Source organism: Pan paniscus, chromosome 15, assembly GCF_029289425.2.
Source record: "Pan paniscus chromosome 15, NHGRI_mPanPan1-v2.0_pri, whole genome shotgun sequence".
In the NCBI taxonomy this organism is placed as follows: domain Eukaryota; kingdom Metazoa; phylum Chordata; class Mammalia; order Primates; family Hominidae; genus Pan; species Pan paniscus.
The window spans coordinates 70,169,248-70,307,722 of NC_073264.2; the positions used below are offsets into that span (position 1 = coordinate 70,169,248).

Below are 138,475 nucleotides of genomic sequence, written 5' to 3' on the forward strand. Positions count from 1 at the left end.
CCTCCCACCTCAGCCTCTCGAACAGCTGGGACTATTGCTGTGCACCACCACTTCTGGCTATTTTTTTTCTATTTTTTGAAGAGATGGGATTTTGCCATATTGCCCAGGCTGGTCTCGAAATCCTGAGCTCAAGCAATCCACCTGCCTTGGCCTTCCAAAGTGCTAGGATTACAGGCGTGAACTACCACGCCTGGCCTAAATGCATTTTTGACTTACAACATTTTTTTTTTTTTTTTTTCTGAGATGGAGTCTCTGTCTGTCGCCCAGGCTACAGTGTAGCGACACGATCTCAGCTCACTGCAACCCCTGCCTCCCAGGCTCAAGCGATTCTCCTGCCTCAGCCTCCTGAGTAGCTGGGATTACAGGCATGCACCACCACGCCCGGCTAATTTTGTATTTTTAGTAGAGATGGGGTTTCATCGTGTTGGCCACGCTGGTCTTGAACTCCTGACCGCGTGATCTGCCTGCCTCGGCCTCCCAAAGTGCTGGGATTACAGGCGTGAGCCACCGCGCCTGGCCGACTTACAACATTTTCAATTTATGATGGGTTTATCAGACATAAAACCCCATCCTAAGTTGAGGAGCATATGTACTGGGGGATTTTGGTTGGAGAATCTTGATGACCAAGTGTTTCAGAGGCCAGTCCCATGGCACATTGAATGCTAGTTCTGTGGATCCAGGAAGTTAATGGACCCACCTAGCACTTTATTTCTTCCCTTGCAGTCTTCCTAATCCCCTGTCCCCTAGATGTCTTCCCTCCCAGCTTCCCTAGATAACAAAAACTTCCCTTATGCCTAAGGAGTCTGGGTGAGCCCCTGGATATCTTAGGGGCTTTATTGTCTTTCCCAGCTTTAGTAGGGGAACTAACAAAGGCAGAGACTTCTAAGCTAGCATTCTGTACTTTGGCTGGAATATTCCACAAGCTCATGGCTTTGGGCCATAAACCCAAAGGAGTCATTTCCCAACTTCAGTATTTTGAAACATTAGATATCCTGTTTCCTTACAACGTGACCATCTTGCAGATAAGCACTGCTAGATCCTCTGCACATTCGAGTAAATCCTGTTGTGAATTGAACAGAGTAACTCCTCTTGCTTATCCAGGCAATGTTAAGTGCAGGGCACAGGGAAGTTTAAGCTTTGCCTCTAAGCCTCCATTCTGAGAAGCATCTTACCACCACTGTTCTAACAATGAAATGCAGTTAGGATTCAGACAGGTTTTCGATCCACGTGCACTATTGCATGTGAGAAGCATCACTGAGAAATTCAAAATTACTTTTAACTATTTGAATTCATGTAATTTAATTCCAATATGAGTGCTCAAGGACAAATGAGCCCTCAGATCGGAATATCCCACCTGAGAACCACACAGTTTGTTCAAAACCACTATCCTGCTGCTGCAAGGCTTGGACTCACTGAGCCTTACTTCACCTTGGTGTTTCAATCATGGCATGTTGTCTTGCTTAGGTCATGGGGGAAGGACAGTCTTCCTTTGGAAGCGTCTGTTTTCCTGACAAGCCTTGGTTGGCAAGAATTTTTCAGTTAACTGTAGCAGGCAGTTTTACAGGCAGGAGATATGAGTTTTGTTTTTTTTTTTTTTTTTTAGAAAAAAGTTTGCAGTGCATGCCTGGGGCAAGGCAGGAAATGCAATTTGGTATTTGGAAACATCAGAAAATATTTCTTTGGGAGCCGTTTGTAATGTCACTTCACTGCATTGTTCCCTCTGTTCCAACTAATAAAATTATCAGTTCCAGAGTCTCGCTATCTTAAGTCCCTTTAAACCTGTTAAGGAGACTAAATAAATACCTCCTCCTACCCTGCATTTTGTTGTCCAGATGTGACCTTTGTCCCAATACCTAAAAGTGACAATGACCATTGTCATGGATGTGGAACACTGCAGTTTTTCTTCTAGTTTTCAGCATAGCTTTCAATCAAGTTTCCAACTAGGCAGAAAAGAAATAAAGGAGAGGTGTCTAAGCAACCAAGTCTTCCCTGGAAGAGAAGAGGAAGACGTGAGAAGTGAATAATAGGTTTATTTGCATATACACAAGAGAAGAGTTAACTGTTGCTGGGTGAGAAGGAGGTAAGGCTTCAGCAGAGGAAGGCACCTTGACAGACAAACAAGAGACTCTCAGCTTATTAAATCAAGCATAGTCACAAACTTCACTTGCCCCAAGCCAACAACTTAACTCATTTACCTGCTGTCCTAGAGAATCATTAACAAAACCAGCTGGAAAATAGAGAGAAATGATTTTACATATCTGGACCTGCCACTTAAAACTTTATGTACAGGATGCAGGAAAAAAACATAAGAGGCACTTCCAAATAGTTCTTGATCTAATCAGTGCCATCTGTCCTGCTATTAAAATTATCTATTATGGAAGAAATTGGGTATTAAATGTGCCATCAAAGTTGGGGCCTCAATTCTAAAAGAGTTTAGGCAAAGGTACTCTAGAAGTGGTTCCTGCCAGGTTTCCAGACCCACAACCACAGACACAAAATCTCTGGAGATGAGGGTGGAGCAGCTATAAAGCAAGCATTTCTCACCCTGCTCATGTGTGTGTCTTATGGGGCCTATCACCCGGTAAGCTGAGCCTAGGATGCTGGGAAGCCTCTGCCAAGGATGGAAGGCATACTTGCTAAAAATGATCTTTCTTGGCTTCTCAAGTTAACCAGAATAAACTCTGACTTCTCTTTTGAGTACCCAAATGAGATTAAGGCTTTTAACATGAAAAGACCAAGTTCTGCATTTGGGAATTGTAACTACCAAGTAGCTAGTTCCCAAGGGAACTTTAACTACTTCTTTTCAGGAAGATATGTATCCGATTGTCCTTTGAGAAGTCAGAAGAGGCTAAGTACTTATTAAAATAAAATAAATAGAATAGAATAAAATAAAGGACTGGGTGTGCTGACTAAGAAGGGGAAGAGAAACACACACTGAGTGATCGTATTTTTTTTTTTGTATATAAAGGATTAAAAAATTCCAATTTAATACATTTTGGAAAAGCAAATGTAAAATGACTTGGGCTTATAAAACCAGCATTTACAATTATCTGTGAATAGTCAAAGACAAATCATAGAACCAATCTGATTACAAATCCAAAGTAATTCTAATGTTGGTTACAGAATCACTTTCCCACTCCCCCAGTAAAAGTCCAGGTGTTAAGTTGTACACACCCCCATGCTACACACACTCCTTCATCTCCTTCTCAGTGTTTTCATACCCCAGCCGCATTACACACACCAGGCACATCTTCTCTTTCACAGAGCTTATCAGGATGGTATCTCCTTTTGGCTTAAACCAACCACCTTGTGTTTATAAATAACCCCCCCCACCCCCAGTGCCTGAATTCATCCACATCTTCTGCCTTCATAGGCAGCCTCCCCATCTTCTGCCTTCATAGGCAGCCTCCCCTTGGCTCCAGTTCCAGCAGGACAGGCCTTCCTCTGAAAGGAAGCCTGGGGCAGTGAGGCCACACTAGTCAGCGTTCGGCCCTCCCTACACCAATCCCAGCTGGGCTCCTAGTTGTCTAGCACCTTTGCACTCAAGAAAGTTATATTGTTTTTCTCTCTCTTCCTCATTTCTTGCCAGTATTCTGCCTTTTCATAACATTTATGCCAACAAGATATCTGGTCATTCCCAGACCTTCCTGTTTTGCACAACCCTTCATAGATAACCGAGTGACTGCAACGCTGAAAATCTGTTGCTCTTTTCTCTTCTAAACCTGTATCTACCTCAATAAAACTGAGTCTTTTATGGGAACCAGAAGACTTAAGACTAATGGGAACCAGGAGTCATAAGCCAGAGACTCCTCCCCAACACCTTCTGACTCCTAATAGACCTACTCAATAAGAATCTGTTACCTTGAGATGCCTACTGCTCTGCAAAGTCTAGTGAGAACACCACAGCCTCTATCAACTGCAAGTCTGAGGGAAGATGCCAGTCCCACCAATTCTGACCAATGGTTCTGGGTTGAGTTAAATGAATATAGTACCACATTCTGCTCCTCACTAAGCTTCTTCGTTAACACACCTATAACAACTACTTTAGTAGCCTGAGCACAAAGCTCTGGAAAGCTGTCTTTGCCCTTCTTTCACTATGCCTCGATCCATCATGGGAGCCAAGGAAGCACCTGCTGGCCTTGTGAGTGCCTCTTAGGATCTAGCACCTAACTGGTTAAAGTCTGTTATCCATGACTAGCTCTATTTTATGGCCTTCATACAGTACATGTTGCAGCACTGCTCAATTTGCAAACAGTGAAATTTATCAGGAATCTATATTCTCTTGAATCTGATCTTAAGTGCTAAACCTCTCATTAGCATTAAAAATTCTCCTTTTTTATAGTATGTCCACATTAAATGCTCAATAAAGAAGTGTTACTTAGAGAAAACATGGAAGATTTCTTTAAGAAAGGAACCATGCTTTCCTCTCCAGCGCAGCCAATGGGCTGAAGGCCTGTTTCCATTCTCCATTCTTCCAGCATAAATCTACAACTCACTGGCAGCACAACCTGATTTAACAGGCACCCATCATCCAGACCAGAACACCTATGGCATGTAAACAGGGTGAGATGGCAAAAAGTACAAATTCATAGGTCCTTTCTGATGGAGAACTAAAAGAAAGGTCTTATGAGACAATGAGCGCACACGTGCCATTGTGCGTACACAAGAACAAGTCGAACGTCTCAACAAAGATTTACTTCCACAGAGCCTTGCGCGGCACACTACGCTCACGTCTCACTAGAAAGGAGTCACTTGGGTTATTTTTTTTTCCCTTTCTTAACACAGCACAAGCCAATGGCCAGCTAGACATTCAGACCCGTTGTTGAATGTTGGATAGAAGGGAGCAGCATCAGACACAAAATTTCAGGCCCTGGTTTCATGTGCCTTTAATACTTGTTTTTCCTTTCCTCTGTATTCACTAAACAAATTTTTTTTTTTATAAGGCTACTTTTGTAGCTTTTTGTTTTCCCTTTGTATTTATCATGTTTTTAATTTCTTCTCTGAGGAGGAATTCTCTGAATCTGTATCTTCCAATTCAATTCGTTGCCTTTTGAGGCCACTGTGGCCATGAACAGCCCTGCTACTATCTGTGGCTGGGGTGTCAGTGGGGTCCTCTCTTGTTCCAGCATTGGGGGTCTCACAGGCCATTTCAGACCCGCAACAATCTTTGTGTAGGAGTGTCCCTGTCAGGGACGAGTTATCACGGTCAGTGTCTGAGTGTCCTGGGGAAGAGTAGGCCACCACCTCCAGCTCCCCCAAGTTCTGCCCGTTATTGTGAGGGTGAGGGGGACGAGGGTGTAAGCGTCCATTGTTGTGGTTGGCACAGATGGTTTCGAGGCTCCTCTCCTCACTGTCATCAGACTGGGTCCTGGGACAGTTGCCAGACCCGCTGTTGAGAGTGGAGCCAGATGCCTTGGGGACAGGAGGAGAAGGCGGCTCCTCAGCCCGACTGCTCAGGGCCTTTCCATTGAGCTTCTTGGTTTCAAAAGGGTGCTCTACAGAGCTGCTATTGCCAGTGTCCTGAGAGGTACCCTCTGGCACCTCTGCCCAAGCATGGCTGCTGTGCTCATGGCCTGGGCCATTGCTGGGAGTTCTAGGAGTCTCTTCTTTAAAAGTGTCCTTGCTGCAGCCTTCAGGTGGCAGGTCCTGGTTCCTCTGGGCCATTGCTATGTTTAGACAGGCTTCCTTACTGGAAGAAGGGGCTGGGTTGTCTTTGTGGCTGGTTCCTGCTCTCCCTTCATCTGCCTCCCCGGTCACCAAGGAGGTCTCTCCATCTTTGTTATTTGAGTAGGAGATATAAGAGTAGCGGAGCCACTTGTAAGCTTTATAAATTTTTCGCTCAACTGATTCTATGTCAGAAGTTGGTGATGCCCGGCTTGGTTGAATCTCTAGCGTGGAAGTGCTCCGCTCAGGGGACGAGGTTGGGGAGGAGGAGAGGTCATCCACTTTGATCTGGGGGTAATCATAGTTGTCTTCTCCAATGTAAGTGTTGGTGGGCTTGATCGGGGCACTGGGCTTGTCTTCTCGGGTTGTCTTCTGTCGGCGCCGCATGGCATTCCGCTGCCAGGTAGAGGCTCGGCGTTCATTCAGCTCCTCCTCATCCTCAGAGCTGCTAGAGCTGCTGGAACTGCTGGATTCATCTTCGGGGCTGGGTGACCGTGGCCGGGGAAAGAGATCTGTGTCTAGTTCCACCTCACAGACATTCTCCTCAGAATCGGACTCATTGGAAAGGGCCAGGAGGCGTTTGTCTTGGTAGCGCCGCAGAGCAGACAGACGCTGCTGGCGAGAGGCTGCATCCTCACACGTGGGTGTTGGTGGAGTTGAGGCTACTGTGTTTGTGGTGGTGACCCGCAGGGGCCCCAGGTGGAAGGCGTTGTCGGCAGACTCATCTACTGTGGGAGGCGGGGAGCGAGGCAGTGAGGCCGAAGACTCTGAGTCAGTGTAGCCTGAGCGCTCGCTGACCCCAGCGTGCAGTTGGAGGATAGTACTCTCACTGAGGTCACTGTCTGAGTCAGAGCTCCAGCCCTCGATCTCTCGGCGTACCAGTGAGTCAAAGAAGGCCATCATCCGGGGGTCTTCCTGGACCGACTGGTTGGCATAGTCATGCGACAGGCCACTCCCACTGTTCAGCACAAGGCTGATGTACTCTTCATGGGTATAGAGGCAGCGGGAATCGTCCTCAATCCGACCGTCGAGGTCTCCAGTACATCCTGGCTGCTTGTATGGGCTCCAGATCTGAACAGAAAATGAAAAACAAAAGCAACAAGGAGTAACTGGAAAGTATTCTTTCACTGGTGGTGATAAAGAACACCAAGGCAGAACTTCCCCAGACTCTCCCTGTAATTTAACTAGGACTTGCTAACCAACTTAAAAATAAGTTCTTTACCAGACTGGATCATGTGGGCTATGTATGAAAACTGAGGTTTTTAGAATCAGATGTGGGGAAATGCATGGTCTAGAACACAGTATTAGCCTAGTGTCAAGAGACCTACCTAAGTCCTGTCTCTTGGCCCAGGGTAATCACATACTTTCTCCACCAGAATCTTCCTCCCTTTTAGTTTCATCTATTAGTAGTTGGACATTATAATAATAATCCTGGAGAATAGAGGATGACTTGAAGATTTCCCAAGGTGTTAAAGACTTTCAGAAGACTGAAGCTGTGCACAGAGAGGTACCACTTTTCCCAAATGAAAACAGACCCAGCACTCAGCCCTCCATGGTAGTTAATATCTGAGCCTATAGCTCCACTTCTGCCCAACTGCAACATTCCTATTTTTAACTAATGGGAATTGCTCACTGGAGCTTGATAAGAATAGCCAACTGCCTACACTGCAGTTCCCTCTTGGACATACAGGCACTAGTTACCCAGGAAACTGGGTTCTCTTAACCAGGGAGCTGCTGGCTTAATCCCCAACAAGTCTGTTAGCTATAGGAGTAGGTAGGACACATGCCCCAAGGACAGGTAACTGCAGCCCCACTCATAATACCCCTCCACTCCATGGTCAGGGACATGGACTCATAGCTAAAAGGCAGCAGAGCTAGGATTCAAACTCAGGTCTGCCTGACTTAAAGGCTTAACTTTACTGTTATGCAAAATCAAGTGCAAGGTAATTAAGCTGTCACTGCAAACGAGAACGATTAGCTCCACCTGACTGCCAGACTGGTTCACAGCAGCACAGAGCAGCCCAGTTACCTCAGCCTGTAGTCATGGCAACTCAGATGAAATCCCAGGCAATCTTCTTGCCTGACAGGCTGGTGTCTATCTTTAGATGGCATCCAACCCAGAAAACAGTGGCCCCTCAATTCCCCATCCTTCATCTAGACCAAGACTTCATTTCCCCAAAGCTATCTAAGGACAAATGCACCTCCCTGTGGGAATTCTCCTGAGTCCCATTCCTGCCATGCTTTACTTGGCAATTCCTGAGAGGTGGTATCTCTGCAGAGGACCCCCCATTTCCAAAGAGGCTGAAGAAACCTTCTAGATTAGCATCTCTCCACCAGTTTCCAACTCAGATTCATTCCTCCTTCAACTTTGTTCCCTACCCATAACTCTAGATGTGGCTCAGATGTTCTCTCCTCTCCAGCTTCATAATCTTACCCTAGAGAGTTTCAAGGGATTGGTTTTCACTTTGGAGTGCACAAGAATCACCAGAAGAGCAATTATAATGTTGATTCCTCAGTCCCACTCTTAGAGGTTCTGATTCAGTAAGTCATGAACAGGTATCAGGACCATGCATTTTTAACCACTCAAGGGATGAGTAAGTAGGGAGACCAACTTTTGAGAAACACTAGACTACAGTTACCATAAAATAAGCAGAATAAAATAAAGGGTTTATCTGAAGGTTTACACATGGTCTCCAGCATGTGGCTTAAGCTACAATTACTATCTCTGCAAACAGATGTCTAAGGGAATAAAAGAGCTTGGTGGCTTAGAAAGGAAGCTGAGGGGTCCAAAAGGGAAAGCCCTTAGGATTTTTTTTTTTTTTTTTTGCATCTTATTCGTAATTCTGAGCCAAATCTCTCACCTCTCCAGTTTAAAAGTGGTAAAATGTCATTAACCATGTTCTCTAATATGAAGATAAATCTATTTGTACCTCACAGAAACTCACAACTAGTTAACAAAAGTACAAAATAACAACAGTGAGATGCTGGCTTAACTCCTTACTAAGCCCATTTTTAAGTTCCAGTGTATTACTACCCAGCTCCTACATTTTCCCTTCAGGAATGAAAGTCATAACACTGAAAGTTAGTTTGCATTTGAGCTCTGGAATGTATTAAGCTGAGGTAGACTGTTCATTCCTGAAGCCTGGAGTAATGGAGTGAAACACAGGATTAAGAGGCAGGAGTCTTGAGTAGGGGTTCCCACTGACTCCTAGTTAGTGGGTGACGCGCAGCTCCTTCCTCTAAACAGTAAATTAGATGGGTCTCATCCAATCCTAAGATTCAGAGCAAAACAAAACCTTCACTCCAGACACACAGTACAGCACTTCAGGAGTAAGGGGAGCAGGTAGGAACCCCAGACCTGTCATTTCCTGTGGCCCTGAGCAAATGACCTCACACTTGAAAGCCTGTTTCTCATATGTGTAAATGAGAATGATACCAAAGCCCATACCCAACACCAATAAATGTGATGTTTTCTCTTTCATTTGGCAATTGAATGCCTCAACCAGAATGTTAAAACCCACCCTCAGAGAAACTTCTGAACATTATAAGTACTGACCATTCCTATTATCTTGGTCCTAATCCTTAGTATTAATATATAAATTCCAACCATTTGTGAAATTGGTAATCTCTTTACACTGGAAAGTTAACAACTCAGAAGTGAATCAATGAAAAACCAACTTCCTGTTACATGTTAAATGTGGCAGCCGGGCGTGGTGGCTCAAGCCTGTAATCCTAGCACTTTGGGAGGCCGTGGCGGGTGGATCACTTGAGGTCAGGAGTTCGAGACCAGCCTGGCCAACGTGGTAAAACCCTGTCTCTACCAAAAATACAAAAATTAGCTGGGCGTGGTGACAGGTGCCTGTAGTCCCAGCTACTCGGGAGGCTGAGGCAGGAGAATTGCTTGAACCCAGGAGGAAAAGGTTGCAGTGAGCCGAGATCGCGCCACTGCACTCCAGCTTGGGTGACAAGAGCGAAATCCTGTCTCAAAAAAGAAAAAAAATACATATTATATATATGGCTAGACATGTCTCATAATCGGGCAAAGTTCATGAGAAAGAGCCAGGCGTGGTGGCTCACACCTGTAATCCCAGGACTTTGGGACGTCAAGGCAGGAGGATCGCTTGAGCCCAGGAATTTGAGACCAATCTGGACAATATGGCAAAACCCCGTCTCTACAAAATACAAAAATTAGCCAGGAGTGGTGGTGTACACCTGAAGTCCCAGCTACTCAGGAGCCTGGGATGGGAGGATCACCTAAGCCTGGGGACGTTGAGGCTGCAGTGAGCCATGATCGTGCCACTGTACTCCAGCCTGCTGGGTGACACAGTAAGATCCTGTCTCAAAAAAAAAAAAAAAAAGAAAAGAAAAGAAGGAAAAGAAAGAAAGAAGTGAAGAGACAAGACGAGAGATGAGACAAATATTTTCCTCTCCATGCACAGTGAAGTTTAGCTTAAGGGGCTGCTGAGAAAAAGGATGCAGTTCAATTCTTACTCAAACATCATAAAAATGGAAAGCAATTAAGTGACAAGTGTTTGGGTTACACAAGTGATCGTGATACGCTTTTATTTTTGGGAAAGGGTCTCACTCTGTCACCCACGCTGGAGTGCAGTGGCATGAACATGGCCCACTGCAGCTTCAATCCTGGGCCCAAGTGATCGTCCCACCTCAGCCTCCCGAGCAACTGGGAGCACAGGCAGGCACCACCATGCCTGGCTAATTTTTAAATTTTTCATAGAGATGGGGTTTCCCTGTGTTGTCCCTGACAATAGGGACTCTTCTCCTAGCCAGGAAGGTGGCAGTAAAGGACAAGGACAGAAAGAAGGGGGAGTAGAGAGAGAAAAGCAGGTCTCAGGCTGGACCAGAATGTGGTGGCTAACGCTCTTTGAGCCACTGATCCTCTCAGAAATAGCAGGCAGGAAAGTGACATTTATTAAAATAGGAGTTAGGCACAGGTAATTCACAAGGCACTCCTGGGTGGTAAGTCACGGTCAGCAACCTCACTTTCCAGATGGGAGACAGAACCAAGGGTCGAGACTCAGCGGCCTTTCAGGATAATGTAAGTGCAGGGTGAGGCAGTAATTCCAATTGAGATGAGGCCAGCATGGCCATTGGTCTCATCCTTCTCCTTACCACCTCCCTTCCTGCAATGCTTAGTGCCATGCCATTCCCAGCCAGACTGTGAATGGGGATGACACCTGTGAGACAGCAAAGCTGAGGACTCCAGAGCTTTTTGCTTTCCTTCTCACTATGATCATCTGTACATACTTAATGTTTCAAAGGGCTAAATGTGCCTCCTGGTGGAAGAGGGTTCAGATCTCATGCAAACCAGGGAGCAGTGAGCTCCATAGTTCAGTCTGGATAACCTCACAGATAAAACACTTTTTTCTCTTTTTCCTCTGAGAACTTGGCTAGTTTGCAACATATGACATTTAGGGCAAGGACTTCAGTTGACTAAACAATAAATAGGGAGATTTATCACAGAAGCATCCCAGAGTGCACACTCAAGCAGGAATTCCTCTTGTAAAGGAGATACCCAAGCAGAAAGCTCTCTGAGAAACAGAATGACGTCAACAGGCCCGGAGAGGACACGTTACAGAGTCAACCCATTAGTCATCGGCCAAAGGAGAAGGGAAAGCAATGCAAGGGACTGGGCCATTTCAATGACTGCCCTACTGAAAGGATAGAATCCAGCAGCAGAATCAGGATGCTTGCTGCCTTCCCACCAGCATGGCAAATGTGGTGGTGACTGGGAAGAACAAAGGGCAGGGCTCTATCCTAGCTTTGCCACCAATTAGCTGTGTGACCTTGGACAGTTAATTTATAATTTAAATCTCATCATCTGTAAAACGAAAAAGTAAAAATGATTTCCTCATTCTAGCCCCACGGGGAAATGTGTGCTGCAATGAAAGTCAGCTCTGATCCACAAGACCAGCAAAGCCTAAATCAAGGAAGTTGGACTAAGGGCAAATAAAAATACTGACCTACATGCCAATATTATATTTCTTTTTTTTTTTGGAGACAGAGTCTCGCTTTGTCACTCAGGCTGGAGTGCAGTGGCACAATCTTGGCTCACTACAACCTCCGCGTCCTGGGTTCAAGCGATCCTCCTGCCTCAGCCTCCTGAGTAGCTGAGACTACAGGCACACACCACCACACCCGACTAATTTTTGTAGTTTTAGTAGAGATAGGGTTTCACCATTTGGGCCAGGCTGGTCTCGAACACCTAACCTCAGCTGATCCACTTGCCTCGGCCTCCCAGAGTGTAGGGATTACAGGCGTGAGCCACCACGCCTGGCCTCAATATTTTATTTCTGACAGCTGCCCCCTGCCATGAAGTACAATTTGATTTAGCTCTGGATAGTTATTTTTTTAAGAACAAAAGAAAATGAAAATTATGAAATAAAATAATCACAAGTTAATTTTTATTTTTTTCTCTGAAAACTCTCAGGTTTTCAAAGTCATTTTAATAAAAAAATTGAGGATTTTTTTTTTTTAAACAAGGGTCTCACTCTGTTGCCTAGGCTGGAGTGCAGTGGTGGGAACATGGTTCACTGTAGCACGACCTCCTAGGTTCAAGCAATCCCTCAGCCTTAGCCTCCCAAGTAGCTAAAACCACAGGTATACACTAATTTTTAAATTTTTTGTAGAGACCACGTACCACTATGTTGCCCAGGCTGGTCTCAAACTCCTGGGCTCAAGTGATCCTTTTGCCTCAGCCTCCCAAAGTACTGGGATTACAGGTGTGAGCCACCACACCCAGCCAAAATCGAGGTATTTTAGCTTTTGGCAGGAACATCACCTATTCTTACTTAAAAGTCATTATCTCAGGGACCTCAAGAATTAATCATTTACCGTGAATTCTCATTTTCTCAGATGTGGAAAAAATGGTACTAGCAACTGGAATACAAGTGATAGGCAGTGGGTCATCCTTCTGTGGACACAGGCCAGGCTAGGACCCACTTTTGCAGTTATAAAAACATTTCCTGGTAGAGGTGAGTTCATTCAGCCAATGTGCAAATGATCCAAGTATTTAGTATTCATACCCAAGTAGCCTCAATTACAACCACATGCAGTAGTTTTTGTGATATATCCTGAGACAATTTAACTATGATTCTGGCAATCAGTAGTTTTATCCATGCCATATTAGGACGGCAATTAATGCAAAGTACATACAAAGTAACTGAGGGGATAGTGGCTCTCCTAACCTCCAGATGAGGTTTGGAAAACAGAATACATTATACTCAAGGCCAAAGGCTTTTGAAAATGTTGCAGCATACAAGGTAGTGTCTAGAAGACAACCTCTGTTTCAAAGCCTAGTGATTAGTTTAAAAAAATGGTTCCAAGCCAGGTACAGTGGTGCATACCTGTAGTTCCAGCTACTTTGGGGGGCTCAGGCAGAAGGATCGCTTGAGCCCAGATGTTTGAATCCAGCTTGGGCAACACAGCAACACCCTGTCTCTAAAAAATTTTTTTTAATGAAAAACTAAATGGTTCTGAAAAGAGCATTTTAAGTCACCTTTCTTTCTTCTTTTTTTAAAATTTATTTATTTTTATTTTTTATTTTATTTTTTAAGATGATGTCTTGCTATGTTCTCCAGGCTGGCCTCAAACTCTTAGGCTGAAGTGATCCTCCTGCCTCAGCCTCCCAAGTAGCTGGGACTACAGGTACTGTCACTATGCCTGGCATCACTTTTTAATATCAGCTTTCTAATATTTTGTAATATGTTAAAATCTGAGAATTCTGATAGACCTTTAGTATGTTTAAATATGAGGTCCTACATAAATTGTTCTAGTTTCTTCTAATTATAAATTGTGAGAATTTCTCTAAAAGGACAGAAGGGGAAGGTGCCTCACCTTGATAATCTTTTCTACACCAGAAGAGCAGATCATGTAGGTGTGGGGATTAAATCGGACTTGGTTAACAATAGATCGATGCCCTTTCAGCACCATGAAGGCTCCGTTGACCACCCTACCAATGCCACCTGGGAAAACAGAAGGAAACAAAAATCAGATGATGAAATGAATGAAAGTAAATAGGTTCCAGTAATGGCAGATAAACAGCTCTGAATGGGGGCAAAGATTTTTGGATTATACCACCAGCAGAATGCTTAATCTTACAGATAAGTTGCTATGGAAAGAGAGAAGATGAAACAGCTCTCAGCATATGTGCTCTTATGAAGAGCCTTTATTTAGCCTTTAAACATTGCCCACACTCACCCACTGCAATTCCATTGTCAATGAAACCAAAGCCACTTAAAACATTTCTCAAATTTTTGATCCCCAAGATAGAATCCAAGTGTTACCTTAGAAAAGGCCAACTGTGAGCAAAATGAGACTGAACTGCTTGGGAATAGTTAGGCAGCTGGACCAAGGACATGCAGAACCAGAAGCATATAATGACTTAAATGTACAAAAAACATCTCTAATCCATTTGCCCTCAGTTTCTATGATGAAGACAGCAAACAAAACAAAACAAAAAACCCCATAAAAACCAAAACCACTGGGGGAAATAATAGAGAGAATACTTTTCCCCCTGATAGCAGGGAGAACTAAGGATATAGAAAGAAAGAAAAATTTGGATCACTTTCATAATAAGCAGGGTCCAAGTATTGAAAATCAGAATTAGAGAGTGGGCCTTAAAGATACCATGTATAGATTAAAGTCAAGAGGACATCGATAGAAAGCTGTATTTTAAGGATCATCCTGTAGGCTTCCTTCTTCAGTGAATGAGAAAAGTGCCAGAGGCCTGGAACTTGTAACATAGATAAACATGTTATCATTTATGAACTTGGGATAAATTCAAAGTTTCCACTGCACTGGTAATGGTATCACATCCATCCAGAACACATGCACATAAATTCTGATCAAGTTCCTTCTGAGCAATCAGACAACTCAGTACACACAGAGAAACATGTGCCTTTGGCTAATTGGCAAAATGTGTTGCATCCAGACACAAACAAATGAGTGTTCATTTATCTACTCAAGGGATCCCCTCTTAGTCCCTACCAGGAGCATGGTGCCACTAGGCCACAAAGTATCATTAGACAGTCTCTGCTCCAAGTGCCTCCTTCCACTCCCAACTCCACCTTGTTCAAACACTCATTCCAAATATTTCTCAATGTCTGTGTTTGGAGGGAAAATGACTACAACAATGTCCCTTCCCCAGAAATAATATGGCTCTAGGGGTATCTTCGGCTTTTGGCCCCCTAACACAACTCTTCTTTTGTCTCATGGAAGAGATACCTCCTTATTGCCACGTACATATCTTTTTTATGACAGCAAAAGGTTCCAGACTGCACCCATCTACTCACTCAGCCAGCTTTAGGTGCTCAATCTATTTGGTGGGTGACAAAATTTTTCTCCATATTTGACAATAATATTTGAATTGTCCAGAATGGAAAATATATTTATCGTATTCATATCTCAGCCCAACATCACGTTTGCTAATAAACCATAAAAAAAGAGAGGGACTAGGACACAGGATTAGTGGATTTTTCATGGAGAAAGAGGACGAGGAAAAGTTAGGCACTGACGTAGACTGCCATGGTGGGAACCCCTAGCACTGGCTTCCTAAGGTGGGATGAAAGGGAAGCTGGGCCAGTCAAAATGAAAATAAACTAGAGAGAATTAGGGAAGAGGGATAAATAGGAATCTAAAGAACCCAAAAATAGTTGTCTTGACAGAGAGATCCTACCATCCCCAAAAAGTTCCTTTGGGTCTATTTCTTCTAGATAAGGTTCATTATGACAAGTAGCATTTCTGCTCATGGGTCTCCTCTGAATTTTACTTTTTTAACATCCTACTTCTACCTCTACTCCCACTGGGGTGGTTAAGCAAAGAAACTTTGATTTAAATCTAGTAACAGTCTCTTGTTTAATCCTACTGCCTCAAAAAGAGGGGGGATGTGGGGGGATTTAAGTGACTTATCCCAAGTCATAAAGCTAGAAAATGGTAGAGCCAAGATTTGAACCAGAGTCTGGCTACAATGCCTAATATGCTTTCCGCCATATCAGCTGCCTTTGGAAGATGGAAGAGTTTGAATAGGAATGGAGTTAGAAGCTTACATTCAAAAGATTTAGATTTCTAAATCTTTCTGGCAGTTATTAGATAGGTGGTTTTCTTCTGAAGTTCTAAATTAAAAGGAGGGGCACAATGGTATCCTGAGCACAAGCTCTACAGCATTACCATAAGCCATTTCATCACATCACTGACACTGAGTACATGATGAGAATAGAACTGGATCTGTCTTACCTACTCTTGCATACCTAGAACCTGGGGTGCAATGTCTAAAGTCCACCAGGTGCATAAATACTTGCTGAATGCATAGTGTTTGAAAAGAAAGCAATTTTAGAATAAGTATGTCAAAAGAAGACAGCTGGAAGGTCTCATATTATAAAGAATCAGCTATCATAGAACTAAAGTGCATCAACCAAACCAATCTTTCTGACTTGGAACACAATTAAAGTAACTATCAGATCTAAAGACTAATTGAAGGCTATCAATGCCTGAAAATTCAGACCATGGAAAAACTGTTTCTCTTGCACTTTCATGCAATATGACCTTTTTTTTTTTTTTTGAGATGGAGTCTTGCTCTGTTGCCCAGGCTGGAGTGCAGTGGCTCGATCTCGGCTCACTGCAACCTCCACCTCCCAGGTTCAAGCAATTCTCTGCCTCAGCCTCCTGAGTAGCTGGGATTACAGGCATCCACCACCACGCCCAGCTAATTTTTGTATTTTCAGTAGAGACGGGGTTTCACCATCTTAGCCAGGCTGGCCTTGAACTCCTGACCTCATGATCCACCCGCCTCGGCCTCCCAAAGTGCTGGGATTACAGGCGTGAGCCACCGCGCCCAGCCCTGATTTCTCTTCTTGGTAGCAATTTTAACACAAGGTCTTTTTTGCCCTTCTTTCCACCCATGCTGGTACCTGGGAAATCTGAAAAAGAAGAGGGAATCAATAAACCCAGAGACTGATGGTGAAAATAGGTACAGGCAGAATTATAGTGGCCATTTGTTTAAGGTAACCAAGACTGTGTACAATCATAGCAATAAATGGCTTCAGAGAGGTTTTTCATAGTTTCTTTCCTGGTTCCCAGGTTTGATATTATTGAATATAGCTGCTACTGAACAGTTTACGTACAATCATTTTTTGAGATTAGTCCTAGAAATTTGTATAAGCCAGATAGCTTCTCCTTTAATTTGAAATAGCTAAAGTCAAAATGCCAATATCAGAAAGAATCTAGGGTCTCCTTTCCTCTGTCATCTAATCAGACCATGCTGGTCAATAGTAGTATCAAACTGGAAGGAGACAGGAAGGGCATATTTTTATCCAAGAACTATATAACCCACATAATCTCCCTTCAGGGTCATCTCTTAAGACTGTGGGTAAGGGCCCAGGTAAGGATCAACTTCACCCCCTGGTTGCTGAACTAAGTCCTGACTGAATCGCTAATAATGGGTACCAATAAATAAAATACCACATACCCAGGAAAAAGGATCTCATTCCTGAGCTGCCATTTGTTTATAAAATTCTGTATAAACCAACAGTCATTTCTCTGGGCCATCTGCTTTGGTTGGCTTAGCCAAATGTGCTGACACTGTTTTTTTTTTTTTTTTGAGATGGAGTCTTGCTCTGTTGCCCAGGCTAGAGTGCAGTGGCATGATCTCAGCTCCCTGCAACCTCCTCCTCCTGGGTTCAAGCAATTCTCCTGCCTCAGCCTTCCGACTAGCTGGGATTACAGGCGCACACCACCACGCCCAACTAATTTTTTTGTATTTTTAGTAGAGATGGGGTTTCACCATGTTGTTTAGGCTGGTCTCCAACTCCTGACCTCATAATCTGCCCACCTTGGCCTCCCAAAGTGCTGGGATTACAGGCATGAGCCACTGCACCTGGCCAGCTGACACTCCTTTTTAAGTTTAGTTCCTAAGTTGAGGCCAAAGTCCCCATATATTAATCTTTCTTTGATTTAGAAGAGATGGTAGGGGGGTAGGGAAGACTATAACCATATCTATTGCAAGATCTCAGAAAAGAAAATGAGAACAAGGTATCTCACAGAATTTCAGTATCAGTAATCGACTTACTACCTTAGGGGACCCCAGGATCCCAGGGGAAAACACCTTGCTCAAAATTCAGATAAAGATCTTTCTAAATGCCAAGGTCAAATGTCTCCCTAGAGAAGACTAAGGGAAATGTGTATGTCCTAATTTCCCTCCCTTCTCTACTTATGGCCCACTTTCATAACATTCAGCCAGGGGTTTATTGCCTCAGGCCTTTGAAGAGCCAGAATACTATTCCCATTTCTAGCCAGTTTCAGTTGCTTTTGTTTAATGTCAAGTTCATTTGCTTCGTGAAGTCCTCCAAGAATGAGTATGTTTTTGACTCAAAAGCTGAAAGCAATGTGGTCAAGATTTCTTGATGTCTTGGCCTAATAGCAATTTATCAATCATGCTGGGACACTGTCCTCAATACCACTTCCCGTCTTCCTCTGTTCTACTTTTTCTATAGCACTTCTAACCTTTTAAACCTACTACATAATTTACTATGTTTATTGTTCATTGTTTCCCCTGCTAGAACATAAGCTCCATGACAGCAGGGCTTCTGTCTCCACTGTATCCCAAGTCTCTACAACTGTGCCTAGCACATAGTAAGGTTTTTAATAAATATATGATGAAATGAAAAGATGTGAGTGTATTAGATGGTGGAACACAAGCATGCAGGAAAAAAAAAATCTTCACATATGGGCTCCATCACCCAATAAATGTTTCTTTTTTTCCATCTTCCTGCAGCCGATTTCGTATCTTTTTTTTTTTTTTTTTTTTTTTTTTTTTTGAGACAGGGTCTCACTCTGTTCCCCAGGCTGGAATGCAGTGGCATGATTTTGGCTCACTGCAACCCCCCCCTCCCAGGCTCAAGCAATCCTCCTACCTCAGCCTCCCTAGTAGCTGAGACTATAGGGACATGGCGCCACACCTGGCTAATTTTTTGTACTTTTTGTAGAGATGGGGTTTTGCCATGTTGCCCAGGCTGGTCTCAAACTCTTGGGCTCAAACAATCCTCCTGCCTTGGCCCCCCGAAGTGCTGGGATTACAGGTGTGAGCCACCTAATCCAGCCCAGATATTCTTTTTTTTTTAAGATGGAGTCTCACCAGGCTGGAGTGCAGTGGCGTGATCTCGGCTCACTGCAACCTTCACCTCCCCAGTTCAAGCAATTCTCCTGCCTCAGCCTCCCGAGTAGCTGGGACTACTGGCACGCACCACCAAGCCCAGCTAATTTTTGTATTTTTAGTAGAGATGGGGTTTCGCCATGTTAGCCAGCATGGTCTCAATCTCTTGACCTCGTGATCTGCCCACCTTGGCCTCCCAAAGTGCTGGGATTACAGTCCTGAGCCACTGCACCTGGCCCAGATATTCTTTTACAGCATTTTTACTATAATGTAGTTAAGCAGGAGCAGAGAAATAAAGGGGCTGAAATCCTATCTATCCTTCAGGGTGCTTTGAAATGCTAACTGCAGGAAAACTTTACCAATCTTCCCAAATCTCTTCAAGACCTCCTTCATTATCTTTTTTATGGGCCTCAGAAGCCACTTTTACATCGAGTGCATATGTCTGTGTGTGTGCCCATGCACATCCTTTTTTCATCTCTGTTATATTGGAAGCTCTCTGAAGGCAAAAAATGTTCATTTTTCAGTGGCCCATAGAGCTTTACATGATGTCTTATCTAAGGATACTCAATAAGTGAACAAATTGAGTTAAAGCCCTCATCATCCTCTCTGGAATAAAGCTTGAAGTTAAAGTTATCTGCTAAAATGAGGTTTGGTAAGTAGATTTAAGACAATCTATTTCATTCTTGACCCCACTGGTAGAATTCAGAGTTTACTGCAAGGGCCAGATGTGGTGGCTCATGCCTGTAATCCCAGCACTTTGGGAGGCCGAGGCAGGAGGATCACCTGAGGTCGGGAGTTCGAGACCAGCCTGACCAACATGGAGAAACCCTGTCTCTACTAAAAATACAAAATTAGCTGGGCATGCTGGCACATGCCCGTAATCCCAGCTACTCAGGAGGCTGAGGCAGGAAAATAGCTTGAACCCAGGAGACAGAAGTTGCGGTGAGCCGAGATCATGCCATTGCACTCCAGCCTGGGCAATAAGAATGAAACTCCATCTCAAAAAAAAAAAAAAAAGTTTACTGCAAGGCATAGACTACTTCTTTTCCTGGTACATCTAAAAAAGGTATCCAAGCCTCTTAGCATTTCAAAAAGGCCCAAGTGAACAGTTGCAGGGTCTTCCAGTGTCAAACCATAAAGAGGACCATCAAGGATACTGACAATACGGACAGAGCAGTGACTGCCTCCTGGAGACCACATAACTACTTAAGAAATGAGAAAAGCCAGATGGGGACAGCCAATGCTGTCAGTACAGCTCAAAGAGCTCCACAGGCATCAATGCTTAGTTGCACAAAAAAGTCAGTTATGCTGAGTTCTTCTTTCATTATATGTGCCTCACATGTGTTTATAACCAACTACTTGCAACCAATTAAAAACAGCTGTTTTTTCCAGTTACATGAGAAGAAAAAGCAGATACCTAGGCCTAAGTCACTGAGAGTGAATACATGTCTAGAAAAAGAAGACAGAGCACACAAACATATGCAGGCCCATAAAAATGCATTTACAGCTGTTTCCAGCCTACTTCATCAGCCTACTGCCAGTGGGGGTGGTTACAGTGACTCGGCAGTAAAAATACATGTTTTTCTCTTCCATTCAGGGAAAAATTTGTCACATAAGAGAAGCCTCCTGAACTACTGATGAGTCAAGGGCAGCCTTCATGCAAGAACAACTCAATCAGCCATTCCAGGTGGGTAGCAAGGAAGGACAATGTCTTGATCTCTAAGGAGTTATTAAAAGGTGAGTTTAAAAAGGGAGAAGGCCTTCTTTTTCTTCTTTTGTAGACATGGAGTCTCATTCTGTTGCTGAAGTGTGCAGCCTCAAACTCCTGGGCTCAAGCAATAGTCCTGCTCAGCCTCCTGAGCAACTGGGACTACAGGCATATGCCACCATGCCCAGTTTTCTTTCTTTTCTCTTTCTTTCTTTCGTTCTTTTCTTCTTTCTTTTTATTATTATTATTAGAGACACAGTCTTGCTGTGTTGCTCAGGCTGGTCTCAAACTCATGGGTTCAACTGATCTTCCCGCCTCAGCCTCCCAAAGTGCCAGGATTACAGGTACGAGCCATTGTGCCTAGCAGCAGTTAGTTTAAAAAAAAAAAGTTTGTGAAGACAGGTTCCCACTATGTTGCTCAGGATGGTCTCAAACTCCTGAGGCATCAAGCGATCCTCCCACCTCAGCCTCCCAAAGTGCTGGGATTACAGGCATGTGCCACTGTGCCCAGCCGAGAAGGCTTTCTTAGTGAGGAATAACAGTCGTTGAGTAGCTACTAAGTACTCTCACAATAATCCTAAGAAAGTATTATTGTTGTTGGTGGTGGTATTATCCTTATTTCACAGGAGTTTGGTAAGATTAGGAAATTTTTCCAAAGCCCCCAGTTGGAAGATAAATGGATCAGGAATTTAAAGCCATTCCTAACAACTCTATCACATTATGCTTCTTTCCATAAATAAGAAGGTCTTAGAGTAAGAGGCAGCTCAGGAAAAGCAACTCAACCTGTGAAAACCCTAAAGCCCTTTCTAACAAGAATTCAGGGAAAGAGAAGGGAAAGGCAATATAAATATTTTCAAGAGACACCTACCAACCTTTCCCACACATTGCCAAATCCATTACTTTCATACCTAACTTACTAGGGAAAAAATGCTTTGGAAATGATGGATCTACATCGATCTTACTATACATAGCAATAACAATGTCTTGTATTTGAATACACATTGTTTTCAGAAAGCTTCCAAGATTATTAAATCAACACACAATATAAGGCAGAGGTGGGAGACATTTTATATAAGAAACTGAGGCTCAGACAAATACTATTATGTAACTTGCTAAGAATCAGACATGTAGTTAGTGGTAGTTAAGTTCAAGTTAGAGGACTTGAATCCAGGTATGATTTTAAGTCTAATGCTCCTTTCAATATGTAACACTGGCTCTATATGTAACTGCTGGTCTACTTATTTTATTTTCAGAATTACCACATAAAAACAGATGCCCTTCCTACCTACTTTAGAGGTCTTAGACATATTCCAATGGACTTTTTCTCTGCCACAGCAAAATTCCCAGTTCTAGTTCTATTCCTTCCTCTAATTTTTATTTTTCATTTTTGTTTTTATTTTTTGAGACGGAGTCTCCTCTGTCACCCAGGCTGGAGTGCAGCGGTGCAATCTCGGCTCAGTGCAACCTCTCCCTCCCGGGTTCAAGCGATTCTTCTGCCACAGCCTCCCGAGTAGCTGGGATGATGGGTGTGCACCACTATACCTGGCTAATTTTTGAATTTTTAGTAAAGACAGTGTTTCACTATGTTAGCCAGATTGGTCTCAAACTCCTGACTTCAAGTGATCTGCCCCCCTCAGCCTCCCAAAGTGCCGGGATTATAGGCATGAGCCACTGCACCCGGCCCCTTCCTTTAATTTTTAAAGGGATTTTTAGAATGAGTTGTTTGAAATTACTAAAAAATTGGACCTGATCTTCCCTGGTAGCAAGTTTTATAGTGGATATAGGTCTTACATCTTGAAATGATCTCCTCAGCCCACTAGGAAGTCCTATTGGAAAGACTTATATAGTACTGTTTATACAGTAAATAAATTTCATCTCTTTGGAGTTTGTATAGCAAAAAAAACAAAGACTGATTAACAGTCTTCCTGAGCAGGAGTGTGCAGAAGAAAAAGAAGGCCTTGACTTTGGCTCACACTCAGGACCACTCTCCATCTCGTTCTCTCAGCACTCGGCACGCACATGAAACACACAGCAGGCATCAAATAAATGCTGACTGCTTGTCATCTAGAGTCTAGTTCTGATCATGCCATTAGGTATACAATGGCAAGCCAGCTTTCCCTTACTAGCCTGCCTTAGAATCATATATCCAAAAGGTACACAGAGAATATGAGAGAGAAAGAGGGAGAGAGGGAGGGGGAAGACAGAGAGAGAGAGAATGAATGAATGAATGAATGTGTACGCACTTATCTTTGGCCCATGATTATTTAAGTCAAAAAGACATTAGGTTGGATTAAGAGTTTCCTGACAAGATTTTCCTCATCTAAGCATTCAAAGTTAGAACTCAAGGGATGCATCCAGCCCACAGATATCTTGTTAGGCTTGCTGAACCTTGCTAAATATTTTTTATAGCTATGCATTAATTGCCAACATTTAAAAATTGAGGTATTACATATAAAAATGAGAGGTACCAAATAGTCCTGAAGCCATGTTGAAGAGTAGGGCTGAAAACAGGAGCAGTTAAAACCATGCACATGGCCAGGAAACCATCCTTTCCCCATATAAGCAGAAGTCTGGGGGTTGCCAATTGACATTGACCCAAAGAGGTTTTAGATTGGCAATACAAGGCACAGCTGGGGGTGTCATTAAACAAAAGTCTTCATATAGATCTGTAAGACCCACAGCCCCATTTCCCTATTTGGCTTTTAAGAGCCATAGTTTAATTACCAGGCAAATACTCTCTAGGTAGGAGAATGAAGATTCCTCTTTTGGGAAACTGACTGATTTCAATAGTAGAAAGTCAACAGAGAATGTCTAATATTGAAAATCCAAAAATATTATGAGCATGTTATAGGCAAAGGTAGAGAAAGGGACTATTGTGCTTTTAAAAAATAAGCTTTATAATATTATTTGATTTAAAAATTATATAGCTGTATTACTTTGATAAAAAGAAGTACTTAATTACAAAAATAGTGGAGGTAATAAAAAAGAACAAGAAGGAAGAACAGAAAGAAAAAGAGAAGATTCATGAATAAGAAAAAATAAAAGAGGCCAGGCACAGTGATGCACACCTGTAGTCCTAGATACTTGGGAGGCTTAGGCAGGAGGATCGCTTTAACCCAGGAGCTCAAGGCTGTATGCAGTATGCTATGATTGTGCCTGTGAATAGCCACTGCACTCTAGCCTGGGCAACATAGCGAGACCCTGACTTAAAAAAAAAAAAAAAAAAACGAGAGAAAAGAAAAAAAATGTGGGTGGGATCTGTAAGAATAGTGGCAGAAGGGTTGAATCCCCAAATGAGTCAAGACATGCTAAAAATAATCTTAAAAGATACTTTAGTTACATACAGAGCAAGATGATGATCAAAGGGACAGATTTGCTGTGATTAACAATGTAATGCTGAAGAGTGATACAGAGAAAACAAACCCTCAATTACAATGAATCCAACAACAGGGATAGTTATAAGGTCCTGTCCTTGTGCACAAAGAAGCCCAAGTACCAAGTAAAGGATGGGGATGCAGAACCAACCATAGCCCATGTGGAAAGTATTAACAGATCATGGGTTCTGTGGCCTCTAAAAAAGCTTATGTGACACTGGGTGTACTTTCTGAAACACTGCATAGTGCATTTTAGAATAAAGCAGCCAAAGATTCTTATCTGGCCTGGTCAGACTAAATCTGCTAGATGTATTCAGTTAATCCATAAATGGGGTAGAACAAATTCAGGAGAGAAAATCAGTACAGCAGAGGAATTGACATAACGATTTTTTAAGGAACTACTAAATAAACTTAGGGGTACTATCCCTGGAGAACATCTAGAAGGTGACATGAGAACTTCCTTATAAGAAGGGGAAGGGACACTAGGGATGCATGTGCAGAGAAAAGTGAGAACACAGTGAGAAGGTGGCCAAGGAAAGAGACATCGAGAGAAACCAAACCTGCCAGCACCTTGATCGTGGACTTCTAGCCTGCAGAACTGTGAGAAAATAAATTTCTGTTGTTTAAGCCACCCAGTCTGTGATACTTCGTTACTGCAGCTCTGGCAGACTAGATGGTCGACACCCTAAATCAGTAAAGAAAGCAGCAGGGGGCCGGGCACAGTGGCTCATGCCTATACGCCCAGCACTTTGGGAGGCTAAGGTGGGACGATCACTTAAGCCCAGAGTTTGAGGCTACAGTGAACCAAAGTCATGCCACTCCACTCCAGCCTGGGTAAGAGAGTGAGACCCTGTCTCTTACAAAAAAAAAGAAAAGAAAGCAGCAGGGAGAAGAAAAAAACCTACAATACTATTGCTAATTCTTTCCTATTCTCTCTATTCAAACATGAAAAACATTCCAGAGAATAGTCCTGGGGAGAAGAAGGATTATCCACATTCTATTTTTAAAGTCATACTAACAAATTAAAAGCTTTTCAAGATCAGGTAAAAGATACAATTAAACCCAAAGATTACTTCTCAACGAATCAAGCTAGGAATTACAGGGGTGGGAGACTTGTATCCACAACCACCTCAAGTGCTAGAACATCACTCTTTGTTCAGGTAGACTACTGCTGTTCCATTTGCTTGTGTCAAAGGTAAGCTGTTTCACTCATGCTTTCTAAATTCTAGAAGAGGAAAAGCCCTTTTGTAACTTGTTTAGTAACTAGACCACAGCAAATGTTGAGTTATGCCAAAAGTAGGCCCCAACAGGTTTTGAAAGGCAGATGTTTGGTAAGAATATTGTTAATTCAGCAACAGCCAAGAACTTCCCTAAACTCTGAGCACTACTATAGACACGTTTTGTGTAATATACTTGGCATAGTCCTCTAATTTTCCTAAAGGTCATTTTCCAGCTTAATGTCATGTATCACCTGGAACAGATGGCTATATTGAGCTGTTTGAGTATTAAAAACAGACATTTTTCTACCATTAGGTAACACTCATTGAGCACATGAAGACACTATTATCAAAAATGAAGAAGATTAAGAAACAAACCATCCTAAGAAAAAGAAAAGGAGGGGGGAGGAACTAAGTAAAAAGAATGAAGAGGTATGATCCACACTGTTTGAAAGCTCAGATAGCTTAAATACAAATTTATGGAAAGTTGCAGCCTTTTTTCAGAATACAATTATAGCAAATGTAAAAATATTTCTTCCTAATTTCTTTGAAGTCCTGGGTCAACAAAGCCCCAGGGAACATACCTGTCCATCAACAAAGAAAGCCTCCCTTTAGTTAACATGACCAGGGAGGACAAAGGAAAGAAAGAGCCCTACCAACTGTTTGTAGAATAATAAGCAAGAATATGAAGATGGATAATAAAAGCAAAGCACATAAAAGCAAGACAAAAATATTCCAGGTGTGGGCTGGGTGTGGTGGCTCACACCTGTAATGCCAGCACTTTGGGAGGCTGAGGAGGGGAGATCATCTGAGATCAGGAATTTGAGACCAGGCTGGCCAACATGGTGAAACCCTGTTTCTACTAAAAATACAAAAAATTAGCCGGTGTGGTGGCGTGTGCCTGTAATCCCAGCTACTCAGGAGGCTGAGGCAGGAGAATTGCTTGAACCCGGGAGGCAGAGGTTGCAGTGAGCCAAGATCACACCAGTGCACTCTGGCTTGGGCAACAAGAGTGAAACTTTGTCTCAAAAAAAAAAAAAAAATCCAGGTGTGAAATAGGAGGAGACTGGAAATAAGGGACATAAAGGAGTTCTATGAAGTCTGAAGAAAGGTTTTTAGGAGGAAAAAAAAATCTAAGCATCATTTATGTCAGATGAGACTGTCTGAGGGACATAGTTTAATCTGGTTTATAATTTTTATTTTTAAATTTCCTTTGGTCACAGCTTATGTTGGAAATGTTGTCCTCTACTGCTAAAGATCTGCCCCCTCAGGGCACAGCATGCCAAAGGTCAACAGAGCCAGCAATAGCAGTACATTCATGTGAAGGATATACTTGCCTGCTTCTGGATCTGCAGGAATTCTCCACATGTACAGGTTGAAGTCATCAGAGCCCGAAAGGATATACTGTTGGAACAAAAAATATATAGATAACATTATATATTATAATATAGAATAAATACAATATGTAACAATAAACATATTAATTTTTTTTTGAGATGGAGTCTTGCTCTGTTGTCCAGGCTGGAATACAGTGGTGCAATCTCGGCTCACTGCAACCTCCGACTCCTGGGCTCAAGTGATTCTCCTGCCTCAACCTCCAGAGGAGCTGGGACTACAGGCACACGCCACCACGCCCAGCTAATTTTTTGTATTTTTCAGTAAAGATGGGGTTTCACCATGTTGGCCAGGCTGGTCTCAAACTCCTGACCTCAGGTGATCCGCTGGCCTTGGCCTCCCAAAGTGCTGGGATTACAGGTGTGAGTCACCACAACTGGCCTAAACATACTGATTTTTAATATATCTATCTGTACAGAGATTTCCTTTAAATAAACAAGATAAATGGGCATATAAGGCACCACACAGCAAACACCCTCTTAAAAATACCTGCAAATCAAAAGGCATGTTAGCTAAAACTCAGCAACAACAACAAAAAATGACCTAATTCAAAAAATTCAAAAAAGGGGCAAATTAGACAGTTCTCCAAAGAAATATACAAATGGCTAGTAAGTACATGAAAAGATGCTCAACATCACTAATAATTAGAAAAATGCAAATCAAAACCACAATGAAATACTATTTCACACCCATTAGGATGACTATTACAAAAAAAAAAAAATTGACAAGTATTGGCAAGGATGTGGAGAAAGTGAGAACCCTTGTGCATTGCTGGTGGGAATGACTAACAAACGGTGCAACTGCTGTGGAAAACAATATGGCAATTCTTCAACAAGTTAAACATAGAACTACCACATGATGCAGCAATTACAATCCTAGGTATATATCCAAGAATTGAAAGCACGGACTCTAAGAGATATCTGTATACCCATTTTCATAGCAGCATTGTTCACAATAGCCAAAAGGTGGAAACAACCCAAGGGTCTACTGACAGATGAATGGATAAACAAAATGTGGTAATACATACAATGGAATATTATTCAGCCTTTAAAAGGAAGGAAATTCTGACACATGCTACAACATGGATAAACCGTGACATTATACTAAATGAAATAAGGCAGAAACAAAAAGACAGATATTGTATGACTCCATTTATATGAGGCACTTAGAGTAATAAAATTCACAGAAACAGCAAGTGGTTGCCAGGAGCTGAGAGGAGGGAGAATGAAGAGTTAGTGTTTGTTGGGGAGTTTCAGTCTGGGATGATGAAGAAGTTCTGAAGGTAGATAGTGGTGATGGCTGCACAGCAATGTGACTGTACTTAATGCCACTGAACTGTGTATTTTTAAATGGTTAAAATGGTAAATCTCATGTTATGTATATTTTACCACAATTAAAAAAAATTTTAATGCAGAATGTAAAAACTAGGAGCTTCCCAGAGATCTTTCACGTAAGGCCAAGTATCCTGAACTTCCTTACTGCCAGCTGATATCTTTGAGCAGGAAGCCATCACCAACATAGCCATGAATTAGTGCCTGGGCATAAGCAGTGGTCTTTTATGTGGCAGCTCCAAACTGCTTGATCTCAAAAAGGACACTGTGCCAGATCTACTCTAATGTGAACTCATAAAAGCATTGTCTAACATTGTCTAATAGCAACGAGAGAGTAATTTTGAGAGTTCATTTATTTCCAGTGATTAACGTGTTTTACTTTAAGGTGAGGTCAGCATTACTTCGTCCTGTCAATTTTGCCCCCATCTGCTCATTTCCCTGAAAAAGAAAGGCCTACTGTTTTCCTTTTGTGTGTGTGTATGTGACAGCGTCTTGCTGTGTTGCCCATGCTAGAGTGCAGTGGCACGATTATGGCTCACTGCAGTCTCGACCTCCTGGGCTCCAGTGATCCTCCTGCTTCAGCCTCCCCAGGAGATGGAACACAGGCATGCACCACGACACGTAGCTTATTTATTTATTTATTTATTTATTTATTTATTTATTTATGAGACAGGGTCTTGCTCTGTCACCCAGGCTGGAGTGCAGTGGCACAATCATTGCTCACTGCAGCCTCGACCTCCTGGGCTCAAATGATTGTCCTGCCTTAGCCTCCCAAGTAGCTGGGCCTACAGGCAGGCACCACCACACCCAGCTAATTTTTTATAGTGACAGGGGTCTCACTTCCATTGCCCAGGCTGGTCTCAAACTTCTGGGCTCAAGTGATCCTCCTGCCTCAGCCTCCCAATGTGTTGGGATTATAGGAATAGGCTACACGCCTAGCCAGGTCTAGAGTTTTCTAAAGAAAATGTCATACTTGAAAATGACATCGAACATCCCCAAAAAGTGTAAGTCCAACATACACACAACCTCCTGCCTAACATAAATTACTAAATACTGTGCAATCATTTAAAATCAATTTCCTAGCCTTCAAAACACTTGTAGGAACATGAGAAAAAAGGCAAAGACAGGTGGGTTTAAAGATGAAGAAAATGCTATCTATAGGGATTAGGTAATCAGGGCACAGTGGAAAAAGCAGTGGGCTCAGTTTCTTTATCTGCAAAATGAGAGAACTGGACTGGTGGCTCTGTAAGCCTCATTTAATTCTAAGATTCTATGATTACACTGTGAAGGAATGTTGGAGGCTGGATTAGACCTGAAAAGTCCCTAAGCTGCCAGCCCAAGTGATTTGATAAGTCACTCCACAAACATGCTCAAGACAAGGAAACTCATAAGGCCAGTCTTGTTAAACTTTAATTTAAAAGTTTCCTAAACTACAACAACAACAAAGAAAAAACAACATGATTTTAAAAATGGGCCAAGGACTTGAACAGACATTTCTCCAAAGAAGTAGAACATGGCCATATACAAATGGCCACTAAGCACACGAAAAGATGTTCAACATCACTGATCATTAGGGAAATGCAAATCAAAACAATGAGATACCACCTCATACCCATCAGAATGGTTACTATGAAAAACAAAACAAAGACCCAGAAAATAGTTCCCCCAAAAATTAAAGATAGAATTATCATATGATCCAGCAATTCCAATTCTGGGTATATATCCAAAAGCACTGAAAACAAGATCAGAGATACTTGCAACCTATGTTCATAACAGCACTGTTTATAATGGCCAAGAGGTGGAATCAATCCCCTATGTGTCCATCAACATCATTCAGCCTTAACAAGGAAGGAAATTCTGACACATGCTACAACATGGATCAACTCTGAGGACATCACATCATGCTAACTGAAATAAGCCAGTCACAAAAAGACAAATACTATATGATCCTACTAGAGTAGTCATGAAAATTCAGACACAAAGTAGAATGGTGGTTGCCAGGGCCTAGTGGCAGGGGAAATGGGGAGTTGATGTTTAGTGGGCAGAGTTTCAGTTTGAGATGAAGAAGAAGTTCTAGAGATGGATAGTGGTGATGGTTACACAACAATGTAAATGTACATATATATTTAATGTACACTTTTTTTTTTTTTTTGAGACAGAGTTTCTGCCGCCCAGGCTGGAGTGCAGTGGTGCAATCTCGGCTCACTGCAACCTCCACCTCCAGGATTTAAGCAATTTTCATGCCTTAGCCTCCCCAGCAGCTGGGACTACAGGCGGGCACCACCATTTCCTGTTACGTTACACGTTTAAAAGAGGCTATCAACTTCATGTGGAATTCCTGCTACCCTGCCCCCCATACCACTGCAAACTAAACAAACAAAAAGTAATATTTAAGAAGAGTGAGCCCAGTGGTCTTACCAGGGGTTTTACTATTTCATCGTGAAGCATCAGTGCTTTCCTATTTGTTCGGCTATTCATCAGGGCAAAGCCATGAGAAGGGAAAACAGGATTCCCAGACAGAATGCTGACTCAGAAGACTGCCTTAGAAGGAAGAAAACTCTCCCAGAGTTAAGGCCTGTTGGGTTTAATATGACAGCTCCTAAAATATGCAGAAAATGCCTAGAATGTACAGGCTTCCTCTTAGGGATAAAGGCAACTCCTGATCTCTCCTCCTCTTGGAACTCTTCTTCCACCCACCACAAGAGAACAGCTAGGGATGATTTTTAGGGAGGGCGTCTTGCCTCGCTGCCATCTAGTAAGGGCATTTAAGTGTTCACACACTCTGGAATCACAAAACTGTCCTGCAGAATTCATTATGGCATTTCATGGTTGTCTGCTGGATGCCTTCTAGCATTAAAAGTTGGCTGCCTGGGATACTGCTGACTATAAGGACAGAAATAAAAGTGAGGTCATTCCTTTATTCATTAAACAAATATTTATTGAATGTCTAATATGTGTTAGGCATTGTTCCAGGGAAGGGAAGGCAGAGTTGATCAAAAGAGACCCTGTTCCTGTCCCATGAAGCTTACATTCCATTAATGGGAAGAGGAAAATATTACAGACATATATAATGTGGGTAGAGCAAAAAAAAGTTAAACAAAAAATAACATATATATATAATGTGTCCAGTGGTGACAAATATTACAGAGGAAAATTAAACAGCAGGTTAGCGCATATAGGGAGTGCTGGGGGTTGGGGTGTTAGTTTCCGTTTTACAGAGGGTGGTCACAGAAGGCCTCTTTGATAAAATGGTATTTTGAATAGAGCCCTGAAGGAAATGAGGCAGCAAGTTATGTGGATATCTGGGAGAAGAGTATTCCAGGAGAGCAGACAGAGTTCTGGCTATTTTAAAATATAAGGTAGCCATTAAGAGCTCTTTTGTCTTTTTTTTTTTTAAGCTTTGTGGAAATAAAGATTATTTCAAGTGAGCTGAGTACAGAGATACATTTACTATCATAAGAGCAGCTAGAAAGATTCCTGTCTTCTAAAGCTATGCTGAAAGGGTCATCCCCTCCTGGACTCAGGCTGGTTGGGGCCACTGAGTGGGGCGCTGCTGATGGTTAGTGCTTAAGAGGACCACCAGGACACTGCAGGTCTAGGCGGGCCATCTTACAAATATTTGCTGTGGGATACAAGGAAATATAAGCAAGAAAACAAAGACCAAACAGTGCCAGTGGCACTGTTTCACTACCAAAGGAAACAAACCCAAAGTACTTCATCGTATTAAAACTTAAGAAACACAGTAATTATTTCAATTAACCAGAAAACTGAACTTCACCTCAAGTGGTGAAATTGGAGGCACAGGTTTTTCTCTCTGTCTTTTCTTTTATCTTGATGATCTAATTTCAAATAGTACCTGCTCATTCTCACCCAGGAAATCTGGTGTTTGGGGTCTGAAGCTGACCTGGAGCAAAATGCTTCTGGCCTAGATAACAGAAAGGCTCAACAGCAGATACTCCTATATAAATAGGCAAGCTATAGAAACATAGTAGAAAAATTGGTTACCCAAAATTCCTATGTTTCATATTTTTTATTTCCTTTTATGATGTATGACTTCACAACCAACGTTCATATTTAATACACTACTGTGAAAAAAACTAAAAATTACTATTCAACTTTAGAAAGGCAAAAACTAAATAAAGTGATATGAAGTTTGTGGCCAAATGGGGACATGAATATGAAAAATTCATTGCCTTCTCTAAGTTATTTTTTTTAACATCATTCTAAACATGACGAGGGGGAAACCACAGATTAAAAACTCACTTCATGTTCTGCTTTAGTACTAAAAAAAGGCAATAACAAATGTAAGAGGAAAAAATAAATAATAAGATTTAAAAGAATATAAGAAAAAATAAAAAACAAAAAAATGAAACTCACTTCGCACAGCCTTTTATCTTATACTCTATTGAGAAGAACAGGGCGGGGCTCCAAGAGGAAGAAAGAATACTTCATTCTTTCTAGATAAATACTTCATTATCTAGGCAATAAAGTCCCCATTCCCAAAACACCCTGAGTTGAGGGGGAGGTAGGAGATCCATAGACTACAATTAGATCAGCGTGGAAGATATATTTAATTTTTGTTTGGTTTTGTGGGTAAGGTGGGAAATATCAATGCTAAAATGAACATGAGTTGTGTGGACACACATTATCCATAATCTTTCCCAGCTGGCTACAAAGGTTAAAAGTTGGCCACATTCTGATTCACCTCACTTTTCATTCATTCTGTGGTCCAAGAGGGCAAGCTATTTACTGATCTGAATGTTTACTGATCTAGACATTTTAAGTAGGGTTAACCTGAGGCCAGTGCATGGTGGTGTTTCATCCAATCCACTGTCAGTGTGGAGATACTAACTTGCTCGAGCACAGGAAGAGATCAACAACTCTCTCTCAATAGATTTCAGGAAGGAACCACCATCATGACCACCACCAAGAACAACATTGAAAAAGATTACTGACTGGTATTTGTCACTGTCTCACTGACCCAAATGTCCTCTGTCAATCCATTGACCTTTATAGAAAATGTGTGTGTGTGTGTATGTGTGTGTTTGTGGTGCGTGCTTACACAGGATTTGATCTTCTCCAACATCTGCTGATGAAGAAGGAAACAAATCAATCAGTTACTATTCATTGAGTACTGATCAACTTACCCAGTTCTCTCCAAAGGCTCCTTCCATAGTAATTGATTAATGATTCTCCAGTAAATGGCATACCTGTCTAATTAGCTGTATTGACTAGGACAGAAAAACCAGATGGCTCGCTAGCCTGGATCAGTAACAGCAGAGAGACTGCTATTTAAATTTAAATCAAACACAGCTCTTATTTTCCCCTGACCTTCTGTCAGAAGGGGAAAAACAATGTGATTGAAAACTTTGTGATATGCTCTCTAGATGACTATTTCCAGAAAAAGGTTTGCTAATTGGCATATAATACACCTTTGATCATACCATTTATAACCAGTGCTTGCCACAAATACCAACCAAAGCAATCAGAGCAAATTTTCTTTGGAAATGGGCAAAGCCGTAGATTTATTTTATTTGTGGTAAGAGAAATTTCATTGCCTCCCAATAAAAGCATACAAATACGCATACCCATAAGATTAACACTATTTTTGCAAGTGAAGTTACATTATTCTTGCTTCTTTGAGCCATTTGCCATTTCAGCTCCATTAGGCTTCTGGAATCTTTCAGTTTACTAAAATAACCAACCTTTATGGGTTCTGTGTAGAAAAAATTCTATTAATAAAGGAATATTCCATAAAGGCAGCCAATAACAGTCAAATAATCAGCAGAAAAGGAAAAAAGTGCTGTAAATTACCAACAGCTGGTTATAACAAAGTGGCCAGCGTTACTTAAAGATGAATCTTTATTTGGCAAACCATTTTGGAAACCTGAGCAAGATGAGGGGCCATTAACCATTAGCCCCCCTCCATGGGCTTCAGTTTTTGTACGTGAGGACTGGGGAGTGAGGAGATGATAGCACTCACTTCAGTCCATATATGAGTATTTATACTCTTCATTCAAGCAAAGGTGTTCCAGCATTCTGAGGAAGTAACATTATTTTTTCTCCAAAGCTTGAAGATATCTCAAAAAGAGGCAAAGCTCTTCTACTAAAAGTAAAATTTCTAAGGAGGAGGATGAGACAGGTTATACTCTGTTCCCCTTCATTAACATCTACCAGGGATTTCCTAGTGGGGCCAGACTCTTAGCCAGGAGCCATGCATTAAAGAACTGCCATGTCCTGTCATCAGATTACATCAATTCCACTTGTTCCTAAGAACAATCCAGGTCACCTTGTGTTCCTTTACAACTGAATGATTATAAACCAGACCATACCTAGCAGGCCTCACATACTCCAAAACCTTTTAAGCTTTTAAGTTCTAAAATTGCATCAGTAAACAGACTAAAAGACAACATAATCCAAAGGTAAAATCTTAATCCAGGATTGATAATACCTGAGCCTCTAGGTTTCAAGAGTTCCATAAACACTTTATTATTATATGGAAAACAATGTAGATGTGTACATTTTTCTGAGATGACTGTTTATAGCTTTTAGAGTTTCAAAAAGGTCCAGGATTCAAAAAGAGTTATAAATGGCTGATTTAATAAAGTTATATTCCGGAACTGAGTGGCTGTACTGTCTGGCACCGTGGTCTAGACACTGCTTGGACAGGATGTCTCACCTGCTGATGAAACTCCTACGCAAGAAGATCAAGAAGTGGAACCTCAAACTGCGGCAGTGGAACCTAAAGTTGCAGGGGGCCTCAAATCTGACCCTGTCCGAAACTCAAAATACAGATGTGTCTGAAGAAACAACGGGAGGTGGAAAGGTTAAAAAATCAAAACATTCTATGAATGTGGGCTTATCAGATGCTCAAAATGGAGACGTGTCTCAAGAAGCAGTGGAAAATATAAAAGTTAAAAAATCTCCCCAGAAATCCACCGTATTAACCAATGGAGAAGCAGCAATGCAGTCTCCTAATTCAGAATCAAAAAAGAAGAAGAGAAAAATGGTGAATGATGCTGAGTCTGATACAAAAAAAGCAAAAACTGAAAACAAAGGGGAATCTGAAGAAGAAAGTGCCAAGTCTCCTAAAGAAACAGAAAATAATGTTGAGAAGCCAGATGATGAAGATGACAGTGAGGTGCCCAGCCTGCCCCTGGGACTGACAGGAGCTTTTGAGGATACTTCATTTGCTTCTTATGTAATCTTGTCAATGAAAACACTCTGAAGGCAATAAAAGAAATGGGTTTTACAAACGTGACTGAAATTCAGCATAAAAGTATCAGACCACCTCTGGAAGGCAGGGATCTTCTTGCAGCTACAAAAACCGTCAGTGGTAAAACCCCAGCTTTTCTCATCCTGCAGCTGAACTCATTGTTAAGTTAAATTTCATGCCCAGGAATGGAACAGGGGTCCTTATTCTCTCACCTACTAGAGAACTAGCCATGCAAACTTTTGGTGTTCTTAAGGAGCTAATGAGTCACCACGTGCATACCTATGGGTTGATAATGGGTGGCAGTAATAGATCTGCTGAAGCACAGAAACTTGCTAATGGGATCAACATCACTGTGGTCACACCAGGCTGTCTGCTGGACCATATGCAGAATATCCCAGGGTTTATGTATAAAAATCTGCAGTGTCTGGTTATCGATGAAGCTGATCGTATCTTGGATGTTGAGTTTGAAGAGGAATTAAAACAAATTATTAAACTTTTGCCAACACGTAGACAGACGATGCTCTTTTCTGCCACCCAAACTTGAAAAGTTGAAGGCCCGGCAAGGACTTCTCTGAAAAAGGAGCCATTGTATGTTGGTGTTGATGATGATAAAGCTAATGCAACAGTGGATGGTCTTGAGCAGGGATATGTTGTTTGTCCTTCTGAAAAGAGATTCCTTCTACTCTTCACATTCCTTAAGAAGAACCAAAAAAAGAAGCTTATGGCCTTCTTTTCATCTTGTATGTCCGTGAAATACCACTATGAGTTGCTGAACTACATTGATTTGCCCATCTTGGCCATTCATGGAAAGCAAAAGCAAAATAAGCATACGACCACATTCTTCCAGTTCTGCAATGCAGATTCAGGAACACTATTGTGTACAGATGTGGCAGCAAGAGAACTGGACATTACTGAAGTCAACTGGATTGTTCAGTATGACCCTCTGGATGACCCTAAGGAATAATATTCATCGTGTGGGTAGAACAGCCAGAGACCTAAATGGGAGAGGGCATGCCTTGCTCATTTTGCACCCAGAAGAATTGGGTTTTCTTCACTACTTGAAATGATCCAAGGTTCCATTAAGTGAATTTGACTTTTCCTGGTCTAAAATTTCTGACATTCAGTCTCAGCTTGAGAAACTGATTCAAAAGAACTACTTTTTTCATAAGTCAGCTCAGGAAGCATATAAATCACACATACAAACCTACGATTCCCATTCTCTGAAACAGATCTTTAATGTTTAATAACTTAAATTTGCCTCAAGTTGCTGTCATTGGTTTCAAGGTGCCTCCCTTTGTTGATCTGAACGTCAACAGCAATGAAGGCAAGCAGAAAAAGCGAGTAGGCAGTGGTGGATTTGGCTACCAGAAAACCAAGAAAGTTGAGAAGTCCAAAATCTTTAAACATATTAGCAAGCAAACATCCAATCGCAGGCAGTTCTCTCACTGAAGACATGCCTTTCTTTCATCTTGAATAACTTTGTCCTAAAATGATTCTTTTCCTCCTTTGATTTAACAGCATTTTTGTAGCCTTTAGAATTTGGACTTATCTAACAAGAGTATAAATTGAATTCGGTTGCAAGCACTGAACACTGTTACTTCTATCAAGTCTCTCTTTTATTTTTGGGATATAAAACAGGCTTTAATTTTCTTGGTTGCCAAAGGGCAAAGTAAGGAATATCTGATCTTTCTTGTGATGATATAATATTTTAATTTTAAATATCCCTCCCTCATACATACAAATGTATGTTACGTTTTAATTATTTTTGTACCTTTAAAAAAAAGTTATGTTCCCTCTACCTTCTCTTTACAAAACAGAAAGTCTGCCCCCTTCCTCAAAAAAAGTTTCCTAAAACATTCACGCTCTAAAAAAGACATACAAGGAATTCCTCTGCCACGACATTCTGTGTTCAGTTCTTCCTCACCAGACCATATCATTGCTTGATCTCTATAACACAGTGGGCAGCATGCCTATGAGCAAGAGGGTACAGTCATAAACAAGAAACTGAGTCTAGTCCTGGTTTTGCTAACAATTCGATTTGCCGTTTCACACTACTGTCGGCCTCAGTTTCACGTGAGGATAAAACCTGTCCAATTGCACCCAAAGGTTGCTGGGAGCATTAAAATATAATAGTGGGCTGGGCATTGTGGTTCATGCCTGTAATCCCAGCACTTTGGGAGGCTGAGGTGGGTGGATCACTTGAGGTCAGGAGTTCGAGACCAGCCTGGCCAACATGACAAAACCCCGCCTCTACTAAAAACACAAAAAATTAACTGGGCGTGGTGGCGCGTGCCTATAATTCCAGCTACTCCGGAGGCTGAGGCACGAGAATTGCTTGAACCTGCAAGGCAGAGGTTGCAGTGAGCCTAGATGGAGCCACTGCACTCCAGCCTGGGTGATAGAGCAAGACTCCGTCTAAAAACAAACAAACAACGACAACAAAAAAACATAATAGTGGATATGAAAGTGCTTTACAAGTTAAAGGGCTAAAAATATGTAATATATAAATGGCAAGGAGATGAAAAAAAAAGAGTAGCCTAAAATCACAACAAATCAAAGGCTGGAAACCAACGGTTGAATTTCCCCCATTAAAAGTATATCTTTATTTCAGATAAAGGAGAACATATGGCATGCCAGGCCCCAAAGTGAGCTTAATCAGGCGTGCATGGAGTTATTAAAAAAAAAAAAAAAAAGCAAAGTTATAACTTTAGAGGGCCTCTCTGGCCTAGAGAGTACTTACTAGTGCATTCCATACCTCGGCTATACCCATATAGTATCAACCCAGAGAGGTTGAGTGGTGATGTAATGTCTGAGGGAGGCCATTTATCCAAGGCCATTTTGTTGGATTCATAGGGTGCAAGTCAGCTCTTTCCTCCAGGGTATGGGACAGGATGATTTTATGATCACGATTTTTGGGGCCTTGCCATCTATCAAGTTCAAAAGACCAGTATAAGAGATCTCAGTGCTCAGGTACGCCAGTGCTCAGCCTTTTCAAGAAAATCTTATACTTTCTCCTTTTGTGTACATCTTACTTTCAGCAAGATGTAGGGACTATTAGACCAGGCATCATATGAGACTAAAGCAAGAAATACTTTAAATGATCAGACTATCCAGTTCGAGGCAAACATGCTTGCTAGACTGAAAGACTTGCTTACCAGAAGCCTGAGCCATTCTATTGGACTCACAATCTAGGACAAGAGCCATTTAAGGAATTGTGAAAGAGAAGGAACAAGAGCCAAGTGCTGTCTTATATGTGCATGCCAGAAAAGCCAGCAGGTAGAATACTGGCATTCTTTTTTAACCCTATTAAGAGACTCGCTCACTGAGTATGTAGAGAAGTGTATGAAGCTTAGAAGACAGAATGTGTACCCAGTCAGGCTTCAGGGAGAAAACAAAACAAAAATCCAAGTAGGAAGTGAAAGCAAGAAGAACCTTTGGGCTCAGGCAGCCTCCAAGGAAAGGAATGCTGTTTTACTGCCAGAGTCCGCACTATATTGCAAGACTAGAAGGTAGGCTTGCTTTAAACAAAAAAACTAAAAAAGTGTAAGCCTTTAGTTAAGGCTAATTGCTTCTGTTGATACCCAGCCAACCTGATGTCACTTTTGTCACCTGATCTGATGCTAGAAGTTATCAAACTTGAATAATTATAATATACTAGAAAGAAACAAACTATGTATTTGTAGCCAAAAGGGGGGAAGACAGATTGTATAAAGGGCTTTGAGTGCAAATCTCAAAGAGGGTACCATCTGGCAATGTTATGTGAATGTATCTATCACAGCATCAGGCATACAGTAAATGCTCAGTAAATATATGCTCTCTTATTTTAAAAGATGGAGGAAGGAAAAAGACATGAAGTTAGGAAGCCTTCAGCAGGAAGCAGGAAAAAGGAACTTGTCTCCATGAGTTAGTGACAGACCATGGCACTAAACATGAGAAAAAACATCTTGCTGAATGAAGCACAGAGGTTTCAAACTGGTGGATCCAGAGCAGAATAGGTATGGTGCACAGATTTGTTTCATCTATACAATAAAGTATGAATTTGTTGTAATATTTTAAAACCAAGAGACCTTACATAAAAGTCTTTATTTCTGTCCTCTCTTGAAAAAAATCGGAGGCCCTGACAACAACGGGCTAAAGCTGTATAGAAGCTGACCCATTTAGATGGGATGTGGGCTCTCCACAATCCCCACCACTCCTTAATGTTTACTCCTAGCCCAATCCACTTATTTTTGCTGCCTGTCTTGCTCCTGTCCGCAACAAGTTGTGATCACTTGTACAGTGAAAAGGGGTCTCTATTGAGAGCCCAAAAATCTGGGTTCTAGCCCTGGTTTGCCTACAAACTTGTATGTGTTGTGACTTGTGACCTCTCTGAGACTCAGTTTACTCATCTGTGAAAGAAAAGGTTTGTATAAAATGATCTCTAATAGCTCTATAATTAGAATTCATCTACAGTGGTGGCAATGAGCATGAGGGAGACACAAAGGAGGTTCAGATATTTCACACTTTATTCCCCAAGTCTAATTTCTTGAAACGTTAATTTTATTTTGAGGCTAATGAATTACCTAGTGAACCTAGGATAGTTTAAAAAGAAGTACACGTACTCTGAACAATATCTGGGTCCATCTGTATGGACTGAATAATCTCATAATTAAAAGCCAGATGACTGTCTCAGATAAATAGGATCTCTTACTGCTTTTCTCATCCATGTTCATTCCTATTACGGAAATTCTCAGATTCCTGTCTGGGATGGTTACCCAGCCTATGACTAAATGAAAAGTTCCAGAACACAGAGCCTCAGGCTGTGGGTGTTCTCAGAGCACACAGGAATGAGGTCAAATATAAAGCCCAATATAAGGAAAAGGCAGGCTATGGAAACTGAAAGCAGAAAAAAAGATTCTGTCTAGACTCATCAAAGAATATACATGTCAGTCCTGCAGGTCACACTGTAACTGTGACAACTGCTGCCTTATCCTTGAGTGTGGAAAGTCAGAGCCTATAAATCACCTTTGAGACATGTTCTAGGACTGGGACAGTAAGTCTGACTTCTTGTGCAACACTTAAAAAAACCTATAAGTTCAGTAGATTAGTTCCACTATAAATCCATTATTTAATTCATCCTCCTAATTGGATGAATTATTTAATTCATCCATCCTTCCAGGCCTCTGGAAGTTGAACAGGAAAAATCATACTTATCAATCCTGATTTACAGTTAGAGAAGACTTAGGCCCACAAAGCTAAATACCACACATTGACCAAAGTACTCAAGATTTACTTCAACAAATTTTTATTGTGTTCTCACTGTGTGCCAGGATTTGGAGACAAGACAATGATGAATTAGCTACATTTCTTAGTCCCTAAGGAGTCAACAAAAAAGCCAAATATAAATCTCTGTATTTTATATACCTCTAACTATTTCAGGAATATGAACAGACTTTTAAGACTTTAACTCTGTTAACTGACCCAAAGTTAGATTCAATGACTTTGCATCTTCTTTCAAGGAAAACCACTTACCCCAGCCAAAAAGAAGTCTTGTCTGTCAGAGAGAATAAAATACCCATAAAACTCTTCCCATAGGACAAGTCACAAATAATAAATTAGTCAAATCTAAATAGAGAAAAATCAAAAGCCATTCAATACTTTTATAATTATATATAAACTGAAAGACAGAAACAATGATATCTTTGATGTATATACCTAGGACTATCACGAAATACCTTCTGTGGCTCTGCCTATGACAATACCTGCCCCAATGCATCTGAGCAAAATGGGTAATTATAATCTGGATCACAGGTTCTCAACCAGGGGCAATTTTCCCCCCAGGGGACAATGTCTGGAGACATTTTTGGTTGCCTGGAGGATAACTTAGGATGATATTACCGGCTTCTAGTAGGAAGAGGCTAGGGATACTGCTAACCATCTTATAATGCATAGGACAGCTCCACACAACAAAGAACTATCTAGCCAAAATGTTAACAATGATAAGGATGGGAAACCATGGTCTAGGTGCTTACATGTTGGCTAGAGGTCTTTGTTCTGGGTCTTCTAAGGTCCATGAAGATAGGCTTTGTTGCTAAATACAACCTGAAGAAAATCACCTTTCCCTCAGCCTCTGGTTTCTGGAAATAAAGCCTAGTGAACTATTAATATCACCTTCACTGCATGCTCTATTATTCAACAAAACAAGAATTACATGCATAAGAAGTTGACAAAGGATGGGAAATCAACAAAAGCAAAGAAAGAAGGAAAAAAGGAAGAGAGGGAGAGACTTGATTGTCATTTCCACAGCCAGACAAAGCTAAATCAACCATTCTGTATATCTGTTCTATTGAGAGTCTGATCGCCTATAGAAACTGTTTCTTCCCACCCAAGAAACAAATTCCCTGCAGTGCCATACAGGTATATACAAATTAAGTCATTCAGGTACTGTGGGCACCCCAAGGAGACATCACTGAGGCCACCTAGTGGTCTCCAGTATGGATCTCAGCTAAGTAGGCCCTAAGACTCCAACATGAGTATAAATTCTGAATTTGGATATATAGTCTCTATTTATAAGAGAGGAAATCTCTAGTTCAGAAAACTTAAAAGAACATTCTCATCTATCTACACGCAAGACAATTCAACAGGCATTTATTCGGCTCCTATTACATCTACTAATCCTTAAACTATGACATTAGGAAGCCTCTAGCAACCCCCATCTAAGGAGAAAAATCCTAACTTTTACTTCAAAAAGCGAGGTCTTGCCAGTTTCTCAAAGAAATTTTTCTTTTATGCCTCTTTTATATTTCTTTTATGCCAAAATAACTCTAAAGAGGTGGGGTACAGCATATAAGAATTTTAAGTCAAAATTTGACATAGTTGACCCAAAGATAAGAACACTAAACATTAGCGAGAGACTAAGGTTTTTCTTTTTCCCAATCTATATGTGAAATAGCAATAAGATTTGTTGTGCTTGAGAATAAAAAATTCTATTTGTTTATTTGATCAGTCTTTCCTTAGATTTGTCTTTCTTCCCATTTGTCTTTCCTCGGCTTGGTGACCCAGATTAGCCCAACTGGTCACCGACACTTCAGAACTTCTATGGTTAAGACAGAAAGGTGCAAGAAGGCCAAGTATATTCTTAAACTGCCAGCTTTAAGTCAACATCAGCATCTCCATTCCTAGTGAGACTCAGAAAAGGCTGGAAACTCACAGCTTGGGCTCTCCATTTCCAGTTGTGATGCTGGCAGTAAAAAGAAAAAGAGTCAGCATCTGGCTCCCTCTCAAACAAAGCTGCTTACCCCACTTCATCCAAGAAAAAGATGCCATCCCAAGAGGCCATTCAAGATACATGTCTCTTGGATGGTACTTAGGGTGTTTCATTCATCATTGTGTTTTATTGGTTTCTTTTTTTTAATGTCTCTCTCACCAGCAGGCTAATTTTCCATGGATTCCCTCTCCTTTCTTCTGAAATGGCACATTCTTAGAATCTTAAAATCTGTTCACAAACTTGGCAGAGCTAGGTGGCTCAGAACCATATCGTGGCCAGCCTTGGTTTATGGTGTGTGCCTTGTATTTACCCATTGGCAGCCTTGATAAAGAAACTCACTATTATTAAGTCAGAACATCTCCAGGCACTCACTGTTTCCCCTTAATTGTTTCTACCTGACATAATGGTAATGAGAAATAAAGACCAGTATAGAAAGAACAATCAGAAAGAAAAGCATAAGTGTGAGATGCAGGAGGCAGACAGCATTTACCTGGTCACGATCTCCGGCAAAACAGCAGCTTTTCATGGTGCATGAGTTGAAGTAACCCTGATTGTCAAACTGAAACACAGGCAGGCGGGAATGGATGTCATAGAGCACAGGGGGCAGGCGTCGCCTCAGGGCCAGGAGCTGGGTCCCGTTGCTGTTGAATCGTACACTCATGGCACTTTGGAGGGACAGGTTTCCACCATAGCGCAGGAGAGAACTGGAAGGCACAAGGCACAGGAATCAGGCATGAGATAGGCTAAACAAGAGTCTGAAAAACACATGTTTGCCTATGACCTCCTGTCAAGCTTGCATAGCTGAATTTCAGCAAAAGGATATTTCTGTGCAGTGGCTAGAATAATGAGGGTAGCAACGCTTCCTTCGTTACTTTAAAACAAGTTACTTCAATTGTCAGTTCTCTTGCTCAGTCTCCAAAAGATGAATTACCAGTAAAGTTACAAGAAAAGGATAACAAAAACATCTTGAAAGAAGAGACATATTAAAATAATGATTTTCTTTACCCAAGCTAACTGCACAACCAAAAGCATACTCGTCAAGACCCTGAGAAGTGGGTTGTGTCCACTCTAACTGGGTAGTCATGGACAGTGTTTAAGCAATATAGTCATCCTTCATATTAGAGATACAAGAACCATCAGTAAAAACAATAGGCCGGGTGCAGTGGTTCAGGCCTTTAATCCCAGCACTTTGGGAGTCTGAGGCAGGAGGATCACTTGAGCCCAAGAGTTTGAGACCAGCCCTGGCAACATAATGAGACTTTGTCTCTACAAAAAAATTAAAAAATTAGCCAGGCATGGTGGCATGTGCCTGTAGTCCCAGCTGCTCAGGAGGCTGAGGAGGGAGCGCCACTTGGGCATAGGGGGTTGAAGCTGCAGTGAGCCATGGTCACGCCACTGCACTCCAGCCTGGGTGAGAGAACAAGACTCCATCTAAAAAAATTGAACAATAGAAACTTGTTTATAATGGATAATTTGTCAATCATAATCATTTCATTACTTAATTTTGAATTTTTAATCTGTTCACAAAGAATTTTTATATTCTATATAGCATGATAATAAGTATTAAAGACAATTCTTAAATTTAAATGCAGAGCAAGCAGTGCAACAATTAGGAAAGGAAAATGACTTGTTTTCCTTTACAATTCCCCACAAGTTTATATGTAGCTTTAAAATATACTTTGGTTAATATATAGAACTTCATTTATCTAGTTTCACTAAAGAGTACTATGTTCTGGTTCACCTAATATTCTTCTGCAGTTTCATAAGGTTCACATTTTTTAAAAAGTTTCACACAGTATGGTTCTAAATAATTTCTTTTGATGACTCAGAAGGTACTTTCAAAATTATAGTGAACCAGGATGGCCATGAACATTAACAAGTATATACAGTACTAATTTTTAAAGGTTGTTGGGGGTGGTAAGTGTGATCTTTCAGGCAGTAAAGATCACTATTTTATTACAGAGGGATGACTGCTCATAGTCCATGTCAAAACCAAGTTTTATTTTGTATGTTGGGTTAATTTTTGGAGCACTGAATTACTGGCAGGAAAGTGAAGTATATATGTTGGGGACACTGTAGAAACAAGTGCCACATCAGAACTCACTCTGTCTCATGCAGACATTATTGTCATGGATAGGTAGTGATCCCAGTAGTTTTAGAGAAAAAAGTTTATAAATTCTGGAGAATCACAGACCTGAAAAGGGCCTCAAGATGCCTAAATTAGAGCCTAACAGATTTATTTGAAACATTTTAAAGAAGTTTTAATCGCATTGTACCAAGTGAAAAAAGAGCTATATATTACCAGAAGAGAGTTAATATTGAAGGAAGATAACACATTTTCTTTTTTTGCCAAGAGAATGGTGGGGAAAATTAAGTGGACAAGAAAAGAGCTATCCTATCCTATGGGAAGGGAAGCCCTGCAACCACAGTACAAAGGCAGCTGCCAACCTAGCTTGGTCACAAAAACAGCCTGTACCAACACCAGCCCCAGTCAGTCCTGTGTCCCCCAAAGCAGTCTTCTCACCAAAGGAAGGAATGCTCTGGTAGTGCAGCTATGTGTGGAAACAAGCCTTGGGCAAAACAACCTGTAATCCTTTTAGGATTGGAATGAAAGGAAAGAGGGAAGACTTAGAAAACCCTCCCTAGAATTCCAGACATCAAGGAGGGGCCTGGTATCCCTGCAGGCCCCAAGTAGTAATCCCTGCAGAGAAATGCCCTTATAATGGTCCTAAACACAGGCCACACTCTCTTGCATACAGAAAATGAATGACAGGACTGTTAGAGACCAGGCATTTCCTTTACAGGGTGCTGTGGCTGCGACAGGCATGTGGTGTTATCTAAACACTGAACTCAAAAACAATGAGAGGCTTTCAATCCAACATCAGTATGGAGTGTGCAAATAAACCAGCATTTGTAGGACTGACTAGGAGTTGGGGGTTGGAAACAAGAGTCAACAGAAAGAGACTTGGCCAGCCTCACCACCCATAGCAGCAGGGGTTTGCAGCAGCTCAGGCATCCTTGAGAGGAAAGCTAGGGCCTCTGGCAAACACCCTTTCCATCTGTTAACAGGAACTTCCTCTGCCCATTCTAGTCAGGCCTGTAGAGGAGTCTGCCCAGGACAGGCATGTGGGCCATCCCAACCCCACCCAAGCTCCCTGACCCACCATCTGCAGTCTGATCACACTATAGGAATTTGGTTGTGGGCTCCAGGATAGTAACTAACTTTTCTCTTGCCTATGCTTCTGGGCAGGGAACTCTGACCTCTCACACAAAGAAAGTACAAAGGAATCTCGCTCCTAGAATGCTTAGGGGTGCTATTTAAAGAGCAGCAGCCACCAACACTGAAAACTTCATGTTTTGTCACAAAATTCTATTCCTTCCAGAGGGATGAAATGACACCTGAAATCCAGAAAGTAAGTTACATTAACTGTAATTTATCAGCAGGGGTCTACAGCTGGTCACTCCTGGTGAGAATGATAAGGATGATCTGGTTTGCCGGGAAGGCAAAGCTTGGAAGCAGTCTGCCCTCATAGTCAAGATACAAAGATGATGTCAAAGATTCTGGCTTCAAGTGTAAGATGCATGAAAAATCATCTAGGACTTTAAAAAATGTAGATTCTCAGGATTCCCACCCCCTGTCCCCCACAATATTCTAATTCAATCTGGGAAGTGGGCCCAGGTATCTGAATTTAACCAGCAACACTAGTTAATTGTGATACAGGTGGCTTTCAAACCACACTGTGAGAAACATGATTCCATTTTGGAATTTGTGGGGTTGGGGGTGGAGAGAAAACAAGGCAGAGAAAAGAGAAATTATCAAAGTCAATGAAAAGCTAACCATACAATATGGCACTTTTTATGGTCTCATGTCTGTTCGCAGAAGGATCTCCAATTCCTCTTCAGATCAGAGTTATACTCCTGTCCTCAACACATTCCCTGAAGAAGAAATTTCTCATTTCCTCTTGAAGAAATGGGGGTGCCTCTATACAAACAAGAATGCCTCAATCCTGACTTGCTTTCTGGACACTTATCTTGATAATGAAAATGCCACTGTCTCTACTCCTTCAGAGAAGTGGCCACCAATACATTCAAATGAGATGAGCAATATACTGAAAGAACTAGCAAAACATGTTAACAGTGAGTTCAAATAAAAATATCTTTATAAGAAACATTAATGAAATACATCTACCCCAACCTATCTTCATCCAAGGATTTGCTATAAAACACAAGAACAGGGTAGGAGGTGATCCAAGGTGATCCAAAAGACCTAGGGCGAAAAGCAAGAACATCTCAGAACATCAGGAAAACATTCCTCACAAGTGTGGTCTCCTGTGGGGTTTATTTTGTTTTGTTTTGTTTTTTTAAGTACACACACACACACAAAAACCACTCAATTGGACTTTTTTATTGCTCTGGTGGGGTAAAAAGAACATTTAAAAAAGTACTTAGCCAAGGCTAAAGCCTGGGAACACAAGAGAAACAGGCCAAGGCTGTTTCCAGGGAAAGTGATTGAGCGTATCACTTCTAGCACAACATAGGGAATTGAAAAAGCTTCCAAGATCAGGCTCTGTGGACGTAGATTACTATAAATCCATGATTAACTAATCCATCTGATACACCTGGTGGTGCCAACAAGATTTTCCAAAGACCACTGGCATGAATTTCCTCACTGTTTCCACGTGAAAGCTCTATAAGACCAGTGGAATGCTTGGGGTCGAGGCACTACTATCCTAACTCACAGACATCAGAGCTGGTGTCGTATCCCAAGTAGAGAGAGAAAAGCAAGGTCCTTTCTATGGGAGAAAGTCTCTCCCCATCACAGTTTCTGATTTAAGGCAGGATGATCTATAAGGAATATGGGATGTTTTGTATTTCCTATAATACAACCCATAGAATATGACAAATCCTAGAAGATACTAGAACTAGGTAAAAAGTCAGCAAGTTCAGGGAGTCACAGTCCACACTGGTCGCATTCAAGTATGTTTAGAGTCCCAATAATCCATTAACCATTTATTTTATGTGAGTTGGAAGGGAGATGAAGAACCTGGGCTTTCTCTTTTGTTTTCCTAATGCACTCCTCAGTCCCAAGACTGAAACCTCCAGAGGGAACCAGAACTGTCGGACAACCAACCCAAGGAAGACACATTGCGATCTGTGAATGAACACATTTATTTTCCCCAGAACATGATTCACTGCCACATTTCTCTGGCTTGATATACAGATGAATTCAGTATACTTTTTGAATCTCCATAAATTTAAGTTTGACTGAAGTTGGCAGAAAGGCTTGACTAAATTTCTGTAAAGAAATCTTTATATAATCAAATGGCATATCCAGCCCTTTCATGAAGCACATATGGATGGCGGGCATGGCAGTGTTTCTAATCATTATCTTCCAGAACAGGAACATGCCCAGAGTGGATGTGTTCTAGAGCCCAGAACGCTTCAACTTTTTTGGCCCACAGGTTCCAAAAGCCCCACAGAACCAATCAAGATCTCAAAGCAAATTAAGAGGCAGTATAATAACAGATTTATTATCATGACTTTCCACAAAATAAGGGACTCAACATTTAGTCATTTGAGTTTATCGGATGGCCTGGCTTATTCAAAAACGCCCTCTACCCAAAAGCTGGTGAAATAACAATTTTCATAAATAGCCATTTAATCTTCACCTTACATAGTATCAGTCCTGACCTCACAGTGCATAAAACTGGGAAGAGTTCAATGAATAGTGGTTGGCAAGAAGGAAAAAAGCAAGGGGAAGGAGGGAGACTGAGATGGCAGTTGCTACAGCAACAGTAACAGTGCAGAAGGAGGGGGTGGGAGGATATGCAGGTAAACAGGCAGTCTCTGATGGCAAGACAAGAAGTTGGGGTGGATGCACTGAGTATTAGGTGACAAGGCCACAAAGCTAGAGGAATGCTGAAGAGGAAAGAAGAAAAGTCTGGAAAAAAATCCTAAGCAGAAGAGGGTTTGAAAAGAAAAATCATGATTTAGTACTTTCTAAAAAGAACTCTTATGCAAACAATTGAAAACAAGAGAAGAGAGAAAGGTCAAGGAAAGAATCCTTTCCTCCAACTGCTGACTGATGAGACACGATTACAGGAAAACAGCTTGTTTCATACAGGAGCCACTCATTGAGAACATGTCCAAAAACCAAAATCACCTCTAGTTGGCAATAATATGAATGCCTCAGAACAATAGCTTTAAAATTTTTTTATAGTAACCCTTCATAATTTTATACTGCATCCTCGTACACCCACATTAATTTAGCATAAATTCATTAAACAATAATTAGCACCTACTATATGCAATGTACTTTCTATTCTATATTTTTTATTTAAGAAATACTTGTGACCATCTAAATTGATTTCATCACCCACTGGATGATGATGATGATGATGATGATGATGATTATCTTTTTTTTTTTTTTTTGAGACAGGGTCTCACTTTGTCACCCAGGCTGGAGTGCGGTGGTGCAATCTTGGCCCACTGCAAGTTCCGCCTCCCAGGTTCAAGCAACTCTCCTGCCTCAGCCTCCCCAGCAGCTGGGATTACAGGCGGGCACCACTATGCCTGGCTAATTTTTGTATTTTTAGTAAAGACAGGGTTTTGCCATGTTGACCAGGCTGGTCTTGAACTCTACTGACCTCAAGTGATCTCCCCGCCTCAGCCTCCCAAAGTGCTGGGATTTCAGGCATGAGCCACCACGCCCGGCCACCCACTGGATTATTGAAAGAGCTTCCTAGCTTGTCTCTGCTTTCATTTTTGGCCCATGCTTCAGTTTATCCTTAACAAAGCAGCCAGAGGAGATGCTGAACCATGAATCTAATCCTATCATTCCTTTGCTGAAAACCCTCCAGCGGCTCCCCATTTCAACTAGAGTAAAAACCAAATTCCTTACAATGCCAGCAAGGCCCTAGACAATACCCCCTACCCTCATCCTTTATGTCTGTGACCCCACCTCCTAGGACTCTCTTCTTACCTTATTCAACTTCAACCACATGGTGCCTCTTCACTGCTCCTAGAACATGCCAGGCATGCTTCTGCTGCAGAGCCATAGTACTTACAGATCCTGCAGCCTAGAATGTTCCTCCCTAGGTCTGAGCATAGTTCATTCATTCAGTCTTTATTCAAATATCCTCCTCAATTAGGCCTTTCCTGACACCTTATGCAGAAATACAACTTCTCCAATGCTTCCTCCCTGGCCCACTTCATTTTCCTCTACTGCATCAATCACCATCTTACATACCATATATTTTTACATATTTATTTTGTTTCCTATTTGTCTTTTCCCACTAGATGATTAGCTTTTACATCTTTTCTTGGTGTATCCCATGCTTAAACGGTGCCAGACAATAATAGGCATTTGATAATCAGCTGTTGAATGAACAATCTAATAGATCATAAGCAGCAGTTTGGAAAACACTGACTTGGCCGGGCACGGCGGCTCACGCCTGTAATCCCAGCACTTTGGGAGGCCGAGACGGGCGGATCACGAGGTCAGGAGATCAAGACCATCCTTGCTAACATGGTGAAACTCTGTCTCTACTAAAAATACAAAAAAAAAAAAAAAAAAAAAATAGCCGGGCATAGTGGCAGGCACCTGTAGTCCCAGCTACTCAGGAGGCTGAGGCAGGAGAATGGCATGAGGAGGCGGAGCTTGTAGTGAGCCGAGATCACACCACTGCACTCCAGCCTGGCCGAGTGAGCGAGACTCTGTCTCCAAAAAAAAAAGAAAAGAAAAAAAAGAAAAACACTGACTTAAAACGTTTTTAAAACAAAACTAACAGGCCTGGCGCAGTGGCTCACACCTGTAATCCCAGCACTTTGGGAGGCCAAGGTGGGCAGATCACGAGGTCAAGAGATCGAGACCATCCTGGCCAACATGGTGAAACCCAGTCTCTACTAAAAATTTAAAAAATTAGCTGGGCATGGTGGTGCACACCTGTAGTATCAGCTACTTGGGAGGCTGAGGCAGAAGAATCGCTTGAACCTGGGAGGCGGAGGTTGCAGTGAGCTGAGATTGCACCACGGCACTCCAGCCTGGCAACAGAGTGGGACTCTGTCTCAACACACACACACACACACACACACACACACACACACACAAACTAACAAAGCAAAAACAGGCTCCATCGAGATTCACATGGCTCTTAACATTTGTCTTGAGACCATGAAACCTGATCTCGAGGGGCAAGCAGCAGAACAGCATAAAATCAGATAAACAATAGTAAGCTTGGAGAGCATCTGAGTCAAAGTCCTCCTACATAGGTGCATAGGTGGAGATCTGTGGTCCACAGTGATTTGTCAATGACCATCCAGGTCTCTACATCTCATATGAAGCCATGACGCCACCATACATCCTTTAAGTGAGTTAAATTCATCCATGTGCTAATCATGTAAGGATCCAACAAGATAATTTAACAGGTAAGCAAGTATCTTAATTATATCTTAGACTTTAAAGCAAGTTCCTGGCTGGGCATGGTGGTTCATGCCTGTAATCCCAACACTTTGGGAGGCCCAAGCAAGAGAACTGCTTGAGCTTAGGGGTTTGAGGCCAGCCTGGGCAACAAAGTGAAACCCTGTCTCTACAAAAAAAAAATACAAAAATTAGCCGAGCATAGTGGCACATGCCTGTAGTCCCAGCTACTCAGAAGGCTGAGGTGGGAGGATCAACTGAGCCACTGCATTGCAGCCTGGGTGACAGAATAAGACACTGTCTCAAAGAATAAAATAACATTTAAAAAAAAAGTTCCTGATATTTGCAGAAAAGAAGTTCAAAAGGAAAATTATTTAAGCTTTAAAAGGAAGCCAATTACAAGTTAAAAGAAAGTAGATTCATCTACCATGTTTCAGAAAGTGACCAGTGAATTCAGCAGGTATTAAATACATGTCCTACCCAATTATGTTCAAAAATAGATAGTGATATACTATACATATTGATGGATATATGGATATCAATAGGAAGATACATTAACTAGACTATAGAACTTGGGTCATTTTTATTTTCCTTATAGCTTTCATTTTATTTTCCAAGTTTTTCTACAATGAATATAAACTTCTTCTATAATCAGAAAGAAATGTCTTCTCACATATACTCCCTCTTTTAAAAAGGGTCCATGGAAGAAAGCTTTGAGAAAAGTATGAGAATAGGGAATTTAGAGAGCCTCTTAATGGAAACTTCACATAATAAACTGACCCATAGGATTCTGGTACAAATGCTAAATTTGAAATCCAGTCATTATTTTAAATCCATATAATAACAGTCAAACAAAAATTTTCAAAGGACTCTGAAAATCTTAGTGTCCCTTACCATCCTTCTCAATGAGGGCAAATAATATCCCTCCTTTGGTAGATTTCTAGATACAAAACAAGTTTCCCTTGGTTAGCATTGGACATAGTCACCAAGTTAGGTCTGAAACTACACTCAGTTTTATTTCTTTCTACAGATCCACCATCCCACTTCCAAAGTATCCCTAAACAAATGGGAAAGTTAAGTGATCAGAATAGAAAACAGATTCAAAACACGCAAGTATTTTATGCATAATCCAGAAACATTAGCAGTGTTCTTGGAAAGTCTTCTACATATGGGCAAATTCATGGGTAAAAGAAGCCAAGATTATTATTGAGAGTATACTAAGAAGTCCCTATCTAAAATATGTGACTCCCAACACATAAAACATAAGGTCAAACCTGGAATTACAAAATAGAAAGTTCAAACTACAAAGAATTCACTGAAGGGATTATATCAACATAGATACCCCTGAAGAAGCAACAAGTTCTTCAGTAAATTTAATTGCCAAAATGTTTTCATGTATATCATATCATCTAATCCTTACAATAATCCTATAAAATAGACAGTGTGGTTAACATCAACCTATGTTACACTGGAGGAGACCAAGGTCCTGAGTAATTATATGACTTGACCCTGACCACACAATCAAGCAGCCGAAATAGAAGCAAGTTTTTTCTGCTTCTTGGTTCATCAAGATTTCACAGAATATGCTGTGGAGATGGATTATTCCACCTATTAAAAAGAACAGCATCAGACTGCAATGCATCAGGGCCAGAAGGATTCATCTAAGTCATTCACTTCACACCCTTCCCTACAATTCAGTAATTCATTTATTCATGCATACTTTCATTTAAATATTTATTGAATACCTGCTGACTATCTTAGGCACTGTGCCACACACATGGATTCAAAGATGTTACCGTTTCCATGAACAGTGCTGTAGTAAGGGGAAGATGTGCCATGAGAGGACAGAGGAAGAATAACTGCCCTCTACTGGGGAGACAGGAGTGGGAGTAGTCACAAAAGACTTCCTGGAAGAAAAACCTAAGCTGACGCAACAGAGAGTCAAAGGTTGACTCAAATTCTTAACTGGCAAAAGAAGATAAATCTGGATATGTTAATACAGTCATGCATCGCTTAATGACAGGAATATGTTCTACGAAATGTGTTGTTAGGCAATTTTGTTGTGTAAACATCATAGAGAGTATTCACACAAACCTAGAAGGTATAGCCTACTACACACCCCAGCTATGTGGTATAACCTAGGCTACAAACCTGTACAGCATGTTACTATATGTTATTATATGGAACACCAAATGCCATAGGCAACTGTAACACAATGGGTAAGTATTTGTGTATCTAAACATTTAAAAGCCACAGTAAAAATACAGTATAAAAGATTTTAAAAAATGGTACACCTGTATAGGGTATCCACCATGAATAGAGCTTGCAGGACTGGAAGTTGCTCTGGGTGAGTCTGTGAGTGAGTGATGAATGAATGTGAAGGCCTAGGACATCACTGTACACTACCACCATAGACTATATAAATATTACACACTTAGGCTACGCTACATTTATTTAAAAATATTTTTCTTTCTGCAATAATTAACCTTAGTTTACTATAACTTTTTTTTTTTTTTTTTTTTTGAGACAAAGTCTCACTCTGTCACCCAGGCTGGAGTGCAGTGGTGTGATCTCGGTTCACTGTAACCTCCGCCTCCTGAGTTCAAGTGATTCTCTGCTTCAGCCTCCTGAGCAGCTGGGATTACAGGCACACGTCACCATGCCCGGCTAATTTTTGTATTTTTAGTAGAGATAGGGTTTCACCGTGTTGGCCAGGCTGGTCTCGAACTCCCGACCTCAAGTGATCCCTGCCTCAGCCTCCCAAAGTGCTAGGATTATGGGCATGAGCCACTGCGCCCGACCATTAGTTTACTATAACTTTTTTACTTTATAAACTTTTTTACTGTTTTAACTTTTTGACTCTTGTTATAATACTTAGCTTAAAACAGGCACATTGTGGAGCTGTACAAAAGCACTTTCCTTCTTTATATCCTTATTCTTTTTTTTTTTTTTTTTTTTTACTTTTTAAACTTTTTATTTTGTTAAAAACAAAGACACACACACACACACACACACATATTAGCCTAGACCTACACAGGGTCAGGCTCATCAATATCACTATCTTCTACCTTCACATCTGTTCTACTAACATCTTCAGGGTCAATAATACACGTGGAACTATCATCTCTTATGATAATGCCTTCTTCTGGAATACCTCCTGAAGGACCTGCCTGAAGCTGCTTTACAGTAAACTTTTTTTAATAAGTAGGAATATACACTAAAATAACTATAAGAAATACAATACAGTAAACAGGTAAACCAGTAACACAGCTGTTTATTATCAAGTGTTACATACTGTACATCATCGTATGTACTACACTTTTATACGACTGGCAGCACAGTATGTTTTTTTACACCAGCGTCACCACAAACACATGAAGAATGTGTTGTGCTACATTATGACAGCTACATTACCAGGTGACAGGAATTTTTCAGCTCCATTATAATCTTATGGGACTTTTGTCATACATGTGGGTCCATTATTGACTGAAACATCATTATGCAGAACACATGTGTATATGGATAAATTCTCAACACATACCAATGAGTAAAAAGTCCAGTTGTAGAATGATTATATAGTAGCATATTATTTGTGTGAAAAACATAGAAGCATATGGAAATAATGCCATATATTTTTCTACGGGTACATGTATAAGCATATAAAAACCAAGAAGAAGTTCTGGAAGCATATATTATAAACTCATAATACTCACTACCCCCAGGAGAAAACATGAAGGACCAGGACTAGAAGAGGTAGTCAGAGGGGGCGTTAGCCTGTGGACAGTTTTAAAAGGAGAACATTACTACCTGTTACTTGTATTTCTTTTTCTTTTGAAATAATTATAGATTCAGAGCAAGACACAAGAAATGTACAAGAACGTCCTGTGCATCCTTTACCCAGCCTCTTTCAATGTTACCACCATCTTGCATAGCCATAGTACAATATCACAACCAGGAAAATTACATTGGCACAATCCACAGAATTTATTCAGATTTTATCAGCTATACATGCATTCATTTGTGTTAGGTGAATGTGATAACCACTATGCTATGGAAACTCGCTTGTATAGCTTGTATATGTACATCATGCATAGCTTCATGTAACAATCACTGCAATTAAGATATTTATCTGTACCATCACAAGACTCCCTCATGCAACTTGTCCTCTACTCTCATCTCTAACTCCTGGCAATCAATAATCTGTACTTATCTTGAGAATTATATCATTAATGAGGATTACATAAGTGGAATTATGCAGCATGTATTCTTTTGAGATTGGCTTTTTTTCAGTCAACAAAATTTCCTTAAAGTTCATCCAAGTTGTATCAACACAGTTAGTTCCTTTTCATCACTGAGTAGCAGTCTGTGATATGAATGTACCACATTCACCTAATGAAGGACATGTGAGTAGTTTCCAGCTTTTGGTTATAAGGAATAAAGCTGCTATGAACATTCATGTACAAGTTTCTGTATAGAAATACATTTCATCTCTCCTAGATATAGATCCAAGAATGAAATTGCTGGGTCATATGGTAAGCTCATCTTTAATATATAAAGGAACTACAAACTGTTTTCCAGAGTGGCTATACCATTATATATTCCCACCAGCAATATGTGAGTGACTGAGTTTCTCCACATCTTCACCAGCATGGCTTGTATTTTAAAAAGCTAAACTAAGAAGTCTGTCAAAGTATTTCAAAACAAACAGAGAGATAACTAGGCATTTTTAATTTCTTTATGGATACACACATCATCAATGAAATATTTTTGTACCCATTTAAAAAAATCAAACCTGAATTTGTTCAAGCTTCTAGATCTAATACCAATTTATGGGAAAAACCTGAGTCAGAGGAATATGCTAAATTACAGTAGAAGAATGCAATCAGCATAAACTAGAATATAAGAAATTCATAAGACAAATAATCCAGTTTCTTCAACACATAATTTGCAAGCAAAAGAAGTGAGAGATGGCCGGGTGGGGTGGCTCACGTCTGTAATCCCAGCACTTTGGGAGGCCGAGGTGGGTGGATCACTTGAGGCCAGGAATTCAAGACCAGCCTGGCCAACATGGTGAAACCCCATCTCTACTAAAAATACCAAAAATCAGCCGAGTGTAGCAGCAGGCGCCTGTAATCCCAGCTACTCAGGAGGCTGAGGCAGGAGAATCACTTGAACCCAGGAGGTGGAGGTTGCAGTGAGCCAAGATAGCGCCATTGCACTCCAGCCTGGGCAACGAGAGCAAAACTCTGTCTTTAAAAAAAAAAAAAAGTGAGAGACAGGGGTACCTACAAACTAAAAAGACTTAGAAGTCAAATCATCCAATTGCTTTGTAAGGATTTTGAGTCCTGCTTCACAAAAACCATTGTAACAACTAGATATGAGATGGTATTAAGGAATTATTGTTACTTTTTAGGTGGAATAATATTGTGATTATGTTTCTTTTAAATTATCTTTTTATGGAAAGCAGTTTGGTAGTTCCTCAAAAAGTTTAATATAGGATCACCATATGATCCAGGAATTCCACTCCTAGGTGTAATATACCCAGAATAATTGAAAAGAGGTTCTCAAAAAAAATTTGTTCACGAATGTTAATGATAGTATCATTCACAATAGCCAGAAGATGGGACAATCCAAACGGCTATCATTAGATGAATGGATAAACAAAATGTGTATATCCATATCTGTATAATGTATATATAATAGAATATTATTTAGCCATAAAAAGGAATGAGACACTAATACATGTGGATGAATCTCAAAAACATGATGCTAAGTGAAAGAAGCCAGACAGAAGGTCACATATCGTGATGGCCAATATTAGGTGTCAACTTGACTGGACTCAGGCATGCCTACATGGCTGCTGAAGCATTGTTGCTGTGTGTGTCTGTGAGGCTGTTTCCAGAGGAGACTGAGATGTGAGTCAGTGGGCAGGGAGAACATGACCCGCCTTTAATGTGGGCAGGCATTGTTCCAGTGTAACTAGAACAAAGCTAGCAGAAAAAGGGGGATATTCAGCTTGTTGATGTTCCTTGTTCTCTTTCCAAGCCTGATGCTTTGCTTCCTCTCCTCCTGCCCTTGGACATCAGACTGCAAGTTCTTCTGCCTTTGGACTCTAGGACTTGCACCAGTGGCCTCCTGGGGGCTCTTGGGCCTTTGGCATCAGACTGAAGCCTCTACTGTCGGCCTACCTGGTTTTGAGGCTTTCAGACTTGAACTGACCACTCTACTGGCTTTTCCCATTCTTCAGCTTGCACATAGCCTATCATTCACCTTTGTAATGGTATGAGCCAATTTTCCCTAATAAACTCTCTTTTATATATACATATATCCTATTGGTTCTGTTCCTCTGGAGAACCCTGAATAAATATACATAGTGTGAAATACCCAGAATAGGTAAATATTATTTTTACTATTCTGCTTTTATCTGTTTTTTGTTTTGTGTTGCTTTTTTTGAGACGGAGTTTCGCTTTTTTTGCCCAGCATGGAGTGCAATGGTTGCGATCTCAGCTCACTGCAACCTCTGCCTCCCGGGTTCAAGCAATTCTCCTGCCTCAGCCCCCCGAGTAGCTGGAATTACAGGGGCCCACCACCACGCCCGGCTAATTTTGTATTTTTAGTAGAGACAGGGTTTCACTATGTTGGCCAGGCTGGTCTCAAACTCCTGACCTCAGGTGATCCACCCTCCTTGGCCTCCCAAAGTGCTGGGATTACAGGCATGAGCCACCGTGCCCACCTTAACTGTTTTTTAAATTTTTATTTATTTTTAGTGATAGGGTCTCATTCTGTCACACAGGATGGAGTGCAGTGGTGCAATCATGGCTCACTGCAGCCTCAACCTACTGGGCTCAAGCGATCCTCCTGCCTCAGCCTCTCCAGTATCTAGGACTGCAGACTCTGCCACTACCCCACCTGGCTAATTTTTAAAAGAATACTTTTGTAGAGATAGGGTGTATGTTGCCCAGGCATGTCTTGAACTCCTAGCCTCAAGCAATCCCCTTGCCTGGGGCTCCCAAAGTGCTAGGATTACAGGCGTGAGCCACTGCACCCAGCCTACTTTTACACATATTTGAAAAAAAGTCTTACCATAAAAATTTTTAAGAAGAAAAAGTCAACATTTGATTTTAAAATAAGAAAGCTGGCTGGGCGCGGTGGCTCATGCCTATAATCCCAGCACATTGGGAGGCTGAGATGAGTGGATCACTTGAAGTCAGGAGTTCAAGACCAACCTGGCCAACATGGTGAAACCCCATCTCTATTAAAAATACAAAAAAATTAGCCGGGCATGGTGGCACATGCCTGCAGTCCCAGCTACTCGGGAGGCTGAGGCAGGAGAATCGCCTGAACCCAAGAGGTGGAAGCTGCAGTGAGCCGAGATTGCGCCACTGCATTCCAGCCTGGGTAACAGAGCAAGACTTTGTCTCAAAAAATAAATAAATAAATAAATAATTAAAAAATAAAATAAGAAAGTCCATTTGATTTAGGTTTTGATATTATCTACTTCTGAATAACTGGACTTGGGGAATACGAAAGGAAGAATATGAAATGATACTTGTTTGCAGAGCTCCCCTCCATTTACCAGGCATTCCCCAGATGCTCTGGTCTGAAGCGACGTCTCTTGTCATAAAAGACATTTGTGTCTGGTGAGAAGGAATGGACGCAAGAAATCTCTGGCCTAAACCCCAAAGACCCTGGGTCTGAGTGAACTTGAGCAAATTCAACATGGACCTCTCTGATTAACCACAGCTTCCATCTTGTAAGACCAACAAAATTGCTAAATCACCTTGGGTATTTGCTAAATAATGGCAGAATCAAAGGTCCCACCCCAAACCAACAACTCAATCTCTAGGTATGGTGTCCAGGAAGGAGGGCTTCGACAAGCTCCTCAGGTGATTCTGATGCCCCTTAAAGTTTGAGAATCACTGGGTTAGGAAACCAGTGACCTGGTGTCCTCCAGTGGGCAAAACTGATTCTACACCTCCACCTTGTGGCTTAAAAGCTACAAAGCAACTTCACCAGAATACCTGGCTCTCTGCCACATAACTAATTGACGGTGGCATTCAAAGCCCAGCAAGAAACCTTACACCTCCTCTAAGGATTTATTCCTGAGATACAACATTTGGATTCATGTCATTATACTCAGGGATTAACAGGTCCATAAACATTATAGAAAGTTAGCTTTGAAAGTATTTTCTAAAAGTTAGCTTTGACTATTTTGCGATGAGTATAACACTATATATTCATTCAATATTTACTAAGTTTCCATAATATTCCAAGCACTGTGCTAGGCACTAGAGATTAAAGATGAATAAAACACGCACCTGCCCTTAAAAATTCATAGAAAAACACAAGTAATAATACATATTAGGACAAATGCCTCCTTTCTGTGAAGCAGCTCCTGGGCACTGGGAAGGAAATCAAAGGCAAATACTGGCCTACCGGGAGACAAGACATAGCATATGAATAACTAATGATGGCAAAAGCAGCAACTGAAATGTGCAACATGAATGCCACAGATCATAAGTACTTTACAGAGATTCTGAATGGAGAGATCCTTTCCTCTAGAAGTTAGGGACAGCTGCATTCATTCAACATACACTCTGTGCCAAAATAGTGCCAGGTGCTGGGGGACATGGTGAGTAAAAGCATGTTTAAGAGTATGTAACAGAGAGATCTAGCAAGGAAGTTTTCCCTGATGGATTACCATTTGATCTTGGTAACTACGACGTGAACACGTAAAGAAAAATCAAGAAAACAGGAGAAAGCATCCTCTATGTGTATGTGTTTTGGGGGGTGGTGCAAAGGGAGAAGAGATGCAAGCTAAGGAGCCAGTGCAGTCAGAACCTTAAGGAGAGACGGAAATGGGTATGAAATGGGGTAGGGATTTAAGGAATGAAAAGAATGGCCAAGCACTAACACAGAGCAAAGATGTTTATGGCAGAGGGAGGGAGAGGCAGAAGAGGCAAATGGACTTTGAGATTTCAGCCAGGATGATTATAAGACAGACGATGACATTAATAAAAAAAAAAGAAGTTTAAGAAAGGAATACAGTGCTTGGGAGAAAGCAAGCTTTTTATTAAGGAGTTCAGAGGACAGAACACTTGCATGAGTACTGTAAACCTATGTATGGTAAAGATGGGTGAGTAGAAGACAGAAAGAAGGTAGTAGCTTAATAACCAGAAGGCATGCCCCCGACTAAAGCTAATCATTGTGACGAGCAAAATCCCAGTTATCTTCAGCTTTTCTGTTGCAGTTTTCTATAATACCACCAAAATTTCTAGGTCCACCTGACTCTTCTCGTTCTCTCTTTTGTCCCTTTAAGGCAGCTCTGTAAAGAGCCAGGGTTATTGCCACAGCCACTGGAATCGTAGGGGAGAAGATAAATACCCACTTGAAGACAACAGTGGCCTTGGATTCTTTTTTTAAATTTTAAGATACAACATAATACAGGCCAGGCGCGGTGGCTCACACCTGTAATCCCAGCACTTTGGGAGGCCAAGGCAGGTGGATCATGAGGTCAGGAGATCGAGACCATCCTGGCTAACAAGGTGAAACCCCATATCTACTAAACATACAAAAAGAAATTAGCCGGGCGTGGTGGCGGGCGCCTGTAGTCCCAACTACTCAGAAGGCTGAGTCAGGAGAATGGTGTGAACCCGGGAGGCGGAGCTTGCAGTGAGTTGAGATCGCGCCACTCTAGCCTGGGAGACAGAGCAAAACTCTGTCTCAAAAGAAAAAAAAAAAAAAGATACAACATAATATGGTAACATGCACTAATTCTAAGGGCATTGCTCAATAAAAATTTATACAGGTGTACAACCATGAAATTGCCACCCAGATCAAGATATAGAACCCCAGAAGTTTCCCTCATGCCTTCCTTAGTCAATACCTTACCCAGAGGTAACCACTATTCTGACTTCCATAACTTGCCTGTTCTTGAGCATCATGCAAATGGAATCACACAGTAGAGATTCTTTTGTATTTGAATTCTTTTATTCAATATTATGACCGTGAGATTCATCCATGTCAATGTGTATATTTATAGTTTGTTGTTTATTTATGTTTGTGTAATATTCTATTGTATGGCTATTCCACAGTTTATTTATCCATTTTCCATTTTCTTTTGATGGATATTTAGGTTGTTCCTAGCTTGTGGCTATTATAAATAAAGCAGCTGTAAACGTTCTTGTACATGTCTTTGGTGGAAATAGGTACTCATTTCTCTTAGATATACTTAAGAGTGAGATTGCTGGGTCATGGAGTTATGGTGTTTAGCTTTAGTAGATACTGACAAATAGATTTCCCTAATGGTTGTACCAATTTGTACTCACCTAAAATGTATGAGTGTTTCAGTTGGTCCATACCCTTGTTAACACCTGATACTGTAAGTCTTTTTAATTTTAAACACTCTAGGTGTATACTGACACTCATTGTGGTTTTAATTTGCACTGCTCTCATGAGTGATAAAGTTCAGTACTTTTCAAATGCTTATTGGGTATTTGGATATTTTCTTTGGTAAAGTACCTGTTCAACTGCTCATTTTTTAAATTGATTTTTTGTTTTTTACTTACTGATTTGTACTTCTTTATAAATTCTGGATATTCTTAATGTATGTATTATGCTTTTTTTTTCTGATCTGTTCTTGGCTCATCTTTTCACTTACTTTTTTTTTTTTTTTTTTTTTTGAGACAGAGTCTCACTCCGTCACCAGGCTAGAGTGCAGTGGTGCAATCTCGGCTCACTGCAACCTCCACCTCCTGGGTTCAAGCCTCCTGCCTCAGCCTCCCGAGTAGCTGGGATTACAGGCACACAACACCACGCCCCACTAATTTTCCTATTTTTTTTTAGTAGAGACGGGGTTTCACCATGTTGGCCAGGCTGGTCTCAAACTCCTGACCTCATGATCCAACTGCCTCGGCCTCCCACAGTGCTGGGATTACAGGCGTGAGCCACTGCGTCCAGTCCTTTTCACTTACTTAATGGTGTCTTTGGCCAGGCGTGGTGGCTCACATCTGTAATCCTAGCACTTTGGTAGGATGAGACAGGAGGACTGTTTGCACCCAGGAGATCGAGACCAGCCTGGGTAACACAAAGAGACGCTGTCTCTAACAAAAACATTTAAAAATTAGCCAGGCATGATAGCATGAGCCTGTGGTCTCAGCTACTTGGGAAGCTGAAGTGGGAGGACTGCTTGAGCCTTGGAGGTCAAGGCTGCAGTAGCCATGATCATGCCACTGCACTCCAGCCTGGGCAACAGACCAAGACCCTGTCTCAAAAAAAAAAAAAAAAAAAAAAAAAAAGTGGTGTCTGCTGAGTAAAAGTTCTTAATTTTAATGAAATCCAATGTGTCAATTTTTTCTTTGATGTATAGTGTTTCTGAGGTTTTGTTTAAGAAATTTAAGAAATCTTTGTCTACCCTGATGGCCTTGCATTCTGAAAGGAAAGAGGCTAATTCAGGGCAGCCTCATTCATTAAAGTTTCAACAAACATCAGAGCATGAGTGCCTTTTCCAGCCTTTGACATTAAGCCCCTGGGCTTTATTTTCCTATAATGGTATGAGCAACCCTCAAATGCAATGTGGCAGAGATTGTCTGGCTTGTTCAGAAGCAGAGTTCATTTAATCTGGTCTCTATAGAAGTAGGATTGGCCCAGGCCCCAAAAAACAGACAGTTAACTGAGAGGTCCCCAAACCCAGAGAGAACCTAAGAGCAATTTCCCGATAGTAGGAACTTGCTCTCATTGCCCATTTTCAGATGTGTCATTTACACGACAAGTGTCTTATAAGGTAAGTCTTTATAGGGATTCTCGGCTTGCCCCAGTTTTATTATTGAGTGGGGAAAAAACCACTCTCTTTATTATCCTTGTCAAAGCAAGACACTGTTATCTGTCATAGAACTAACAGTTCCTGACAGAAAATAAAGAGATTGGAAGGGAGAGAGGTAGTGAGTAAGCAGACAGCTAAAACCGGCAATGAAAAGGATGAGACAAGTAGAGTGAGAGCAGGGGAAACTTTTGCTTTTCCTGAATTCTCTAGACATTAGAGGATCTCAGTTCTGAAAAGTGTTCAGAGGGCACTGCAACAGCCCAAGATAGATATAACTGGGACACTGGCAGTGAGAAAGGAGGTTACCTGTGAAAACAGCAGAAATCATCTAAATGAAATAAATGAAACCTTGTCAGAACATGCAATGTACACTTTTAAGTGTGAAATTTTTTTTATCCAGTCACCTACACTCAAGCCTCTCCTCCCCAGTGACCACTCATCACCACTAAAATCCCTAAAGTAGAACTTTCCAACTCCAGTGTCTACAGGGTCAGGCAAGTAATGTAAATGAGGGATACATCTGTATTAAGACATCAAGAAGTGGTGGGACCCTTAACTAACATCATAAAGGTTTTGGCTGACTATTGCCGTATGAGAATAAAGGTCCGACAATATCAGATCTTTTGTCTTTTTCAAGAGATGTAAGAAACTGCAATTTTACTTTGTAATTTTTCAAACTCTAGTATATCAGGTAGACCAAAATATCTCTGTGGGTTGAATTTGGTCTATAGGCAGCTAGTTTACAACCTCTGTTCTAAAGTGTTGCAGCAAAATAAATAGTATATGCAGATTTCCAGGGTTATAAAAGGTAAGAAGTTTGAACAGGTTCTAGGCCATGAGACAGTGAAAAAGGGTTTAACTTTCAGGGACAGGAAGTCTAAAGGACTCAGAGTATGACAGGTCCATATTGGAAAAATTTGAGAGGAATTCTGAAAAAGTCCTATTGTAAGGAGGCACAGATGAAAGAAAACTAGAATGTACAGGGACCCTATTTGATTTAGTAAGAGAGGGAACTGGGTGTGGTGGCTCATGCCTATAATTCCATCTACTCGGGAGGCTGAGGCCTAGGCAACATAGTGAGATCCTGTCTCTAAAAATAAAAACTAAAAAAAAGAAAAAAACAGGGGAAAGGGGAAGGATGATATATATGTATACACACACACACACACACACACACACACAAATAACACACAAGTTATTTCACCTCTCTGTGCCTTGATTTTCTTAAAATAAGAATAATAGAAGCTACCTCATAGGGTTATCATAAGGATTAAATGAGGTAATTATTCATATGATGGTCAATACTCCGATGGCAAGTAATGCTTAATAAATGTTAGTTATTATTTATTATTATGAGACACTGAGAGGTGAAGTAACTTATTCAAGATCACATGCCTATTAAGGTGTACTACCTGGATCTGTAACCAAGAAGTATGGCTTCAGAGCCTATACTTCCACACTAAACCATCAAGCTCTTCTTCCTCCCCTTACCTCACTGGGCTAGTTTCTTATTCTTAATCTGTACAATGAGGAAGTCTGATCATATTAAAATTCACGTCTTCTTTAGAGCTGACATTTTTTTTTTCTGCCAGCCAGCCCTCTAATCAGCTTATTTCAGGGCAGCAGTGTGACAAAAGTGACTCTCCTCCTATACCTTCAGGCTACCAAGTGGAGAGGTATAGTGTAGGCTTGGGGTAAGACAGGGAAATCATTCAAGCATTGACTAATACATAGGTTAAGCCAGGAAGGAGAAGGTGTTCAGGGTGAGACCTTCATCACTGCTCCAAGGAGATTATCTGTTTCTAGGACAGCAGGCCCTGAATTCACCCACATGCCTGTGCAATTACAAGCTAGAAGTCATTTAAAAACCTGATAAGGAGCCACAACAGGTTTAAAACCTAGGGTAATCAGAACACCAAGCAACTCTTATCCTTTTGGAGTCAAGGGTCTCTATGAGAACTTGGTAAAAACTTTCTACCATCCCTAGAAAAAATATGACATGTGTTCACTCAGATACACAAGCCATACAATTTTACCTGCAGTTATAGGGGATTCACAAATTCCTTAAAATCTCTCCCTACACTTGAAGTATCCCTGAAAAAGTTCTATCGTGTTCCAGGCTTGTCCTCCCAACAGATTTAGAGTTGCCCCCAAAATCTAGGTTGGGGTTTCTAGGCAGCTGTGCTCAAGAGACAAATTATCTATTGCAACTCAGCATAACTAATCCTACATGGAAAAGAAAAAGGGTGGTCTCTTCCCCCAAACCAACTTGTACTGAGGGAATTCTAACAGAAAAGATCTGTAATTTCATCCCCAAACTCCAGTGGATGCTAAGTTAAGAAGAGTTCCAAGGATATTTCATCCCCCTTTTCTGCCTGACACCCATAAAACCTTGTAGAACCTTAGAAGAGTTGAAATAAATGCAAAAACATCCTAGTCCCCATGGCACTATGCTCCTTCTTTTATTCCAAAAAGAAATTAGTCATGATTGTCAATTAGCCTTACTGGGCAACTTTTCTCCTATATGGGCTCTGAAAACCGTAGGTTATCAAAGAAACTATAAAACCTTACCCATAATTGAAGAAGAACTCAAAACAAGATATCATTTTTCCCCCATAATACTAGCAATAGTTCAAGTGTTGGTGAAGGTCTGGAGACACATGCAATCTTATACACAGTTGGTAGATTTGTAAGTTAGTACAGCCTTTGGTGGTGGGGCTACAATTTGACAGTTTTTATCAAAAATTTAAAAACATGCATCCTTTGATGTAGCAAAGTCCGTACAGATATTTTTGCAAAAGTAGGCCTGGTTATAAAGATAGATTTATAACCAGGTTAAATGTAACATTGTTTATAATGACCAAAAACTGGAAACAAGAAGCCCTGGTTGTTGGGTACATCATATAAACTGAATGCCATATGGTCATTAAAAGAAGGGGCTAGATCTGTTAGTGTTGGTATGAAAAAAGGCTCCAAAACATATTGTTAATTTAAAAAAGAAATCGAGAACAGTGAGTATTACTACGTGCTTCCTTCTGTCTCAATTTTTTTAAAGGATGCATATGCATAGTGGTATATACATTACATTAAGTTCTGGAAAGATAAGAAACTGTTCACTGTAATTACCTCTGGAGTGACTACAGACACTAGAAAGAAGCAGAACTGTACTGATAGACAAACATTTTAAAAACATACAAGTAACAGAGATAATCTGGAGATGGAACTTGTTTTTTTGTTTTTATTTTTTTCTGCATAAAACCCCCAAACCAATAAATGTCACTGTAAAAATACAATAATCATCATCACTTTCAATTCTTTTAACAAGAAAGAAACTATATTTATTAGTGAGGAGACAAGTGGAAAGTGGGGGAGGGCCCATATAATGCACGGTAAGAAACTGGTGGAAGAGAATGGGAGAGAATTGGGAGAATTAAAATATCCACACTCCCCTCCTCTCTCAAGACACTGCAGACACCATGAATTACTCAAGCTTTCCACTGGAGATAAACAGCTCAGTGCCCCACTCCAGTTGCCAGCTATTCATTGCAATTATAAGTAGGAGAGATAGTAGGTTGAGAGAAGGCTGGTGCAGTTTGTCCAAATCCTGCCTTTTGTAATATGGATGAGGCAGAACAGTTGTTCCTAAAGAGCCTGAAGTAGCAGAGAACACTGCAGATGAACACAATTGTCTTCTTGGCAGACAGCAAGCCTCCTAAAGTTCATAGTGCAAAGGCACATCAGGGGTCTTGCCACTACACACATTTCAATAGACTGTAAAAGCAAGAGCCAGGTGCCTATGCAACAGAGGGGGCAGGAGAAATCTCTGCTGCCCTGAGGAAGCTTAGGGAGCCCTGCTCAATGACAGGGACACCCCTCTGGGCTACACCGATCTGCTACAATAGTTCCAACCATCTCTTACTGCCCCATGGAGAGAATCACCTAGGAGTAAAAATCATCAAGGAAGATAATCTTCTGTACTTAACTACTCCTTTCATCTGAGGCCCGTGAAATAAATTATAACATCACTTAGTTTCCATGATATTCTTCTGCAACACTGCTTTACGAAGTGGGAAATTACATCTATGCAGAATTTCCAGAGGAGCTAGCTAGCAATACACGGAAGTTTTTTAATACAGCATGGCCAACTTTATGTACAGGTGCCATAAAAAGTAGTCCCTCCCCCATGGGACTTAAGGAACATAAAAGAGCCTGCTACTCACCCCCATTCCCACATCCTTTAATGATGCCTGAGATTCCCCCATTAGTGATTCATGCCATCATTCAGGTTTGTCTTAAGTATGCTCTTTTCATAGTGCCATGTGGAGAAACACATGAGGTCCTGAACACCACAGTGCAATGGCTCTTAACCTTTTGTTGTTGTCACTATAAAGGTCATTAGTCCTTTTGATAAACAGAAAATGCACTTATTTGAATATACAATATATAATTTTCATATAATTTTGGCAGTTCAGTATTTTTTAAGCCCTCTTAGGGATCCCCTCCAACCTAGGCTTAAGAACCCCTGGCTCAGCAGCAACAAGTTTGGCAAATCTCCACCTCCACCTCCTCCCCTCCACCCACCCCACACCAAGAGCTCCTATGCATCTGGGGAACCCTGGGTCTGAAGAGAGAAGGCAATACTAAAGGGATGCTCTGACTACTTCAGATAATTACCTAAAACTCACCCTGTCTACAGTCCAGATTACTGTTTATGATTCCTCCTCAGCAAGGAGTACGGATTTGTCGCTGTCTATTCCTTGGAAACAAGCTCTCCTGGCTTGAGAGACACTATATATCTTAAGAAATGCCCAGCAGAGATAACTGCCAAAGAGGTCCTTACAACACTTACTGGCTGGTCACATTACCTGAGAAATGAGGCAGGGGAAAGTTTTAACACCTATGAATAAAGGCGGCTCACCTCTGAGGTTTTCGAATGTCCCAGAGTCCCACTCCTTCCTTTGAATTGGCTGTGGCCAACAACCTGGGCTCCACAGGGTTAAACATGACACTATGAAAGGCTGATGGATAGTTTGCCAGGCAGAAGGGTTCTGTGGAAAGAAAAATTATAATCAGTTCACTCCAGGTACCTGTGGGCCACTGGCAGGCAGATAATCAGGAATGTGAATACAGGTCGGAGCACTCTTTAATAACCACTCCAACAGCCTGGAGCCCCAAAACAGCACATAATCCCACCAGTCACCTCTACTTACAAGGTCCCCATGGGTCCTATACATAGCAAGGTAAACACATTTAACCACATTTTAAGCTATAACACCCAGAAATATATATAGCAGCTATCAGATCTTGAGACAAAACAGAAACAGCCACTAAAAATGGGAAAATAAGCCATTTTACAGTAAGTAAAACTGAATTCCACATGAGCTGAAAAAATTCACAACCAATTACTGGTAGGATTATTATGCTTTTAATCCAATTGTATTAGTTTTAGAGAAGTTTTTAAACCATGCACAGATTTGATGAAGATTAAAAAAAAACAATGACAAAATTAAGACGTGGTGAAACACAATGGTGTGGTTTTTCTCTTCTGGTTCACAATGCTCCCTAACATCTAGCCAGGCTGTAATCAACTTCACCTAGAAACCCTGCAACATTTTACAAAAATTAGCAGGTTCCAAGTGAGGAAGAAATCACTTAGTTACCTAGCAGGATATACTCCTATGGGAGCTGTTAGAGTAATACAAAGAAAGCACTTCTCAGTCTATGACCGCCATATGCAGTATTTCACAGGTCTCTGAGCAGGTAAAGCACTCAGTCATCTCTGCCATCAGGCAGTTCAGACGAAGGAGAATTTCACTTACCAAGCCCACAGTGACTCGACCACAGCTGCTACTTCGTGCTACCTTACCTGCCTAACCCTAAAAACAAGCTTCTCTTATAGCCTGAACCTAAACAATGAGCACAGCCCAGAATGTAAAATGTTTAGAACATAGAAAAGTTAAAAGACCCAGATCCTGCCAGACAAAGCAGGCAGGATAGTAAATTTAGGTACACAGCTGTGATCATTACAATCTGCACTAAAAGCCACGGTGGGTATGGCAGTGGCACTAAGGCTGGTACTAGAGGAAGGGGCCTTTTGAAGACAGGTAGAATTACAGAAATCTCTCTGTAGGAAATGAGCTGAGAAGATGCATTTCCTGAAGAACTTCAGAGAAAGTCAACAAAGCAACTTCTTCATTTCACACATCAGAGAGTCAAAGGGCACATTCAGGAGGCACTCACACAGACAATCTCCTTTAAACAGAGTTTATTTGCCATCATTTTAAGATCCTATACACAGGTAATTTGAGATTCGGTGGTTCTTTCAACAAAATAACAAGCCTGAAACTAGGATGCAGGAAAGTGCATAACGCCCCCATTCTCTGTAAATAATCAAGAATAGTTACATGTCAGCACCACAACTTCTGCTCCTTGGGGCACTAAACACCAAAGTACAAGGGTTTGTGGAGAGTCACAGGAGGGTGGAGAAGGACTGGCAAAGGTGCCTCACTCCTGAGCATTTAGGTGGAGGATAAGGCCTCCAAAGACCTCTTATGCCCCCATGTGAGTGTTTCACATTTCCTTTCCCTTGACATCACTTGCACGTAGATACTGAGGTAATAAATTGGATCTTCAATGAATCTGACATCAAACTGTTCAACACAGTCGAACAGTCTTTTGCACAGTGAGCCTACCTCCATGGGGGGATTCCCGGATGTCCCAAATGAGAACCCGGCCATCATCTGAGGAACTGGCAAAAATGTTGTCATTCACTGGGCTCACAGACAAGCCATATACTGCATCTTCATGAGCAAACACGTCCAATGTCTCACTGCTGGGAGATAAGAGAGCAAGACAGAGGCACACACATACACACAAGCATAGTGCAGAGTCCCAGCACTTTGGTACCGAGGGTGCCATCTTTTCCATTTCTAGAAGAAAGTCAACCTAGCTAAACCCAAAAAATATTATATTTCCTGAAAGGTAGGTAGTCAACTTTCAGGTTAAAAAAAAGGTACTATTAAGGAGTCTTTTTAGAGATTTTATAATTTTTGTGCTAAATAAGCATATTTAAAAGTGACTCAGTAGCTGAGTTTTGTATTTTCATTTATTACAGAATGCATCTGCTTGTGTACAGATTTGGGGGTCGTACTTGATTTTCAAAAAGCAAGGGAAAGCTTTAAAGCAGCCAAGTCTGATGCCTACAGGATGGGAGAGGGGTCTCCTAACAATCTGGCATGGTGGTGAAGAGCATGGCTCTGAGGCCAGATAGCCTAAGTTCAGGTTTTAGTACCACCTGACCTTCTGTTATCTAACATGTCTGTGACTCCGTTTCCTGATCTAGAACGGAGATGACAATAGTATCTCCTCAGAAAATGAGTGTGAGGATTAAATGAATGAATATGTACAAAGCATTTACAATGGTGTCTGGCACATAGTAAGAACTCAATCAATATTAGCTATTACTGTTCTTAAATATTATGGTTCCTTCTCTTCTAAACTCTTGTTTTAAATTTTCACCTAAAAAGTACACTCTCATACCAACTTTCAAAACTTTCAAATCCCCTTTTCCTTTTTAAATCAAAACTTTATTTATTTCAAATTATTGTAGGAATTTTTTTAGAAAAGAACAGCTGGTTTCATGTTGTTTTTTTCAAAAAACAAAAACTATTTTAGTCTAAAGAGATATTTGCCTCTTCATATATGAAAAACAAAGTCAATCACCTTCACACACCACCAATCTATTTACCTTTCAACATCATGGAGGATAACTTGCTCATCATTGCCTGCAAAAGAAAAAAGCAGACATCTGATCATTCGTGCAAGGTGGTCCCTGTCCACATTACAATTTAGTATTTTTAAGTTTTCAGGGAAAAAATATGAACAAAGCCAATGCTAATACAAATTAGAAGTGTTAACTGGAAAAAAGATTTATAGAAATAATTTAAGAAGGATAGGACATTCTTACAGAGAATTTTTAAAAAATAATGGCATCCAAGTATAACATAGTAACAGTTCCCAATGTGTATTATCCAGTGGATGATGTAAAAAAAAAAACAACTGTGGCTACAACCTGGGCAACATAGTTAGACTCCATCTCTATGAAAATAAAAATAAAAAAATTAGCCAAGTGGTGGCACACCCTTGAAGTCCCAGCTATTAAGGAGGCTGAGGTGGAAGAATCGCTTGAGGTCAGGAGTTCAAGGCTGCAGTGAGCTATGATTGCACTCCAGCCTGGGCAGGCAACAGAGAGAGACTGTCTCAAAAAAAAAAAAGTGGGGGGGAAACAACACAAAACAAAACTGTGGCCATCAAGAAAAACACTAAATGATCATTGACAAATCAATTCACTAGCTTTATTTTTTTTCTTTTTCAGCAGAATACTCATGATCATGAGACCTGCAATAAAATCTTTAACATTTCTATGACCTAACTTTTTAACCTACAGAATAGGGATAATAACATCATAGAGTAACTGTAAGCATAAGAGTACATCTGTAAAAGCATTCAGAATAGGGCTGATTACTTAATAAGCCCCCAATAAATGTTTGTTAATATTTCTATCCTCATGGTCTTTTAAAAATGTTTCTTTCTTTCTTTCTTTTGAGACAGGATCTTGCTCTGTTTGTCTTTTAAAAATTTTTCTTCTTTCTTTCGAGACAGGATCCTGCTCTGTTGCCCAGGCTGGAGTGCAGTGCTGCAATCATGGTTCACTACAGTCTTGACCTCCTGTGCTCAAGCAATCTTCCCACCTCTGCCTCTCTAGTAGCTGGAACTACAAGCACGTGTCACTATGCCTGGCTAATTAAAAAAAAATTTTTTTTTGTAGAGATCTAACATGTTGGGGTCTAACTATGTTGCCCAGGCTGGTCTCAAACTCCTGGGCTCAAGCAATCCTCCTGCCTTGGCCTCTCAAAGTGCTGGGATTATTACAAGTGTGAGCCACCATGCCCAGCCTCATCATCTTTTATAGCATGAAAATTTGATGACTGTGATTCCAAATGATGTGAAAGTTTTAATCTTGTATTTCTCCTTATTCTATCAAAGGATATAAATTATATTCATGATATGTGTAGTCCTGCCTTCAAATGGTTTGTATAGCAAAAAAATTAAAACCTGAATATAAGAAGACAAAACATGAGAAAAGTCCCACTCTATGCTAAAATGCACAACCAACAGTCACTTAAATAGAAAGCAAAAGTAGCAGTAAAGATATGGCCCAGGGCATCTTAAAACAAAGGCCTGGCTGTACATTCTACTGTAGGTACAAACCAATGAAATCAGTAAACCCATACTAATGCCTTCTAGGTATCAGGTACAGTGCTAGGTCTTCGGTATATAAAAAGAATAAGATTCTGCTCTGTCCTTGAGAACTCCAATTGGACTTGAGAACAGTCCAACTGGACAAACAACTAACAGCAACAAGAGGGTTTGCCTTGCAGCAATATGATCTAGCTATGGGGTCAATTATTTCCTTCATAAGCAGGGTCAAAGTACATGGAGAAGGAGACCTTTGAAGAGAAACTCAAATAACTCAAAACTCTTACCAATGAAAGGCTTAGGGGAATTGGTGGGGACTGGACAATTAAGGTGGAAGAACACCATGAACAAAAGGCACAAGGGCAAAATAGTACCATGCAGTGCATTCTTAAAATGACAAATAGTTTGGTGGGCTACAGTGTATAACTCAGGGAAGGGAGGTCAGGCCAGACAGATAGATTGGGGTTTAGACTTCATTCTTCAGGCACTGTAGGCTCAATGGTTCACATGGTCCAGTCTTTATTTTTAAAAGTAAACTTGTGTATGCAATGAATTCAAAGGAGAATTAGAGAGTGGTAACAGAAATCACAGAAGGCCATTGCAAAAATCCAGGCCAAACTAACGGATGAGTATGAGAGGCTTTCAAGATAGACCTGACAGGACTTGGTGACAGACTAGATGTGTAAATGTAAGAAAGGCAGGTTTGAGGATGACTCCAAGATCATAGGTAGAATGAACCATGTGAAACTGCTACTTTTTAAAGTTGAAAATGGTTAATTGTCAGCAATTTCTTAAAGTTAAACCTAATAGCTTATATAATTGGGTGAATGGTCGTAACTGAGAAAGAAAATCCAGCAGACAAGAAGAAATTTTCACTCAGGGGAGGACTAATGATCTTGGTTTTAGATCTATTGTATTTAAGTTGCTTTTGGAACACAGGTAGATATCCAGTGGGAAAATCTGCAGCTCAGAAAAGAGGTCAGAGCTAGAAATGTGGGGTCAGAAGGAGTATGGTTGATGGAAGCCATCACCAAGAGGTTGGTGTGAGCACCAGCCATTCCAATTGTACCCTAACACAACACTTTTCAAACAGGAGCCATCTGTGGGTCATGACATTCATCTGCGTTATGGCCAGCATAATCTTTAAAAATGAAATCGAATAGAATAAAAAAAAAATCAGAGTGTGCCACAAATAGGAAGGTTAAGTATTGTTTCATATATGTGTGTGTGTCTGTGTGTGTTTCTGTGTACCAGACTGCAATGTGAAAAGTTTTCTGCCAAAGAGAAATAAAGAAAAAGACAGGTGAAGAAAAGAAAAAAAAAGAGAAGAGAGAAAAGACATACACTATCCTAATATATAATACTGCTGTAATGCAGAAAAGACAAGCTATGAGAAACCAGTAATTCCACAGCTCAATGAAATACAGGAAGAAAAATAAGGAGTTATTTTCGCACTCTTTTCTCTAAAATCCCAACCACAGTGACGTTCCCAAGGTAGAATCTCCCTTTTTACCTCCGGAGAACACTTTAGTGTTCCCACTGTTGAAAGCCAGGCAAAAAATGTTGGAATGGTGCTCTCCTTTCAGCTGTATGGGCTTGACCCTGGAGTGGATGGCTTGTTCCATGTGCCATAGCAGAACCCGGCGGTCATCTCCTCCTTAAGAAGGAAATAAGAATCTGTGGTTAAAACAGCTGACATCGCAAGGCTGACAGATGGTTTTGCCAGCCTCGAATCCCATCCTTTCCAAAACTGCACCTCCCCAACTCCGTAAGATTCGCATGGAGCACAAAAACCCAGGACTCTCCCTGCTTCACCATCAATAGGCACAAGTTCTCTAGGCCATTCATCTCTCCCAGGAATTGAATCTTAAGCAGACATAGAAAATGAAAGGGATAAGCACTGATATTGAGACTCCTAAAGCCACCCTGTTCCTGTCTTTCCAGAGTTGTTTAAATATTTCTTCATTTGCTACCTAGAACCCCTTCATGGAAGTCCTTTTTCGTTTGTTTGTTTAATAGAACCTGAGATGACTTCCAGGGCTTGCAATTAAAGAACTTTAAAGTAATATTTCTAGCATAATGGTTTTCAAAGCAATCTTCTTGATATGATCTCATTGACTGTGGAGCACCATATAAATGATAACTAAGAAATCACCTGACTCTTACAGTAATAGGATCTAGACAGAATATGGCTCAGCCCAGCTCTTAACTCTGCGTAACTTTGGGTCTAAGTTGGTTGTTATTGTTTTTTCCCATTTTTACTTTTTACTTTTACTTTTTTTGCATTGACTTTTTATAAGAAGGCTATACTATTTTCCTAATAAAAATTTAATTTACAACAGCAGCAAACCATAGCAAGCTCTACACCTCCACCTCCCTTACTCCATTCAATGAAAAATGCAGCCACAAATGATAGCACATCCATACAAGGGCATACTATGAAGCCATTAAGTTGTTAGATCTATACAGAAGCTAATGCAGAAAGATGTCCAAAGATACCCGTTAAGGGGGAAAATGAGGTATAAAACAGTATGTACATCAATATCCATTTGCATAAAACAAAATTTTTAAAAGCTCCATGACAGCAGAAACCTTGTCAGTTTTGTTCACTGGGAAATACCTGGCACCTACATGAGTGCTCCAAAGAATGAGCATTGACAGTATGCTTATACTCGCATATCTATGCATTGACAGTATGCTTATACTCGCATATCTATGCTTGTATTTGCATAGCCCTATCTAGATGGCTATAAAAGAAGCTGTTTATAGTGCCAACTATAACTGGTAGGCTGGTGTTGGGAGACTTTTTATGGTGGTAAAATATATATATATACATGTAACTTACCATTTTACCCATTTTCAAGTGTACAATTCAGTGGCATTAAGTACATTTGTGCTGTTGTACAGCCATTGCCATTATTCACCTTCAGAACTTTTTCATCATCCCAAACTGAAATACTGTACCCAATAAACAATAACTCCTCCCAGCGCCTAGTCACTGTCCTTTTTTTTTTGAGATGGAGTCTCACACTGTTGCCCAGGCTGGAGTATGCAGTGCAGTGGCACGATCTCGGCTCACTGCAACCTCCACCTCCCAGGTTCAAGCGATTCTCCTGCCTCAGTCTCCTGAGTAGCTGGGATTACGGGCGCCCACCACCACGCCCAGCTAATTTTTCGTATTTTTAGTAGAGAAGGGGTTTCACTATGTTGGCCAGGCTGGTCTCAAACTCCTGACCTCATGATCCACCCACCTCGGCCTCCCAAAGTGCTGGGATTACAGGCGTGAATCACTGTGCCCGGCCAAGTAGTCACTATTCTACTTTCTGCCTCTATGGATTTGTCTACTCTAGGAACCTCGTATAAGTCAAATTACACAAGATTTCTCCTTCTAGGTCTGGCTCACTCCCTTAGCATAATGTCTTCAAGGTGCATCCAGGTCATGGCATGTATCAGAATTTCCTTGCTTTCTAAGGCTGAATAGTATTCCATCGTATATATATTTGTATGCATATTTTGTTTATCCACTAATCCATCAATGACCATTTGGGTTATTTCCATCTTTTGGCAATTGTGAATAATGTTGCTATGAACACAAGTGTACAAATAACTTTTTGAGTCCCTCCTTTCAATTTGGGTATATACTGTTGGAAAACTTTTACTTTCTACCTTCCTATACTGCTTGACTTTTTGCCACAGCAGATTTCTTCTTATAATAAAAAATAGAAGATACAGAAGCCAAATCATACTTATTCTCCTGCTCCTAGAAAGAAATTGTCTTTGCTACTTGAATTCCTTTGTTTCTTGAATTTCTTCTTCCTTCCATTGTCAGTCCAAATCAAGTTGTCCATCAAACTGATGTCTTAAGTGTGGCCCACAGTGTTCTCTTTATGATTGGCCTATTTCAACTATGAGTTCTCTGGCCTAGGATGGTATCTAAATTATGTATTTCTTACAAATTTACCATTCTGTAAAACATCAAGCTAAGGTCATGAAAATCATGGTTTGGGTTCTTGTCACTTTATTTTAATGAAAAATGCACAAATGGTTTTCCACACTGCAAACAGACTTAGGTATGGGCACTTTAGTTCTCTATAGTCTCCACTCCTATGGTTTTCTCCCAACACTGAGGCTGTGAGTCAGTGACTTATCACTGCTTCTGCTACTATATTTTTTTAAAATTAGATAAGTATTTCCCTATACTTATGTCTCTAGCAAAAGCAAAAAGTTAAAAGAGAGGCGCACGTTTCTTCTACTTGCTCATGTTTCTGACCTAATCTCCCTCTGCCTCAGTTTCATCAAACATAAAATGGTAATCATAATAGTTCTTCTACCTCATTGGTTTTATAGATGATAAAGCCAAGTACCAAAGAGTAGTACCAAAGAGTAATATGCCAACATCATACAATAAAGTCATTGAGCTAAGATTCAAAAGCAAGCAGTAAAGATTCTATAGCCCCGACTCTTAACCACTATTCTATACTGCCTTATTGAACAAAAAATGAACCATAACTGACAAAGCAAATTCATTCTGATGGACAGTTGAAGGGATTGTCCGCCTTAGTAGCATAACTCATAAATGTTAAGTAAGAATAAAGGGAGCCCAGAAGTAAAAACAGAAGCTGACTTAACTCCAGCAAACTGGCCCCTGGAGTAAACTGAAGGACCAGAACAGGACTGCCTGAATTTATAAGAATTCTTGCAGTGCACAAAACTGGTAATGGCTTAATGTCTAGAAGATGCAAAGAATTTCTACAAATAATTATTAAAACTCCAATAGGAAAAGAGGCAAAGAATATAACTATTCAGAAAAGGAAACCCAAATACCAAACATATTATAGAAGATCTCAAATTCTATATGGTATCAGGGAAATGTACGTTATAATTTAGACAGATTCTCACAAAGTGGCACAAGGGAATGTACAAGAAAGTTCACTGAAGCATTGGTCATAATATCAAGAAAACCTATATACAACATAAATATCTAACAATTCAGGAATGGATAAATTCCACTGGAATATAAAATAGGTGGAGTCTAAACACAATGGAACATCATACAGCAGTTAAAGTGAACAAGAAACATGTAAACAAACATGAATAAATATTGAAAACCTAATGGTAATAAAAGCAAGTTTCGAAAGGATATGAAAGGGATAATATCTAAGCATGTATTTTTAAATATACAAAACAATACTTTATATTGTTTATGGATAAACACACATAGTAAAAGAGGCTTTTAAGTGTATCTGTAGTGTTTCTTTAAAAAAAAATACAGAAGTGATTTTAGCAAGATTGTGAGATATAAGGTTAATATACAAAAGTCCATCACTTTCCTATATACCAGCAATGAATAAGTGGAATTTGAAATATAAAATATTTAGGTATAAATTTAACAAGATTTTACAAGATCTATATAAGAAAAATTATAAAACTCTAATGAACAAAATCAAAGAACTAAATAAATAGACAGATATTCTTTTTTTTTTTTTTTAGATGGAGTTTCACTTTTTTTTTTTTTGCCCAGGCTGGAGTGCAATGGCGCAATCTCAGCTCACTGCAACCTCTGCCTCCCGGGTTCAAGCAATTCTCCTGCCTCAGCCTCCTGAGTAGCTGGGATTACAGACACCCACCACCACGCCCAGCTCATTTTGTATTTTTAGTAGGGACGGGGTTTCACCATGTTGGCCAGGCTGGTCTTGAACTCCTGACCTCAGGTGATCTGCCCACCTAGGCCTCCCAAAGTGCTGGCATTACAAGCTTGAGCCACCATGCCCGGTCAAGACTCAGTATTTTTAAGATATCAGTTCTTCCCAACTTCATCTATGGATTCAATGCAATCCCACTCAAATTCTCAGCAAATTCATTTTATGCATATCAGCAAAATGATTCTAACATTTATAGGAGAGGCAAAAGGCCCATAATAGTCAGCATGATTTTGAAGAACAAAGTTGGAGGACTGACATTACCTGACTTCAGGTTACCACAAATATACAGTAATCAAGACAGTATAATACTGGCAAACAAATACACAAATAGATCAATGGAACAAAACAGAGAGGCCAAAAACAGACCCACATAAGTATAATCAACTGATCTTTGACCACGGAGCAAAGACAAAACAATGGAGCAAAAATGGTCTTTTCAACAAATGGTGCTGAAACATCTAAATATCCACATGCATAAAAATGAATTTAGATACAGACTTTACACCCTTCATAAAAATTAACTCAAGATTGATTATAAATCTAAATGTAAAACCAAAACTATAAAACTCCTCGAAGATAGTAGGAGAAAACCTAGATGACACCAAATGCTGGTCATGATGTGGAACAACACGCAATCTCATTCATTGCTGGTAGGATTGCAAAATGGTACAGCCACCTTTGAAGATAGTTTGGCAGTTTCATACAAAACTAAACGTACTCTTATCACGCAATCCAGCAATCATGCTCCTTGGTATTTAACCAAAGGAGTTGAAACTTGTATCTACACAAAGACCTGTACATGGATTTATTTTACAACAGCTTTATTTACAATTGCCAAAACTTAGAAGCAACCAAGATGTCCTTCGGTATGTAAATGGATAAATCAACTGTAGTACAACCAGACAACAGAAACTTTTTCAGTGATAAAAAGAAACGAAATATCAAGCAGTGAAAAGACATGGAGAAACCTTAAGTACACATTACCAAATGAAAAAAGCCAATCTGAAAAGGCTACATACTGTATGACTTCAACTCTATGATACTCTGGAAAAGACAAAATCATGGAGACAACAAAAAGATCACTAATTGCCAGGGCTTGGAGGCAGGGGTTGAATATATGGAGCAGAGAAGATTTTTAGGGCAGTAAAAATCCTCTGTATGATACTGTAATGATGGATACATGTCATTACATTTGTCCAAACCCATAGAATATACAATACCAAAAGTGAACTCTAAGGTTCATTTTTTGAACATTGGGACTCTGAGTGTTTATGATGTGTCAGTATATGTTTACCAATTTTAACAAATTTACCACTCTGGTGGAAGATGTTGACAATGAAGGAGGCTATGCAGGTGTGGGAATAAGGGGTACATGGAAAACCTCTGTACCTTTCTCTTAATTTTGCTGTGAACCTGAAACTTCTCTAAAACAAAGTCTTAAAAACAAAACATCATAAGTAAATCCTTCTACCAGTAATAATAATAATATTGGAAGTAAATTTAACAAATCATCAACATTTTGTCAAATCCGATTGGTATCTCTCTACTTCATTTAAATACCCCATATTAAGGAAGTATTGTTACATCTTTTAGGTATTATAATGGCATTATGGTTATGTTAAAAAAGAAAAAAATCCTTATCAATTAGAGGTGCATACTGAAGTGGGTGAAATGGAGTATGTCTGGAATTTCCTTTAAAACGTTCCAGAAAAAAAAAGTAGAGGGATAGATGATTAATATGGACAATTGCTATAGATGCATACACTATACTATTCTACTTTTGTGTATGCTTGAACAATTTTTTCTTCTTTTTTTTTTTTTTTTTTTTTTTTTTGAGAGTCTCACTCTGTCACCCAGGCCGGAGTGCAGTGGCACGATCTCAGCTCACTGCAGCCTCCACCTCCCAGGTTCAACTGATTATCCTGCCTCGGCTCCATGGGTAGCTGGGACTACAGGCAAGCACCACCACACCCAGCTAATTTTTGTATTTTTTTTAGAGACAGGGTTTCACCATGTTGCCCAGGCTGGTCTCCAACTCCTGACTTCAAGTGATCTGCCCGCCTTGGCCTCCCAAAGTGCTGGGATTACAGGCGTGAGCCTGGCTGAATATTTCCATAATAAAGAGTTTTGGATTATGTTTAATGTTCATGATAGAAAAAGAAAAAAGAAAACAAGACTGCAGGATGGGCTGGGATACTCATGGCTCACTAAGACCTACAGCACAGTCTCTCCTGAATTGAAGCAGCTTAAGTAAAAACAGAATATTGTGCGCCTGTAGTCCCAGCTACTGGGGAGGATGAGGCAGGAGAATCACGTGAACCCTGGAGGCGGAGGTTGCAGTGAGCAGAGATTGTGCCACAGCACTCCAGCCTGGGTAACAGAGCAAGACTCCATCTCAAAACAAACAACAACAAAAAAACCAAAAACAGAACATCTGCCAGGCCCAGTGGCTCATGCCAGCACTTAGGGAGGTCGAGGTGGGAGGATCCATAACCCCAGTACTTTGAAAGGTCGAGGTGGGAGGATCACTTGAACTCAGGAGTTGGAGACCAGCCTGGACAACATAGTGAGACCTTGTCTCTACTAAAAGAAAAAAAAAGAAACCAGAATATCTATACCTTTGTGCCCAACTCATAACCATTCTCAGCCTAAGGTCTCCCCCCATTACCCAGACAGAAATAATCTTTAATGTTCATTCTAGGCATTTATAGGATGATTTCATTTTGCCTAGTACTCAGTAATTCAAAATTCATGGCTATTTGTTAAATGCCTTGGGATCATTTTAAATGATGTGTCCTTAGTAACTAACATGATGATGACAGCCCAATCCATGGGAGATTGGAATCACTGAGGCAAAAATCATCGCTGTGATGGGGCCTGCCTCTTGACTTTGCCCTCAAGGTTAGCATCACAGGATGTAAGCTAAACACACCCCCTTACTCCACTCAACCCCTCATTCCTTTAGGCAAGGTATTAAGAGCCCTATGTAAAGGCAATCTTCAAGTATGCGTTGGCAGAAAAACCACCAGTACAAATTTAGGCATAATGTAAAACCGTTAGGCTGCTTTTCACCCAGCAGAGGGCGCTAAACAGCTGTGCCCAAGCCTCTGATTCAACAAAGCAAAGGAGGGCTGGTGAAGCAAGGGAAAGTCAGTTCAGACGCAAAAGCAGCTCTACAATTGTCTCCCTTAATCTCCTAGTCAGTTCAGAAAGGCAGAGATTTATTGTTTAGTTCCACAGAGAGAGACTGACCTGCAAATAATCCAAGTGAAGAATATTTAGGATCATTTCAGACCATTTAAGCCAGCCCCATGGGCCTGGCAGTTGGATGAGACTCAGGAGAGGGAGCCCGGCCCCAACCCCTCTGGGGCACCGGAGGTGGAGCACAGGGACTTCTCGGGAAGGCTAGGCCTTTCTTCTCAGTGCCAGTGCCAGGCAAAGACAAACAGAGGCCAGGCCTTCTAAGCCTGGTTTCCTCACAAACAATTGCTTACCTTCAACTCATCTGAGAACCGCAAGAAAATACAACTACATATTCTGGTTTTGGTTTTTTGGGTTGGTTTCATTCTGCACTAAAATCACTAATTCATCAAAAAATGTACTATAATCACATTGTGGCAGCAGCTTTGTAGTTACAGAAAACCTTTATACTTAAAGAGTACCCTTTCCCAAAGGGTCCCGAGCTATAAGCAGAAACTAAGCAAGCCCTTACAACACACTATAACAAAAGTAATTATTTAACATTCTTCTTATTTTATTGCTCAGAAAAGCTGAGGTAAGGATTTGCTTTGGGTTTCCTCAAAAGCCAGCCAAGCACAGGACTGAGAAAGCAGTCTGAAATTCTGGGTCGAATATTCCTGGAACTTATCATTGTTTGAAGAGCGAAAGAATAATAATTTAAATGTCCATCAACAGAAGTCTGGTTAAAATTATAGTTTAATAAAATAAGCCAGACATAAAAGGACAAATATTGTATGATTCCACTGATATGAGGAATAGTCAAATCAGAGACAAAGTAGAATGGCAGTGGCCAGGGGCTGGGGGAAAAGAGGAATGGGGTGTTATAGTTTAATGGGTAGTTTCTGTTTTGCAAGATGAAAAATTCTAAAGATGGATGTGGTGATGTATTAATTACATGAATGTAATTAATATCACTGAACAGTAAGTACACTTAAAAATGGTTAAAATGGTAAATCTTATGTTGCATACATTTCATAATAAAAAATATAAGAAAGTTTACTACTTATATATGTACAATGCAGCCTAAATAAATAAAAGCATGAGGCAGCTCTGTCTATACTCACATGGAACAATTTCTAAAATATAATGTATTAGTGACTGTATTAATTGTTCAAAACATTCTTTTAACAAGTAACTCAATGGGATTAGATACAGAGCTTGGGGTTTCATCTTTGAGAGGCAGCAAAGATGGTGCTATAGAAGGGTACAGGAAGTGCAAGCTCTGGAATAAAAGGACTTGATTCAAATCTTGGTTTCGCCATTCATGTGTCCTGGTTACTCTACTCCTTTACCCTAATTTTTTTATTGTAAAATGGAGAAAATACCAACTATTTCCCAGGTTTGTTGTGTGTGGTGAGATAATGTTTGTAAAAGCACTTAGCCCAGTGTGATATATATTAGGTGCACACAGCTCTCAAATTGTCCTTGTGTCCCTAAAGTATCATCCATGAACTTGTCCTAATCTTTCAAACCTTGTTTTAGGTAGCATTAAGAATATGAATAGTATGATACAATTACACAAAAACATACACAAATTTATACATACAAAGACAGATGCAAAATGGTTAGCAGAGGTCATCTCTTGCAGATAGCAATTTTACTTAATACCCTTTCATATTGCTAAAGTGTTTTCTTTTCTTTTCTTTTTTTTTAACTGTGAAGCCTAAAGGAAAATCATTCAGCCTGGCTTTCTTCTCAGCCCATTTATTCCTCTTCAGTGAGTGTACTGTGTAAGACCAAACCTCCTTTTGTGTTAACCATACCTCTCCTAAGCTCCAAGAAGCTGCAGCGCATTACAGAGGCACAGTCTGTGTGACACACAGCCCAGCTACGTCAGTGGATGGAAAATAAGTCTGTTTTGTTATTTTTCCAAAGTTGAAAATAATTGATATTTGTATAGGAATTCAATCACATACATATCTCATTTTATTGTCACGTGAGGTAAGGATTATGTAGGCCCTTTTTCTAGACACGTATCAGAGAGATAAAATGACTTGCTAATAATCCAAAGAGCTTGGCCTGGAGCCTAAAACTAAGTTGTATCCATTCTACCAACATGCAGAGGACAGAACAGCACCTAGCATTCCAAATGAGGAATGTTCTGGAGCTTTACACAAGGAAGAAAAGCACTTTTCAGGCTTTTTTTTTTTTTTAATGATTTTATCTATTTTTAAGTATAGAGTTTTGTGGCATTAACTACATTCACATTTTCATATCGTTGTGCAACCATCACCACATTTTATCTCCAGAACTACCCCTTCCCGCTGACAACTGCTATTCTCCCTCTAGACACCATTCACTTGGCACAGTGTCTTCAAGGTTCATCCATGTTGTAGTGTGTGTCAATTTCATTTCTTTTTAAGGCTGAATAATACTATTTCATTGTATGTATAGACTACATTTTGTTTATCTATTCATCCACTGATGGACCCTTGGGTTGCTTCTACCTTTCAGCTTTGTGAATAATGCCACTATGAACATTAGTGTACAAATATCTGTTTGAGCCTCTACTTTCAATTCTTTTGGGTATATAACCAGAAGTGAAATTGCTGGATCCATATGGTAATTCTATTTTTAACTTTTTGAGGAATTGCCATACTGTTTTCCACAGTGGCTGCCCCATTTTATATTCTCACCAACAACGTACAAGAGTTCCAATTTCTCCATATCCTTGCCAACTCTTTTTATTCTTTGCTTGTTTGGATAATAGTCATCCTAATGGGTGTGAAATGTTTGCTGGCCTTTTTAACCTTCAAATAATAGCCTAAAATAACTCTCAAGTCCTTTTAAATATCTCAGAGCGCATCATTCTACAAACAGTTTGAGTTATCTTTCTTCATGAGTACCTACCCTGAAATTCAGTTACCACTTTTCTATTCACTCACCCCATCCAGCCCAAAAGAGTTTTCTGTAGTTCATTTATCCCCTATTGTTTTGCATTTCACTGCCTCAAGGAACTAACATCATATATAAATTTGGGAAATTTCATATTCATTCTCTCCTCAAATCACTTACAAAAACATTAAGAGCGCTAAGCTCTATTTACTCAAGCCAGCCACTTCTGTGATTAGACCTATTTTAGAGGTGGATATAATGTGGGGCAGCATAGCACAGCACAGCAATCAAAACCACAGGCTTAGTCTCCACGTAGTAAGACATAGGAAAAAATAATAAGAAAAAACCCACAGGATTAGGATACACAAACACAGGTTCAACTCTCAATGTCGCTGGCACTTACTAGCTGTGTGCCTTTAGACAGGTTACTTAACTTCTCTAAATTATAGTCCTCCCATCTGTAAAACTGAGAAAACAACACTACTTATTTCACAGTGTTACTGTTAAGATTAATGAGATAGATCTGTGTAAAAGACTTGGCCCAGTGCCCGATACATATTAAGAGCTAGATAAATGTCAGCTAATTATTATGCTATTTGAACTCAAACAACAGCTAACATCAGTTAAGTTTACTCTGGGTCAGGGACTATCCTAAGGGTCTTATATGTAGTGGCTCTTCCAATCCTTTTAACAACCCCACGAAGTAGGAATTCACATGAAACTACAGAAAAGCTACATAATATGAAGGGGTACACAGCTACCAAGAGTCATTGTTGGCATCTGAATCTAGGTAATGTGGCTCCAGAAACCATGCTCCTTACCATGATGCAATCCAGCCTTGCAAATATAAGAGGCCAGGCAGCAAAGTAAATGAGTCAGACTTGCCAGATTAAGTGACAGACTGAAGAATATATCTGTATTTTTAAAAGATAAGCCACCATTCAGCTCTTGCCAGTTGTTGCCATAGAGAAATACAGACTCAAGATTGCCAGATCTCCCAATTTTTGGCCCATGGATAAGTTAAGGTTGAGTGATTTGCCCAAGGTCATAAAACTGCTGTTCAGTGGCACTTCCCAAATCGAAACCAGTAGGCAGGGAAGAGGGAGGGGTACAGGCAGGTCTGGAGAGATAGGAGAGGTGGTGTCACACAAATTTTGCTCTTCACTACAGAAGTAGCTATAGGGATAACATCTACAGGCATTACTTCTGCTGACACCCTGTTTTTACCTAGTACCCTTCTGCTAAAAGCTGAGTCCACTTATCTACCTATTATCTCATTTTTCCATGTCTCTAATGAGGTAAGTAGAACAGAAACATCCCCATTTTAAACATGTTAAAAGTGAGGTCCTGGCTTGCCTTAGCTCCTAGCTAGAAGCACTTTACATTAAATAGGAAGTATTAAGCAGCAGCAACACCCTAACTAGACAGCTAGAGCCCCATAAAATGAAATGGTTTCTCCAAAATCAGATGACTAATAGCAGTGGAGTTTAATAAAGCTAGGGTTTTGAAATACTAACCCTAGACAATGTCTCTAATTCCTGATCAGAAACAGAGAAAGAAATCCACAAACATTCAAATATCCCTTTCTCCTTACACCAGAGTCACAGAGTAGAGATGTAAGGCACCTAAGAGTTCATCTTCTAACATCCCCATTTTGCCAGTGAGGAAACTGAGGCACAAAACTGAGGCACCTGTCCAAGAGCACACTGCCAGTTACAGGCAGAGTGGGATTCAAATCCAAGATGTCTGAGTCCAAAGCCCCTGCTCTTCCTAAAGTGTGGTAAACATAGGCCACTGGATGATTTTAGACAGTAGAGAAATGATTTTAATAATTACGTATTTTAAGGTGTACTAGAAAAAAACAACTAGCACATAAAACCCGTGACTTAGACTTTATAGTAATGTCAAGTTTCTTTCAAATACTGTTTATAAGGAAAGTCAACTTAGAAAAAATGTTAATAGCACAGGTGACACTCCTTATAACAAAAATCAAAAACGTGGGGCTCAAACTTCTGAAATTTGGAGAACAGGCACATTTACGACCTCCTTAAGAGAGGGACTCTAAATCAGAGGCTGCAATTTGATATACATCCAGATGCAAACAGGGTTAACTAGGGAATAATCTCAAGAGGAATTAGGAGAATGTGACTGTTTTAACAAAGAAAGTTACAACCTAATGAGTTGCACTGTAATCAGTCTAAAGGAAGACTACAAAATGGCCAAAACATTAAAATATTCAGACTCACTAGTAATCAAGGCCAGTTGTATGAGAAGTCATAATACACTTTTTAGATGATGCCAATATTCTGACTGAATTGGTTAAGACAAAATAATGACCAGCAGAAGCCACGATGCAGTCTCATAATACATTGGTCCAAGTGTAAATAAGCTGGTTTAACCATCTTGGAGGACAATTGGGTGATATATATCGAATGTATCTTAAAAATATAAAAAATATTCACACCCATTGACTCAGAATTCCACTTCTAAAGATTTTATTCTAAGGGAAAATATTTTTTCTCTTGGATTTAGCTACAAGGATTGTGATAAAAGCAAAAAATAAACAGAAGAAACAAGACAGAATTGGTTAAATTCTGACGTAGACACTTGAAAGGATACGATGTCATAATATCATGCTTCAGAACAGTTGTTCTCGAAGTGTGTCCCATGGACCCCAGAAGGTCTGCAAAGTCAAAATTTTTTTCGCAATAACACTACAATGTTATTTGCCTTTTTCACTGTTTGAAACTGTACTGACAATGCAAAAGCAATGGTGGGTAAAACCACTGGTGCCTTGGCGCTAGGGCAGTGACGGCAAATTGTACTATTCATCAGTGTATTCTTTAACTGCCACTCATTTGCAATAAGACACAAATGCCACGTTCACTCAGGAGTGCCTTGATGAAGCAGTAAAAATAATTGTATCAAATTTCAACCAGAGTACACATCTAAATACTCTGTATGACAAAACAGAAAGTACACATAAAACACTTCTGCTGCACACTGGAAAACAATACCTATTTTGTGAAAAAGTATCTATGAGATAGTTTGCATTGTGAGCTGAACTGGCTGCTTTTTTCATGAATAACATTTTTACTTGAAATTACTGAAAAAGTATGGCTATTCAGATTTGGGTATTTGGTAATATTTTCTCAAAAATGAATAAGATGAGCCTGTCACCTCAAGGAAAATAATTGGCAGTATTTGTAGCCAATGATAAAATTCAAGCTTTCAAGTAAAAATAAAAATTTTGGAAAAATTGTATTCACCATGGTGAACATAACCGCTTCCCAATACATAGAGGCTTTTCTGATGAGACTGGTGGCAATGTCAACAAATGTGACTTTTTAAAATATACAATGAAATGTGTCAAGATTTGGAAAACCTGAAAAACTCAGTGAACCAGTATTTTCCAAATGATCGATGTATGATGTTATAAAATGATGCATGGGAGGAAAGACCCAAAGTTTAAGACAGATTAATGGATTTTAATGTAACAATGTAACAGGCTATGACAAATTATTCGATATGGTTTTATATTCTACATTGCAACTAATCTTTAAGAAACTTCTACTTGTTTTGGTACAGTATTAAGGAAGAATATACAGTTATCTAAGACATTAACATGCTCTTCCCTTTTATAAAAACTGATGTGTAAAACTTTTTTTTTTTTTTTTTTTTTTGGATACAGGGTCCTACTCTGTCACCCAGGCTGGAGTGCAGTGGGGCAATCATAGCTCACTGCAGCCTCAACCTCCCATGCTTAAGTGATCCTCCTACCTCAGCCTCCAGAGTAGTTGAGACTACAGGTGCACATCACCATGCCTGGCTAATTGTTTTCTTTTTTGTAGAGACAGGGTCTTGCTATGTTGCCCAAGCTGGTCTTGAACTCCTGGACTAGAGCAATCCTCCTGCCTCAGCCTCCCAAAGTGCTAGGATTACAGGCATGAGCCACAGCACCCAGCCTATAATTTTCTTTATATACTTCAGCTAAACCAATATTTTGCAAGATTAAATGTGAATGCCTTTTATTATGACAGATACACACAGATTTGAGAAAATGTAACAATGACACTCTTCTCGCTATTTTTTTTTAATTTTGGAAAATATACTGTTTTTACTATTTAATGTTTTTTCACTTATGAAAACTAATATTTTTTCAGTTTGAGAACTGTTACTTTAGGACAGTGGTTTTCAACCCAGATGATGTTTCCCCCCAGGGAAAATCACCCTTGACAATATGTGACATTTTTGGTTGTCACAACTGGAAAGATGCTAATGGCATACACTGGGTAGAGGCCAGGGATGTTCCTAAATATCCTATAGTGCACAGGACAGCTCCTCATAACAAAGACTTATCCAGCCGAAAATGTCGGTAATGTTCAGGTGGAGAAACCCTGCTTTAAAAGAATACGCAATGAAATATGAAAAAATATTAAGTTTTAAAATATTAATCTTAATATTACAAAATACCAGAGGTGGCCTACTTTCAATTATATGTTTAATGTATGTATACTAAATGTGTATCAAAAAGGCTACATGTTCCAAATATTAACAATGGTCATCCTGAATAAGTGGAATTATTTCTTTTTTCCTTTAAATATCTATTTTCCAAATTTCCTATAATTAATACATAATAGTTGTTTAAATTATGAATGGGTGGGAGGCCTATCTTGTAAGTACCATATGCTGATGACTTGTATGATTTCAACAGGCAATTTTCCATAGTAAAGTATGGAATTAGTGACACGTCAAAGAATAAAAGTTCCTCAAATAGAGCTGGGGGATACTAAAAACGGGTTCTTAGGCCCTCAAAATCAGTAAGGAAAGTTATTAAGTTAGTGGACGATGCATTGCCAGGTACTTCCAGATCACAAATTTTCTTCATCTCCAGCCTTACCTCTTCTGCCATAGAGAACTAACCTGGACAATATGCTCTCCTGATTATATCACAAATACTCTTCATCCATTCTATGAGCAATTTCTGATTATTCTTTTTTTTAGTTTTGTACATAAGAACACTGCCTGCCTGGACTTTTGCAAAATTCCTTGTATACACAAAATTAACAACATAATAAAGCTTTCTTGTCTCTTCTTTGGCAATTCTAAAAAGACTGAATCAGTGAAGGCCCTAACACTTCTAGGAATGCACACTACATCCAGCCACCCACCAGCAGATGTAAACAGAGATGTCAACCCTGAGACTAAATCAGGGGCTAGCTGCCAAACACTCAAACTTCACTTGTTTCTTGCCAGTACAGTAAGCCCCTTTGCCCATGATTTCACTTTCTAGTTTCAGTTACCATTAGTCAACCAGGGTCCGAAAATATTACAGTCAAGATATTTTGAGAGACAGAGACCACATTCACATAACTTTTATTACAGTATAATATTATAATTGTTCTACTTTATTACTATTGTTGTTAATGTATTACTGTGCCTAATTTATAAATTAAATTTTACCATAGGTATGTATACATAAGACAAAACATAGTATACATAGGGTTCAGTACCATCTGCAGTTGCAGGCATCCACTGCGGGGCTTGAAATTCATCCCCCACAGATGAAGGGGGACTACTGTATGTCTAAGGCAAAGCACACACTTGAGTCATCTGTGGCAGCAAGTGATATAAATGAGGTATCTGTGCTAAGCCATCAACATAGTCAAGACACCTATTTAAAAAAAAAAAAGGAACATAGCAATCCTCAAAGGTTCCAATTAGTCACTTAGCTTTAACTTGTAACACCAAGATACAACTGGAATTTAGATACAAGACTTGAATGGAAATTCAGCATGGGGGAAGTTGTGTAACAAGATTTTGACAGGCATCTGGATTTGCAAAGAATTCCTCCTTCTGAGTAATGTTCTTGGAAGGAAACAAAGACTTTCCAAAGTACGGAAGTATAGCTCAGCAGGCTAAGAATTAAAACTGGAGACTCAACCAGAGTGACAGTTGGCCTCCACCCTGGAAAATCTCTACCTACTCATCTGTAAAATAATAGGGCATCACCAATTTAATCAAAACCATGTTCAGGGGCAATGAAACTGCAGATACAATGTACTGGCAGAGTAAGCCACTTAGGAGTTTAACACTTTACTTCAGCAAGTCCTTTTTAAATGCAGAACCTCATGACTTTCCCTATTGAGGGAAAAGGTCAGAAGACCCAGAGTTTAATCCTGATTGTACTACTCACTAGTTGTAACCTACTGAGCAAATCATTTTACCTCTTTGCTCCTTTGTTTACTTAGACGTAAAATTAAAGACTTCTATTAGACGATCATTAGTCCTTTCCAGCAACAAAATTCTGTAATTCTACAGAGACATCAGAAGCCTAAGATCACAAATGAGAGTGGTGAAAACAGGACTCCAACCAGATCACTTAAACATTTCACAACATGAAAGAATTCTAGGGCCAGGCACAGTGGCTCATACCTGTAATCCCAGCACTCTGGGAAGTTGAGGTGGGTGGATTGTTTGAGCCCAAGAGTTCAAAGTCAGCCTGGGAAACATGGTAAGACCCCGTCTTTAGAAAAAATAAATTTAAAAAATTAGTCAGGTGTGATGGCACGTGCTTGTAGTCCCAGCTACTCCAGAGGTTGAGGTGGGAGGATCACTTGAGCCAAGGAGGCAGAGGCTGCAGTAAGCTGTGATCACACCACTGTACCCCAGCCTGGGCAACAGAGTATAATCCTGTCTCAAAAAAGGAAAGAAACAGAGAGAGAGAGAGAAAGAAGAAAAAAAGAAAGACAGTCTGGCCAGGTGCAGTGGTTCACACTTGTAACCCCAACACTTTGGGAGGCAGGGTGGGAAGATCGCTTGAGGCCAGGAGTTCAAGACCAGCCTGGGCAACATAGAGACCTTGTCTCTGTGAAAAAATTAAAAATTAGCTGGACGTGGTGATGCACACATAGGTGTGCATCATCTATGTGTCCTAGCTACTTGGGAGGCTGAGGCAGGAGGATCAATTAAGCTTAGGAGGTCGAAGCTTCAGTTAGCTATGATCATGCCACTGCACTTTAGCCTGACCCACAGAGCAAGATTCTGTCTCACAAGAAAGAAAAGAAAAAAAGAGAAAAGGAGGCTTGGGCATGGTGCCTCATATCTGTAATCCCAGTACTTTGGGAGGCTGAGGCAGGTGAATCACTTGAGGCCAGGAGTTCAAGACCAGCTTGACCAACATGGTGAGACCTCGTCTCTACTAAAAACACGAAAAAATTAGCTGGGTGTAGTGACACATGCCTACAATCCCAGCTACTCAGGAGGCTGAGGCAGGGGAATGGCTTGAACCCAGGAGGTGGCGACTGCAGTGAGTGAGATCACACCACTGCACTCCAGCCTGTTAGCACCACTGACAGAGTGAATAAGACCCTGTCTCAAAAAAAAAAGAAAGAAAGAAAAGGAGAAGGAAAGAAGGGAAGGAGGGAGGAAGGGAGGGAAAGGGAAAGAAAGGAGAAAGAAAGAGAAGGAAGGAAAGAAGGAAGGGAGGGAGAGAAAGGGAAGGAAAGGAGAAAGAAAGAAGAAAAGAGAAGACAGAGAGGCCAGGCGCAGTGGCTCACACTTGTAATCCTAGCACATTGGGAGGACGAGGGGGATTGCCTGAGCTCAGGAGATCGAGACTAGCCTGGGCAACGTAGAGAAATCTCATCTCTACTAAAACTACAAAAAATTAGCTGGGCATGGTGGTGCACACCTATAATCTCAGCTACTTGGAAAGCTGAGGCACGAGAATCTCTTGAACCCGGGAGGCAGAGGTTGCAGTGAGTCAAGATAGCGCCATTGCACTCCAGCCTGGGCGACAGAATGAGACTCTGTCTAAAAAAAAAAAGAGAGAGAGAGAGAAGACAGAGAAAGACATTCTACAGCCATATACCTGAAAAACTACAATCCCTGAAAATTCTTCTCCGGGCCACTTGAGGGGGCCAACTTTTACTCCAAATATACTCTGGTGCTGGATAGCTATCCCAAAAAATTAAGCCTATAACATTTTTTTCTTGCTTATTTAATTCTTATTTATCATTCATATTTTACAGATGACTGTAACATGGTTTTAATATCAATATCACATCCACTTTTAGTTAAACACTCCTCAGGAAAAATTTCAACCCAGTGGAGAATCATTCCTCAAAATACCTTTTCTCAAAATCAACTCTACAAAGAACAACAACCCATAGGAAGACTGTAAAAACAAAAAAAAGTACAAGTAAACAGTATAATAAGAACTATAAGATGATGTATATAGAAAGGATGGAGTAACATCAGCCTCTGGACCTGGCATGTTCATAACGGTTTCAGCCTTTTTTTTCCCTTTCTAATAAAAGGCAAGTGACTAACTAACCACTCTGCTTCTCGGCCTCTATCTGGTACCTTAAAAGTGGCAGCGGAGGCCAGGAGCAGTAGCTCACACCTGTAATCCCAGAACTTTGGGAGGCTGAGGCGGGCAGATCACCCCCCCCCCCGCCTAGGGACTGAACTCTGTCAGGAGTTCGAGACCAGCCCGGCCAACACGGTGAAACCCCGTCTTTACTAAAAGTACAAAAATTAGCCAGGTGTGGTGGCGGGCACCTCTAATCCCAACGGGATTACAGGCTGAGGCAGGAGAATTGCTTGAACTCGGGAGGTGAAGGTTGCAGTGAGCTGAGATCACGCCACTGCACTCCAGCCTGGGCCACAGAGCGAGACTCCATCTCAAATTTAAAAAAAAAAAAAAAAAAAAAGTGGCAGCTGAAAGACCTGAAGTAAGGAGAATGGATGCTTAAAGGCTTTTCTACTAGAGGCATCCCATAGTGAATGTGAGGAGCTAAGAGACTGGGGTTTCGGTTTTACTTGCATACCAGACAGTGCAATAATTATAAGCAGGTGACCATATAACTTATCCTTTAAACTGGGACCTTTTTTTTTCTTTTTCTTTTATTATTATACTTTAAGTTCTAGGGTACATGTGCACAACGTGCAGGTTTGTTACATATGTATACATGTGCCATGTTGGTGTGCTACACCCATTAACTCGTCATTTACATTAGATATATCTCCTAATGCTATCCCTCCCCCGTCCTGCCACCCCACAACAGGCCCCAGTGTGTGATGTTCCCCTTCCCTAAACTAGGACCTTTTTAAGAATGAAAGGAACACTAATAATTACACTGGGACAATGGGAGAGCTTCAGATGGTCCCAAGTAAATCAGGATATATGATCGGCTTGGTTACGAAGGATCCCAACAATCAACAAGGCAGGCAGGTGACGTGGAGTTACCTGATGAACCTTATTAAGTAATCTTGCCTCATCTTATCAACTGGCAGAAGCCCCAGCAGAGGCAGAAGGGAATACAGGAATCAGTCCTCCTGCCAACATTATCTCTGCTATGTGGACCCATTATAAACCTGTCAATTTCCTCAGATGCCATTTTCTCAATGACTCCTACATAATCCCAGCCCTTTGGAATATAGCTTTCATTTTTTAAATTGGCCCTAATAGGAAAACAGTACTAGAGCACATGGACTTGATCTATGAATTATCAACTCTGTATCCCGAGAGGTATATGATAGAATTTCTGGTATTCTGGCCAGGTATGGTGGCTCACATCTGTAATCCCAGCATCTTGGAAGGCCAACGTGAGAGGATCACTTGGGCCCAGTAGTTCAAGACCAGCCTGGGCAAAATAGTGAGATCCTGTCTCTACAAAAGAAAATTTTTTTTAATTAGCTGGGCACGATGGTGCATGCCAGCAGTCCCAGCTACTCGGGAGGCTGAGGTGGGAAGATCACTTGAGCATGGAAGGTCGAAGCTACAGTGAGCCGTAACTGCCCCTGCACTCTGGTCTGAGCAACAGAGCATGAATAAAGTGGCAGGGCATGGGAAGATCAGGTAACTAAAGTGACAAACTACTACTGTCAAGTCTTTCCCTAAATCTCTGATTTAAGAAAACTGATAGGAAGAGCAAACTGAGTCCAAGACCGGAACCAATGGAGCAACCTTCCTTTTTACCCATTCAGTGAATGGCCATGAAAGTGAAATGCCTTCTTTTCCACAGAAGCAGAGTGACGTTGTGGTGACAGAAGCAAATTTTACTTACAAGAACACTATGCTTCAAGCTCATTAAGGATTAAACAGGCTTATCATCTGGTCTAGCAGTTACACCTCCCTTTATGATACTGTGTGTGTGAAAAAGTGCTTCCAAATGACTTACTAGCACTCTCTGAGCAAATCAGCCCATATTAGGTTTACACTTTCTTCCAAAAAGCACTTTATTCTGAAGCACAGTATTCATCTGTGGCCCAGACAGGTATTTTCTCCCCATGTATAACTATATGAGGAAAGACACCTATTTGTTGACTGAAATTCAGCCAAATGTAATCATTCAGCATGACTTGGGCAGATATTAAACTCAAATTACAGGTTCAGTAAATACACATATATTGTTTTTACTTTTAACTGGGCTAACAGACAAGAGAAACCAACTTGATAACTAGAGTATACCTACTCCTAATCAGACTAAAGTAGGGAGTTAAACCCAGTGGGAGTTAGTCACATGGTTACGTACGGAATACACAGAGTGTGAGGAAGAAGGAGACTTTAGATAACTGCAAACATCAGAATCTAGGTGAGGTGAGTGCTAGCACCAAGAGACATCTGCTTGAGAAGTAAGTACTGTGGCTGTGATGAGAACCCTGCTTACTGGCTCCAAGTCCACTCCCATCTTCACAATTCCACCCGTCGTCCTCCACTTACATATAAAAGTGAAAAACTGCAGATAGCAAAATATGAGTGATAGCATCAAGAGAGGAGAATGAAGGAGAAAAAAAATCAGATCCTTTAAAAATGCATATAACATTGTAAAAATTTCAAAGCAGTTAGCATGTCTCAGAAAACATTCAGACCCAACCTGGAAATCTAGCTCCACCATAAACCATGGGAACTTTCATAAGTTACCTAACTTCTGTAAGCCTCAGTTCCCTCATATGTAATATAAGGATAATAATACTACCCTAACTTACAAAACATTCTTTTAAGTGTTACATATGCCTGGCACATGAAATGCCCCCAAATAATATTTGATAAATAAATGACATCAAATATTAGCTATTTAAAAAATCTGTTAAATTTTTTTTTTTTTTTTTTTTTTTTACAAACAGCAATGTCTCAGCTGAACATTGGGCAAGGCATTCCTTAATTTGGTAGGCACCGGGGAGTGCTGCAGATCAGCAGGGGATGTGAAACAATGACAGTTACATTTTGGGAAGCTTATATTATAATGGCAGTGGCGACTAATAAGTACTAAAACTGAAAAGAACAAAAACTTGAAAAGCAGTTATTGGAACCAAATTTTCTATAAAGTAATGGATCATGGTTATAAAAAAATCTTTTTTCACCCCTAGAATTACGTTTCACATCATTTTTTTATGACTAGTCAAGTGAAGCAACAGGAGTGGAAAAGGAACAAAGAAATCTGTAACTGGTTGTGATCAATTAGTTGTAAGCACCACTGCATTCAGACCGGCCATATTTCACTTCATTTTAACCACAAATAATGAATTCTAATATCTATTTTTCCACTAATGCATTGCCTGTTCTCTGGATTATAGAACTCTCAGCAGTAATTTATCAATGTCCTTCCTTGATTCTTTAGCACTCACTTATGACAATTAATACAAAACCTTCAAATCTCCTCGCCTTTCTATACTACAAATTTCCTTGCCTTTCTACACTACAGGTAACACTGGCTATTTTCCAAGTGGTAAATAAGACATGTAAAGTGCTTAGCAGAAGGCCTGGCATATGTTACAAGATAAAAAAAAAAAAAAGTTAAATAATAATTTTCATTGTTATTAAGATTAAAGGGGCACAAGGCCAGGCGCGGTGGCTCACGCCTGTAATCACAGCACTTTGGGAGGCCGAGGTGGGCGGATCACAAGGTCGGGACATCGAGACCATCCTGGCTAACACGGTGAAACCCCGTCTCTACTAAAAATACAAAAAATTAGCTGGGCGTGGTGGCGGGTGCCTGTAGTCCCAACTACTCGGGAGGCTGAGGCAGGAGAATGGCATGAACCTGGGAGGTGGAGCTTGCAGTGAGCCGAGATCACACCACGCCACTGCACTCCAGCCGGGGCGACAGAGCGAGACTCCGTTTAAAAAAAAAAGATTAAAGGGGCACAAAATGGGTACTCAATAAATATTTTAATGAGTAAATAAACATACTTAAGTAAAACAAGTTAACCTTATTTACAGCAAAACACAGAAATATAATTTATCATTTAAGAGAAGCAACCAGAGTTGTACATGTGCTCCAGAAACTGCTAACATTCAGCTTTCAATTCCTTAGGACAGATCCAGAAAATGTGACCTGCCTACAAAGGGAAAAGAGAGAAACAGCACCTGCCTGGGAGCAATGAGTCCTACTTAGAGTCCTGACAGCCAGAGACAATGCAGACAGCCCTGGGCAAGTCACTTGTCTAGATCTCAGCTCCCTTTCCTGTAAAATGAAAATCCTTCCATTTCTCCGATCCCATGCAGAAAAGAGAAGATATAAAAGGGTTACTTAATGCAGTATTTCACAAGCTTCAATCTTGATCATCTTTTCATTTTTGCCATATCCACATAACACTTTTATTGTTTTTCTTTAAATTGATTTGCATGATGATGGCTCACTGCAGCCTTGACCTTCCAGGCTCAAGCAATCCTCCCACCTCGGCCTCCTGTGTAGCTGGGACTAAAGGTGCACGCCACCATACCCAGCTAGTTTTTAAATTTTTGGTAGAGATAGGGTCATGCTATGTTGACCAGGCTGATCTCAAACTCCGGGGCTCAAGTGATCCTCCTGCCTCTGCCTCCCAAAGTGCTGGGATTACAGGTGTGAGCTACTGCACCTGGCCTTAATTTACTTAAAAATTTAACCTCACCTTAAGTAATAAAATCATTAAAAATATTTTATTCACGTTAGCTAATTTTTCTAATGTGTCTAAAGATAAATTAACTACTCAACTTTAAATATTCACTCAAAGATTATCTAAATTCATCTAACATATCCAAACTTTGGCAAATGGTAACCTAATTTTTATAACTGAAAATAAAAAAAAAATTTTTAATTTCCCATACTATAGCAACATAAGAAAATCAAAAAATTTAAAGGACAGGGAATTGAGTAGAAAAGAAATAGAATTTCATATTCCCACAATAATGTAAGGGTTAATTCAAATTAATATTCAGTTATTTTATAAGTAAGAATATTTTTTAAACAATGTGAGGCAACAAAAATTGAAAACAGAACTGATTCCTTCTTAACTTAGGTAATCTTCATCTGAATTAGGATTTTATTTCCTTTAACTTTAAAAGACTTTCACTCCACCCTTGAGTATCTAAATTCAGACTAAAATAAGAAAAGCAATTAGTTTCTTCTTTCTTAAGACCATAAAAAGAAGACAGAGATTAAAATTAAGTGCCATGTTTATTAGCAGTGGAAGTGCTCTTATAAACTTATGCTCTCTTTGCCTTGATCAATGCATGAGAAAATAAATGCACCTACTTCTTAACTTGGAATTAAGAGAGCAGTATGCATTTGTGTGACAAGTTTTACTAGTCAATAAAGTTTCCCTCATCTAAATGACTCCAACTGTACTTTACAAACAAATCCATCAATAATCAGTGAATAAGCACATGCTTGTACCTGGGCTGACACTTCCTTTCAATGTGGTGGCCAAAATACATAACTGAGGACTCTTGCTCTCTTTAGGAAATCTTAGCTATCAAAAACACATTGGCATAAATCAAATTAAAAATGATCCTTTGAACAATACTGAGCACAAGGACAACTTTTTGATGTATTAATAACAATGTCTAATGTGACTAATGATCAGCAGCTAAACCTCACTAGGTTATTTTAAAGTAGAAGTGACAAACCCAGGCATAAATCTAAATTTGCCAACCTTTGATAGGTATCAATTAGCTGACAAAAAACCAAGTAGGACAAATAATGTGTATCTATAAATATTCACATTACTTTATCCTTATGACATGATCTTTATAATTTATCATAGCAAAGTTCCTCAGGGCCATCTCTACAGGCCTTCTTTCTTTCCCACCAAATCTCACAGGCAAGAGCATTTTTGCTGTATTAAGTATAGCAAACCAGAGGAAAAAAAAATCTATTAAAGTATCATAAGGTAGAGGGGATATATTTTAAAAGGTCATGAAATGTTACAAATGAGAACTGAACACTCCTAAAACACCAGCTTTTTGAAAACATAATTTATACCTGATTCATTGTCCCTGTTCTCATAGCTCCTGTTTTACAAACAGTATGCACTCAAAAACTATTTGTTGCACTAATAAATAGATCAAATAATAAAATACCTTCACAGCAATGAATTATCAGAAAATAGAAAAGGCCAGAAGAAAATTTGAAAACTGATTCCTCAATTACCTTGTTAAAATGTCTATACTATGAAAGCTTTTCAAAGACAAAAACCTGCTCTACCACTGGCCATATTTCTCCTGATAAGTAACTACCAAACCAACAAATTCATTCTAATTAAATGAACAGCTTTAATAAAGTCAGGCTTTATTTAACTGGCTAAAGCCAAACGCCTTACCTGCAGATAATGTGCTTTTAGACTAATTTATCTACAAAAAACTGATTTCATAAAACGTGATATAAACTAGTGACTGGGAAACAGGAAATGACCATTAATTAATAGGTTCAAATTAAGCATATAGGTGTAATAATAGCTATTATTCAATGCTTAAAAATACTCTTTGATGACAGTACTGGTTAAGCTTATTCACAAAGTATTTTGAACAGTTCACCTCATGGAGATCTTTCTCAATATTTCATGGTGTACTGTGCCATGTGCAGTATATGTTAGATGTTGAAGGTATCAATCTCCTGAAAGCCTTTTGTGACATTCAAGGGAAACAACAACAACAGTTGCAGCAGCAGTAGCAACAGCATGGGTTAGGCCCTTGTGCTAAGAATTTTACAAATGTTATTTCATTCAATCCTTACCACAACCCTGTAGGGTATTATTATCCTTATTACATGGGTGAGGAAACAGACAAGAGAGGATAAGTGACCTGTCAAAAGCAACCCAGGTACCAAGCAGCTGGGTTGGTGTTCACCCCAGGCAGTCTGACTTCAGAGTTCATACTCTACAATCTCTCTATATAGATTATGGCTCCTTATAATGATCAACATGGTCAGAGACCCATTTGAACTAGAAATAGGCTAAATAGTTATCCCCATTTATAAGTATTATGACCAAGCAACTAAATGACTCTCCCCATTCACAACTCCTACATAATTAATACTTTGAAACATCATAGTTGCTCATGCTATTTGAAAAACTTCTGAAGGTACTTTTCCTATATTTAGTCATAAGCACACAAAAAAGATAATAATCTCTCACTATAACTCAAAACTTCATACTTATGGGTTATTCTGCTAGCTCTGTAAGTTCCAATGCCTTAAACTTCGATTCAGGGGAAATAATATAGCCATTCCAAAGAGCCAAATCTTTGTTTTTGTTTACTGCTAAGATGAATTGCACAAGCCCTTTACAACATATAAAAAGGCGGAGTAACAATCCAAGTCAAATGCACATAGAGATACATTCTGATTGGTCATCCAATCAGAGCCCTAAAAGATGTTCATTTTCTTCGCAAAAAAAAACTTTAAACAAACATATAAAGGACCCCATTCTAAGAAAAAGGAAAAGCATAAGAGGAGGCAATGAGAGCAATTTAGAGTACTAGATGCAACCAAAGACCTAAAGGGTAAACCCAAGATATCCCCTAAATATGTGTACTACTGTAACCTCATTGATGTTGTTAGGATCTCTTGTAAGTGGCACTTCAACATACAATGTTGTTCCCCATCCCTCAAAGGACTAACACATATAAATATTCTAAGAAGAGACTACAATCATCAAGTATAAGCTAGTCTTTATAAAAAGTAATGTTAACGGGCTGGGTGGGGTGGCTCACACCTGTAATCCCAGGACTTTGGGAGGCTGAGGTGGGCAAATCACGAGGTCAGGAGTTTGAGACCAGCCTGGCCAACATGGTGAAACCCCGTTTCTACTAAAAATACAAAAATTAGCCAGGTGTGGAGGCACGCACATGTAATCCCAGCTACTCAGGAGGCTGAGGCAGGAGACTTGCTTGAACCCAGGAGGCGGAGGTTGCAGTGAGCCGAGATCCCGCCACTGCACTCCAGCCTGGGCGACAGAGCAAGACTCCATTGCCCCCACCGCCCAAAAAAAAAGTAATGTTCACTCAAAATCTAGTTCATAAAGCACCTTCACATATAACATTTCATTGACCATTCACTACCCCCATTCATCTACCAGTGAGGGCAATCTGTTATCCTCATTTTACAGATGAGTAGTGAAGGTACTTACCTAAAATCAAACACTTTGTGACTGGTAGAGCCTCCAACTCAAATCACATGACATCAAATCCCAAGCACTTTCCACACCACATTGTGCCTCCACATTCCACATCAAAAAGTCACAAAACTATCCTGTCTGGCTAATCTGCACTGGTCTATTAACAATACTGTAAGAACAAATGTCTGTTATTAATGACACCATGTGTTATGAATACAAAAGAGAAAGAAAACAAACTCAGTATTTTCTCTGAGAGGCCTGGCGCTCTGTTCAGCACCCAACCTATACTTTAACTAACATGGTTCTCACAACAAGCCCCTCAGGTAGGTGCCAATATTCCAACTGTATACCTCAGAAAACACATTCAGAGAGGCTTAGTAACTTGACTAAAGTCACAGATTAAACAAATGACACAGCAATGATGTTAACCACATATCTGCTATACCACACTGCCTAACCCAGTATCACAACGATGCCCCTTTCTGGTCATAAACAAGAAAAATCAAGTACTTTTTCGGTTAAAGTATCTTAACGTGTCAAATAACCATTTCTCCACTTGTTGCTGTCATAATTTCACTTCCAAGCACAGCACCTTTTCTCCTTCCTGATTTTCTCTGGTTTACTCAATATCTGCTGGCCTCACTGTGCCCTGGAAAAGGGGATAGCTGTTGGAACAGAAAAGTGATGTATTATTAACTAATAGTACTTTACCCGGCCACAGGAATCATGCAAATATTATTTCTGCCCTGGGTATAAGTTAATTCTATCAAGTAGTATGTGTCAGTTACCAGAAATGTGAGCCTGCCCAAACAATTATGAAATGAAAACAATGAACAAACTATGAACAATCTATCATTTTAATCACAGCTCTCCAAGGGCTTTCCAAACCAGACAAAACACAACAACAACAAAATGCATAAAAGTAATCTCATTACCATCCCAGAGTCTGGCATCCCACTACATTACAACATTGGGGATACATAGCATTAGCCTCAGAATACTGTGCTCCCCCACTCAGGTGTTGACTGCTAATGAGAGACAAAGATAGATAAGAAAAAAATATAAACATGACACTAGTTTTAAACGTGGGAAAATTATTGAAGGACTTCCCAGAAAAAAATTTAATTAGCTTTAACAAGTTAAGGTATATTAGGACTCCCAAAGGGGGCTTCCTTATCTGAAGCAAACAGGAGGAACTTTCTGTTAACACCGCTGTGTACTCATAATGCAAGGTAAATAGCTAAAAAGGCTTTAAACCAAAACTCTATGTTCAAGGAACAAATAGGAAAAGCTAGGTGTATCTTAGCCAAACTGGAGGAGCGATGGAATAGCCTGCTGATAGGACTAAGAACAGGAACAGGAGTAGATAAAAAGGAAACAGGAAGAACTGAGCTAGAGGGAGTATGGGGGGAAGGAGAAGGAGCAAGGGGCAAAGAAGGCTGGAACCCAGGAAGTACTGATGGAGATGGGCAACACAAGCCTAGAAGAGTAAGGAAATAAATACCCAGAATCGAAAGGTCTGCCAGAGCCTCCTCTGTGGAAATGACCCTCCTCTTTCACAGGCTAAAATTAAGACAAAGGAAATGACCTGGCCAAGACTAGAGAAAATAGAGTTCATTTAAGATACAGGGGAGCGTCCTGCCCAAGGATAAAAGTAGTAATAACTGGTAGAGAACGGAGGGAACTTTTTCGTGCTTTTTAAAATGTAACTTCAAATAGATAAATTATGTGGCATGGAAATTATCTCAATAAATTTGTTATTTTTTTAAAAGTGTGAGCTAGGCATGGTGGCTTATGCTTGCAATCTCAGCACTTTACGGGGTGAGGCAGGAGGATTACTTAAGGCCAAGAGTTCAAGACTAGCCTGGGCAACATAGGGAGACTCCACCTCTACAAAAAAAAAAAAAGTTTAAATTAGCCGGGCATGATAGCACCTGCCTGTAGTCCCAGCTACTTGGGAGGCTGAGGTGGGAGGTTAGCTTGAGCCTGGGAGATCAAGGCTGCAGTGAGCAGTGATAGCCCACTGCACTCCAGCCTGGGCAACAGAGTGATACTCTGTCTCAAATAAATACATAAATAAAGGTGTGTCAAGCTGGGCAACGTGTGACTACTTACAATTCCGTTAACATGATTAGTTCAGTTGTCTCTAAAAGAGTACCCCCAAATTCCCTCACTCGGTAGGTAAAGTTTACTTGTGTCTGGGAACTTCTCTGTTGGAATACATCGGGAGTTTTATCAATACATAAAAAACAGCAGCAGGGAAACTGGGAGCTAGGTCTATAAAGAAGAGGTCTTCCCCCATTTTTGCTCTTCAAATTTATTTGATAAAATTTTATACGGTGCTGTGGGGGAAGGAGGCTTTTGTCTGAAAGATCAGGTTTCTTCAGAGGATGATCTAGGGCCAAAATCTACCTAGTCAAAGAGAAAACGATCTGGGGTACAAAAGTCAAGTCAGTTCTGGACAGACCCCAAAAGGTTTATCATAAAATGATCACAGAAGACCTTTCTCTTTGCTACCCCCAAATTGGACTGTACGCCCCATGTCACTTCCGACGGTTACTCGCGAAGACGGATGCTTTGCCAAGATCCCAGAAGTTTCTGGCGAGCTGCTCACGGACACAAATTAGAAAGACATTCGGGGACCGACCTGGGTGAAGCTAAGCGCCACGTCCAGCGCTGGGTTCCCCCTTCATCCCTCCCAATATAGGAAAAGGGACAGAAGAGGGCAGCAGCCAAGCAGGAACGCCCAATCAGCCGTCTTCATCCCCCCTCCCCTGAGCCAGGTTTCGGGGAGCCGCCCCCTAGCCCTCACGTAGGCCCATTCCCACCCGCCCCTGCCCTGGGCCCGCGACCCCAGGGAGGAGGGGACGACGGCGGCGAGCGCCCCCACCGGCAGCAGGCGCACCTCCCCAGGGGCAGCTGTCGCCGCGGCCCGCGGGGCCCGGGCCTCCCCGGGAGCAATAGGCTATCGATTCAGCTGCCTGTCGCTAGGCGCCCCGGGAGAGCGAGGCCTACACCGCCCGGCCGGAGCCCCGGCCTCGATTTCGCCACTTTCCCCAAACCAGAGGGAGAGCCCGGGGGCAACCAGGCCCGTCTGGGCGAGAGGGAGGAGAAGCAGAGACCACTTGCAACAGCGGCCGCGGGAAACGGGGTGCGGGGCGCCGGGCTCCCGCCAACAAGTCTCCCGGGGGTCCCCCACCCTACCGCCTGCCTCGCAAGTTGCGCATTCAAGTTCAGGCTGGTGCCCTTTAGCCTCCACAGCCCTCGCCACTCTCGAAACTGTATTAAAAACAAGACGCAGAAGAGGCCACAACCGAACGAAAGGCGACGGTGCTGGGCCTCTAAGAGCGCCGAGGGGGGCGGCCCACAGCGACCCTACCGCCCCAGTCACTTCCCCTCTGCAGACCCCGCCAGCCCCCGGGTCGCAGCCCCCGGCCCCTCGGCGTCCGGGTCTGTCACCGCCCGCTTCCCAGCCCCAAGACCCCTTTTCCTTAACGCCGGCGACGGGGGCTTCAGCTCCCCCTTGCCTCCGGCGCTTCTCGGCCTCCTCACCCTCCACATCCCCAAAATGCCCCCAGCACCTTTTAAAGTACGCGGAGGAAGAGTTTGCCGTCAAACTTTGTCGAGCGGTAACCTCGCCCCCCTCCCCGACCTCCACTTTCAGGGCAGGCATCAGGAGAGATCACTTTGCACTTGGGATAAAGCGAATTAAGGAGCTGTCAACCATTTTAGGTCTTTTTTATAGAAGACATCCTCTCCTTCCCCTCCCCCTGCAATGGTTTTAATTTGACACCAAACCTTCCCACCGCAGAAGGGGGTAGAGAAAGGGAGGGGGTGGGGACAGAGGGCAGGAGGAGGGTGACGGGGGAGAGCGAGAGGGGGAGGCTGGGAGGGTGCGGGGAGGCGCGGGGAGGGGAAGGGGGTTGATTTACCTGAGACCAGCCACTGGCCTCCATTGTTGGAGAATTCAATGGCATTGACACAGCCGAAGTGGCCGAGGAGGTCCTTCTTGTAGAGGTTTCTGCAGCCCCGCAGGCGTCTCCTCTGAAAGTCCTGAGTGAGCAGGGGGTCCCCATGCAAGCCCCGCTGGGACAAGAAGCCCACCACTGACCTCATGCTGCCCCCCAGGCCAGCTCTCCTCTTCATGCTGGAACCGCCGCCGCCGCCGCTCGCGCCGCCGCCCCTCCCTCGGCCTCACGCGCGGCCGCTGCTCCCCCCACCCGGCCCTCCCCCCGCGCTGCGATCCGGATGGTTCTTTAACCAGCCATGGCAGGCAGAGCGAGGTGTGCAGACACTCGGCGGCGTTCGCGGCTTCCTGACGGTCCCCTCCCTCTCCTTCCCCCCGAGGCTCCTCCCTCTGCCTCTCCGCCTCCTCCGGCAGCTGATCCTCAGCTGCCGCCGCGCTTCCGCGATGCGCGGCCCTTCCGCCGGCTGCGGGGCCCCGAGAACGCGGCGTCGGCGCCCCTCCCCTCCGCGGGGGGCTGGCCGGAAGAACGCGGGCGGCCGGCCCGGAGACCACGGGCGCCGGCTGCTTTCCCAGTTGAGCCGCTTCCCGCCTGGGGACCTGGGTGGCGCCGGGCGGAGACCCCTCTGCACCCCAGCGCCCCGCACTCCGCGGAGTTGAATGCGCGTAACAAGCCGAGTGGCCGCCGGGCTTTGGCTCGCCTTCCTCCCGCGGGGACCCGCGGGCCGGCTGCTGCCCGGAGGCCAGCGCCCGTACGAGTTCGGGGAAAATGCGGCTGGAGTGGGGGAAGGTGCGGGCGGGGGCTCCGGCCCTCCTTCCTCTGCTGGCCTCTGCCTTGGGCAGTCCGGCCCTGCCCGAGGCGGGGGAACCGGGAGGTAGGGCCGCACACTTGGAGGAACGTTGCCTGGGGGTTTTGTTCGCGCACTCGCCCCTTCCCCTCTCCCGGTAAATGTTTAACACCACCGCTCATCCCCAAGTCCAGTTCTCTAACTCTCCCTTCCTCCGGTCCTTTAGTTGAAAAAGGCTAAATTGTTCCGTTTGGCAGATTAGAGTGGTACATGGGGGGAAAGAGAAAGGGATAAAGAAGTAGGAAGAAAATTGCCAAAACCGAGTTGATGAAGTCCCGAGAAGCACGAGGTACTTCTCTCCGTTCCAGATAAATTTGCACGACAAGAAGCGTGATTTGAAACTAACGATATATGTTATTTAATTGGGTTCGGTGAGCTCCTCTTAAAGGTCTCGAGTGGGGAGCACTGAGGTTGGACAGCTGTTAACCAGCAGCTGCGCTCCAGGCCAGAAGTGGCTGCACTTCAGTAGGATGGGAGTCACCGCGTTGACCCTAGTGGGTGTTAAGTGCTTTGGAATTCTACCAGATACAGTTAAAAGTCCCCTTTTCGATGTATTATAGTACTTTTCCTGGAAGCTATCCTCTGTCATTAAGTGGTAATAAGCTACTGAAATAGGCACTTGTCAGTTTTGCCCTTTCAAGTTAGCAGGAATTACATCCTCTGGACCAGAGATGGCACAGGAGCAGTTGAGTAGAATCATCATTGAAAGATGGGCTGTACATCTCTGATCTGGGGAAAATAATAATACTTTTTTTAAAAAAAGATCGGCTGAACATGGAAGAGGTTTACCCGTCAAACAAAATTATTTACTTCTACTTTTTGTTCAGTAACAATACGATTAATCGTACTAATAACAAATATGCAAATGTTTCATATAAAAGTACATATTCTAGCAAACATTACTAAACAGAAACCAAATTCCATCAGAACTTGGGGAAAAGGGCAAAAAATAAATTTTTAAAAGAAAGAAATCAAATAACAAAAATGTGAATTTTAATGGAATATTGTTCCCCTAAATAGGAAACTATGTGGTACTTAAAAGGTTTTATCCTCAGGATGCCTTCTAATAATCCTTTGTGTTTATTCATTATAATCACCACCTGAAAATTAGTAGCAGTATACCAGCTTTATTAAAGATGTATAGCACCAAACATCCTTCTGTCATAGCAATGTCAAAATGTGTAATTAATCATTTATTTTTGTGATGATAGGAGTCTCCCCACTCTGCTGTAAGTTCTCTGAGAGCAGGGACTACGTCTGTTCTGCTCAAGGGTGTATGCCTGGAGCCAGTACTTGCTGGCACTAGTGGCCGCTTTAATACTTGCTGAATTCATGAATGTACTTAGGGAGTGGGGAGGAGTTTGAAGGGAAAGGTCGTGCTTTCCGGTTTGGATATGTTGAGTTTGACCTGTTTCATTCCAGTGGAATCCACTTGTTCCAAGGCCAGTTTCCCTGCTCACTGTTCCTTTGCTTGGCATACTCAGTCCACACATTCAAAACCCCCTCTGACTTCTTCCAGTTAATAGGCCATCATTTATACCTATTTGCCTGGGGTGGGGGAGATTTGTTCGAAGTGGCCTTTACTGTGGCAGTGTATAATACGCATCCTCCTCTGCCCTCTTAAGCACATACCCCCTTTACAGTTTTTACTGAATTCCTGGGAAAATTGTCCCATTTACCTCAGCATAAAAATAGACCAGCATCTGGTCACATGCCAGCCCAAATCTAGGACTTTGCTGGAAACTTCCTTAACTGTTGGGTGATCAACAGTGACAGAAAGGTAGGACCACCTAGTCTGTTTATATCCTACTGCTAGTCTGGCCAGATTTTTATAAGCCTGAATGAAATATCTTCCTATTCCTATAATTAAGAGTTGTTGGATAAAATGGAGGATACCCAATTTGGTATGAATTTCAGATAAACAACGAATGTTTAAGTATACCCCATAAAATATTTGAGATATACTGATATTGTTTATTTGAAACTCGAATTGGGCATCCTGAATTTTTTATTTGCTCAATCTGGCCACCTACTTATAACCAACTTCAAAAGATGAAACTCCATAATATCAATTTGCTTTTACTAGGAATTTAACGTAGTCCCTTGTGTCATTTATTGCAAACTAATAATATGGTACATAACTACATACCACAAACTTTTTTACCACACCTGTAACAAAATTGCAATACCACAAACATTTAATCAGCTTTGATGACCACATGAGCTTTGTGTTTTTCATATAGGCATTTATAGTGAAAAGGCCAGTGTACTTAGCTTTAAAATAGCAAATGAAATTACTTCTGAGTAAATTGAACCACTGCAGAGAATGTGTGGAGGAAGAGGGAGAAGAGTGAAAAACTCATATTTTTCTTTCCTAAACCCAGAAACTTATGTGTATTAACATTCATACTTAGGAAGCCTTGAAACACTGATTTGGAAATTCATTCTGGAAAAACAAAGATATGGAAATTGCTTAACCCAAGAACTCTTAATTGCTTCACCATAGGTTGAATACTGGTCAAATGTAGAATTCCCAGAAATGTATTTACTCTTTGACTTCTATTTTGTTTGACTCCAATATTGCTGAAGAAAGAGTAAGGACTCTTTAAAAACTGATTGAATGCTAAGGAAATGCTCAAACATTAGAAACTGTGTTTTTAAAATTTATTTATTTATTTATTTTGAGACAGGGTCTGGCTCTGTCACCCAGGCTGGAGTGCAATGGTGTGATCTTTGCTCAGTGCAGCCTTGACCTCCCAGGCTCCAGTGATTCTGCTACCTCAGCCTCCTGAGTAGCTGGAACTACAGGTTCACACTGCCACACTCAGCTAATTCTTGTATTTTTTGTAGATGGGGTTTCTCCATGTTGCCCAGGCTGCTCTCAGACTCTTGGCTCAAATGATCCTCCAGCCTTCACCTCCCAAAGTAAAGGGATTACAGGCATGAGCCACCTAGCCTGGCTGTTTTTTTTTGTTTGTTTGTTTTGTTTTTTTAACTGAGAAAATACTAAGCCCTTCTGAAACTTTTATTAAATCTTAGCATATTGAGTACTACATATGGATACTAATATGCTCAGAAATGTTTTATTCAAAATATTTTCAACTTTAAAATAAACCACTATTCATAAAAAGAGATGTTAATTCATGCAGAGATCAATGCCTCAAATATACATATGATTTAACTGTAACATTTATTTTTAACTTTTTAAAGACAGGGTCTCTCTGTTGCCCAGGCTGGAGTGCAGTGGTAAAATCATAGCTCACAGCAGCCTGGAACTCCTGGACTCAAGTGATCCTCTCACCTCAGCCTCCTGAGTAGTTGGGACTACAGGTGTATGCCACCATGCCTGGCTAATTTTTTAAAAAATGTTTTACCATTTTGTCGCTCAGGCTGATCTTGAACTCCTGGCTTTAAGCTATCCTCCTTGTCCTCCCAAAGTGCTGTGACTACAGGCATGAGCCACCTCGGCCTGTCAACATTTAAATTTTAAAAGGTAAATTATTTATTGGTCATCTCAAATAACAGTCACTTTTAATGTTGGGGAGAAAAGAAACTGATTTACTTAAATTCGTGTTCTTCCAACAAGATCCATAGGACATATAGCTTTTCATTTTTTAATAACTTTATTGAGATATAATTGACATAAAATTCACCTTTTAAAGTGTACAATTCAGTGGTTGTTAATATATGCACAAAGTAGTATAACCATCACCATCTAATTCCAGAACATTTCACCACTCCAAAAAAGAAACCCTCATATATATTAGCAGTCTCTCACCATTCCTCCCTCCCCTCAGCTGCTGACAACCACTTATCTAATTGCTATCTCGATGGATTTGCCTATTCTGCATTTTTTTTTTTTTTTTTTTGAGACAGAGTCTGGCTCTGTAGTCCAGGCTGGAGTGCAGTGGCATGATCTCAGCTCACTGCAACCTCCGCCTCCCAGGTTCAAGCGATTCTCCTGCCTCAGCCTCCACAGTAGCTGGGATTACAGGTGTGCACCATGACACCCAGCTAATTTTTTATATTTTTGGTAGAGATGGGGTTTCACCACGTTGGCCAGGGTGGTCTCAAACTCCTGACCTCAAATGATCCACCTGCCTCAGCCTCCCAAAGTTCTGGGATTACAGGCATGAGCCACCATGCCTGGTATATTCTGTATATTTCATAGGCGTGAAATCATACAATATGTGTAGTCTTTGTAATCTGGCTTCTTTCATTTAGCATGTTTTCAAGGTTCATCCATGTTGTAGCATGTATCAGTACTCCATTTTTTTTAGACCAAATAATATTCCACTATATGGATATATCATATTTTGTTTATCTGTTCATTAGCTGATGGGCATTTGGGCTGCTTCCACTTTTTGGCTATTATGAATAATAATACCACTATTAACATGTGTGTACAACTTCTCTGTGGGCAAATGTTTTTATTTCTCTTGGGCATTTTATGTAGTAGGACAATTTTGGGGCTATATGGTAACTTTATGTTTAACTTTGTGAGGAAGTGCCAAACTGTTTTGCATATCAGCTGACCATTTTACATTCCACAGGTTGTAAGAGGGTTCCAATTTATTTATTTATTTATTTTTATTTATTTATTTTTTTGAGACAGAGTCTCACCCTGTTGCCCAGGCTGGAGTGCAGTGGTGCAATCTCGGCTCACTGCAACCTCCGCCTCCCGGGTTCAAGCAATTCTCCTGCCTCAGCCTGTTGAGTGGCTGGGATTACAGGCACGCGCCACCACGCCCGGCTAATTTTTGTATTTTTAGTAGAGACAGGGTTTTGCCATGTTGGTCAGGCTGGTCTTGAACTCCTGACCTTGTGATCCCCCTGCTTCAGCCTCTCAAAGTGCTGGGAGTATAGGCGTGAGCCACCGCGCCTGGCCGAGGGTTCCAATTTTTTTACATCCTTGCCAATTATTGTTATTGTCCAACTTTTTAAATTATGACCATACTAGTAGGTGAAGTAGTTTCTTCTTATTGTTTTGATTTGCAATTCCCTGATGTCTGTTGATGTTGAGCATCTTTTCTTATGCTTATTGGCCATTTGTTTTTGTTTGTCTGTTTAAGTTGGAGTCTCACTCTGTCGCCCAGGCTGGAGTGCAGTGGTATGATCTTGGCTCACTGCAACCTCCATCTCCCGGGTTCAAGCGATTCTTGTGCCTCAGCCTCCCAAGTAGTTGGAATTATAGGTGTGTTCCACCACACCCGGCTATTTTTTGTATTTTTAGTAGAGATGGGGTTTCACCATGTTGCCCAGGCTGGTTTGGAACTCTTAGGCTCAAGTGATCCACTTGCCTTGGCTTCCCAGAGTGCTGGATTACAGGCATGAGCTACCAAGCCCAGCCTTATTGCCATTTATGTATCTTCTTTGGAGAAATGTCTCTTTAGACCTTTTGGCCACGTTAAAAATTGAATTGTCTTTTTATTGCTGAGTTGTAAGAGTTTTTTTTACATATTCTAGATGTAAGTCTTTTATCAGATATTTGATTTGCAAATACTTTTTCCCATTCTTTGGGTTGTCTTTTCACTTTCTTGATTGTATTCATTGAAGCACAAAAGTTTTTAATTTTGATAAGCTCCAGTTATCTGTTGTTTTCTTATGTCACTTGTGCTTTTGGTATCATATGCCTACTCTATGGTCAATTTTTTTAAGAAGAAACCACTGCCTAATCCAAGGTTACAAATATTCACTTCTGTATTTATTCTGAGAGTTTTATACTTTTTAGCTCTTACAGTTATGTCTGTGATCCAGTTAATTTTGTGTATGGTGTGCGGTAGAGGTTCAACTTCATTATTTTGTATGTGGACATCCAGCCATCCCAGCACCACTTGTTTAGGAGATGATTCTTTCCTCCATTGAATTGCTAAATGTATAGAAATACAACAAATTTTTGTATATTGATCTTGTACCCTGCAAACTTGCCTAACTCATTTATTAATCTTAATTTTTTAATGAATTCCTTAAATGTCCTATATACCAGATCATGTCATCTGTTAATAGAAATAGTTTTACTTCTTCGTTTTCAATCTGGATGTCTTCTACTTCTTTTTCTTACTTAATTGGCTTGGCTAGAAACTCTAGCACAATGTTGAACAGAAGTATCAAGAGCAGACATCTTGCCTTGTTTCTGATATTGAGGAAAGTTTTAGTCTTCTAGTTACCATTAAATATTATATTAGCTTTTGATTTTACATAGATACCATTTATTAGGTTGCAGAAGTTTTCTTCAATTCCTATAGATTTTTTTTTATCTTGCAAAGGTGTTGGATTTTGTCAAGTGTTTTTTGTGTATTGAAATGAGATGATGATATGGTTTTTATCCTTTATTCTATTAATATAGTATATTATGTGGATTGATTTTCATATGTTAAGCCAATTTTTCATTCCTGAAATAATTTTGATCATGGTGTATAATCCTTTTTGTATGTTGCTGGATTCACTTTGCTAGTATTTTGTTGAGGACTTTTTGTGACTATATTCATAAGGAATTTTGGTCTATAGTGTTTGTTTCTTGTGATGTCTTTGCATGGTTTTGGTGTTAGGGTAATACTGGCCTCGTAGAATGAGTTGGGAAGTCCATCCTCTATTTTTTGCTTAGTTTGTGAAGGATTAATGTTAATTCTTTTTTAAACATTTGGTAAAATTCACAAAGGAAGCCATCTGCCCTGGGCTTTTGTTTGTGGGAAATTTTTTGATTATTGATTCAATCCCTTGTTATACTTCTGTTCAGATTTTTTATTTCTTTTTATTCTGTTTTGGTAGTTTGTGTGTTTCTAGGAATTTGTCCGTTTTATCCAGGTTATCTAATTTGTTTTCATGTTCACAGTGTTCCCTTATAATCCCTTTTATTTCTGTAAGGTTAGTGGTGGTGTCACCTCTTTTATTCCTAATTTTAGTAATTTGAGTCTTCTCTCTTTTCTTGGTCAGTCTAGCTAAAGGTTTGTCAATTTTGTAGATATTTTGAAAGAACCTATTTTGGTTTTATTGATTCTATTGTTTTTCTCTTCTCTATTTCATTTGTTTCTGCTCTGGCCTTTACTGTTCCTTCCTCCTGCTTGCTTTGGTCTTAGTCTTCTTTGTCTAATTACTTAAAATGGAATACTATGTTTACCCTAGAGTAGTATAACCATGGAAAATATCCTTCAAACATGAAGGAGAAATTCTTTCCCAGGCAAACAAAAGCTGAGGGATTTCATCAACACCAGACCTGTCCTACCAGAAATGCTAAAGGGGGCTGGGCACAGTGGCTCATGCCTGTAATCCCAGAACTTTGGGAGGCCGAGGTGGGCAGATTGCCTGAGGTCAGGAGTTGGAGACCAGCCTGGCCAACGTGGTGAAACCCCATCTCTACTAAAAATGCAAAAATTAGCTGGGCATGGTGGTGGGCGCCTGTAAGTCCACGTACTCAGGAGGCTGAGGTAGAATTGCTTGAATCCAGGAGACGGAGGTTGCAGTGAGCCAAGATCATGCCACTGCACTCCAGCCTGGGCAACAGAGCAAGACTCTGTCTCAAAAAAACAAACAAATAAAAAAACCAAAGAAATGCTAAAGGAGTTACTTCAAACAGAGAGAAAAGGATGATAATTAGCAACAAGTAATCACCTGAAGGTAGAAAACTCACTGGTAATGGTAAGTACACAGAAAAACACAGAGTATTTAACACTGTAACTGTGTTGTGTAAACTACCCTTATCCTAAGTACAAAGATTAAACAATGAACCAATAAAAGTAATAACTACAACAACTTTTTGAGACATTCATAGTATAATAAGATATAAATAGAAACAACAAAAAGTTAAAAAACGGGGGGATGAAGTTAAGGCATAGAGTTTTTAGTAGTTTTGTTTTTGCTTGTTTGCTTATGCAAACAGTGTTAAGTTGTTATCATGTTAAAATAATGGGTTATAAGATAGTATTTGTAAGTCTTATGGTAACCTCAAACCAAAAAACATGCAATGTATACACACAAAAAATAAAAACAACCAGAAAACAAATACCAAAATGGCAGGAGTATGTCCTTACTTATCAATGACAACTTTGAATGTAAATGGAGTAAACTTTCCAATCAAAAGACACAGAGTGGCTGAATGGATGGAAAAACAAGACCCATTGATCTGTTGCTTACAACAAACACACTTCACCTATACAGATACACTAAGGGGATGGAAAAAGATATTCCATGCCAATAGAAACCAAAAAAGAGAAGGAGAAGCCAAACTTATATCAGGCAAAATAGATTTCAAGACAAAAATTATAAGAAGAGACAAAGAAGGTCACTATATAATGACAAAGGGATTGATTCAGCTTGAGGATATAACAAATTTAAATATAGATGAACCCAACACTGGAGCACCCAGATGTATACATAACTATTATTAGCGCTAAAGAGAGAAATAAGCTCCAATACAATAATAGTTGGAGACTTCAATACCCCACTTTTGGCATTGGACACATCTTCCAGACAGAACATCAACAGAGAAATATTGGACTTAATCTGCACTGTAAACCAAATCTAATAGCTATTTACAGAATATTTCATCCAATATCTTCAGAATACACATTCTTTTCTGCAGCACATGTATTATTTTTAAGGATAGACCATATGGTAGATCACAAAACAAGTCTTAAAACATTCAGAAAAACTGAAATAAGATCAAACATCTTCCCTGACCACATTGGAATAAAACTAGAAATTAGTAACGAGGAATTTTGGAAACTACACAATGCATATAAATTAAACAACATGCTCCCAAATTACTGTGGGTCAATGAAGAAATTAAGGAAATTTTAAAAATTCTTGAAACTGGGCCAGGCACAGTGGTTCACGCCTGTAACCCCAGCACTTTGAGAGGCCAAGGCAAGCAGATCACTTGAGGTCAGAAGTCCAAGATCAGCCTGGCCAACATAGTGAAAACCAATCTCCACTAAAAATACAAAAATCAGCTGGGCATGGTGGCAGGCACCTGTAATCCCAGCTACTCAGGAGGCTGAGGCAGGAGAATTGCTTGAACCTGGGAGGCAGAGGGTGCAGTGAGCCAAAATGAAGCCACTGCACTCCAGCCTGGGTAATGGAGTGAGACCCTGTCTCAAAAAAAAAAAAAAAAAAAAAAAACAATAAAAAAATTCTTCAAACAAATGATAGTGGAAACACAACATACCAAAACCTATGGGATACAGTAAAAACAGTACTAAGAGGGAAGTTAATAGCTATAAGTTCCTACATCAAAGAAGATAATAAACTTAAGCAATCTAATGATGCATCTTAAAGAACTGGAAAGGCAAGAGCAAACCAAACCCAAAATTAGTAGAAGAAAAATAATAATAAAAATCAGAGCAGAAATAAATGAAATTGAATGGAAGAAAACAATTCAAAAGATAATGAAACAAAAAAAATTTTTTTGAAAAGTTGAACAAAATTGACAAACCTTTACCCACACTAAGAAAAAAAGAGACAAGATACAAATAAATTCAGAAATGAAAAAGGAGACATTACAAATGATACTGCAGAAATTCAAAGGATCATTAATGGCTACTATGAGCAACTATATGCCAATAAATTGGAAAATCTAGAAGAAATGGACAGATTCCTAAACACACACAACCTACCAAGTCTGAACCATGAAGAAATCCAAAACCTGAACAGACCAATAACAAGTAATTAGATTAAAGTCATAATAAAAAGTCTCCCAATAAAGAAAAGCCCAGGACACAATGGCTTCACTGCTGAATTCTACCAAACATTTCAAGAAGAACTAATACCAATCCTACTTAAACTATTCCAAATAATAGAGGAGGAGGGAATACTTCCAAATTCATTCTACAGGGCCAGTATTGGCCTGATACCAACACCAGACAAAGACACATTAAAAAGGAAAACTACAGGGCAATATCACTGATGAATATTGATGCAAAAATACTCAACAAAATACCAGCAAACTGAATTCAACAATACATTAGAAAGTCATTCATCATGACCAAGTGGGATTTATCCCTGGGATGCAAGGATGGTTCAACATATGCACATCAATCAGTGTGATACATCATATCAAGAGAATGAAGGATAAAAGCTGTATGATCATTTCAATTGATGCTAAAAAGCATTTGATAAAATTCAACATCTTTTCATGCTAAAAGCCCTCAAAAAACCGGGTGTAGAAGGTACATACCTCAACATAATAAAGACCATGTATGACAGACCCACAGCTAGTATCGTACTGAACAGGGAAAAACTTAAAGACTTTCCTCTAAGATCTGGAACACAATAAGGAGGCCTACTTTCACCACTGTTGTTCAACATAGCACTAGAAGCCCTAGCTAGAACAATCAGACAAGAGAAAGAAATAAAGGGCATCTAAATTGGAATGGAAGAAGTCAAATTATCCTTGTTTGCAGATGATATGATCTTATATTTGGAAAAACCTGCAGATGCTATGAAAAAAAACTGTTAGAACTGATACATTCAGTAAAGTTGCAGGATACAAAATCAACATATAAAAATCTGTAGCATTTCTATATGCCAACAGTGAACAATCTGAAAAAGAAATTTTAAAAGTAATTCAATTTACAATAGCCACTAATAAAATTAATTACCTAGGTATTAACCAGAGAAGTGAAAGATCTCTACAATGAAAACTATAAAACACTGAAGAAAGAAATTTCGGAGGACACCAAAAAATGGAAAAATATTCCATGTTCATGGATTGGAGGAGTCAATACTGTTACTACCCAAAGCGATCTACAGATTCAATGCAATCCCTATCAAAATAAAATACCAATGACATTTTTCACAGAAATAAAAAAAAAATAATTCTAAAATTTGTATGGGACCACAGAAGACCCGGAATAGCCAAAGCTATCCTGAGCAAAAAGAATAAAACTGGAAGAATCACATTACCTGACTTCAAATTATACTACAGAGTGATAGTAACCAAAAGAGCATGGAACTGGGATAAAAACACATAAACCAATGGAACAGAATAGAGAACCCATAAACAAATCCGCACACCTACAGTGAACTCATTTTTGACAAAGGTGCCAAGAACATATACTGGGGAAAAGACAGTCTCTTCAATAAATAGTGCTGGGAAAACTGGATGTCTATATGCAGAAGAATGAAACTTGACCCTTTTGTCTCACTGTATACAAAAATCAAGTCAAAATGGATGAAAGACTTAGATCTAAGACCTCAAATTATAAAACTACTACAAGAGAACATTAAGGAAAATCTCCAGGCCATTGGTCTGGGCGAAAATTTCTTGAATAATATCCAACAAGCACAGGCAACCAAAGCAAAAATGGACAAATGGGAACACATCAAGTTAAAAAGCTTCTGCACAGCAAAGGGAACAATCAGTAAAGTGAAGAGATAACCTACAGAATGGGAGAAAATAATTGCAAACTACCCATCTGATAAGGGATTAATAGCCAGAATATATAGGAAGCTCAAACAACTCTGTAGGAAAAATTCTAATAATTTGATCAAAAAATAGGCAGAATATTTGAATAGACACTTCTCAAAAGACATACAGATGGCAGACAGGCATATGAAGAGGTGCTCAACACCACTGATCATCGTAGAAATACAAATTAAAACTATAATGAGATATCATCTTACCCTAGTTAAAATGTCTTATATCCAAATGACAGGCAATAACAAATGCTGGCGAGGATGTGGAGAAAAGGAAACCCTAGTACACTGTTAGTGAGAACGTAAATTAGTACAACTACTATGGAAAACAGTTTGGAGGGCCGGGTGTGGTGGCTCACGCCTGTAATCCCAATACTTTGGGAGGCCAAGGCAGGTGGATTTCTTGAGGCCAGGAGTTTGAGACCAGCCTGGCCAACCTAGCAAAACTCCATCTCTACTAAAAATACAAAAATTAGCTGGACATGGTGGTGCACAGCTGTAAACTCAGCTACTCAGGAGGCCGAGGCACAAGAATCGCTTCAATGCAGGAGGCAGAGGTTGCAGTGAGCCAAGATTGTGCTACCGCACTCCAGCCTGGACCACAGAGTGAGACTCTGTCTCGAAAAAAAAAAAAAGAAAAGAAAACAGTTTGGAGTTTCCTCAGAATACTAAAGGTAGAGCTACCATGTGACCCAGCAATCCCACTGCTGGATCTTTCATATACTGATTTCCTTTCTTTTGGGAAAGAAAGGAAATCAGTATATGAAAGAGGTATCTGTACTCCCATGTTTGCAGCAGCACTGTTCACAATAGCTAAGATTTGGAAGCAATCTAAGTGTCCATCAACAGATAAATGGGTAAAGAAAATGTGGTACATATATACAATGGAGTACTATTCAGCCATAAAAAATGAGATCCTGTCATTTGCAATAACGTGGATGGAACTGGAATCATTATGTTAAGTGAAATAAGCCAGGCACAGAAAGACAAACATCGCATGTTCTCCCTTATTTCTGGGATCTAAAAATCAAAACAATTGAACTCATGGACATAGAAAGTAGAAGGATGGTTAGCAGAGGCTGGGAAGGGTGGTAGGTGGCTGGGAGCAGGAGAGGTGGGGGTGGTTATTAGTGAGTGCAAAAAAAAATCATTAGAAAGAATAGATAAAACCTGCTATTTAATAGCACAACAAGGTGACTATAGTCAATAATAATGTAATTGTACATTTTTAAATAATCCACATTTATAGATCAGGCATATGGAAATGAACTTGAAAATGTAGGTAAAACTGGCTTCATCCCACTGTAGGAGAGGCAAGTCAATTCAACTGCCACTGGACAGAATTTACTTGCATGTCTATAGATAAGAATTATTTTGCACTCTGCTGTCAGTTATTTACAATTTACAGAGTTGTAAAATACCTCACAAGCAATAAAAGGGTAGAATCAGATACCTTGGAAAGTTGTGCTCTAAAGAATGTATAGTTTTCCACTGGAAATACCAGTTACATTTTTGCTTATTCCAAATTTCCTTATACTTCTCATCCTTGAGGTATGTGAAAATTGAGAGCATAAAAAGCTACCATTTAGATGAGCAAAAGGGAAAATGTCTTTAAGAGACTGCCAGATTTTAATAAAGGTAAGAAATTGGGGGAAATGCTTGGGAATGGCAGGGGCTTTTGCAGGTTATGGATCATTAGTTCCAGAGAACACAGTGGAAGAATTTGGAAGGGGAGGGAAGGGAAGGTAGGATGAGGCTGGGAGAGAAGTAATGTTGTAGGGAATATTATAGGCATAATAATTCATTCAGATGGCAATTCTTGAGCCAGATGTGGTACATGCCTGTAACTCCAGTTACTAGGGAGGCTGAGGCAGGAGGACTGCGTGAGCCCAGGAGTTCAAGACTGCAATGCATTATAATCACACCTGTGAGTAGTCATTGCATTTCAACCTGGGCAACGTAGTGAGACTTCATCGCTTTAAAAAAAGAAAAAAGAGGCTGGGTGCGGTGGCTCGCGCCTATAATCCCAGTACTTTGGGAGGCTGAGGCGGGTGGATCACTTGAGGTCAGGAGTTTGAGGCCAGACTGGTGACCAATGTGGTGAAACCCCGGCTCTACTAAAAATACAAAAATTAGCTGGGTGAGGTGGCACACACCTGTAATCCCAGCTACTCAGGAGGCTGAGGCAGGAGAATCACTTGAACCCGGGAGGCAGAGGTTGCAGTGAGCCAAGATTGTGCCACTGCACTCCAGCCTGGGTGACAGAGCATGACTCCGTTTCAAAAAAAAAAAAAAGAAGAAGCAGCAAAAAGAATGGCGCTTCTCAACTGGGGAAGGATGTTGCCCCTCTTCCCCTCTCCTTTAAGGTTGTCAGATAAGGCATAAACCAACCAGTTACATTTGGAATAAAGAAGTTTTTGGCTGGGTGCGGTGGCTCACGCCTGTAATCCCAGCATTTTGGGAGGCCAAGGCGGGTGGATCACCTGGGGTCAGCAGTTCAAGACCAGCCTGGCCAAAATCGCAAAACCCCCTCTCTACTAAAAATACAAAAATTAGCCTGGTGTGGTAGTGAGCACCTATAATCCCAACTACTCGGGAGGCTGAGACAGAGAGAATTGCTTAAAACCTAGGAGGCGGAGGTTGCAGTGAGCTGAGATCACACCACTGCACTCCAGCCTGGGCGATAGAGCAAGACTCAGTCTCAAAAAAAAAAAAAAAAAAGAATTTTCTGTAAATGTGTTCTGATTTTTTGTTTTCACTTTGTTAAATCTGGCATTCCTAACCTAAGGGAACATTTGTCAATGTCTGGAGACACTTTTTGGTTGTCAAAACTGTGTATAGGAGGGGGTGCTGCTACTGGCATCTAGTGGGTTCAGGCCTAAAATGCTGCTAAATTCTTACAATGCACTGGAAAACTCCTCACAAGAAAAGATTCTCCAGCTCAAAGTGTACATAGTGCCCAGGTTGAGAAACCCTGCATTCGAACAATGATCTCTATATTATTGAATCACAAACTTACCTTTAAATATTTTTCAACATGCTCCCTAAGTTATTCATACATTAGAAGCATGTAATACAGTCCTAATATGTTGTGTACCTTTTAAAATGACAAAAATGTTTTAAAGTTAAAGGACAAAATGATGATGCTGCCGAAATAAACTCAGTATTTTAAAATATAACATTTTGTGTATGATGGCCCTATCTTGCCCTACAAGCCAGGCCCTACTTTGGGAATAGGCGTCATCCATTGACTTGGGGTGGCAGGGCCCAGTGGTCTGCTTCTAACTAGATTTGTCTGACACCTACTTTGGAGTCCATATGTGTTTGTCAAGCCAAAGACCTGTTTTCTGTACTTCTCAAACTTGTGGAAGAGGCTTCAGGCACTTATCTCCTCAGCTTTCTCTAATCCAAGTATTCTTTAGCCCTGCTGAAGCCCTGGAGGGTCCTGTGGATCCAGCTGGAACTGGCCAGAACAGGCTTACTGAGGACTGTGTAGCCTTCAGTGTCGGAGGTTCATTTTCCTCGCCCCCAAAATCCTCTAGTGGCTGTCAGTGCAGTCTAACCCTGGCCTGACTGTCCCTCCAGCCTGGTACCATTTTACCCCACCCACACTCACTCTGCCCCCAGTATATCCTGAGGCCTCAGACCTAGCCTTCCTTCCTCTGTACAGAAAGCCTCTTCTCCACCCACCCTAACTGGGACACCATTGTATGGACCCACCTGAAGTGTTCCAGAGAAGACCACCTGTACTGATTGACAGATCTGAGAGAAGTGAACAGCTTTCCCACTGGAGGGTGATGCCACCTGGGCTGGTTCTAGTTAAAAGCCGGTGGCCTCGTGTTTGCTAGCAGCATGGGGTCACATGGAACTGACAGAAAAAGACTCTTATGGCCATTTTGGCCCCCTTCCCTGCCAGCGCGTGGCAAGAGAGCCCCTAATATAAATGTAAGTGCATCTGCATGTGTGTTGGTGTGTGTGTGTTTGTTGCATTATGTTTATTTTATTTACTTATTTATTTTTTAAGAGACAGGGTCTTGCTATGTTGCTCAGACTGCTGCAGAACTCCTGGCCTCAAGTGATTCTTCCATCTCAGCCTCCTGAGTAGCTAGTATTACAGGTGCCAGCCACCCTGCCTGGCTATATTTTATACATATATTTATGTATATTACTTTATATATACATATATGTAATTATATAGTATATATATTTATTTGTGTGTGTGAATATATAGATAGATGTATGTGTGAAACATATTTATATACACACATACACACATATGTATATGTTTCCTTCTTGCCTGCATGAAGAACCACCACCACAGACTGGCAGACAGTGCTACAACATTGTGTGTAAAATCATCTATATTCTAATTTTTATTTCTATGTTGATGCATATATTTATGTTACCTGTTTCTTTAAATACTTAAAATATATACACTTATGTATGCATATAAAAATTACATTTATTATCTGTACAAAGAAAACCCTCTTTTTTTGAGACAGAGTCTCACTCTGTCACCCAGGCTGGAGTGCAGTGACATGATCTCTACTCACTGTAACCTCCGTCTAATGGGTTCAAGCCATTCTCCTGCCTCAGCCCCCTAAGTAACTGAGATTACGGTGTGTGCCACGATGCCCAGCTGCTTTTTGTATTTTTAGTAGAGACGGGGTTTCACCATGTTGCCCAGGCTGGTCTTGAACTCCTGACCTCAGGTTATCTGCCTGTCTCAGCTTCCCAAAGTGCTGGGATTACAGGCGTGAGCCACCTGCCCAGCCTAAAAAAAACTTTTTTTTGCTCTTACTAATTTATTTTTAAGAGCAACTTTATTGACCCTGCTTTATTTCTGAAATTGTGGTTTAGCACATTATGATATTATAATTTGAGGCTGGGTGCAGTAGTTCACGCCTATAATCCCAGCACTTTGGGAGGCCGAGGCAGGTGGATCACTTGAGGTTAGGAGTTCAAGACCAGCCTGGGCAACATGGTGAAACCCCCGTCTCTGCTAAAAATACAAAAAATTAGCTGGGTGTGGTGGCAGGCGCCTGTAATCCCAGCTACTCATGAAGCTGAGGCTGGAGAATTGCTTGAACCCGGGAGGTGGAGGTTGCAGTGAGCCAAGATCGCACAACTGCATTCCAGCCTGGACAACAGAGTCAGACTCAATCTCAGTAATAATAATAACAATAATTTCAAAGGCTTGTTTCTATGATCTGTTTAGCTTATTACTTGATGGAAATAAACCTGACAAAAATATGAACTCTAAATGGAGGAATTATTGTCTAGGCTTACTCAATAATGAAATTGGTTTTTCAATTTCATTCACCAATTTGTGAAGGTTTTTACTGAAATTCAGCTAATTTTTATCTTCCATGATAGTCAGCTGTCTTTGCAATTAATCAGAAAACACTATATTTTTATATATGAGCATTTCTATAAGTTATATACTTATATAATTTTTAGCAAAAAGTCACACCAAAATGGAAATGCTTCCAAATATAATTTTTCGAAATACTCTTTTGCAATAGCTTTCCAAAAAGCAATTATTTCCCCACTTGTCAAATTATCAACCCTACCTTAAAGAAATGGAATTTTAAAATATTGCTTATTAGTATCTGTAAATAGCATATACTGACAGCCACCTTATTATCATCGAAAAAGGCAACACAGTTTGAATGCTTGTCTTTTTGTCAAAGAAAAGTGCAAGTTATTTATAGATTCTATTTTTAATACTCTGACAAGAAAGACCAAGCAAACCTCTGAGTGAAGTCAAACATCTTCATCATCAATCACCATTTCATCATAGACTACTGTATTATAAAGATTCTGCTATGTAAAAGTCTTTTTTCTACAAAATTAGCATATTGATGTCATCCCTTAGGCACAAAAAAATATAATATGGGGAAGCACCACTATCATTCCATCTGTGCTGTGGAACTCCTATGTCTCTCTCAAGATATTGAAATGACTCATAACCAGCTGGCATCCAGACCAAATAAGGATGCCAGTGTCTATCTGCATATTAAATACTAGCAAAGGTGAACTTCTTTTAGATTTAAAAAATATAAATAGAAATCTAACATTGCCTTCCAGTGCCCTAATGGATCATCATGCATACCCTGGACGTGCCCATCCCACTCTGCTGTGGGACCCTTGTGTTAGAAAATGGGGTCACTGGACTATTTGTACTTCATTATGGAGGAATATGAAGCCTAAATGAGGTCAGTAAATTGAAGTCAGAGAGGCCTGGGTTAGAACTTCCTAAAATGTCTCCATCATTCATCAGCTAAGTAGTCTTATACAAACTGTATAATCACTGTGCTTCTGTTTTTACATTTGTAGAGCAGAATAATATTGTAAAATAGAGATAATGACACCTCATGGAACTGAGAAAGGATTACATAAAGTAATTTTGTTAATAGGACCGTAACATCTTCTCTAAACCCTCAGAAATTGAGCATACTACCCACGCCCTTGCCCTTAGCCTTGACCTCCCCATCTGCTTCACAAGGATCATGGAAGCCATGAGTTGAGGACTCCAACCAGGTCTCTCTGAGGCAGGGGGAGGGACTCAATTCCAGAGATAGGGCTTAGACACTGGACCAGATTGAGGACTAGCTGAAATGGGGCCAGGGTGAAAGCAGTTTTCAATCAGACACATCCACCAGTATGCCATGTCAATTTACTGTTGCCATGGCAACACCCTGGCATTACCACTCCTTTCCATGACAATGACCCAATGACACAAAAATTACTACCCCTCCCCTAGAAATTTCTGCATAAACCGCCCCTTAATCTGCATGCAATTAAAAGTAGGTATAGGGTGGACACCATAATCCCAGCACTTTGGGAGGCTGAGGTGGCAGATCACCTGAGGTCAGGAGTTTTAAGACCAGCCTGGCCAACAATGGCAAAACCCCGTCTCTACTAAAAATACAAAAATTAGCCAGGCGTGGTGGCGGGTGCCTCCCAGCTACTCGGGAGGCTGAGGCAGGAGAATCACTTGAATCTGGGAGGTGGAGATTGCAGTGAGCCGAGCTTGCACCACTGCACTCCAGCCTGAGTGACAGAGTGAGACTCTCTCTCTCTCAAAAAAAAAAAAGTGGGTATAAATATGACTGCAAAACTGTCCTGGGCTGCTCCTCTGCCTGTGGGGGTAGCCTTGCTTGGAAGGAGCAGTCACAGAGCTGTAACACTGCCTCTTGAATAAAGCTGCTTTCCTCTATCTCTGGTTTGCCCTTGAATTCTTTCCTGAGCAAAGCCAAGAACCCTTGCAGGCTAAGATTCACTATGGGGCTCGCCTGCCCTGCGTCATCTCCACTGCAAAACTCCTTATCCAAGTACCATCTTATCCAAGAACCATCTCATGTTATTTTCTCATTTTATCTTTAACTCATTCCATCAGTTATCCCCACTTTCTACTACACATTAATCCACTCCAGTGCTACTAACCTTTCTCCTTAAGTTGTTAAGTTTGTCAAGTGTCTCCCAACATTGAAAAAAAAATTTTTAACTTAGGTAATAAGTTAAAATTCATATTTACCCCCTCTCCCAATCCCACTTACCCTCTGAGAGGAAACCATGATTAACAGTTTAGCATTTATATATTGTATTAGTCCGTTTTTACACTGCTATGAAGAGACACCCAAGACTGGGTAATTTATAAAGAATTTAATTGACTCATAGTTCCACATGGCTGGGGAGGCCTCAGGAAACTTACAATCATGGCAGAAGGGGAAGCAGGCACGTCTTAAATGGAGGCAGGTGAGACAGAGTGTGTGAAGGAGGAACTGTCAAACACTTATAAAACCATCAGTTCTGGTGAGAACTCACTATCATGAGAACAGCATGAAGGAAACCACACCCATGATCCAATCACCTCCCACCAGTTCCCTCCCTCAACACGTGGGGATTCTGGGGATTATAATCCGAGATGAGATTTGGGTGCAGACACAGAGCCAAACCATCTATATCTACCTCATTATTTTAAATTCCTGCATAGCATAGTGTCCCATAGTCAATAAATATCTCTTGAGCACACTGTTCTATGCCCTGACGATATGGCCTTGAACAAAGATGGATAATATTCCCTGCCCTTAAGAAGCTTATATTCTAAAGGCAGTGGGACACAGAAAGCAACTAAGGTAAACAAGTAAAAATATATAATTTTTTTTTGAGACAGGGTCTTGCTCTGTTGCCCAGGCTGGAGTGCAGCAGTGTAATCTCGGCTCACTGCAACCTCTGCCTCCTGGGTTCAAGTGATTCTCCTGCTTCAGCTTCCTGAGTACCTGAGATTACAGGTGTGTCCCACCACGCCAGGCTAATTTTGTATTTTTAGTAGAGACAGGGTTTCACCATGTTGGCCGGGCTGGTCTCAAACTCCTGACCTCAATTGATCCACCTGGTTTGGCCTCCCAAAGTGCTGGGATTTCAGGCGTGAGCCACCGCGCCTGGCATATAATATGTTTTTCCTCAGTCTCCCCAGTAGCTGGGACTACAGACCTGCACCACCAAGCCCATCTACTTTTTGTATTTTTAGTGGAGACGAGGTTTCACCATGTTGGCTAGCCTAGTCTGGAACTCCTGGGCTCAAGTAATCTGCCTGCCTCGGCCTCCCAAAGTGCACCACTGTGCCTGGCCTATAATATATTATATGGTGATAAGTACTATGGAATTTAAATAGGGTGGTTATGGAATATGTCGCTGAGAAAAGTGACATTTGAATAAAGATTTAAGGGAGGTGAGGGCGAAGCACTCATGGATATCTAGGGAAGAGCCTTCCAAGGAGAGGAAACATTGAGTGCAAATGTCCTGAGGCAGGAGAATGCTTGCCATTGAGTCACAGTTGCAGTATCCATATTTAGGCAATGCTAATACTTCTCAAATTCAGTCAAGGTCCTACCTGAATATATTGAAACCTAAAGACAAATTGTCAAGTCAATCATCACCAGCAATCATTACTATAAAACTATAAGGGAAATCAGAAGAGATTACCTTTTTTGTACACACATAAAAAGTTGGAAGAACATATGCATAGATGTTAGTGTGCTCATTTCTTTAAGTGGTCATGATGTCATAGTTGACATTTATAACTGCTGTTTTCCACTATACATTCATTATTTTCTCTTTTTTTTTCTTTTTTGAGATGAGGTTTCATTCCTGTCACTCAGACTGGAGTGCAATGGTGCGACCTTGGCCATTCCTCGGCAACCTTCACCTCTAGGACCCAAGCGATTCTCCTGCTTCAGCCCCCTGAGTAGCCTATGCCCAGCTAATGTGTGTGTGTGTGTGTGTGTGTATATATATATATGCTTTGTAGAGACAGGGTTTCACCGTATTGCCTAGGCTGGTCTCCAACTCCTGAGCTCAAGTGATTCATCCGCCTTGGCCTCCCAGAGTGCTAGGACTATAGGTGTGAGCCACCATGTTTGTTCTGCACTTACTATTTTCTTTATCTTCCACAAGAACATTTTTTTCTGGTCTAGGTTCTTAACCTGGTTGGGGAACCAAACCTTCATTCCTGCAGGATCTAAATTTTCTTCAGCATTCTGCCTTTTTCTGGTTGCCTTAATTTTCCATTAATCTTTCCTATTAAACATGGAGTGCTCAGAGGCTTCCCAGAGAATCTCTTAGATTCAAGAGAAACTCTTGGGTGCATGTCCTCATTGTGTAACAAAGACTCAATTCCCTTTCGGTAATTAGGATCAATCACTTCAGCCAGTTGAGCAATATCTTCTTGGCTATTGGTTCAGTGGCTCCTCAGAGCCCAAAATGGCCAGGTGGTATCTCAACTTCTCATTCAATGGAGCTAGTGTTGTGTTTCATGATAGAAGCATTTCTCTGTGGAAACAAAGTTCATCAAACCTGCAGAACTCAAAGTTGCAGAGGTGGGAAGTAAAAATCCCACAAGTTGGTTATTAGGTTAAGAATGAGAAAAGTCACTTACATGTCCAACCATTTATTCCTGGACCCATGCATTCTGGCTGTGGGAGAAACAGCATGATATACGGGAATATATATGGAATTTTGTAAGACAAAACTTCAGTCTTTCAGGATGCTATCTCTCAACAGGTGCTGGTGCTGAAACCAAGCCATCATTAGGCTAATCCATCATTCCACCAGGCTAGATGCTTCTGGGTAATGAGGCATGTGGAAAGATCATTTTTTCCTTTACATCATTGAATGTAGTTGCAAGATCTGCTTTTAAATCTTGACAGTTGCAGCATTTATGTCATATCAGTGTCAGTCTCTGTTGATTATCTTTTACTTGAGAAGATGTGCTACATAGTTTTGTTTCTTCATATGTCAAATAATTTTGTTTATTTCTGAGACAGGGTCTCCCTCTGTCACCCAGGCTAGAGTGCAGTGGTGCAATCATGGCTCACTGCAGCCTCAAACCACTGGGCTCAAGTGATCATCCCACCTCAGACTCCTGAGTAGCTGGGATTACAGGTGTGTGCCGCCATGCTTGGTTAATTTTTTAAAATTATTTTTAGAGACGAGGTCACCCTATGTTACCCAGGCTGGTCTCAAACTCCTGGGCTCAAGCCATCCTCCTGCCTCAGCCTCCCAAAGCAGTAGGATTACAGGTATAAGTCACCACACCCAGCCATTTGTCAAATAATTGAGTTGTTTTCTGAACATTGCAAATGTTACGTTGTGAACACTAGATACTATTATGTTCCTTAAAGAGTTGAAAGCCAGTTGCAGTGGCACATGCCTGTAGTCCAAGCTACTTGAGAGGCTGAGACAGGATGATTGCTTCAGCCCAGGAGTGTAGTGTAGTGCACTATTATCACACCTGTGAATAACCACTGTATTCCAGCTTGGGCAACATAGTGAGACCCTGTCTCTAAAAAAAAAAAAAAGAAAAAGAAAAAATAAAGTGTTGATTTGTTGTTATATGTTTGTTTTTGCATGCTATTCATTTGGTTGGACTCATATTGCAAACTCTGACTCTGGGCTGCAGAGTGAATCTCAGCTCACTTATTTTATCTTTGGTTGGGTTACTTGCAGTGTACCCAAAGCATGTATGGCTCAGGGGTTCTCCAGATCTCCAGAAAGTTGAATAGCTTTTTCTGCTTTTTCTTTTTTTGTGTTTTTTGTGAGACAGTCTCGCTCTGTTGCCCAGCCTGGACTGCAGTGGTGCAATCTTGGCTGACTGCAACCTCTGCCTCTCAGGTTCAAGCAATTCTCCTGTCTCAGCTTCCCAAGTAGCTGGGATTACAGGCATGTGCCACCACACCTGGCTAATTTTGTCTTTTTTTAGTAGAGATGGGGTTTCACCATGTTGGCCAGGCTGGTCTCAAACTCCTGACCTCAGGTGATCTACCCGCTTCGGCCTCCCAAAGTGCTGGGATTACAGGTGTGAGCCACCGCACCTGGCCTGTTAGGTGTTTTTGTTTGTTTGTTTGTTTGTTTTTTAGCATGCCATTAATTTAGATGGACTCAAATTGCAAACTCTGACTCTGGGCTACACAGTAAATCTCAGTTCAGTTCTTTTATCTTTGGTTGGGTTACTTGAGGTGTACCCAAAACGTGTGTCTCAGGGGTTCTCCAGAAAGTTGAACAGTATTAAAATGCAAATAATATGGCTCTCCTTCTCTGGGTCTCTCCTTTCTTGAATTCCTTCTCACCGTCCAGCAGCTAGTTTTCCCCAACTCTTGCCTCTGGTTTTTCTGGCCAGAAATAATGTGGATTTTTTTTAAATCAGTGTTTTAGCACCACAAATAGCACTGACTGAAGCCTGCCCTCAAGCTAAAGATGGTAAAAGATGGAAAATTCACCCCATGCTATTGCTTTCTTTTAGATGTTAACTCCCTGTCAGAATCTATCTACTTTCACTCATTCTCCGGTGCATTCAGAGAGTTATTTTCTGGTGTGTTTTGTCCAGTTTGTATTTGGTCCAGCAGGGGCTTACTAGAACATACCATAAGTGAACCCCAGTAACATTTTCTCAAGCTGTCCATTTAACTGCGGACACCAGGATCAATCAACACTGCCAAAGAGTCTCATATATTAGAACTTTCTGAATGCCACTTCATTCCTTTTGCTCATTATGATGCCCACATAGTGTTTTTTTATATGAAATTTTTATTTGAAAATAGATTTAGGTTTACAGAAGACTTGCAATGAGAGTATAGAAAGCTTCCATATACCCCCACACCAAATTTCCTCTATTTTTTTTTTTTTTTTTTTTTTTGAGATGGAGTCTCGCTCTGTTGCCCAGGCTGGAGTGCAATGGTGTGATCTCGGCTCACTGCAACCTCTGCCTTCTGGGTTCAAGCAATTCTCCCGCCTCAGTCTCCCAAGTAGCTGGGATTACAGGCACCCACCACCATACCCAGCTAATTTTTGATTTTTGGAAGGATGGGGTTTCACCATGTTGGCCAGGCTGGTCCTGACCTCAGGTGATCTGCCCACCTCAGCCTCCCAAAGTGCTGGGATTACAGGTGTGAGCCACTGTACCCAGCTTCCTCTATTATTAATATCTTAGTATGGTACATTTGTCACAATTAATGAACCAATATTGATACATTATTATTACCTAAAGTTCATACTTTACTCAGATTACTTTATCTCTTACATAATGTTCTTTTCCTGTTCCAGGATCTAATCAAGGACATCACATTACATTTAGTCATCATGTCTCCTTAGGTTCTTCCTGGCTGTAACCGGTTCCCAGACTTTCCTTGCTTTTGATAACTTTGACAGTTTTGAAGAGTGCTGGTCAAGTATTTGGTAGCATGTCACTCAACTGGATTTTTTTTTTTTTTTGAGGCAGGGTCTCGCTCTGTCGCCCAGGTTGGAGGGCAGTGGCACGATCTTGGCTCACTGTAACCTCCTCCTCCTCTTCCCAAGCTCAAGTGATCCTCCTGCCTGAGCTTCCCAAGTAGCTGGGACTACAGGCACACACCACCATGCCCAGCTAATTGTTTTTAAAATTTTTTTATAGAGAGGAGGTCTCACTCTGTTGCTCAGGCTGGACTTGAACTCCTGGCTTCAAGTGCTCCACCCACCTTTGCTTCCCAAAGTGCTGGGATTACAGATGTGAGCCATATCTGACCTCAATTGAGTTTTGATTGATATTTATTTCATTGTTAGACTGGCGTTATGTGCTTTTGGGAGGAAAGCTATAGAGGTGAAATGCCATTCTCATGAAATCATATCAACTACACATACTGCCAGCGTGACTTATCGCCTTGATAAGTAGTGTTTGTCAGGTTTCTACACTGTAAAGCCACTCTTTATCCCCTTCTTTTTCATATTATACTCTGAAAGGGAGTCTATACATTGTCTCTTGACCCACATTGTCTTTGTCCTCTGTCACCCCAGGATCCCATCACCTCCGTCAAAATCAGGGAACCCATCTCAACTATAACATCTTCCTTTATCATATCTACCTATAGAAAACAGCGACCATAGCGTTTACAAGGATATTGGTGCCCATCTGCTAATGTATTTCTCAGTGCCTTAGTGGAGAGCATGTCCTCTGGGATCTCTTAGGTGATATAGTGAGAGGGTGGCCATTCATATATTATAGATTCACTCCAACATTTCTATCTCCTTAAACTTTGGGATTGCGTCTTCTAAATTATGCCACTAAGTTCTTGCATCTCAACACTATTGAAAGTAGCCTACTGCTGAAATAAAGTTTCAGGCAACCAATGAAGTAACTATTAGAGAGGTTTCCAGCTGCACAAGCTAACACATTAAAACCAGAATTTGTGGTAAAAGCACCCATGCTAACAATTCAACCAAATCCAGTGTTACATTCTGTCTTCTTGGTCTGTTTCCTTCTTGGAAAGGAAGAATCCTCCCTTTCACATGTTCTTCACATTTCTGCAGATAAAAATTAGCGAAATATTGAAAGAATAAGTTATTTCTTCCCAGCCACACTGTGGAACATGCCGGGATCTAACCCTAGCTATAGATGTGGAGCTGTGGTTCTCAACTGGGGATGATTTGTTTCCCACAGTACATTTGGCAATGTCTGGAGACAATTTTGGTTGTCACAACTTGGAGGGGAAGGTGCTGCTGGATCTAGTGGGTAGAGGTCAGGAATATTGCTAAATATCGTACAACACATGGGACATCTCCTCCCACAAAGAATTATCCAGCCCAACATGTTGGGAAATCCTGATCTACAGTTAACAATGGGTGGTTGGAGTTAAACTAGAGGAAAGTAGGCCGGGCGCCATGGCTCACACCTGTAATCCCAGCACTTTGGGAGGCCAAGGTGGGTGAATCACCTGAGGTCAGTAGTTTGAGACAAGGCTGGCCAACATGGCAAAACCCCGTCTCTACTAAAAATACAAAAATTAGCTGGGCGTGGTGGTGCGCACCTGTAATCCCAGCTACTCAGGAGGCTGAGGCAGGAGAATCGCTTGAACCTGGGAGGAACAGGTTGCAGTGAACCGAGATCGTGCCACTGCACTACAGCCTGGGCGACAGACTGAGACTCCTTCTCAAAAGAAAAAACGAAAGAAAGAAAAAGAAACTAGAGGAAAGTAGACATCCTTCAAGTGATTACATTTTTTTTCTTTTTTCTTTAGAGATGGGGTCTCGCTATATTGCCCAGGCTGGTCTCAAGCTCCTGGCCTCAAGGTGTCCTCCCACCTTGGCCTCTCATAATGTTGGGATTACAGGTGTGAGCCACCATGCCTGACAGAAATGATGTTATTCTAGTGCCTTTAAGGGAAGAAGGACTGCTTCTACTGGCCTTGTAGATGTTTAGAGAGATTGGACATTGTAGAACTTCGACTTTCTTTGAGTCAACCCAATACTCCCATTCCCAGTTTCAGTGTTATGCCCCTCCCAGTCAGTGCCCTATTTTTCACTAGAGATATCTGGCAAGGATGTGAGATCAAATTGTATTGTAACTCTGAAAATTGCACAATTAAATTTTATGTTTGATTTTTAGAAAGATAAGTCTGGAGGTACAGGAAATAAGGAATTCTTTTAGGGCTGCTGTAGAAGTTTTGTACTCTGTGACTTGAACTGAATGTTTTTTTGTTTGTTTGTTTTGCTTTTTTGCGACAGGGTCTCACTCTGTCTGTCGCCCAGGAAGGAGTGCAGTGGTGCAATCATGGCTCACAGCAGTCTTGATCTCCTGGGCTCAAGCGATCCTCCCACCTCAGCCTCCTAAGTAATGGAGACTACCAAAGAGTCTGGTACAAACCGGCCACCATGTGCAGTTAATTTTATATTTCACTATGTTGCCCAGGCTGATCTCAAACTCATAGGTGCAAGCAATCCTTCCACCTTGGCCTCCCAAAGTGTTGGGATTACAGGAGCGAGACACTGAGCCTGGCCTGAACTGAATGCTTAATAACCTGTACTTTTAATTTATAATAAGTTCCTCGGTGCATTCAAATAAAGCCATGAATAACCTAGAGTTGTTGTAGATATCATTGTCAAACAGTCAAATGTGGCTCCTAATTACTTGCTTTAGTAGGCACTTCGACAAAGTTGATTACAGACGATAAGTTGATTATTTGTGATGCCACTACATTCCATTTTCCATTGACAAGTGGCTCAACATTGCATTTGAGTTTAAGGATATGACCAAATAAACTCCTATAATAAATCCTATATCTGAAAGTCTGTTCCCTGGAACAACTCCTGGAAAACCATTTTCTGTACTAGTCAGGATTCAATGAAGAAATGGAAGCCATAGGAGTTATTTTTTTCAATATAAAATGTATTAATTTTCATTGTGGTAAAATTCACGTAATAAAATTTATCATCTTAACCATTTTCACATGTTCAGTTCAAGTAGTATGAAATATATTCATAGTGCTGTGCAACCATCACCACCATCCGTCTCCAGAACTTTTCATTTTGTAAAACTGAAACTCTGTACCCAATAAACAGTAACTCCGGCCGGGAGTGGTGTCTCACACCTGTAATCCTAGCACTTTGGGAGACTGAGGTGGGCGGATCACAAGGTCAGGAGTTCGAGACCAGCCTGGCCAATATGGTGAAACTCCATCTCTACTAAAAATACAAAAATTACCCGGGCATGGTGGCAGGCACCTATAATCAATCCCAGTTGCTTGGGAGGCTGAGGCACGAGAATCACTTGAACCTGGGAGGCAGAGGTTGTAGTGAGCCAAGATCGTACTACTGCACTCCAGCCTGGGTGACAGAGCAAGACTCCTTCTCAAAAGAAAAGAAAAAAAAACCCCATAACTCCTCATTTCCCCTCCCCCCAGTCCCTGGCAACCACCATCCTACTTTCTGTCTCTGTGATTTTTGACTGTCCTAACTTATGTAAGTAGAATCATATAGTATTTGTCTTTTGGTAGCTGGCTTATTTCACTTAGAATAATGTCCTCAATGTTCATACATGTGTCAGGATTTCTTCCTTTTTAAGGCTGAATAATATTCCACTGTAGGTATATACCACACTTTGCTTATCGGTTCATCTGTCAGTGTACACTTGGGTTGTTTCCACATTTTAGTTATTTTGAATAATGCTGCTATGAACACAGGCATGACAAAAACAAACATCTCTTCTTTGAGACCCTGCTTCTGACTCTGAATATATACCCAGAAGTGGAATGCTGGAAGGAACTGCCATATCATAGCAGTTATCTTTTTTTCTTTTTTTTTTAAGATGGGGTCTTGCACTGTTGCCCAGGTTAGAGTGCAGTGGCATGATTACGGTTCACTGCAACCTCTGCCTCCCAGGCTCGAGTGGTCCTCCCACCTCAGCTTCTCAAGTAGCTGTGACCACAGGTGCACAACACCACACCTGGCTAATTTTTTGTTTTGTTGGTAGAGGCAGGGTTTTGCTATGTTGCCTAGGCTGGCCTCGAACTCCTGGGCTCAAGCAATCCACCCGCCTTGGCCTCCCAAAGTACTGGGATTCCAGGTGTGAGCCACCCCTTCCCCCTGGCCAATCTTAACTGAGAAAATTAATATAAAGAATTATTAGAGATATCACAGGTATTGGAGAATTAAAAAGGGAAAATGGAACAAAGAAGTAGTGACTGTAAGAAGTAACAGGGGAAATAAAAGGTCAAGATTGAGATTACTGGGACCAAACACCTGAAGGAGCCCAGCTAATTTTTGTGTTTATAGTAGAGACCGTGTTTCACCATGTTAGCCAGGCTGGTCTCGAACTCCCAACCTCAGGTGATCCACCTGCCTTGGCCTCCCAAAGTGCTGGGATTACAGGCATGAGCCACCGTGCCCAGCCCAGAACAATTTCTTTATAACCAGCACAGTTAGGCAATCATTGTTCAGATTACATACAACGACATGAGGGAGAAGCAAGAGTCTAGGACATTTCACAGGTTTCTAGCTTTAGTAACTAAATGGAAAGTGGAGAGAGGGGTAGAATGTATGTGGAGTAGGGAAGAGCTAGTTTGTAGGGATTGTAAATATACCAACCCCAACAGAGTTGATATATTTAGAGAGCCTGGACTCTAATATAGCACAATTCAAAATGTGGCCTCTTTACTGGCCAGTCTGCAATTTAAAAAAATTGTAGTAAAATACACATGAAGTAAAATTGTCCATTTTAACTTTTTTTGAGACAAGGTCTCCCTCTGTCACCCAGGCTGCAGTGCAGTGGCACGATCATAGTTCACTGCAGCCTCCTGGGCTCAATCAGTACTCCCACCTCAGCCTCCTGAGTAGCTGGGACCACAGGCAGGTGCCATCACTCCTGGCTAATTTTTTAAATTTTTTGTAGAGATGGGATGTCCCTATCTTGCCTAGGCTGGTCTTAAACTCCTGGGCTCAAGTAATCATCCCTCCTCAGCCTCCAAAAGTGCTGGGATTACAGGCAGGAACCACCATGCCCAGCCCCTTTTAACCATTTTTAAGCATACAGTTCAGTGGCATTAAGTACATTCACATTTGTTGTGCAAACATCACCACTGTCTCCAGATTTTTTTCATCATCCTAAACTGAAACTCTGTACCCTTTAAACACTAACTCCACCCTCCAGGCCCTGGTAATCACTATTCTACTTTTAGTCTCTATGAATTTGTCGATTCTAGGTACTCCATATAACTAGAATCATACAATATTTGTCCTTTTGTGCCTAGCTTATTTCACTTAGCATAATATCTTCAAGGTTTATCCATGTTGTAGCATCAGTCAGAGTTGCATTCCTTTTTGAGGCTGAGTAATATTTCACTGTGCATTTATTCCACATTTTATGCAATTTGTTATCAGTCCTCAACAAGATAAAAGCTTGTCACAGAATGTAAAGCAACTGTGTCACTAAACACCAGGTTTAGTTCCCTTAGCATTTTTGTAGGAAGATTTTCTCTTTCTCAGTGAAGGAAGCAGAATGCTGATTTACATTCTGGAGTGAGGTCCTTATCTCGCTTTATCCTAGTACTCTGAATAGCACTGGTATAGTAAGTATTTAGAGATACAGCTTTGGACTGGAGATTTGAGAGTCATCATCCTACAAAAGAAAAAAATTCCAAACCTGGACTAGGATGCAATCTTTTTGCATGATGTAATTGAAAGCTTCCTTCTAGCAAGAAATTAGGATTTCTTGTAAAATGCCTACACAAATTTCTAATAAATTAATGGGATTAAAACTTCTAAGAAACCAGTCATCCACCCACTTACTTTTCAGTTAAGAGCCCAGTGAGTGACTTACCAAATAGTCTTTTCTTTTTTTTTTTGAGACAGAGTCTCGCTCTGTTGCCCAGGCTGTAGTGCAGTGGTGTGATCTCGGCTCACTGTAAGCTCTGCCTCCCGGGTTCACGCCATTCTCCTGCCTCAGCCTCCTGAGTAGCTGGGAATACAGGTGCCTGCCACGACGCCCGGCTAATTTTTTGTATTTTTAGTGGAGACAGGGTTTCACTGTGTTAGCCAGGATGGTCTCGATTTCCTGACCTCGTGATCTGCCTGCCTCGGCCTCCCAAAGTGCTGCGATTACAGGCGTGAGCCACCATGCCCGGCCTTTTTTTTTTTTTTTTTTTTTGAGGCAGTCTTGCTCTGTCGCCCAGGCTGCAGTGCAGTCATGCAACCTCGGCTCACTGCAACCTCCACCTCCCAAGTTCAAGCAATTATCCTGCCTCAGCCTCCCAAGTGTCTGGGATTACAGATGTGAGCCACTAGGTCTGGCAAATTTTTGCATTTTTAGTAGAGACGGGGGTTTCACCATGTTGGCCAGGTTGGTCTTGAACTCCTGACCTCAGGTGATCCACCCCCTCAGCCTCCCAAAGTGCTGGGATTACAGGTGTGTGCCACCACACCCTGCCTCTCTCTCTCCTCTCTTTTCTCTCTCTCTGTCTCTCCTGCACCCCCCACCTCTCTGACAGGGTCTTGTTCTGTTGCCCTGGCTGCAGTGCAGTGGTGCCATCATACATCACTGTAACCTCAAACTCCTAGGCTCAAGCAATCCTCCCACCTCAGCCTCCCTAGTAGCTGGGACTACAGGTGCACATCACCATGCCCCGTTAATTAAAGTTTTTTCTGTAGTGATGGGATCTTGCTATGTTGCTCAGGCTGGGCTCAAGCAATCCTCCTGCTTTGGCCTCCCAAAGTGCTGGGATTATAGGCATGAGCCTCTACACCCCACCTGAAATCAATGTTCTGAATAGAACAGTGAGAAAGGGAAGTCAACAGAAACTTCTTAGAACGGAATTTATTTGTATATCTAAAGACGATAATTATTTATGTTACTCTTAGTTTTCTACAAGTTAGAGTCTATCTCTTTAGAATTGTTAAATACCTCAAAGACAATGAAAGGTATAAACCCCACAGAATCTGATAAGTTGGAAAGGGATACTTAAAACAATGCAGTTTTCCATTTCTCAATAATCTTTTGGTCCATTTCAAAGTCTTTTAGACTTTCCCCCATATGCTACTATAGGCCTGCTCTTATACTATAGGCCTTGCTATGAGATGGTAATGAAATTTCCCCATAGGCTTATAGCAAAATTATCTGAAAAACTTTAACACTTGGCTTCTAACATTGGCTGCTGATTTAGGGGAGTTAAGCAGGAGTCTTGAAAGTAGGTACTTTCACTGAATTGGCATGTTTGTTATGGCATCCTATCCTTAACTAGACAAAGAACTACCTACTCTCTCCAGGGAATCAGTCCTGAGTCTTTTGCACCAGGCAGTCATTTGGGAGCTGGGGAAGAAATCCAGTGGTCTAATGCTTCTGAAATAGACTTTGAACCAACTGTCCAATTTCAGCCCCCACTTTATCCCTGCTTCTGGGGGTACCTGGTGCTGCCAATTCTTGAACCTTTGGTGGTTCTCTGGGGCAAATCTGGCTTGCTTTTGGCTATCCCCTTTGATAGATGGCAAGTCTGCTAATTCAGCTCACACTATCCTCCTGCTTTCCAGCTTCCAAAATGTTAATAATTTGATCTCCTCTACTGTTCTCTGAGAGACGGATTATATAAACAGACAGTAGCCAGACCATATATGACAATAGAACTCTGACCCACAGCCTCTGCAATCGGCCAGCCTGGGCAGGGCTTGGTCAATGAGTCAGCTTCCCTATATTTTGCCCCTATTTTCAACACAGGACCAACCAGAGAAAGCCAAACCATTACACAAGAAGCCCAGCCTCTAGTTAGCCCACCTGCACTTTCCCCATGACAATGATCTCCAGTCAGAGCATACCGAAGCCTTCCCCTTTGTTCACTACAGCATAAAGTGTTTCCACTCCCTGCCTGCCTTCAAGTCTCACCAAAGTATGGTGGTATGGTGGCAGACTCCCAACGACGGCAGCCTCTGCATAAATATCCTCTCTTCTTATCTGAGTGGTTTTCATCATTTTCCTTATCTTTTTGATTTTGAAGCTTTATGTTAAAGTACTTTTTTTAAACCATTGTTCTAGAGGGATTTTAGAAGGAGGTGGGTTGTGTGTGGTTCAATCTATCAGCTTTAACTGGAGATCTCTTTCTGTGTTCTTTCCTCTGTGACTAGATGTCAGCTGTCCATCCTCTACCCTCCACCTCCAGCAGGCCCAGAAGTCACCTTTGTATTTTCCTCTTGCAAACCTGGATGCAAAATCCAATATGTATTCAAATTCCTCCAAAGAATCCGCTGGATCAAAAGGATTAGAGAATGACATAGACTTTGCTGAACCTTACCTGTGGAAGATAGAAGATGAAGTTAGATAACATTCACAAACCCCGTAGCAACTTAAATTCAACTTCCCAAACATCTTAAACATTTCTTTCTCCCCTAAAGTCTCTCCTCTGTAGATATCTTCTTTCCAATAATTTTGGAGCCTTGCTGATTCCCTTCTCAATCTTTGGTTGACTCACTGAGCTTTCTAATTCCTTATCCTTTTACCCTACAAAGCAATTCAGCTCGGCACCTCATTTTGCCCCAAACACACCACTTATTGCAGAAACAAAGAAGTTCTCTAAACCACCAAAAACCCTTCTCATTTGCTAACAAACATTCTTTCTTGTGTTTCCAAGTAGCTCCAGAGCTTCTTGAGTGCACAGACAATAGCTATATATTTTATAGTCTGTATAGTACCTAATAATATTACCCAAATTTATAGAGGAAAGGAATCAGTGGGTAGAAAGGATGGATAGAATATCATCAGAAGGGCCGGGCGCAGTGGCTCATGCTCGTAATCCAGCACTTTGGGAGGCCAGAGCGGGTGGATCATGAGGTCAGGAGATCGAGACCATCCTGGCTAACGTGGTGAAACCCCGTCTCTACTAAAAATACAAAAAATTAGCCGGGCGTGGTGGCGGGCGCCTGTAGTCCCAGCTACTCGGGAGGCTGAGGCAGGAGAATGGCGTGAACCCGGGAGGCGGAGGTTGCAGTGAGCTGAGATCGCGCCACTGCACTCCAGCCTGGGTGACAGAGCGAGACTCCGTCTCAAAAAAAAAAAAAATGAGTATCATCGGAAGGGGCCAGGCACAGTGGCTCACACCTGTAATCCCAGCACTTTGGAAGGCTGAGGTGGGAGGATTGCTTGAGGCTAGGAGTTTGAGACTAGCCTTGGCTGCACAGCAAGACCTTGTCTCTACTAAAAATTAAAAAATTAGTTGAGTGTGGTGGTGCACTCCTGCAGTCCCAGCTACTTGAGAGGCTGAGCGGGGAGGATTGCTTGAGCCCAGAAGTTTGAGGTTGCAGTGAACTAGGATCATGCCACTATACTTCATCCAGCCTGGGCAACAGAGCAAGACCCTGTTTCTTAAAAAAAAAAAAAAATCAATAGAAGGAAAGATTTTTCAGAAATAGTCTATCAGGCAGCGATTCCTCTAAATTTTGACCGCCATCATTATCTTCTACCTTTTTTGTGTATCTTCAGTGCTGGG

The 138,475-nt window shown here is 40.9% G+C and overlaps 1 protein-coding gene and 1 pseudogene across 3 annotated transcripts; one reads left to right on the forward strand and one right to left on the reverse strand.

Moving 5' to 3' along the window:
- Positions 1-2,010: 2,010 nt before the first annotated feature.
- DCAF5 (DDB1 and CUL4 associated factor 5) lies at positions 2,011-104,364 on the reverse strand. 3 transcript variants are annotated; one of them, XM_003824201.5, is made up of 9 exons: positions 103,907-104,364; positions 73,328-73,471; positions 70,304-70,340; positions 69,249-69,388; positions 67,475-67,604; positions 42,807-43,020; positions 26,466-26,532; positions 13,519-13,646; positions 2,011-6,735 (listed from the first exon to the last, which is right to left on the reverse strand). In XM_003824201.5, the coding sequence occupies exons 1-9, from the start codon at positions 104,118-104,120 to the stop codon at positions 4,981-4,983; spliced, it is 2,829 nt and encodes a 942-aa protein (XP_003824249.3). In that variant the 5' UTR covers positions 104,121-104,364; the 3' UTR covers positions 2,011-4,980. The 3 variants fall into 3 exon arrangements, with proteins under 3 accessions (XP_003824249.3, XP_008976051.2, XP_008976052.2); XM_008977803.5 differs by having other exon boundaries at positions 69,249-69,385; positions 103,907-104,291; XM_008977804.4 differs by having other exon boundaries at positions 104,086-104,188.
- On the forward strand, positions 34,382-36,519 carry LOC100982579 (ATP-dependent RNA helicase DDX18-like; annotated as a pseudogene).
- Positions 104,365-138,475: the final 34,111 nt, after the last annotated feature.

Bases quoted from the DNA above. Each gene is read 5' to 3' on its own strand.
- DCAF5 (XM_003824201.5), bottom strand. From the start codon at position 104,120: ATGAAGAGGAGAGCTGGCCTGGGGGGCAGCATGAGGTCAGTGGTGGGC. The intron at 69,389-70,303 runs GTAAATAGATTG...CTTATCTCCCAG, and splicing joins ATCCTCCATGATGTTGAAAG to CAGTGAGACATTGGACGTGT. The intron at 43,021-67,474 runs GTGAGCCGCCTT...TGTGCCTTCCAG, and splicing joins GACATTCGAAAACCTCAGAG to TTCTCTCCTGCGCTATGGTG.